General features: G+C 33.7%; 10 protein-coding genes, 1 non-coding gene and 1 pseudogene across 14 annotated transcripts; 7 read left to right on the forward strand and 5 right to left on the reverse strand.

Annotated features, from left to right (window-relative positions):
- The first annotated feature begins 5,398 nt into the window (after positions 1-5,398).
- Positions 5,399-10,907, forward strand: LOC115707298 (protein Brevis radix-like 4). 4 transcript variants are annotated; one of them, XM_030635210.2, is made up of 7 exons: positions 5,399-5,613; positions 5,742-5,949; positions 6,070-6,218; positions 6,324-6,712; positions 8,589-8,724; positions 8,962-9,362; positions 10,388-10,907. In XM_030635210.2, exons 3-7 carry the CDS (start codon positions 6,093-6,095, stop codon positions 10,464-10,466), a joined length of 1,131 nt encoding a protein of 376 aa, XP_030491070.1. In that variant the 5' UTR covers positions 5,399-5,613; positions 5,742-5,949; positions 6,070-6,092; the 3' UTR covers positions 10,467-10,907. The 4 variants fall into 4 exon arrangements, with proteins under 4 accessions (XP_030491070.1, XP_030491071.1, XP_060961268.1 ...); XM_030635211.2 differs by having other exon boundaries at positions 5,800-5,949; XM_061105285.1 differs by having other exon boundaries at positions 5,399-5,949; positions 6,067-6,218.
- A 132-nt stretch (positions 10,908-11,039) lies between these two features.
- LOC115707267 (large ribosomal subunit protein eL27-like) lies at positions 11,040-11,643 on the reverse strand (annotated as a pseudogene).
- A 3,595-nt stretch (positions 11,644-15,238) lies between these two features.
- On the reverse strand, positions 15,239-15,345 carry LOC133033752 (small nucleolar RNA R71). The gene has a single exon (XR_009685819.1). It is a non-coding gene; the product is annotated as a small nucleolar RNA R71 (small nucleolar RNA).
- A 27,516-nt stretch (positions 15,346-42,861) lies between these two features.
- LOC115707381 (small ribosomal subunit protein eS27y) lies at positions 42,862-43,919 on the forward strand. Its single transcript, XM_030635332.2, has 4 exons — positions 42,862-43,019; positions 43,219-43,320; positions 43,424-43,452; positions 43,561-43,919. Exons 1-4 carry the CDS (start codon positions 43,017-43,019, stop codon positions 43,685-43,687), a joined length of 261 nt encoding a protein of 86 aa, XP_030491192.1. The 5' UTR covers positions 42,862-43,016; the 3' UTR covers positions 43,688-43,919.
- Positions 43,920-58,364: 14,445 nt separating this feature from the next.
- LOC115708265 (protein BIG GRAIN 1-like A) lies at positions 58,365-60,128 on the forward strand. The gene has a single exon (XM_030636488.2). It carries the CDS (start codon positions 58,825-58,827, stop codon positions 60,001-60,003), a length of 1,179 nt encoding a protein of 392 aa, XP_030492348.2. The 5' UTR covers positions 58,365-58,824; the 3' UTR covers positions 60,004-60,128.
- An 11,055-nt stretch (positions 60,129-71,183) lies between these two features.
- Positions 71,184-73,512, forward strand: LOC115705862 (vacuolar protein sorting-associated protein 2 homolog 1). The gene is made up of 5 exons (XM_030633307.2): positions 71,184-71,457; positions 72,151-72,281; positions 72,394-72,498; positions 72,754-73,014; positions 73,138-73,512. Exons 1-5 carry the CDS (start codon positions 71,421-71,423, stop codon positions 73,279-73,281), a joined length of 678 nt encoding a protein of 225 aa, XP_030489167.1. The 5' UTR covers positions 71,184-71,420; the 3' UTR covers positions 73,282-73,512.
- Positions 73,513-74,562: 1,050 nt separating this feature from the next.
- On the reverse strand, positions 74,563-75,093 carry LOC115703587 (RING-H2 finger protein ATL52-like). Its single transcript, XM_030630813.2, has one exon. It carries the CDS (start codon positions 75,091-75,093, stop codon positions 74,563-74,565), a length of 531 nt encoding a protein of 176 aa, XP_030486673.2.
- Positions 75,094-83,937: 8,844 nt separating this feature from the next.
- On the forward strand, positions 83,938-87,356 carry LOC115707601 (mechanosensitive ion channel protein 10). The gene is made up of 6 exons (XM_030635613.2): positions 83,938-85,701; positions 85,802-85,925; positions 86,004-86,297; positions 86,376-86,578; positions 86,708-87,010; positions 87,199-87,356. The coding sequence occupies exons 1-5, from the start codon at positions 84,323-84,325 to the stop codon at positions 86,982-86,984; spliced, it is 2,277 nt and encodes a 758-aa protein (XP_030491473.2). The 5' UTR covers positions 83,938-84,322; the 3' UTR covers positions 86,985-87,010; positions 87,199-87,356.
- A 904-nt stretch (positions 87,357-88,260) lies between these two features.
- LOC115707602 (replication protein A 70 kDa DNA-binding subunit A) lies at positions 88,261-91,906 on the reverse strand. Its single transcript, XM_030635614.2, has 2 exons — positions 91,426-91,906; positions 88,261-90,825 (listed from the first exon to the last, which is right to left on the reverse strand). Exons 1-2 carry the CDS (start codon positions 91,683-91,685, stop codon positions 89,220-89,222), a joined length of 1,866 nt encoding a protein of 621 aa, XP_030491474.2. The 5' UTR covers positions 91,686-91,906; the 3' UTR covers positions 88,261-89,219.
- LOC115707603 (uncharacterized) lies at positions 88,339-88,841 on the forward strand. The gene has a single exon (XM_030635615.2). The coding sequence runs from the start codon at positions 88,339-88,341 to the stop codon at positions 88,708-88,710; it is 372 nt and encodes a 123-aa protein (XP_030491475.1). The 3' UTR covers positions 88,711-88,841.
- Positions 91,907-97,449: 5,543 nt separating the features above from the next.
- LOC115704250 (pentatricopeptide repeat-containing protein At5g44230) lies at positions 97,450-100,501 on the forward strand. Its single transcript, XM_030631466.2, has one exon. The coding sequence runs from the start codon at positions 97,605-97,607 to the stop codon at positions 99,573-99,575; it is 1,971 nt and encodes a 656-aa protein (XP_030487326.2). The 5' UTR covers positions 97,450-97,604; the 3' UTR covers positions 99,576-100,501.
- Positions 100,502-114,402: 13,901 nt separating this feature from the next.
- On the reverse strand, positions 114,403-117,344 carry LOC115705562 (small ribosomal subunit protein uS3x). The gene is made up of 6 exons (XM_030632928.2): positions 117,135-117,344; positions 116,872-117,019; positions 116,604-116,775; positions 115,080-115,134; positions 114,855-114,986; positions 114,403-114,755 (listed from the first exon to the last, which is right to left on the reverse strand). Exons 1-6 carry the CDS (start codon positions 117,162-117,164, stop codon positions 114,579-114,581), a joined length of 714 nt encoding a protein of 237 aa, XP_030488788.1. The 5' UTR covers positions 117,165-117,344; the 3' UTR covers positions 114,403-114,578.
- Positions 117,345-144,179: the final 26,835 nt, after the last annotated feature.

A 144,179-nucleotide genomic window follows, 5' to 3' on the forward strand; every position in this document is an offset into this window, starting at 1 on the left:
TGAGAATCCTGTTATTGAAGAAATTCCAGTTGTGGAAGATGTTATTCAAAACAATGATCAACAAAGAGAAGTTATTCCAGAAGTACCTCCTCTAAGAAGATCTCAGAGACAAAAGAAGTCAACAAAGTGTCATGATAATTTTGTTTATCTTGGAGAAGGAGAATATGATATTGATCATTTTGTGGATCCTGTCACTTTTAGTGAAGCACTCAATAGTCCACAATCTTCAAAATGGTTAGCAGCTACAGATGATGAGATCGACTCCATGAAGAAAAATGGTGTATGGGAGCTAGTTTTATTACCTGATGGTTTTAAACCAATAGGTTGTAAGTGGATTTTAAAGGCTAAAAGGGATAAAAAGGGACAGATTGAAAGGTTTAAAGCGCGTTTAGTGGCTAAAGGCTTTACTCAAAGAGAAGGTATTGATTACACTCAAAATCTTCTCACCTGTTTCCACTAAAGATTCATTCATAATTATTATGGATTTAGTTGTGCACTCTGATTCAGAGTTGCATCAAATGATTGTTAAAACTGTAGTTCTGAATGGAGAATTGAATGAGGAAGTCTATATGTCTCAACCTGAAGGCTACAAGGAGAATGGAAAAGAACACTTGGTTTGCAAGTTGAAACGATCCATTTATGGTCTCAAACAGGCATCTCGCCAGTGGTACTTGAAGTTTGACAAGGTTGTGACATCGTTTGGTTTCGTAGAGAACAAGTTTGATCAGTGTATTTATATGAAGATCAGTGGGAGTCGTTATATTTTTCTTGTTCTTTATGTAGATGACATTTTACTTGCAAGCAGTGATTTGTCACTACTAAATGAGACCAAAAAATTTTCTGTCTTCCAATTTTGATATGAAAGATCTTGGAGAGGCAGTCTATGTTTTGGGGATTGAGATCCATCGTGACAGGAATCGAAAAGTTCTTGGCTTATCTCAAGAAGCTTACATTAATCGTGTGCTCAAAAGGTTCAACATGGATTTGTGTAAAGCTGATTCTGTTCCTATTCTGAAAGGGGACAAGTTCACTAAGCAACAATGTCCTAAGAACGACTTAAAAAAGAGAAGCAATGAAGAATATCCCTTATGCAAGTGCAGTTGGGAGTTTGATGTATGCTCAGGTTTGCACTCGACCTGACATAGCTTTCGTAGTCAATGTTCTTGAGAGATACTTATCTCATCCTGGTTATGATCATTGGGTTGCAGCCAAGAAAGTTTTGAGATATTTGCAAAGAACGAAGAGTTTTATGCTCGTGTATAAGCATGTTGACAATCTTCGAGTTGTTGGTTATTCAGATTCAGACTTTGGTGGTTGTGTAGATGATTTAAAGTCAACTTCTGGCTATATTTTCACCTTGGCTGGTGCTGCTATTTCTTGGAAGAGTGTTAAACAGACTTTGATCACATCATCTACTATGTATGTTGAGTTTGTTGCATGTTATGGGGCATCTTTGCAAGCTTTATGGTTAAAGAATTTGATTTTAGAGATACGACTAGTTGATCCTATTTCCTCTCCTATACTAATCTATTGTGATAATAATATAATTGTTTTCTTTTCAAAGAATAATGAGATTAGTAGTGCTTCTAAATATAAGGAAATAAAGTATCTCACTATTAAAGACTTGGTTAAGAAAGGAGACATTGTGATAGAATATTGAAAGACCAAGTTGATGTTTGCAGATCCTCTAACCAAAGGATTAAGTGTCATATTGTTTGATAAACATGTTTTTGAAATAGGCATTTTATAATCTTTTGCTCCTTTGGGTTAGTGGGAGTTTCTTGTTTTATCTTTTGAGATTACATTTATATGTAATTTACTTGTTGATGTTATGAACTACTATGTGGGCCAATACTTTTTTGATTATTGGATGTTTATGCTTTCAGTTAGGTTTTGTTATATTCTCGAGAATGATTGAATTGAAAGCATGTAGTTCATATCTTGTTGTGATCATTGTATTTTAAGTATATTTGCTTAATAACAATGATATGTTGTTGGCTTAATTTTTTAAGCAAGTTTAGTGACACTTACTTATTTTAAGTGGTGTATGATGAATTTCACTGGCTTATTTATTAAGCATCACGGTATCAGTGAAATTGAGGACTGATAAGGATATTATGTTATTTTAAATTGATCACATGTTGAACATAATTCCTTACCACACTACTAGACTTATTGACCATGTCGATTTAATACTTTGGTATTTGTGATTATGAATGTCTTTTGTTGAGTTAAAAACAATATGACTGTCATAGTTCATTATCAAAGGTTAAATTGGACCGGTATGTTGAGATGCTATCAGAGAACTATCATTTTTTAAAGTGGCCACAAATGTTTTCCTGTTGTTCAACCCATGAGTCGTTTTCAAACAAAATTATTTTGATATATAATATATATGTATTAAAATCAATGTAGCCCAAGTGGGAGAATGTTAGACTTTTATTTGGGCTTACATTAAATTTTATTGGTTTTATTAAAACTTGGGTTGATTGGATAGTTCTTTGCTGCGTTAGCCCATGTTGTTGGTGATCAATTGTTAATGGGCTTAGCATCTGTGAGTAAAGTCTAGGTGAAGCAGAAGTGTGGGCTTTTCTAGTTGACTGAAGCCTTTGATGAGCAGGCCCAGCCCAACTAGGGTTTTGTAGCTAAGTCCCCTCCCTAACTCTATAAATACATATTGTCTCATCACAATTGTATACCTTTTGATAATCAGATAAAATAAACTGCTTCTGATTTAGAGATCTAGGGAGGAAGACTTAGTTGATAGTATTGCACTATCAAAGTGGAGTAACTGCTGTGGATCAAACAGAGATAATTGCTATGGATCAATCAGGTACACATACCTAATTATTATATCTTATTATTGTGTTCTATGTTATATACAAATAGATCTTGAGTTTATTATTAATTTTTCTAACACACACATCAAACAATACTACTTCTAAAATTCCATTCAACGACATCCACTCATTCTTCAAATATTGCCTGTTCTTTGACAACAATCACGGGCCTTGACAAATGCATGAGCATCCTTTAAAAAAGTTGGCCAAAAGAAATCACTTTGGAGAATCTTTGTAGTTGTTGTTGACCCACCAAAATGACTTCGACATTGCAAACTATGGCAGTGAGTTAGAATAGAATTCATTTTCTCTTCAAGCACACACCTTTTAATAATATGATTTGTACAATGCTTGTAGAGAATTGGTTCTTCCCAATAGTCGTGCTTCACTTCTTAAAAGAACTTTTTTAATTATTGTCTTGACATATTAAGAGGAGTAATATTTACAGCTAAGAAATTGACATAGTTAGCAAACCAAGGGAGCATTAGACTTTCCCTCAAGGAAAACAACTGATCATCGGGAATTTCATCATTAATGTGGACTTCTTTCATGTTTGAACTCTCTTCTAGTTCCAGTCTAGACAAATGATCGACAACTAAGTTCTCAGTGCCCTTCTTATCTCTAATTTCTAAATCAAACTCTTGAAGTAGAAGAACCCATCAAATTCACCTTACTTTCGCATCTTTCTTGGTCATAAGGTACTTAATTGCTGAATGATCAGTGTACACAATAACCTTATTCCCAATCAAGTACGACCTGAATTTGACACATGCAAAGACTATTGCCAACATCTCTTTCTCAGTAGTTGCGTAATTTAACTATGCATCATTCAATGTTCTACTAGCACAATAGATAGTGTAAAACACCTTGTCCACTCTTTGTCCCAATACATCCCCAATAACATAATCACTCGCATCACACATCAATTCAAAAGGAAGCTCCCAATTAGGTGCAATGACTATTGGTGCAGAAATCAACTTTTCCTTCAAAGTTTGAAAAGCCTTCATGCACTCTTCCTAAACTCAAAGGGCACTCCATTCATAAGCAACCCAGACAATGACTTTAAAATTCTTGAGGAATCTTTAATGAATCTTCGATAAAAGCCCGCATGTCCCAAGAAACTACGAACACTCTTCACTGAAACTGGAGGAGGTAAATTCTCAATAGTAGACACCTTAGCCTTGTCGACTTCAATGACCTTTTTTGAGATTTTGTGACCCAACACTATTCATTCTTTGACCATGAAATGACACTTCTCCCAAGTACGTACCAAATTAAACTCTTCACAACGTATCAACACTAACTCCAAGTTCTACAAACAATGATCAAAAGAAAAGCCAAACCCAAGAAATCATCTATAAAAATCTATATACATTTCTCCATCAAGTCTAAAAATATAACCATCATACACTTTTGGAATGTTGTCGGTGCATTATAAAGTCCAAACGAAATTCTTCTGAAAGCAAATGTGATATAGGGACATGTAAATGTTGTTTTCTCCTAATCCTTTGATGCAATGGCTATTTGATGGTACCCAGAATAACCATCCAAGAAACAGTAATACTCATGCCTTGCCAATCTATCCAACATTTGATCAATAAAAGGAAGTGGTAAATGGTCCTTCCTTATGGCCTTGTTGAGCTTTGCAGTAGTCTATTCAAATCATCCAATCTGTAACAGTTCAAGTTAGAATCAAAATAATCTTTATTTTTGTTTTAAAAAAATAAACCCACAGGTCACAAGATCGGAACTTGACTCTTATACTGCTGATGATTTTTCAATTGGTATAAAGTAAAATAGTTATAATTTGTATTTGGTCTATAGAGTAAATTAGATATAATATAGAAGTGTAATTGTTAAGATGGGTAATAGTAAATAGTGTGTAAGTGATGATGTTGGCAAGTTGAGTGTGAATTGATTAAATAAAAGATTATTAAAATGTATATAAAGAATGAAACTCAGGATAAGTTAATAGGATTCATTAATTTTGGTTGCTCTTGGTTACACAATTTGAAATCCTAAATGGAGTATTTGTAGTTATTTATCCTATACACTTTATGATTAAAATTATTTTTTCTAAATCCTTCTTTTACTAAAAATAATTATATTCATGTAAATTTAAATATTTTTAAAGTCGATTTAATTACTAATAAAAATGTGTAGCAAGTTTTAATACTTCTACAAACAGTTTGGATCTCTTTCAATAACAACAAATCCAAAGATGTGTGCAATATTTTAATAAATTAGATGAGTGATAAAAAGAAAGAATAAAAAAAATAATTTGCACCATAAATATTTAAAATTAATTACAAATAAGTATCTAAATTTAATTTTAGTTGAAACTTGTGTAGGTATTGATACCACAAATAACTCAAAAAAAAAAAAAAAACATAAAACATCATAGAAATCCCCTCTTTGGAGCATGTGTAGCACGAGGAACGCCCCTTATATTTCAATGTTAACGAAAATCAAGTGAACATGTCACTATTGAGAGTGTCCGTACGTTTTTTCCCCGGTAAATAGCCGTTAGCAGGTAAACTCATGGAAACCACTGTCCACTGTCACACTTCACTAAAAAAAAATTAAAAACAAAAATAAAAGGAGAGAAGCGGAGAATTGGAACCCCACCATTATTATAGCCAATCCAATTAGCGACCCAAAAACAATAATACAGACAAAACCTTACGTTTCTCCACTCAAAAACCCTTCCTCACTCCTCACTCACCACCACCACCTCAACCACCGCCACCACCGCCATTATTTCCGACACAAGGTTCTTTTTATTTCTTTATTTGTTAAATAAAAGTTAGAAGAAGAAGAAATAGAAAGAAAGGAACACTTCGAAATCTGTATAATTCTAAATATTATATATATATTTGTTAATCTTAGCTTTACTTTCAGCGAATATCTGACTCTGCCAATTTTGAGATGGTTTGAGATAGTAGTGCCTCGTTTACAGTGCCCCTTTCATAAATCGATTCCGGTGGAGTGTGTCAATCAATCAACGGTCCTGATTATACAAGTTGCCTAAACAAAAGACCGTTCCACCTCTTGTGATCTGTTCTCTCTCTCTCTCTCTCTCTCTCTCTCTGTTCTTGTTCCAACGCAGGTATTTTGCTCTCCGATGCATAATAGTTATTTTTTATTTTATATTATTTCGAAGCTAATAATGTCAATGTGTGTTTTTCTCTTTCGTTTATTTAATCATTTTCATGGGTTATTGAAGCAGAAGCGGGTTTGAGAAGAACGAAAATGTTGACATGCATAGCTCGTCCGAAGAAACTCGGAGATGAATCGCTGAGTCAACCTGAGGAAACCGATTCCACTAACATCCCCAACAATAAACAGCAAGCCGCGATCAAATCAATCACATCTCAGGTATGTATTACTGCTGCCATTTTTGGGTTTCAAACGAAGTATGAACTGTGTGTGTGAGTATGATCCTGTTTTATTATTTATTTATATTTTTGGGGGAATTTTCAGCTCAAGGATATGGCGTTGAAGGCTTCGGGAGCTTACAGGCACTGCAATCCGTGTACTGGACCGGCGACAGTCCAAGGCCGAGTTAGAAACAACGTGGAATCGGATGCCGACTCGGACCGGTTCCGATGGTCATACCGGCGGACGGGGAGTTCGAGCTCGACGACGCCCAAGACTTGGGGGAAGGAAATGGAGTTGAGGCTTAAAGGGATCTCAAGTTCGAGTGGCGAAGGGACGCCGAATTCGGCCAGTGGACGGAGAGTGGAGCCGCCGATCGTGTTCGTCGAGGAGAGCGAGCCCAAGGAATGGGTAGCCCAGGTGGAGCCTGGTGTTCTCATCACCTTTGTTTCTCTTCCGCGTGGCGGGAACGATCTGAAGCGAATACGGTTCAGGTGTGCCCTTCTCTCCTATTTTTTTTCTTTTTAATTTATTTTTTTTTAGCCGCAATCGACGGACAATATTTTATCATGCGTCATCATGTGTTTCCGACATTTTGATCCGACGGTGATCGTGACTTTCTTTGGAAAAAGTCACGCTTTGCTTGACATCACTATATGCCCAAAAAAGAAATGAAAAATCTTAGTATAAAACGGTAACAGTTAAATTGTTCGGTGGTTTTTCTTTTTTTTTTTTATATAGAAAATATATTTGGTGGTTGGTATACAGTACTTATATATTTTAGATAGGGAGTGTTTGGATGCTTTTTCTTTATGGCTCATTAAACTTTCCCAAATTGCTTGCTGGAAATGGATTACATTTAAAAATATTTTCTAGCTTTTTTAATAAAATTGTATAGTGTATATGTGTTTATTAGTCATTTGGGTTTGACCCGGGTGGAACCAACAAAACTCTAATCAATGATTGAAAATTTAATCATAATGTTTTTATTTATTTATATTCAAGGAAATAATGCTTGAATTTATGATATGATAAGAGGAGCATCCAAACACTACCTTAAGACCATCCATATTCGTAGCTTCGTACGAAGAATTTTCCTTTAGGTGAAGAGAGGGCCCTACTTAACACAGTAATTCTCACGCCTCCTCATCAAAAGCAAACCCATAACAAAAAATTATAAAACTAAAAGAAAAATAAAGTCCAAAAAGGAAAACTCATTGTGACAAATGAAGTAGTGGTGGGGCAGTTTTGATTGCATTGGTGGGCTTTTTCACTGAGTATTGTCGAAATGTCGGGAGAAGGGTCTTCCCTTTCTTTTCAATTCCCTTCACGCCTGCCTGATTCTCCGTGGCCTTGTCTTCTTATATGACCATTCAACTTTATCTATTAACCTGTGTAGACAAAGCCAGTAAATACTGCCATGCCAAAACTATAAAGAAGACAAAATGTTAAACGTTCAAAATCTTTGTGTTGGCCTACAAAATTGAGGCAAGGCTTACGAAAACTCATAGTCATGACTCATGGACTTGTGATTGACCTCTTGTTTCTTTTACTGTAGGGGACAGTAGCAAAGTGAGCATTAATTTTTCCTTAGTGATTTTTTCGACATATATGACTTGTTGTTCAAGTCCAACCAATGAAAGCTTTGTTGTTGCGTCTTAGATAATTTGCTTCTCTGTCTCTATCACTTTCCACTTGGAATCTGAGTAGACACTCCTTCAAATTATCTCGGCTATTTCTCCTTTTCTATTCGTTTCGTGTTTACATTTTGTTGGTTGGCCTTGTAAATTAAAAAGGGTTTATTACTGTTGGACCCCACCTTAACTTGATGACTATTCTATAGCACCGCTAGTTAAGTCAAATTTGTAGCCTCTTTTATTATCATCACCACTTTATTCCATGCACCTACTGGTAGGTTTTTGCTTTTTTATTTTTTTCTCTTTCATTTTTAATGATCATTATTGTTTTTGGTCAAAAAGGAATGCGAGCTTAAGTTAGTGCTTTGAGTGCGATTAAGTTAGTGGCCTAACACAATAAAGAACAATGAACTTCTACTGAATGATATAATGATATTATAGGAGGTGTTTTAGTAAGCTCATGTAAACTAGGAACTTACTCATGGCTTGTCCTGCTTTCACTACCCCAAAAAAAAGATCAATTGACTATTGTCTTGTTAGAGGCACCAGTGGTGCTGTGTCACATTGCCTTGGGTGTGACAAATTACTCTTTCCTTATGTGGTACATTTTCAAACTGCTTAGCTTTAGTTTCATCAAATGATTGACAATTTTATTGAATTCTTAAGTCTCATGTAATTATTTATTTAATCAACTTCAGGGATACTTAACTATTATTTTATCTTCTCTGATTAGTCGAGAGATGTTTAACAAATGGCAAGCTCAAAGATGGTGGGCAGAGAACTATGACAAGGTTATGGAACTTTACAATGTTCAAAGGTTTAATCGTAATGCATTCCCTCTTCCAACTCCACCTAGATCTGAAGATGAGGTGAGCTTGAATCCTGCTTATATAACATAGACATTAATCACATAAGTGGCTGTTTTCAGCTCTAATTGTCATTGAGGAGAGTACTTTGTATAAGTTGTGTTTAAACATGATTGTTTGAGAAGTTCGTTAAGTTGTCAAGTGTAATGTTTAGAGATTGAATCTTATCTACACAAACTTATTCTTAGATTTACTCTTTTTCATGTTTATGTTATATAATATTAATTCCTTTGTTTACAGAGCTCAAAAATGGAATCTGCAGAGGCTAGTCCTGTAACACCACCACTATCCAAAGAGCGGTTACCTCGTAACTTATACCGTCCAACAGGGATGGCTATGGGCTACTCATCTTCAGATTCATTTGAACAACACTCAATGCAGTCCCGTCATTTCAATGATTCCGTTGGTGTTAATTCCACACCGAAACTCTCAAGCATCAGTGGGGCTAAGACGGAGACATCGTCCATGGATGCTTCAATGAGAAGTAGTTCATCGAGAGATGCAGATCGTTCAGGCGAGCTATCCATTAGCAATGCTAGTGATCTAGAGGCTGAATGGGTTGAGCAGGATGAGCCAGGGGTTTACATTACAATTAGAGCATTGCCAGGTGGAAAGCGAGAGCTTAGACGAGTCAGATTCAGGTAATATTTCTTGCTGACTGTAAGCTTAGATTGCAGTAAATTGATTGAGCTCTTGCACAGTAGTTCCTAGTAGCATTCTAGACAAACTTTTAATGAAGTTCACAGGCAAACAATTAAATATAGTGCCCCATTTAATGGCCATTAGCACATATCATATGTAGCTTGCTAGCTGGAAAAACATATTTGTCAATAAATAGAATGGCAAGTCTACTAGACAGTCAAAATAATTTATATCCTCTACTCTTTCAGGCATTTAATTTTATTTTATTTGGTTTCTGATAAGGGGTAAATTCTGGAAGACACATTCTCATTTAATAAGTGTGTACAGAAAACTTGTGACATTAATTTCACCATACAGCGGCTGTTACTCGTTAGTGCAAGCTGTAATTATGTCAAAAGTACTCTTCTAAGGGTCATGATTTAGCCATTTGAATTGTAGTGCTATTAAACCTGGGTTTTGCTGCTGGTTCATTTTCAAACCTTCTTATATGCTTTGGTTTCATTGGATCTGGACAATGTATCACTTAAAAGTGAAAACTTTTGTGATTTTTTATAATGTTTTTAAGCCGTCTAAGATATTGTCTCCGACATATTAACTCTTTACTTTACTTGTTAAAAAGAAATAATAAAAAAATTAGTTCATTTACTATTCTTTTGATTGCGCTCCCTAAGCTTTTGGGGACATTGTAAGTCATCCTGTTCTGCTTTCAATTTAACTTCAGACTGAAGATCCTTGCGTGGCTTTAAAGTTTAGTTTCTATTCAGTTTCATACTAATGATGGCTTAAATTGTGAACCATAAGATACAATTTTTCCAGCTACAAACACGACATAATTATTAGTATTACTCAAGTTGATGAAGCTGTTTCCTCACATTCCTTTTATTACCATTCGGTGTTACACATTACACATGCACATCTGTCAAATTTTACGATCAAATGTGAAAAAAGCTTCTAGTTTATGATAATTGTTTAGGAATTGTCTATGAAACTGATCTTGGTTGATGTTTATACACCTCGAATGCAGTCGAGAAAAATTCGGAGAGATGCATGCAAGATTATGGTGGGAAGAGAATCGAGCAAGGATACATGAACAATACTTGTGATCAATTGAAGGTGGGAATGGGGGGTCAGCTGCTGGTGCTATATCATCATCCAGAGTCTGAAGGTGTTGGTTTATTTAAATTTTGTTTATCTTATTTGTTTCGACATACTACTAAAAAGCCTTGTCTATAGAATCAAAATGGTGCTGCTGGCGCCTCTGGATGTTCAAAGTGTTGCTGGGCAACATATCATACTCCACTACAAAAAAAAATAAAAAAGAAAGAAAAGAAGAAAAAGAACCAAGTTGCAAGGTGGCTGTATGTTGTTGATCCAGATCTTCTTTCTCATAGGATATGGGGGTAATGGTAATAGACTTTTCATTTCCTCAATTTTCTTTTTTCTTCTTTTTATTCTTATTATTAAGCTATTGGTGGGTGAAGAGCATCTTTGTATTTGAATTTCAAAGTCGATATGTCAATACCAGTGAAAAAATATTCTCTTTCTTTTTTTTTTTCTTTCTACTGTTGTAACTTTTTTCATAGTAAAGCATCAACAGCTTTTCCCTAAAGGCTAAAGCAATATAGCTCCCTGCAGTAATAAACTCATTCCAGCTGGTAATATTACTAGTAGTACACATTTAGGAGAGAATTGGTGGTTTGTTCCTTTAGAATAGAGAGAATTTATACAGTAGAACCTCACTAATATATACGAAGAATAACCTCAAAAATTAAATCTTGGGCAGTTATAAATAAAAATAATTTTTAAATTGTAAAACGTTGTTTATAAAATTTTAATCATTAAGAAACACAGCAAATAAACCTAACAAGTATTGAAAAATGTCCATTAAAAGAAACCATCGGTTCTTTCCGGTCTTGAATCTCTGCTCAAAACGCTTCTTGGTCTCCTTCAAGGCAGTGACTTTCTTATCCTTAGACTGGAGAACATCAACATTAGCAACATCCTCGAGATCAGCATCAAGAGTGTACCGAGTTGGCATCAAATGTTGGTAGTTAACAAGCTTGACAAAGGCCTTAAACTCGGGACTTCTTAGCCGAGTCTTTGCCAATAACCTTGCTTGGGTACTTGTTAATCCCAGCAACCAAACAATATCCATAAGGGCCATCACGAGTACCATCATTGTGTCCAGCATAACGCCCTTGAAGGACGATAACCGCCTTGTTTTGCTTCAAGAACTTCACCATTTTCTCACTCACTCACCATTTTTATATTGTAATTATACATTTTTTAAGTTTTGTATTAAATAAGCATATTTCTATTTCTATTTTTATAATTGTCTATTAAATGTATGTATTTTATTAATTAATTTATTTAGAATTAATAATTTTATTTTAAATTGTAATGTATGTATACATATTATATTTATTTAAAAATAATTTATTATAATATAGTATTAAGAATTGTTTATTAATATTTTTTTTTGGAATTATTACATAGAAAATATAAATTGACATTTTATTTACAAAAATATCTCCATAAGGTAAAGTCAACATTTATACCTTTTATGTAATTTTAATTACCAAAATACCACTTACACTATCATCACTTACACAATCAGATGATGGTTGCAGAGTAGTTGCTGCGTGGTTGCGGGGTGGTTGCATTAGACGAAAGTTTCAATCAGACGATAGTTGCAGAGTGGTTGCTAGGTGGTTGGCCGAAGGTTGCATCAGATGAAAGTTTCAATCAGACGAAAATTTCTGGGTGGTTGCGGGTGGTTAGCTGAAGGTTGCATCAGACGAAGGTTTCAATCAGACGAAATAACTGCTAGCAAAATGTTTATGCAACTGTTGTTGAACATTAAAAATTAGAACAGTGTTTTCATGTACGTAATTCTATATACATGTCTCTATATGATTTTAATATGAACAAATTCACCATTAGAAATTTGGAAAATAACAAAAATACACCAAGATAAATATTTTACTATAGTATTGATGTATTTTTTTTTTTTTTTATTATACTTGAGCTGGATTGTTTGGGAACTCCAATTCAACTTTTTGAGACATGCCTTTCATAGATCTAAAAATTGAAGTCAGGACATTAGTTTTATGCAAATTAAACTGGATTTCCAGTTGAATTTTAGTTTTGTAGTAGTTTTTCTATACTTTTTTTTATGGATTCGAAACAGCCCTTGTTTTGATTGATTCTGGTCGTCTTCTCAGGTGAATTCGCCAGAATTAATGGTGGTTCTCTTTCTGGTTGAATTTTCGTTGCGGTTGCGTTGGGTTGATGCGTAGTTGCACAATAGTTGCGCGATGGTTGCGTGATAGTTGCCCAGGATGCATGGATCCTGGGTTAAAGGTGTGTGTAAGTAATATTTGTGTAAATTTTTTTATTTGAGTTGTATATTTGTTTCTTTGGCCAGTTAGAAGTATTTTTGTAATATTGTTACTTTTTTTGGAAACTGAAAAAAGCCCCCTTTTTTTTGACATTAGGGGAGAGGGATTTGAACTTGTGACCTTCTCTTTGTGAGAAGAAGCGTGGAATAGGCTATACCTATAACCACAATTGTTTGCGGTAAGACCCTCAAAAGTTTAATCTTGCTAGTAATTAACTGCCAAATCTCATTTTCTGATGATAAAATCCCTTAATTGATATTTTGTTAGCAATTAGCCATTTCTGGACATTTTTAGTTGTTAACTACCCATGTTGGACTATTCACGTGAACACAGTGTACACGTGGCATAATATTATTGGTCCACGTATATATATATTTTTAAATAAAATTTTAAAAAATAAACTAATTTAAAATTTAACATAAATCATTTTAATTTTTTTAAAAAAAATAATTTTTTCTTTCTCCTTTTTTTTTTAGAAAACCCTAATTTCTTAAGAAGCACAAACCAACACCCTTTCTCTCTCTACAGCCTACTCACATACCATTGTTAGGTTATAATTAGCCTATCTTTCGGGTCTTTAAAGTTAGCATTATCTCGTCTATTGGTGTCTTTTGGAGCAGTTTTACGCTTGATTTTCATTATCTCAGGTTCTCGGGGTGTTAAAGTTTGAATTCAGACAAATGGCGGAAAACTGGGACAAACTTGGAAAAAAAAATTGGAAAATTCGGCTTCAGACGCATTAGTAGTTGCGACCTCCAGAGAGCCAGGTCGCGACCCTTTTTCCTGGTCGCGACTTCGAGAATTGGCAGAAACTCAGTTTTTTGAGTTTTGCCTGTAGTCGCGACCAGCTTAAATGCTAGTCGCGACTAGGTACGGAAATCGCAGATTTGACCTAATTTTGATTTTTCTCTCAATTGGAGGCACACCACTCATCCCTATATAAGGAATACGACATTGAAGGTCAGAGGCAAGCAAAAACAGACCTAATAGTGGAGGCAAGTGGAGAGGAAGCTATCTTGAAGACCCGGAGCGATATCACCTTCTAGTTTCTTTCTTTTACCCTTTTAATTCTTCTTTATGTTTGTTTTTATTTCTGAATTAATCATGGATGTTTTTAGAGTTATTATGAACTAAATTTTCCAATAAGGGAGGATGATGATTGTTGTTTAAGTTTGAATCTAGTTAATACATAATTGTCATTCCTTCATCTTATGTGTGAATACTATCTTTATTTGTGTTTAATTCCATGTGCAAGCTTGATCACCTTTTACATGTTTAATGATCTCAATTCGAAACCTGAAAAGTGAGAATTGAGAATGCTAAAATTTGGATAGTCTAGGTTCTGATGTAAAACGAAAGTATTTACATAGCCTCAGTGACTAAAAGATTATTGCTTAATGCTGATTTTGTGTTGATTTAATTAAGAAGTTAATTAGAGAACATATTATTTAGAACCTAAAAGATCTGAAAAGAGTTAGGTAAATTATAATCTGTCATTCACATTGAGACAATAGCAATTAGGTATTAACATAGGTAGCTTATCAACAAGATTCACCTCCCTAATCTCTCATCTTGATTAATCTTCGTTTATTTTCTCTTTAATTTCTGAGTTATTTACTTTCAAATTGCAATCTTATTATTTTACCGAATAGAATCATAAGTATAGTTTAGTAGTACTTAATCCAATTCCCTGTGGTTCGACCTCACTTGCGTGAGATACTACTTGATTGCGTACACTTGCGTATAAACATAATATTCGTAACAAGTTTTTGGCGCCGTTGCCGGGGAATTGTTTAAAGATTAATATTACACAAAATTATACTAACTTCTACTTTGGTATATTTTCTCTTGCTGATTTTTCTAACCTTTTTCTTGCAATATTTTCGTGATCTATTTCAGGAATCATAAGTGTATGTGCTGTCAAGGACGAGCTGTGATATTACCAGTTGATCCCGAAATCGAGAAAACTTGTAGGAGAAACCGAAAGAACAAGAGGCAAGAAGGAGTTTCAGCAACTGCTGAAACTTCAGAAATCATGGCTGCTAATGCTGCAAACAATGGAGGCAATAACGGTAATAATGGTGGCGCAGTAGAAGATCAAGCTAATGGTCGCAGCTTGAGAGATTACATTCTCCCTACTCTGACCGGAGTGCAGTCGTGTATCAGGCCACCGGCAGTGGATGCAAATAACTTTGAGATCAAACCTGCCATACTTCAAATGGTGCGCCTTCGCCCGCCTTGGTGGCCTCCCTTCTGAAGATCATAACCTGCATCTCTCTAACTTCATGGAACTTTGTGAAACTTTTAAAGTTAAGGGAGTTAGTAATGATGTTATTCGACTGAGACTGTTTCCATTCTCTCTTAGAGAACGAGCCAAGAGTTGGCTAAACTCCTTGCCACCCAACTCTATCGCCACCTGGAATGATCTGGCAACGAAATTCTTGTCAAAGTTCTTTCCTCCAGCTAAGTCTGCAAAGCTGAGAGGAGAAATCAATAACTTCTGCCAATAAGATAATGAATCTCTCCATGAGGCTTGGGAAAGATTTAAAGATCTGATCAGAAAGTGCCCTCATCATGGTATAGAGAAGTGGATGCTGGTCCACAACTTTTACAATGGGTTGGTAGGAAACACTAGAACTTTAATAGATGCAGCAGCTGGAGGAGCCTTTATGAGGAAGAGTGCTAATGAGGCTTATGATCTATTGGAGGAGATGGCTCTAAACAATCAGCAGTGGCCAACTGAAAGGAGTCAATCAAAGAAGGTAGCTGGTGTGTTAGAGGTTGATGCCATCACAAAGTTGACAAAGACGAATTGAGGCATTGACAAAGCTAATTGCAGGGCAAGCTAAACAAGCCCAAGTTGTTTGTGAGTTATGTAGAGGAAGTCATCACTTTTCAGAGTGTCAAGCTGATGTGAATGATTTGCCAATGGATGAAGCTAAAGCCATTGGAAATTATTCACAGAACAACAACAACAACTATGGGTTCAACCAGGGTAATAACCGAAGAAACAGTGGGTTCTATTGTTAGGCTATTTTTAGCCTATGTTTTGGATCCAATTTATGTGCATTTTTAGCTGTGTTGGGACGGAATTACGCTTGTTTTCTATGTTTTCAGGTTCTTTGGAGTAAAAGAGGTCTCGGGTGCAGAAATTCATTGAAAGGCGTGCTGAGCCGAAGAAAAACTCAAAAATTGAGTTTTTCTATATCTGGCCGCGGCGATGGAGAGGCTCGCCGCGGCGAGATACGAGAAACAGAGAGAGGCTGAAATTGGCACATTCTCGCCGCGGCGAGAGGAATCATGGCCGCGGCGAGATCCCGTACGGACCGGGGGTATTTTCGTCCATCGAACCCTAAATTTCTAGTATAAATAGAAAACTGCGATTGGAAGTCAGAGAGAGCGATTTGGAACCCTAAAACACAGCTGAGAGCGGCAGGAAGAGCATAGAGATTCAAGTGAAGATCCAGAATTCATCCTCAAACAGTTCTTTTCTTTATTCCTCTTTAATTTATTTATGTTGAATATTGCTATAGGAATGGTTATGGATTTGTTTCTGAACTAAATTTCCCATTTAGGGAGGATGATGATTGTTGTTTAATGTTTTCCTAGTTAATGTTTAATTACCATTCCTCAATTCTTGTGTGTGTGAAATTATCTTAATTTGTGTTTAATTTCATGTTTAAGATTGATCACCTTGTGCATGCTCTATGATCTCAATTCAAAATCTGAAAAGTGAGAATTGAGAATGCTAAAATTAAGATAATCGATGTTCTATGTGAAACGAAAGTATTTACATGACTTATGTGACGAGTAGATTATTGCTTAATGCTGATTTCATGTTAGTTTAATTAAGGAATTAATTAGATAACATGTGATTTAGAATCTAGAAGATCTGAAAGGAGCTAGGTTATTTTATAATCTGTCATTCACCCCAAGAATAGGATAGTAATTAATCATTAACAATTTGGGTAAACAACAACAGGATTCTCCTCCCTATTGTCTCATCTTGCTCAACTTTAAACTGTGTTATTAAGTTTTCTGAATTTCTTTCAAATTTTACTGTTTTTAAACTGTAATTGCTTTTGATTTACCAAATAGAATCATAAGTATAATTTAGTGGTACTTAATCCAATTCCCTGTGGGATCGACCTCACCTGTGTGAGATTTACTACTTGATTGCGTATACTTGCGTAGTATTTAAAAATATAGCAACATCTATCAGCAACGAAATCAGAACCAGAATCAGAATCAACAGTTTAATCAGCAACAAACCTCTGGTGGAAATTCTAGTTTGCAGACAGATTTATTGCTTCAATTCATGACTGAAACTAGATCTACAATCAAGGACCTGCAGACACAGATGGACCAACTAGCAACTCAAGTAGCAACCCGTCCTCAAGGGAATTTGCCTAGCACAACTGAAGTAAACCCCAAAGAAAACTACAAAGCAATTACCCTGAGAAGCGGTAAAAATTATGATGGTCCTGAAATGCCACAACTAGTGAATGGAGAAAAGGAGAATGAAGAGCAACCAATGTCAACCCCAACACCCACTTCAACGAAGGCTACTGATAGTCAAACACAACCACAGCAGTCTCCACCAACTAATAGTGATCACCATGTAAAAATACCATACCCTCAAAGGCTTAGAAAGTCAAGCTTAGACAAGCAGTTCACCAAATTCCTGGAAGTTTTCAAAAGACTTCACATTAACATTCCCTTTGCTGAAGCTTTAGAGCAGATGCCAAGTTATGTGAAGTTTATGAAGGAAATCCTGTCAAAGAAGAGAAAGATGGAGGATTATGAGACAGTGGCTCTAACTGAAGAGTGCAGCGCCATCCTACAAAAGAAACTCCCTCCTAAACTCAGAGATCCAGGGAGTTTCACTATTCCTTGTACTATTGGGAAAATTGAGGGAATAAATGCACTTTGTGACTTGGGAGCCAACATTAACTTGATGCCTCTATCGGTGTTTAAAAGATTGCAGCTGGGTGAAGCAAAGCCAACAACAGTAACTCTCCAATTGGCGGACCGATCACTAGCCCATCCTAGAGGAGTCATTGAGGATGTGTTAGTTAAGGTTGACAAGTTCATATTTCCAGCTGACTTCATCGTTTTGGATATGGAAGAAGATAGCAATGTCCCAATTATTCTTGGGAGACCATTCTTGGCAACTGGCCAAGCCTTGATCGATGTTCAGAAGGGTGAATTAAAGCTGAGAGTCCAAGGAGAAGAAGTGGTCTTTAATGTGCTAAAGGCTATGACGTACCCAAAGGCAAGTGATAATTGTTTCTTCATTGACTTGATTGATGAAATGGTGAGTGAGAAAAAGCTGCTAGATGATCCTCTTGAACTAAGTCTAACTGAAGATGAATTGACGGAGCAAGAAGGACAAGAGGTCATGGGTTATGTGAAGTGGCTTGATTCCTATGGGCCCTTGAACAGAAGATATTTTGAGGAATTGGGAGCAGTTCCAAAAGAGCTAAAGCCATCTACTGAAAAGCCTCCAGAACTTGAATTGAAGGTGCTTCCTAGTCACTTGAGGTATGAATTTTTGGGTCAAGATAAAAAGCTGCCAGTTATTGTTTCAGCTTCTCTCTCTGACGTGGAAACTGATAGACTTCTGAGGGTACTCCGAGCTCATAATAAAGCCATCGCTTGGACACTAGGTGATGTCAAAGGAATCAGTCCTTCAACAGTGATGCATCGTATTCTCATGGAAGACAATGCCAAACCAACAATTGATGCTCAACGAAGACTTAATCCACCCATGAAAGAAGTTGTCAGAAAAGAAGTAGTTAAGTGGTTGGATGCTGGAGTTGCTTATCCTATTTCAGATAGTAAGTGGGTTAGCCCGGTGCAAGTGGTCCCGAAAAAAGGTGGAATGACGGTGATCAAGAATGAAAAGAATGAGTTGATTCCTACAAGAACAGTCACTGGTTGGAGGATCTGCATCGATTACAGGAAACTCAACAAAGCAACAAGAAAAGATCACTTCCCTTTGCCCTTCATTGATCAAATGCTAGACAGATTGGCGGGGCAAGAATATTACTGTTTTCTTGATGGATATTCTGGATACCACCAGATAGCTATAGCACCTGAAGATCAAGAGAAGACTACTTTCACATGTCCCTACGGTACCTTTGCTTTCAGAAGAATGCCCTTCGGCTTGTGCAACGCCCCTGCTACTTTTCAAAGGTGTATGATGGCTATTTTTTCAGATTTGATTGAATCTTGTATTGAAATTTTTATGGATGATTTCTCAGTGTTTGGTTCTTCCTTCGATCATTGTTTGGAAAATCTGGAAAAAGTGCTAACAAGGTGCGAGAAGTCTAACTTGGTGTTAAACTGGGAGAAGTGCCACTTTATGGTAACAGAAGGAATTGTTCTTGGGCACAAAATTTCAAAGGCAGGAATTGAGGTGGATAAGGCTAAAGTTTCAACAATAGAAAATTTGCCACCTCCAGTTTCTGTAAAAGGAGTGAGGAGTTTCCTAGGACATGTTGGCTTCTACCGTAAATTTATCAAGGACTTCTCCAAAATCTCAAAACCTTTATCTAGCTTACTTGTCAATGGTGTTCCATTTGAGTTTGGAGAAGATTGTTTAAAAGCTTTCAAGATTTTAAAGGAGAGATTGATTACAGCACCGATAGTAACTTCACCAAATTGGGAATTGCCGTTTGAGTTGATGTGCGACGCAAGTGACTATGCCATTGGAGCGGTTTTGGGTCAAAGAGTTGACAGAGTATTCCACACAATCTACTATGCTAGTAGAACTCTGAATGATGCTCAATTAAATTACGCCACTACAGAGAAAGAAATGTTGGCAATAGTGTTTGCTTGTGACAAATTTCGACCCTACCTGATTGGAAATAAGGTAATTGTCTACACAGATCATTCAGCAATCAAATACCTTATGACCAAGAAGGATGCAAAACCAAGACTGATTCGGTGGGTACTTCTACTTCAAGAGTTTGACTTAGAGATAAAAGATAAAAAGGGCACCGAAAACACAGTAGCAGAGACCACTTGTCAAGATTAGAGCTGGAAGAAAGTCAGAATACAAAGGAGGTACAAATAAATGAGCAATTTCCTGATGAACAACTCTTTAGTGTGAGGGAAAACCTGATGGTACCGTGGTACGCTGACTATGTTAATTTCTTGGCTGCAAAAATAACTCCGCCCGAGCTTTCGCGTCAACAATTGAAGAAATTCTTTTCTGAGGTGAAACATTACTATTGGGAAGAACCAATCCTCTACAAGCACTGCGCTGATCAGATAATAAGGAGATGTGTGCCTGAAGAGGAGATGTATTCTATCCTAAATCATTGTCATGCTTTACCATGTGGAGGCCATTTTAGTGGAAATAGAACAGCTGCAAATGTGTTGCAAAGTGGATTCTTTTGGCCAACGCTATTTAAGGATGCTACTACCTTTGTAAAGGCATGTGATCGTTGTCAACGAACAGGTAATATCTCAAGAAGAAACGAGATGCCTTTAACAGGAATTTTAGAAGTTGAATTGTTTGATGTGTAGGGAATAGACTTTATGGGTCATTTTCCTTCATCCTTTAGCAATCAGTACATTCTTTTGGTTGTCGATTATGTGTCTAAATGGGTCGAAGCTTCAGCTACACCTCAAAATGATGGAAAGACAGTTCTCCGCTTCTTACAAAAGAACATTTTTACTCGGTTTGGTACTCCTCGAGCAATAGTAAGCGATGAAGGGAGTCACTTCTGTAACAAGCAGTTTGAAGCACTTCTTTCAAGATATGGTGTCCGACATCGAACTGCTTTACCATACCATCCCCAAAGTAATGGCCAAGCTGAAATTTCTAATCGGGAAATTAAGATGATTCTAGAGAAAACAGTGCAAAGATCAAGGAAAGATTGGTCAAGAAAATTAGATGACGCATTGTGGGCATACAGAACTGCTTTCAAAACACCGATTGGCATGTCCCCATATCGGTTGGTGTTTGGAAAGGCTTGTCATCTACCGGTGGAGTTAGAGCATAGAGCTTTTTGGGCCATGAAGACTCTTAACATGGAACTAAAAGCTGCAGGGGAGAAAAGACTGTTACAGCTGAATGAGCTAGAGGAGTTTCGGAACGAAGCCTATGAAAACGCAAAGATATACAAGGAGAGAACTAAAAAGTGGCACGATCAAGGTCTAGTACGGAAAGAGTTTTAACCAGGGCAGCAAGTGTTACTCTTTAATTCAAGGCTGAAACTTTTTCCTGGAAAGTTGAAGTCGAGGTGGTCAGGACCATTCACGGTGGTCAAGGTTTTTCCTTATGGAGCGGTGGAGTTAAAAGGTGAAAGTCCAGCAACTTTCAAAGTTAATGGACAGCGTTTAAAGCTCTACTTGGGAGGTCAATTTGACCAAGCCAAGTCCGCCATGATCTTGGCGCCACTTTGAAGTACAAGGCTCAGCGTCCAGCTGTATGACGATAAAGACAGCGCTTCTGGGAGGCAACCCAAGTATTTTTCGTTAGACTTTTGATTATGTTTTAGTATGCTTTAGTATTGTTAGTATTTTCAATTTTCAAATACCAGTCATTATTTCTTTTTAATTGAATCGTGAAAAGCGTGAAAAAAAAAATATATTTTTTTCGACCTGGAGCCCAGTAGTCGCGACTAGCCTTTGGCCAAGTCGCGACCTATTTTCCAGGTCGCGACCCCAGTCGCGACTTCCTGATTTTCCAGAGAGGTATGAAATTTGATCGTAAGCTAGTCGCGACTAGCCTTAGGCCAAGTCGCGACTTGCTCACAAAAATTTCTATAAATTCAAATTTTCCCCCTCATTCAACCCTACACCAACTAATTTCAAATTTCAAATCCTCTCAGCCGACCCTACCCTCTTTCCATCTCAAAAAACATGGCACCAAAGAGGACTAGGAATGTAGAGGAGGGTTCGTCTTCAAACCCACCACCAACGGGTTTTGATAGAACCCGCTTTGGAAATATCGATGCCCACAATCGCTTTGTGAGGTTAAAGAATAGGGCTTATATTGAAGATCGGGGTATTGAATTCCCGGAAAATCCCTTGAGGCGCCAACCTCTGTTTGAAACAATCAGAGCTCAAATAGAAAGAATGAAGTGGGGAAGCTTTGTAGATACTCGGGGTTGGGCTAATGTTACTATGGCTTGTGAGTTCCTTGCGAATTTGCCCGACCGCCGGAATGGGGAAGTCAAGGTGCGTGGAAAGAAAGTTCCCACCACTGCTGATGCATTCAATGTGATGTTCTCTGTCCCAGATTACACTAGGGAGGAACAGCGCCTCCGAATTATTGAGGAGGAAGAGCAGTTTGATATGGTGGATGTGGCAGAGACAGTGGGATTTCCTGGGTTGAGGTTCCATGACAATGATGGCACCGAGGGGTCGCCAAATATTCTATACCGGTGTGAGCTGAACCCGGTGGCAAAAACATGGCTGTACTTTGTGAGTGCTCGGTTAGTGCCCAACAAGCATTTTTCCGATGTCCAAATGGATCGCCTGAAATATGTGTACGCCATAATGAAGGGGTACAACATTAACATTGGACAAGTCATAAGGCAAAGCATTGAGCAGATCGTGCAAGGAGCCATGGGAGGTGGTTTTGGTTTAGCAGGAGTTATCACAGAACTCTGCGGGGCATATGAAGTTCCCCAGTTAGAGTATGACAACACGGTGTTGCCACTTCGCAAGATGGACATCGCCTTTGTCAACAGGCTGAAAGAGCCACACCCCTATGGCCAGCCACCACCTGATGCACCGCAAGGGCGTAGGCGGCAACGTGAGCCTAGTGTTGAAGAAGAAGAGGAGCAACCCCTACAATTGCCTGGGCCCATCGATCCTACAACACGATACACTCATGCACAGCTGAGTTATATAATTCAGCAGAACAACCACATGCAACAATACATGGTGCAAAGGAGTATTTATGATGAGGGACAAGTTCAGCAACTCAACTCTCTTATCAACAGAATGAATATTGGGATTGATGACCCGAACTATTTAGCACAACCTCCTCGGTTTTATCCCTATGACCAGCCGCCACCACCCAACCCTTTCTGAAAGGGTCTCAGGTAAGTTTCTTCTCTTTGCATATTACTGTATACATTGGGGACAATGTAATATTTAGTTTGGGGGGAGAGACTTAAAGAAAAAAAAAATAAATTCTGCACTTTAATTTCTGCATTTTAATTTTCTGTTTTTAGTTTTTTTTTTTTTTGCTTTAGTTAAGGAATGGCAATAAGCTTGATGATAGTTGTATACTGCTGATTAGTGTGATGTGATCTGAAATTGCAAAATAACTGTGTGCTTGATTCTGCTAACTCTTTGGATTAGTTTGGATGCTTAGAAACCTGTGTTTAATTGTACTTACTCAATCTGCGAAAATTGCTATAACTGTTTTACTATGGTTTGTGGTAAGATTAACAGGATAGCTTAGAACTTGCGTGTTTATTCTTTTGAGGCGAAATCCTTGATAGTGTTCAATCGGAATATGACTTAGGCATTTGTTGGATAGTTTGAGCCTTTCAAGCCTACCGTAATAATGTGTATCCCTAGTTACCCTTTTGAGCCTTAACCTGTTGTGTTTTTCACCCACTGATTTAAAATTTTGCAACCACACTATTAATTTTTGTTTTCACCATGATTATCCATGATATCATAAGCTACATGATTAGTTTGGGGGAGGAAAAACATTTAGTGTGAGGAAATACTGAGAGGGAGAAAAATTCGTAAGATTGAGAAGAAAAAAAAGTTGTGTAATTCAATGTCACTGAGAAAAATAAAAATAAAAAAAAAACACAATGAAAAAGTAAAAATATGTGTTCAAAAAAAGAAAAAAAAAAGTAAAGTATATGATTTCAGTGATGTTGGAAAATAATAAATATATCTTCTCTCAATCTTGGTAAATGTGGGAACACTATGGGGTATTGAAAAAGAAAAGTAAGAAGCTTGTGGGTTCTGTTTGTGTGCTTATGATATCTTGAGCCAGAATTGTCTTTTGCCTATCCCTGAATATCTGAGCCATACTACCTAAGCCTTGAAAAGACCTAATGATTCCGAAGAACACTGTTAACATTAGTGGAAAAAGGTAAGCATGCAAGCTTATGAGTTATCGGATTGTGGAATTAATGGAAAGAGTAAAACTTTTATAACAATGTTTCACATTTGAGTAGATTGTTGCAGTTGTACATAGTGTTATTAATTGAGCATCCGAGTTAATTGTTAGAGTTAGTAGGATCAAAATTCTAGTTTATGCAAGGAAGAAAACAGAGCATGAGTCAGCAGCGTAGTAATTATCTGATAGCGTAGTTAGTTTTTTTTATCTTACTCGGGGGCGAGTAAGAATCTAGTTTGGGGGATTTTGTTAGGTTATAATTAGCCTATGTTTCGGGTCTTTAAAGTTAGCATTATCTCGTCTATTGGTGTCTTTTGGAGCAGTTTTACGCTTGATTTTCATTATCTCAGGTTCCCGGGGTGTTAAAGTTCGAATTCAGTCAAATGGCGGAAAACTGGGACAAACTTGGAAAAAAAAATTGGAAAATTCGGCTCCAGACGCATCAGTAGTCGCGACCTCCAGAGAGCCAGGTCGCGACCCTTTTTCCTGGTCGCGACCCTGGTCGCGACTTCGAGAATTGGCAGAAACTCGGTTTTTTGAGTTTTGCCTGTAGTCGCGACTAGGTACGGAAATCGCAGATTTGACCTAATTTTGATTTTTCTCTCAATTGGAGGCACACCACTCATCCCTATATAAGGAATACGACATTGAAGGTCAGAGGCAAGCAAAAACAGACCTAATAGTGGAGGCAAGTGGAGAGGAAGCTATCTTGAAGACCCGGAGCGATATCACCTTCTAGTTTCTTTCTTTTACCCTTTTAATTCTTCTTTATGTTTGTTTTTATTTCTGAATTAATCATGGTTGTTTTTAGAGTTATTATGAACTAAATTTCCCAATAAGGGAGGATGATGATTGTTGTTTAAGTTTGAATCTAGTTAATACATAATTGTCATTCCTTCATCTTATGTGTGAATACTATCTTTATTTGTGTTTAATTCCATGTGCAAGCTTGATCACCTTTTACATGTTTAATGATCTCAATTCGAAATCTGAAAAGTGAGAATTGAGAATGCTAAAATTTGGATAGTCTAGGTTCTGATGTAAAACGAAAGTATTTACATAGCCTCAGTGACTAAAAGTTTATTGCTTAATGCTGATTTTGTGTTGATTTAATTAAGAAGTTAATTAGAGAACGTATTATTTAGAACCTAAAAGATCTGAAAAGAGTTAGGTTAAATTATAATCTGTCATTCACATTGAGACAAGGATAGCAATTAGGTATTAACATAGGTAGCTTATCAACAGGATTCACCTCCCTAATCTCTCATCTTGATTAATCTTCGTTTATTTTCTCTTTAATTTCTGAGTTATTTACTTTCAAATTGCAATCTTATTATTTTACCGAATAGAATCATAAGTATAGTTTAGTAGCACTTAATCCAATTCCCTGTGGTTCGACCTCACTTGCGTGAGATACTACTTGATTGCGTACACTTGCGTATAAACATAATATTCGTAACAACCATCACCCTCTCTCCCGATCATTTGCTCTTCCTCCGATCACCGGTCCCCGTCTTCTCGAACCAGGACCACGACGGAGGTCCCTCTCCCAAAAACCCCCACCCCACCACTCACTATATTCTTTCTCTCACTTGTGAACGCACCATTACCAGAAGGAGAAGAGCATTGACAATCGTTCTCTTCCTCCCTTCTCCGACCGTCGGAGGTCCCTATTCGCGTAAACCCCACCCTCACTCTTCTCTTTCTCTCTCGTCTGAGCACATACACCATTAGCAAAAGGAGACAAATCTGTTCATCTCACGTTGTAAACCCTAAAAACTAATCCACGGTGTTGGGGCTACCACCGATAGTATCAGTTTACCAGTTCTCTTTTTTTTTCGTATATTAATTTCTTCATTTTGGTATTTTTTTTGTCTTGGTAAGATATTTATGATAAAAATCATATGGATATTTTTTCTAGATATGTAAATCGGGTATAATAGAGATTTTTGTATTGATTTAAGATTGATTTTGGATTTCACTATTATTTTGTATTTTTAAGTTGATTTGGATTTAATAAATGCAATGATTGTGGTGGTGGTTGCAGTGATTTGGTTGTGATGGTAGTGGGTAGTGGTGATTGTGCGTTGGTGATTAATGGTGGTTTGAGTGTGGTGGCAATGGTACTAAGAATGAAGAAGAAGATCAAGAAACGAAAACTAGAAATAATATATATTTACGTGGATCAATAATATCATTATGTATACGTATGTAGTCTAACATGACAGTTAACAACAAAAAATAGACAGAAATGACTAATAGTTAACAGAATACCAGTTCATGTGGTTTTATTGCCAAAATGTGAGATTTAGGGGTTAATTGCTAGCAAAGTTAAATTTTTGGGAGTTTTACCGCAGTTTACTCTTATTAATATTGTTGGTTGTTTTTAGTTATAATTTCTCAGTTATAATATAATTTACTACTGGTTACAAGTGTATTCTTAAATAAAAGTTCTATTTTATTTGTAAAGTATAATATAATTACAATATTAGTGCAGAAGAAAATAAGCAGAGCAAAACAGAGAAGAATAGTTAGAAGAAAAAGGAACAATTATTATTGATCATCATCGTGGAAAGTACAAGGGCAAGCTATATATAGCTCAAGAATACAATTGGACTAGCTAATTGAATTATAACAGAAAATGAGTAGCCAACTAATTAATCCTAACAGTTTCTAACTAACTAAGACTCCAAATGACAAAGCTAAGCCTAAGTCTAATATTCCCTCTTAAGATGGAGTGTATGTTGGGTTTTATGCCCTAAATAAAACTCATTTCATATAATCCGATTTACTTATTAATAAAGATCAGAAATAACATTTTATGTTGCATGGTTCACATGATTTATTTCACGATTATAGGTATATAATGTATGAATTCTTTTTAAGTCCAGAACATATGAGTTGGTTAAAGATTATAGTGTTGTCAGCACAGTGGAATATAATCTTTATTATATGTTCAAAAGTTGATTCCCTGATTTGTCAGAACACTGGATTTAGACTGACATGGTATAATCAGCGATAGGTATTCTTACACCTTGGAAAAGTGTTATGTCCTTTCCAGGACATTGGCAAAGTTTACCAGTATCGGATGCATGGAGTATGCATTGGAATGGACCGATATTGAACTTTAAATTAGATTTTGAAACTTACCGTAATATCTATTCAATTCAATATCAACTGTTGATCCTAGATCACATGATCGAAATCCTGATATGGTTAGGCTCAATTTCAAGAGTATTATTCGTGTTCTTTGATTTGTTAGTTAAGCCTAGTTTTGTATCAGGGTGATACGTACATTTTGGGAACACGGTAGTACAATTGAGTGGGGGAGCGCTAACATAAATATGGAATCTATAGCTTCTATTTGGCAAATAGAAGTAAAGGATGATTTCCTTCGAGCTTAACCAAACGAAGATAAATGGTGGAGATCTCATTTCACTTAGGTGAAATATCATTTATACAGGGTTAAGTGTTTTAAGGATAAAATACACTGTAGGGTGTTACGGTAATTTAATCCTGTACAGTGTAAATCATCTATATAGAGGATCATTGATCACATTAGGGTTATAACAATGGATAACTGATGACGTGTCTATATCGTGGAACATATAGAGCGTTTCTATATGACTGAGAGTGCAATTCCAAGTTCTAAGTGTGGATTCAATGAGGAATTAATAAGTTAGGGAATTTACTTGGTAAATTCGGTTCGACTTATTGGAAGCTCGGTTATATAGACCCATGGTCCCCATACTAGTTGAGGCCATACTGCTTGTAAGACTCAGTTAATTGATTTTAATTAATCAATTATAAATCTAAAAGTTAGACTATGTCTACTTTATGAATTCTCACAGTTTAAGGATGAAATCGTAAAGAAAAGGGTTTCTAGGTTTAATTATTAATTAAGAGACTTTGTATGTCTAATTAATAATTATTTTAAATGACAATATTATTTAATAATCTATTTTAGTTATTAAATAATTAGTTTTGGCATTTAAATGATTAGAATTGGAAAAATGGCATTTTTTGAGAAATAGAAATAAAATTGAGGAAACTGCAAAATCCAAGTGAGGCCCATTTCCCTCTATGGGCCGAGCACTCCTTTGTGTTTCCCAATTATTATTTTTATTTTTTAATTGCCATGTAATTGCTAATCAAAGCCTAGCTATAATAGGAAAGTGGTGGATCACACTAAATAAGGCAGTTAATTGATTACACAGTAATTAAGGAAACTGTTTTATTTGGAAAGTTGTGCTCTCCCTTTTCCCTATATAAAGGAACCTTGCTCTCTTCTCTTGCATGCATGATCAGCCACGAAATTGAGAGAGAAAAGAGAGAGAATTTTCGAAATCCTTGTGAGATGAGTAGTGCCCACACACATCAAGTGGTATCTCAATCATAGTATGGAAGACTATGGAATTTCTGCATCAAAGAAGGAGAAAAGAAGATCCAGGTTCAGATCTTGGTGATGCTCTGCTACAGAAAGGAATCAAGGGCTAGAGATCTGAACGGAAGGAGTCATATTATTCCGCTGCACTTTGTAAGGTTTTCTAACTTTATATGTGTTTATTTTCATTGTTTTAGAATTCATATTAGGTTGTTAATCCAACATACTTGTTAGTAAATCTAGATCCTGGTAAAATAATTTCCAACAACTGGCACCAGAGCCATGGTAATGATTTACTTTCATGTAATATGAATTAAAACGATGAATGCATGTTTCTGTGTTGATTTGGATGGTTTCATGTTGGTTTATGTGTTGTATGATGAATGTTGATGTTGTACAGTTTCGTTTTCCATGAAAAATATTTTTTCAATTTTTGAAAATATTTTATTTGGATTCCTTGTGAAAAATTAAGCAATTTTGTTTTTTACGGAACTCGATTCCGATAAAAATTGAAAAAGTTATGAATTTTGGAAAATCGGGTTTCTTGGATGTCGAAGCTAGGTGCACGAATGCACCAGGTGCTTCGATCCGCGCGCGCGTGAGCCTGGGTGTGCACCCTGCAGACGCCGAAGTCTGCCGCACACGAGACCCTGCTCTCGCCGAGGTTTCTCGCCCATGACACTCCCTGTCCGCGCGCGTAAGGCCCTGCATGCAGCCTATCTGGGCTGCTCGTGCAACCTTGCTGCCAGCTTTCCCAAAAAGTTGCGATTTTTGGATTTTTTTTCCCAAAAATCCAATTTTTTCATGGGATTGTTTCCCAAAATTCATTTTTCTATTTTTTAAATATTTCTAAATTGAAATGTTTCCAATTTTAAATATTTTCAATTTGGAATTTTTCCAATTTTAAATATTTCTATTTTGGATTGTTTCTAATTTTTAAATATTTCCTATTATGGTCAGATTTAAAAATTTGTTAAGTTCTTTAATATTTATTTATTATTTAATTATAAGATTAGATATTTTGATATTTAAGATATTTTAAATTAAAAGATAACTTTGTCTTTTTATTTAAAATATTATATTAAAATTATCTTATATGGGAAATTAAATAATTAATAAATTTGAAATTAACATAGATATTTTTATAGATATACTTACCATAATGTTTTTCAAATTCAAAGATTTGTTATTTTGTTAAATATTTAATTATTTATAAATTATAAGTATAAAAAGGATATTTTTTCTATATATATCATTTTTTCCTTATTAGAAATTTATAAATCATATCTTAAATATTTAAATAACATAGATATTTTTGTAGAGATTTGAATATTGCTTAATTTGAGATATTTTGACATATAATTATGGTAATTATTATTTAACCAAATCTATTTTAAAATTGGTTTATTTTATTAAATTATAAGATCTGAAAATGATATTGGAGATTCTTTCCTTTTAAATCATTGATCTTATTAGATATTTAATTTAATTTGATTCAAATAAACCTAGATATTTTAAAATTAGTTTCCTTTATTTGGTTAGTTTAAGAATAATAATTTAATTATATTAATATCTTGATTCACATCTGTTACATGGACAATGTTTGTTTATTTATATTGTTTATTCAAAACTTTTTAACAAACCTATTATTTATCTGATCTAAATTGCTATGATTAACTTGTTGACAGATCATGATCCAATGATCTGATTTTAATCATAGTCCAATTGATGATAGATCTTATAAATAATTTGTAATGTAAAATTTTGTACTTCTTTCATCTGTGTAAACCTAGTAACATGATAGGGTCCATCCAAATCATTTGACCTGTGTGAGCCTATATGTTTGCTTTTGGGCTTAGATACATATAGGGAGCCCATTTAAGTTTTTACTAAGTAAATGGACTAGGTTGCTAAAATAAATTTTGACATAAGGAAATTTATTTAGGCCCAATTAGATTTGGGCTTATTCAATGAATAACAATTGTTTATTTTAAGGTTAAATTCCTCTCTTTTGGGCCTTGTGTGAGAGTTGGGGGCCATAGAAGTGGGTACGACATACTGAACCCAGCTCCCCCTCACATGAACTACCCCAATTGTGAAGGCCCATTTGCCTTATTTAAATAATTGTATTAGGTTAATTATATTAGTCTAACCTAATTAAAATTGAATTAGCAACATAATTAACTTTTAAAATATATGAAATTTATTTTTCATGTAATATTTTAAAGTTAATTTTAGAAAAACACTTAGTTAATGATATATTCTAGACACTTATTTCTAATACTAGTTATTATTTCTAATATTAAATGGGAAAATATCTTAGATTGTGAAATTAATTGTCTCATAATTAATTTTGGTACAATCTAAGTTTAGAATATTTTCCTAGTACTAAACTAGAATTAATAATTAAGTTTTCTCTTTACTTAATTATTTATTTCTTGAATTTAATACATTTAATTAAATTAAAAATTTCAATATCTAAGTTGATTTTCATCATGATACTTTAATATTGTTATTTTCATGTTATTTAATTAAAGTTGAAAATTATTTTAAGTTTGGAATCTTATTTTAGAATAACTTAAGTTTGAATAATTTTCAGAATATATTTTATTTTATTTTATAAATCATTTTCCAAAATTTCGAAATTACATTTCTTTAATGTAGAAATTTCGAATTTTATTTGAAAAATAGATTAAAGTTGAAAATTATTTATTTAATTTTGGACCAACTTAAATCAGTGACTTTTTCATTTGATGGTTAATTAAAATAAATGAACTAAAATATATAATAATTAGAAATTGAATTAATTAGTCTATGAAAAGTCTAGATAGTTATTATCTGTTTTGCTTGAAGTATTTTTCTAGTGTATTTAATTAAATAGAAAATTAATATTTAAGTTGATTTTTTAATCATGATACTTAAATATTTGAAATTTTTCTTAGATATTTAATTAAATAGGAAAATTATATTTTTTGTTGAAAATTAATTTTTATTAATTTTGGGCCAACATAAAATCGGAGTAATTTTCCAGGATTTATTTTATTTTATTTTAAAGCATTTTCGAAATGCAATATATATTTATAGAAAATTAAATTTGAGTTGTAAATTAATTTAAATTAATTTTGAAACAACTTAAATTGAATAATTTCTAAATATTTATGGAAATTATTACTAAGATGGAAATAATTCACGTTATTTATCCATCTAAGTATAATTTATAAATATTACATTAAAATTTATATTTAGAATTTTTCATTCTAAATTGGAAATTTTAATTAAATAAATATATATTTAAAATAAATATTAGAAGAAAATACAACCGTTCATTAAATAATGAGCTTTATTATTATAAGGATATTCGATCTCCATTGTTGGTTGTACATAGCTATTGTTTTAGTGAGTAATCCTCCCTAATGGAGGAACGTTCATTAGCAAGTTAGCACCGTTTAATCTCGAAAGATAAGTAATCTTGTAAGTTTTTTATATAGTTTATGACCACCCTAATGGTGGCGACTATATAAGACTTGCAAGAATATGAAACAATGGTGGAAGCTCATAAGATAGAATAGCCTTGACTCTCGCCTAAACGGGACAACGCGGATTCACATCTTGATCGAATAAAAGGTTGCTAGAATGTTTGACATTTTAGATGAGCTGACAACTCTATTCAATGAATGATAGCTTTGACTCTCGCCTAAACGGGACACTGATATCAGTTTGTTGAAAACCTTGGAAATTATTTAGGATTGTATGTTTTAGTATTTTCACTTGTCATTCCTACTTGCTATGTGCTTAATAATTTCTGAATTGTGTATGAATTTGTATTGAACCATGTTATTTTCTGTTATTAAATTGTAGTTTAATTTCGAATCTTCATTGTTGGTCTAACTTGATTTGTTTTTCTAGTGAGATAAATCCCTAATGGATTTTCACCATTAGACTAACATAATAGTGTTAGATCTCGAAAGATAAATATTGTAAATGCAACATCTAGTTGTTCATCAATTGATGACACTTTAGACTAGTGTTTTACAATATGAAACAAGAAGATTGTATAAATAAGATTACTTTGACTCTCGCTAATTGGAGCATCGTTGGATTCTTATTTAAAACGAAATTATCCTAATTCCTCTTAGCTTATTCATTTCGAATTAGCTTAATGACATATCATTGGATGAATGGTCTATAAATCATATAAAGTCATATTTTCTCTTAAGAAATTAGATGACGCATATGATGATATTCCCGAAATTCTATCCCTAAATGATATAAATCCTCAATCTTAGATATCTCCTACTTGTATAGGCAAATCATAGAGTTAGATTAGTAGTGGTGGTCCAAGAAAGAATTACTAATTATACAGTTACACTTTCACAAGTGTTTCATAACCATTTTCTTTCAATGGATTCAAACTGTATGAGTTTAGTATTCTGTGACCAGAATCCACTTGCACTATTCTAAGAACTCTTTGATGTAACTAAAGTAATTCATCAAAAGATACAACCACATTTTATAAATCTATGGCATTTGTATCTTGTTCATAGTGGTTTTGACAAGATCATTCTCTGCAAAGAGTTAATATGCCTATATCCACTGAAAGTAATTTCATCTCATTCGCAGATGGATGTACATTCAGGGGTGGATATGAGTTTTCGTTGTATTCTTAAAACGATCACTCTAGATTTTACCTTACGCAAAAGAAATTTGAAATGTTTGAAAAATTTCATGAATTTCTAGCAAAGGTAAGTGGTTAAAGATCTTGCGAACTGATAGGGGTGGAGAAAAAGTTAGTAGATATGCAGTTCAAAGATCATTAATTTGATTTTGAATAATAACCAAACTTACCTCCCCAGAAATTCGAGTTGCATATTGATGATTAGTTACTAGTCGTTGCCTAAATCCTTATATGGTAATTTCAGAATGATGCAATGGTTGTATACTTAATGTAAATCATTACTAGATTCATGGATGACCTAATCGAAATCTTAAGAAAAGCTAGAACTGCTAACCCTGGTTTGCATGTTTGTTAGCTATTCTAAGTGATTAGGGGTGGAGCATCCCATAGTCATTAGACAAGAAAGTGTTTGTTTAAACAAATACTAATTTTCTAAGAAAATGACTAAGTCTGAAAATAAAGTAGCAAATAAAGGAGATATTTTTTCTTGATTCCATAAGTGTTCTATCATCTTATTTGTTACAAGATGATCCCACTGCCTCTGTTGTCTTAACACAACTGAAGAGGTCAATACCATTTAGTTTTCTTTGACATAGTTCACAGTACCTTGTTGTAGTGGGAGAGTTTCTAGGAACTCACCTTCTTATGACTTGGAAGACACTAGTGATTAAAATCCATTGTGAGTTTAAACAAGTAATGGATTGTCAAGATAAGAAACTAAGAAGAAAGCCAAGAGAACTATGGTTTGATCCATTCACATGGAGTAACCTAAAGTTTTCTATTACAAGGACATGAAAGGAAATTTTCGTTAATAAGTCTATTCAATGGACTTAACAAAAATTCCTGTTCCTAGTATTATAGGTTTGAGTTTATCTAAATCTATGGCTTGTGGTAAACCTGAAAATTACTTACTCTAATGCAAGCATGAGATGCTGATGCATTTTCTTTCCAATGGAAATCTATAGAAGCTTCACAACTTCTTAGATATAGATTTTATTTATCTAAGGAAAAGTCTCAACTATTCCAGAGAAGATAAAGCCATGAAAGAAATTCTTAAATCAACAGTGAGAGGTCTCAGATATGCTTTAGTATGCCTTAGACCAGACCCCTGCTGTTGAGTGGGAGTAATGAGTAAGTATCAGATTAATCCAGGAGAGGAACATTGGAAGACAATCAAGTAAATCTTAAGATTAAGAAGAGGAACTATATGTTAGTCAATAAGGGTGTTTGTTTAAAACTCTTAGACTACACCACATCAGATTTCAAGACTTGCCTTTGTGCTAGAAAGTCTGCTGATGAGATGGTGATTACTTTGGGGGTGGAGTAGCGATTTTGGAGAAGTGTAAAAACCTATCTGAAATCTCTTGGTCTACCAGAAAGAGACTGAATGTTAAAAGTCGCAGGAAAGATACTTTTTCAGTCTAAGGAAAGTTCTATACATTTGTGGCAGTGTTCCAACTTGCCTTAACTACTAGGGTTACTTCCTGAATAACGAAAGAGTAGTTGCCCAAAAGTATAGAATCCAGTATCCCAAAAGAGTAGACATATAGAGAGGAATTTCACATTATCAAAGATTTTGTGATTAAGGAAGAGTAATAGTGGAGAAGAGGTTGTGTTTAATTCAACCTATCAGATCCTATTACGAGGAGTATACTACTATTACACTTGATTGGTATATCAAGGTGTTAGTGATTATTTGAAATGCACTTTTTGTTTTATATTAGTGCAAGTGGGAGTTTGTTGGGTTTTATGCCCTAAATAAAACTCATTTCATATAATCGGATTTACTTATTAATAAAGATCAGAAATAACATTTTATGTTGCATGGTTCACATGATTTATTTCATGATTATAGGTATATAATGTATGAATTCTTTTTAAGTCCAGAACATATGAGTTGGTTAAAGATTATAGTGTTGTCAGCACAGTGGAATATAATCTTTATTATATGTTCAAAAGTTGATTCCCTGATTTGTCAGAACACTGGATTTAGACTGACATGGTATAATCAGCGATAGGTATTCTTACACCTTGGAAAAGTGTTATGTCCTTTCCAGGACATTGGCAAAGTTTACCAGTATCGGATGCATGGAGTATGCATTGGAATGGACCGATATTGAACTTTGAATTAGATTTTGAAACTTACCGTAATATCTATTCAATTCAATATCAACTGTTGATCCTTGATCGAAATCCTGATATGGTTAGGCTCAATTTCAAGAGTATTATTCGTGTTCTTTGATTTGTTAGTTAAGCCTAATTTTGTATCAGGGTGATACGTACATTTTGGGAACACGGTAGTACAATTGAGTGGGGGAGCGCTAACATAAATATGGAATCTATAGCTTCTATTTGGCAAATAGAAGTAAAGGATGATTTCCTTCGAGCTTAACCAAACGAAGATAAATGGTGGAGATCTCATTTCACTTAGGTGAAATATCATTTATACAGGGTTAAGTGTTTTAAGGATAAAATACACTGTAGGGTGTTACGGTAATTTAATCCTGTACAGTGTAAATCATCTATATAGAGGATCATTGATCACATTAGGGTTATAACAATGGATAACTGATGACGTGTCTATATCGTGGAACATATAGAGCGTTTCTATATGACTGAGAGTGCAATTCCAAGTTCTAAGTGTGGATTCAATGAGGAATTAATAAGTTAGGGAATTTACTTGGTAAATTCGGTTCGACTTATTGGAAGCTCGGTTATATAGACCCATGGTCCCCATACTAGTTGAGGCCATACTGCTTGTAAGACTCAGTTAATTGATTTTAATTAATCAATTATAATTCTAAAAGTTAGACTATGTCTACTTTATGAATTCTCACAGTTTAAGGATGAAATCGTAAAGAAAAGGGTTTCTAGGTTTAATTATTAATTAAGAGACTTTGTATGTCTAATTAATAATTATTTTAAATGACAATATTATTTAATAATCTATTTTAGTTATTAAATAATTAGTTTTGGCATTTAAATGATTAGAATTGGAAAAATGGCATTTTTGGAGAAATAGAAATAAAATTGAGGAAACTGCAAAATCCAAGTGAGGCCCATTTCCCTCTATGGGCCGAGCACTCCTTTGTGTTTCCCAATTATTATTTTTATTTTTTAATTGCCATGTAATTGCTAATCAAAGCCTAGCTATAATAGGAAAGTGGTGGATCACACTAAATAAGGCAGTTAATTGATTACACAGTAATTAAGGAAACTGTTTTATTTGGAAAGTTGTGCTCTCCCTTTTCCCTATATAAAGGAACCTTGCTCTCTTCTCTTGCATGCATGATCAGCCACGAAATTGAGAGAGAAAAGAGAGAGAATTTTCGAAATCCTTGTGAGATGAGTAGTGCCCACACACATCAAGTGGTATCTCAATCATAGTATGGAAGACTATGGAATTTCTGCATCAAAGAAGGAGAAAAGAAGATACAGGTTCAGATCTTGGTGATGCTCTGCTACAGAAAGGAATCAAGGGCTAGAGATCTGAACGGAAGGAGTCATATTATTCCGCTGCACCCACTGTAAGGTTTTCTAACTTTATATGTGTTTATTTTCATTGTTTTAGAATTCATATTAGGTTGTTAATCCAACATACTTGTTAGTAAATCTAGATCCTGGTAAAATAATTGCCAACAGTGTATAGACTTATCAATTCATTCTTGTCCTTTAAAGCTTTGAACTGTGTTGGAAATAAAGCCTTAGTTAGAATATCTGCAACTTATTCCTTTGCCGATACATGAGCAGTTTTAATCACCCCTTGCTGAACCTTTTCACGAACAAGATAACAGTCAATTTCTATATGCTTTGTTCTCTTATAAAACACATGATTAGAAGCTATGTGTTGTGCTGCACGATTGTCACAATACATCATTGTTGGTCCCTTGTGTTCCACTTTCAATTCCTTGAGCAGAGAGGGAATCCATACAAGCTCACAAGTTGTGTTTGCCATAGCTCTATATTCTACTTCAGCAGATGATCTAGAGACCATTTGTTGCTTTTGGCTTAGTATCTTCCACTTCAACATTCTTTGGAATTTCTTCAACATTCCCTTCCACTTCATTAGTTTCATCAAGTTTTTTCTCGCTTCTCAACATAATGATCTTGCATTCTTTTGGGTTATTCTCCGTATCATTAGGAAAAGATCTTTGACTTTGATTCTTCAAAGAACTAGCCAATTGGCCCACTTGCGTCTCCAATGTCTTCAAAGATGCTCTAATATTAGTACAATGAGTTTTAATATTGTTGATGTTGGAAATATTTTAACATGATCTATATTTACTACCATGTATGTTTCATTAACATCCTAATATGAATTCTAAAACAATAAAATTAAACACATATAAAGTTTAGGAAACCTTACATTGGGTGCAGTGGAATATAATGACTCCTTTCGTTCAGATCTCTAGCCCTTGAATCCTTTCTGTAGCAGAGCATTATCAAGATTTGAACTGGATCTCTTTCTCTCCTTCCTTGATGCTGATTCTCCTTCTTGTTGATTGGATTCTTCACAATCTTCCACACTATGATTGAGATACCACTTGATGTGTGTGGGCACTCACTCATTCACTCAAGATTCCAAATTTTAGAGAAGAAAAGAAAAGAAGAGGGTGGCGACTATAGTATAGAATAGGGCTGTACAGAAATTTTCGTAAACCGCCCAACCCAAATAACCCGACTAAACCAAACCGACAAAACCGATAAAAAATACAAACCGACATAACTTGGCAAAATTCTAAACCGCCCAATCTGTAAATTGGGCGGGTTGAATTTTGACCCAAACCGCCCAATGAAACCGCCCAAACCAATTTAACCCGATTTTCAATTTTTTTTTTTATATATTATATAATATATAATAATATATAATATATATTAAAAAAAATCCCAAACCCTAAATTTTAGTCTCTCAGCCCGCCTCTCTCTCTCTCTCTCTCTCTCTCTCTCTCTCTCTCTCTCTCTCTCTCTCTCTCTCACACTCATTAGTGCGTTCAGGGGCTTCATCTTCTCAGCCCGATCTCATCTCAGCCCGCCTCTCTCTCGTTACCTTCATCTTCTCAGCCTCTACTCTCAGCCCGCCTCTCTCTCTCTATCCAACTATCATCCTCATTCCTCGCGGGCAGCAGCCATCTTCATCCTTGCGTGGCGGTTCGTTGAAGCCAAAGGAGATTCTTCTTGTGCTGCAGCAGTGTCGGCTGGCAGCTAACACAACCAGGGGAGTCAAGGAGCTTCTTCTAATTTTAAGGTCTTCTTCTTTGTTATTTTTTCATATTTCTAATAAAATACAAATTTATAATGTGTATGATATTATTATTAATATTCTTACTCATTATTTAGATGATTCTTAAGTTTAGTGGCCGAAGCTTCCTCCTTACTTACACTAATTTCTTATACTTGTAATGATCTCTGGATTTTTTGGTTTCTTTATAATGGAATTTTTCCTTTGTCTCAATAATAATAATAATAAACTGTCGTTGATCAATTTGCTGCACCAAATATAACAATAACAGAAAGAGCTATACATACATATTCATATATATAATATTATGTATTTAATGTTATTAATTTTTATTTTAGTTGAATCTGAAAAAAAAAAAAAAAAAACATCTTAATTCGGTTTGGGCGGGTTAACCCGGCCAAACCGTCGATCGGGTATAGAATTTTTTTTTTTTTAAATTGGGCAGTTTGCATGCAGAATTTTACAACCCGATCTTTATGTTGGGTTGGAAAATATATAGTATAAACTGACTAAACCGACCGATGTACAGCCTTAGTATAGAATAGGAGGCTCAACTTTCATCTGACAGAGTTAAGTGTGAATGTGAGCCATCACTATCTATTTATAGGTAACCACTTAGGTTTAGGTTAGAATTATTTGGCATTAAAATAATAAAAAAATAAATGATAAAATCCATTAAGTGTGGCCAGCCATGGGCTTTGGATATTGTGCCTCACTTATGCAATTTTGCTGTTTTATCAATTCTGCATCTCATTTTCTCAAAAACGCTAATTTTTCAATTCAACCATTTAAATGCAAATTCTAATTATTTAATAACTAAAAATTAATTATTAAATAATATTGTCATTTAATATATTTATTAATTAGACATATAAAGTCTCTTAATTAATAAATAAAACCTAGAATCTCTTTTCTTCACAATTTTGTCCTTGCTTAGTGAAAATTCATAAACTAGACATAGTCTAACTTTAGAATTATAATTGATTAATTAAAATCAATTAATTGAGTCTTACAAGTAGTATAGTCTCAACTAGTATGGGGACCATGGGCCTATATAACCGAGCTTCCAATAAGCCGAACCGAATTTACCAAGTAAATTCCCTAACTTATTAATTCCTTATTGAATCCACACTTAGAACTTGGAATTGCACTCTCAGTCATATAGAACGCTCTATATGTTCCACGATATAGATACGCCATTAATTATCCATTGTTATAATCCTAATTTGATCAATGATCCTCTAATAGATGATCTACATTGAATAGGGACTAAATTACCATTACACCTTCAATGTATTTTATCCTCAAAACACTTAGCTCCGCATAAATAATATTTCAGCGAAGTGAAATGAGATCTCAACCATTTATCTCTGCTTAGCCAAGCTCGAAGAATATCATCGTTTCACTTCTAAATTCCTATAGAAGTTATAGATTCCATATTTATGTTAGCGCTCCCACTCAATTATACTATCATGTTCCCAAAATGTACGTATCACCCTGACCCAAAAGTAGGCTTAACTAACAAATCAAAGAACATGTATAATACTCTTGAGATCGAACCTAACCATATCAGGATTAAGATCATTTGATTTAGGATCAACAGGTGATATTGAATTGAATAGATATTACGGTAAATTTTAACATATCTAATCAAAGTTCAATATCGGTCCCTTCCGATGTATACTCCATACAGCCGATACTGGTAAACTTTGCCAATGCCCTAGAAAGGACATACCACTTATCCAAGGTGTAAGAATACCTATCGCTGATTATCATGCCAGTGTAAATCCAGTGAACTGACAAATCAGGGAATAAACTTTCGAATATATTATCAAGATTATATTCCACTGTGCTGACAACACTATAATCATTAATAAATTCATATGTTTTGGACTTAAATAGAATTTATACATTATATATATAATCATGAAATAAATCATGTGAACCATACAGCATAAAATGTTATTTTTGATCTTTATTAATAAGTAAATCTGATTATATTGAAATGAGTTTTATTTAGGGCACAAAACCCAACAGTTGAGACGAGTTTCCTAATTATCAAGTCTTGCCTTAGATTCCACAATAAATTTTCAATAAATCTTCAAGTGATAGAAAAGGTTGACTCCCCATTTATTGGTTGGGCTTTTCAGGTGGATTAAGTACATTCTTGTTATTATCATTAGAAAAATTTTCATGATTTCGAAGACCAGGATGATAGTAGTTAGGCAAATTATTGTTGGGTCTAAAATTATAGCTTCGATTGATATATTGACATTGTTCATCCCTAACTTGATTAGACCCCAAGGCTTGTGCCATGTTTACTGATTGTTGACTTTGTACCACTTTACTTTTTGTAAGCCCTTTAATTTGATTGATCAACATAAAAATTTACGCCGTTAGTAACGTCATCTGATCAACTTCAATTAACCTTATTGCCTTTTTAACAGTTGACCTTCCATTTTGCCATTAACAACTATTCATTTTCATATTCTCAAATAAGTCATAGCTCATCCTTATGTCTTGGATAGAATTGTACCACCAGATGCAGCATCAATGTGTGACATCGTTTGATTATTAAGCCTATTGTAGAAAAGTTGGATAAGAAACCAATCTATTATGCCATGTTGAGGATACTTTCTAAGCATCTTCTTGAATCTATCATATGCCTCATAAAGTTGCTCCATTTTTGACTATCTGGATTGAGTTATTTCCTCCCTTAATTTAGAAGTCTTGGAAGGTGGAAAAAATTTAGTGAGGAAATTTTGAGTGGTCTCTTCCCACGTAAGTGCATTAAGAGGCAAAGATTGATACCATGAACGAGCCTGTTCTCTCAAATAGAATAAAAATAGCTTGAGTCTGATTATGTCTGGTGGAACTCATTTTATCTTTATTGTGTCATAAATTTCCAACAAAGTAGACAAGTGAATGTTTGGATCTTCATGAGGCAAATCAGAGTATTAATTTTGTTGCACCATACTGACTAGTGCAGGTTTTAATTCAAAGCTGTTTACATTCACTTGCTATCTTCTCACACTCAAGAAATCATCATTGACAACCGGCCTAAACTAGTCTCTCAAGGTCCGGGTTGCCACAAGATTGGCACCATTAGCGGCGTTATTGTTATTGTTGTTGACTCTGTTATCAGCCATCTTTCTAGCTCGTAGGACTTTTCTGACTGGCTTCAATGTTATTTCAATTTTAGAATCAAAAGGTGAGAGAGGTGAACTATAAGATTTGCGCATGTACCTTCACAACAAACAATTAAAAACAACATTATTAATAAAAATAAATAAATGAATAAAAACTTTGATTGAAATTTAATATCTTCTTCACTATATTAATTAAAATTTAAGCTTTTTAATCCTCGACAACGATGCCAATTTTTTTTTTTTTTTTACGAAATTTATATGATACGCTTACAAGTGTATAAATCGACAAGTAATAATAGTAGTCAAGAGACCGATATCGTCCCACATATATTAAAAGTAATTAATCATAACGAATATTAAACCTATTTTTATCTAAGCAATTTATTTTGAATGATATAAGAAAAGTTCAAAAGAATAACAAAGACGAGAATAGCAAATTAAAGTTTAGAACAAAAAAGCAGGTCGCACAACCTTCAAACTTATCAAAACTTTTGAACAGAGGAGAATTGAGGATATACCTTGCAGTAACTAAATTTGCTGCAAGTGTCATGCTAATCAAAAAAGAAAACAACACTCAATATCTTATCTACTATGTCAGCAATAAGTTAATCGATGTTGAAAGTTGATAACGCTAATGGAAAACTTGACTTATTTCTTGCTCTTAGCCTAAAAAAAACTAAGGCCATACTTCCAAGCTCATCTTATTAGAGCATGTACCAACCACCCACTTCAGGAAGTCTTACAAAAGCCCGATGCTTCTGGTCGACTACTCAAATGGGCAATTAAGTTAGAACAATATGAAATTACTTATCAACTGAGGACAGTGATAAAAAGTCAAGCTTTAGCAAATTTTGTAATGGAATGTACGGGTAATGAAGATATGGATTCAGAAATTAGTCCTGAGCCTAATAAAGAAAAAGATCCTCTTCTAGAGAAAAAATCCGAGGAAAAACAAGTCTAGAAACTACACGTGGATAAGTCATCCACTAATCAACTGTCTGGGATAGGAATTGCTCTCATTACACCTCGAGAGCAACATTTGCACGGAGCAGTTAAATTTATATTCACATCATCTAATAATGAAGTCTAGTATGAGACACTCATAGTTAGACTCAAACTTGCTCAAGAAGTACATGTTGAATACCTGGACATTTGTAGTGACTCGGGATGAGTCGTTAATAATGTTTAGGGAAAATACATGGTTTGAGGAGAAAAGATGATGGTATACCTAAGCAAAATCTAAGACCTCTTGCCACAATTCAAAGGATATGCCATCACGCAAATCTCAAGGGAAGAAAACGCAACTATTAACACCTTAACACGATTAGCGAACATCACTGTAACTAATAAGACAAACTTATTTTCATACATTTAAGTAAGATGTTTTTCAAAAAAAAAAAAAAAAGAAGGCGTTAGTGTAATTATATGTTATTTTAGGGTGACATTGTAATTTGAGAAAACTTAAGGTGTTAGAAGTGAATATTAATATTTATGAGAAAGGGCCGAGGTGTGCTTAAAACCCTGGTTCAATATACGGGTCCAGATCAGATCCAACGGCCCACATATCTCACCTTCGTCTAGTATTTATTCATCGCTACTGCTAGGGATTACACTCTCTCCAACCTTCTCGACTCAATTGTCTCTCGCCTTTCTAGGGTTTGCTTGTGTTGCCCAAAGCTTCCTTCGGCTTTCAACATGGTAACGTCAATTTCGAACTTCTTCTCTTTGTTTTTCAGTTTATTTTACATAATTGCTTAAACCTATTCCATTCGTTTTCTTCGATCGATTACTTATTATGCTTTGTTTTGAATTTTGAATTATTTGATTTTGTTTTTATGGTTCTTCCGGCTCTAATATCTTATAAAACATCTTATTTGTATGTGTATATGTATTTTAGGTTCTCCAAAACGACATTGATTTGCTAAACCCACCGGCGGAGCTTGAGAAGAAAAAGCACAAGCTCAAGCGCCTTGTTCAGTCCCCTAATTCGTTCTTCATGGTAATAAAAATTAAATCTTTTACTTAATTAGAGTTCTTTTATACATGATTGACTTGTATCTGGGTTTGCTAACTTTATTGTGGTTCTTTTTTTTATCCTACAGGATGTGAAATGTCAAGGCTGCTTCAATATGTAAGTCCTTGGAGAAAAATCTCTGTTTTGAATGTATTGTTCAGTATGTAATCTTTAGTGGGTTTGTGCTGAATTTTGCTCTTATGATTTATGTTTTGAAATATGCAGAACAACTGTTTTCAGCCACTCACAAACTGTGGTGGTGTGTGGCAATTGCCAGACCGTATTGTGCCAGCCTACAGGTGGGCGTGCTAGACTCACTGAGGGGTGCTCCTTTAGAAGAAAGGGAGATTAAAAACTTGTTAGTTCTTGTTCTTTGTTTGATCATGGTGGAGAGAGATTTTAGTTAGCCATTACTTGTTAAAGGGATTGAAATTAAGTATGGTTTTGTTTTTCCTATGATATGTTGATTTTGGTTAAAGCTTTTTTTAAGCTTTGAATTTACTTCTCTTGTTGCAATTTTTGTTTCTTAATATGGTGGATTTTTGGTTTCTATATTAAAGGCAACATGTTTATTGTTTAAGTTATGATGCTCTTCTCAGTGTATATGTTTTGGCTTCGTAGTCTGAATTGTTGAATTCCTTACTCTATGCTTGTGTGTCTTTATCAATCGAGTGTGTTTTTTCCCACTTCAACAATATCGACTCTCCTTAATATGCACTTAAGGAGTATTGAAGATTTACATGGCAATGACATGAAATAGGGTGTAGTAGATGCTTTAAACAAGAGAAATTTTTAGAACCTTTATTTTGATGGAATGTCTCTATTCATAAGAACAAATTTCAGCTTTATTTTCTCCGTTCTGGTATCTACTATCTATAGTTGTGCCAATATATTAGAATCATTAAAGTGGTTATGTACTTAACATATGAATTAAGAATAAGAATAAGAAGCAGATTTAGCCTCACACTTTTAGCTGCTTATCATTTTAGGAGTACTTGCTTGCTTCCATAGACTATTTTTTTTTATTGATAAGGCCCAATTGGACTTTTATGTAACGACATTCTACGAGAGACTTCTATCAAGTAATCTGTATAAATTATTCGTCAAAATTCATTTGGATTTGTTTGGTTGGGTTTTATTAATGGAATTAATAATAATTGAAATGCAATCCATTGTATTGTCAATTCCATTCCGAATAGAAGCATTGAAATGTATGGATTTCTATCATTTTAGCAGAATGACTTCTTTGGAAGACACAAAATGTGAGATTAAAATTTTAATCTAATTCTACATATTCTTTTCTCACCTTCATTCCTATTCATTCAAGTTCTAATTTGGCTTGTGTTTCAAATGCCCAACCAAGAAGTGAAATACTTTAAATATTTTTAATCATGGCTTGGTCTGTTTTCTGTTTCACTAATTGATTTGGTTAACGTGCATTCTTAGTGGTCAGTGTCGAAACAATATAAATGATTATTTAGGGAATCCGATTGCCTAAAACGCGTTATTGATTATCTTTTCGAAAGTTTTATTTTAGCACAAGCTTAAGATAAAGTGAGATGGGAGCTCTGTTTTCATAAAAGAAAAAGTGAGATGGGAGCTATCTCTGCTGTGGAATTGGAAATGTTTGTCAAGTTAATCGAAATAGCCATTTTATACATATGCATAAACTTCTAAACTAGAAGCTTTCTTCATTCTACCATTAAATTTAAAACGGTTTTGCTTAAGAAATTGTGAATATGTAATGGGTTTTAGTGCTTTGAAGCATCTTAGTTTGTACAGTCTCAACAAAATTTAATTTTATAACCAAGGCAAATATATATATTTATAGAATGTCTTCAGAAAAGTCACCACGTCTATAAACTTACACGATTATGAACATATAAAGTAGGCTTTAAAAATTAGATCTTCTATTAATTGATTGTTTTTGTTGTTTTTTCTTAGGAATTGATAGTTGTTTAATTGGCCTTGAGGTAATTTAGGATGGTTAGCAGGCGTTTGATGAGTTGCTATTGCTAATCCTAAAATAATAGGAATTTGAATTAGGGCTGTTTGATCCAACTTTTTTCTTCTCATCTGATCCAATTCAATTAGTAATTGAATTTAGAAAATCATCATCTGATTCGATGTAAGATTTCAAAATCCAATCCAATCAAATTATTAATTGATATTGAATACGATTTAAGGAAAAAGGATGGAGTTACTAGGTTTAAATAAATGTATTGCTAAATAAAGAGATGTTTATTTATTTTTTTAATATTTTTATATATATAAAGAATATTTTAATATATATTAATTATAATTGAATTTGATAGATTTTTAATTTAATTTTTTAACCCAATCCAATTGTAATTGGATATTTAATTTTTTGTAATTAAATTGGATTAGATTAATTCAGTTAAATTGAATCCGATTGAATATTGTCCAACCTTAATAATAATAATAATAATAATAAAGTAAATTGCAAAATTTATTGGATGAAACAAGTTATAACAAAAATCACTTTAAGCTAAACAAAAAATATAAGAGACTCCCAACATAATAGTCTCATCCTTTTGGTCGACACAAGAGTTGTATAAAGATTCAACATCACACTGACCTTGCACTGCAATAAGGAGCATAGCTCAATAGAGTATTACAATATAAAAAACTGGTCTGCCATTTTTAATTAGCACCCAACGTGGAAGATTTCTCATCATCATATTCAATCTTTTAGATCTCAACCTAAAAGTCAATAGAGCTAGCTAACCTGAAAAAATAACACACAAATACAATAAGAACAAGCATGTACATCTCCAAATTCACGAACGAAAAGAATTTATATATATGTTTATATATTTAAAGTTATATTCCATTGCCCAACATAAAAAAATATCATCGGAAAAAAAGAAAAAAAGAAGAGAAAAAAAAAAAACGAAATCCTCCGCACATGAGAAAATTTATTTAAGATAGAGAATTACAATAAAGGAGACTATTCTTAATATTGCATTATTAAGTTGTTACTACCTAATAATTGACTCTAGTGAAGTGCTAAGGAAATACAATAGTGTAAAGATATTTTACTTAAACACTTTTATTAACATAAAATTTAGAAATGGTCTTATTGATTTTATACACACAAATGACTCGCGAAATTTAGAAGAGTTAATTTTTTTTTTTCTTTTAAGATTATAGTAAATTATTTTAGTATGTTTAAGTATAGAGTAATTAACCATTTTGTTCTCTTACATTAGATTAAGGGTACGACAACAAAACTGAAATTATCAAATCAAACTCTTACCGTCCACTCAGATAACTAAAGTTGTATACATTTATGTAAAAAAAATTTGTTTCATAATAGGACTATGTATAGGTTATATCAATTTTTTTTTTAATATTGTAGTTTTTTTTTTTTTTTTTTTTTTTTTTTTTGCTTTTTACATATAAATCCCAAAAGAAATGTAAGAGTTCAAAATTCCTTTTCCAACCAGACAAATCTTTAGTCAACTTTTGCCCTTATCTAGAGTTAAAATTGAAGCTCAATGTTGATCATGTAGTTGTGTCCTCTTCCAAAGAAAAAGAAAAAAATAAAACAAAACAAAATAAAATATGTACAGTACTAGTATAGAATTAGGTAGACTTAGGAAGGGGTTTATAGAATTTATCTCTTTTGAATGATGTAACTAATGATGGTTGTTGTTCACTTTCTTCTATCTCAACCATTGAACTAGTGTTTGTGTATCTTATTATTATTATTATTATTATTATTATTATTATTATTATTATTATTATTATTATTATTATTATTATTATTATTATAATAATAATAAACTAAATATATTATTTATTCAATTATCAAAATTTTATCACAAATTAATATTTAATAGCTACTAAATATAATACAAATACCACAAATTACCAAAATACATGAGTAATATGAGACAAACATACACACACACAAATTTCTTTTATTACAAGGAATATTTACGCATAATTACTTAATACTTTAGGTTTGTAACCAGGAATTCAATGTTTTTAATTTTTAGCGATAAAACTACTCAATATTCCTAATAATATAATTTTATGCAATAATTTTTCAACTAAGGAAGAAAAATATCAATAACGTTCAAAATAATCAGTACTTTAAATTTATTTAAATATTAGAGATATTTTTGGCACTGTCATAAATTAAATATATATATATAAATATCACGAAAATTAAAAAAAATTCACAAATATTATTCATTTTTGTCTCCAAATATAAAAATTAATGATGAAATCCATAAAATATTAATAAATTTGAATAATTATAATAATTCATATAATTTAATAATAAATAGAAGTCTTATTCGATATTATAATATCGTATTGATTATACCATCATATAAATATAATAATATTTGACACACACTATTTGTAGAAGTATTAGTGGCATGCAAAATCCACCGCTAATAAGGGTAGTATTGGCTACAGAAATAAGATTTTGCTGCTAATGCTACTTGTATTATTATTTTTTATTAAAAAAGTACTATTGGCAGGCTCCACCATTATTGCCCGTCGCTAATAACTAGGCGGGAGTTTTCTTGCTTCTTTCATTCAAATTATTATTAGCGGTGAGCCCCATCGCTAATAATACTAAAAAAATTAAAATCCCATCAACGTACTACGAATCTAAGAAGAGATTGAAGAAATTAGGGTTGAGTTACAAGTCTATTCATGTCTATCAATACAACTGTTACTTATTTTACAATTAGAATACATCTAAGGAGGCTTGTTAAGTTTGTAGAAGTAGTCGATGGGTTACTTCTGAGAACAGTAACGAGGAAAAAGTTCCTTGCAAAGTGATGCGATACTTTCCGTTGATACCTTAACTCAAAAGACTATATAGTTCGAGGATTATATCGAAGAGCATGATATGACATCATACTGGCAAATTAAAAGATGATGGGTGATGCGATATTCGGTTGATGGTCTTGCTTGGAAAGAGTTTGATGCAAAGCATCCGGAGTTTTCAAGAGATCCAAGAAATGCTCAATTGAGGTTAGGTGCTGATGAATTTAATCCATTCGGTAACATGAGTCTTCCATACAATATGTGGCCGGTGGTATTGGCTATCTATAACCTACCACCTTGGTAAGCAGGGCCGGCCCTGAAACAAAGTGGGCCATAGGGAAGAAAAAAATTTTGGGCCCTTATGTTAGAAATAATGTGGTATTTTTCAAAATCAGTAAAAGAAATATACAATTTTAAATGAGAAAAAAAAATTTAGGGCCCCTGGGCTGGGTGGGCCCTAGGCACAGGCCTAGCCCGCCTATGCCCAGGGCCGGCTCTGTTGGTAAGGTATGAAAGATAATTATTTTATACTAGCCGTTCTTATTCTTGGTGCAAAATCTCAAGGTAAAGACATGGATATATTTTTAAGATCGTTAGTAGACGAGTGAAAGGAGTTGTGGAGTAATGGAGTACCCACGAGAGATATTTTAACCAACACGATGTTTACAAAGCGTGCAACGTTTTTGTGGACAGTGAATGATTTTCTTGCTCGTAGTAGCTTGTCTAGATGGAGTTGTCAATGTCACGAAGCTTGTCCTACTTGTAATGAAGACACAACTTCTATTCGAGTAATCGGGAGAGACCTCTTATATGGCCATAGAAGGTTTTTGCCAAGTAATCATGCAATGAAAAGAAACACTCGATTTAATGAAAATGTTGAAATAAGACCTCCTCCGAGACGATTTACTTGTGAGGAGATATTAGAACAAGTTAATGCTCTCAAACTGTAAATTCTAGAATATCATCAAGATTTTAGAGGCATGAAACCAGTGGCGGACTCATGATTTAAAGTGAGGGAGCATATTTTTTTTAGGTAAGGCAAGGAAAAAAGTAAAGTTAAAAAGAAAAAAAAAATACTATTGGTGAAAACTCTTGAGTTCTATCTTATATGTTATCCATTTTAACCATTAAATTAATATTAATATTATGCTTATAAATATCATCTTTTATTACAAATATATGTCATAGTTAACTAAAATGTACATACATTTTTTTTAGAAAGGACGATTGTCCCGCCTCGCTTCTATGTGGGTCTGCCTATGCGTGAAACATAGAAGAGTTGTGGAAGATGGTGATTGGAGGAAAAAATTATTTTCTACGAGCTGGAGTAGTGGAGCACAAATATTTTAAAGCACAATACAGATGTCATGCATGTTGAGAAGAATGTGTGTGATAGTCTCCTTGGCATCATCTTAGATAATGATAAATCTAAGGATACCACCAATGCAAGACATGATTTAAAAAAATAGGTGTCAGGGAATCATTGTGGATTTATGAAGATGAAAATGGAAGGTTGAAAAAACCGCATGCTCCTTATGTTTTGACAGTTAGAAATTTATATGAATAAAATAAAATATATGAATGTGTATATAAAATGCGAAATTAAATGAACATATACACAATGTAACTATAGGATCGAAATACTTTCAGCCATTGATTCTTTGAGCTTCAGTCCTATACAAGCTTTGATCTGCAAAAAAAAAAAAAAAAGAAACTGATCAGTGTGGGTAATCGGGCTTCCAAGCTCTCTCTGCTCTATTTAGATAAATTTACTGTGTTTCACAGAATGAGTAGTGAGCTCGGGAACAAAGACCCTATATTTATATAGGTGAGATCTTTCATCAAAGTATCTGGCATAATTAATTGTCAGAATATTTTAAAAATTAAATCGAGTAACTGAAATATTAAGTATTTAAAATGACCATAATTAGAATATTTTAATTAATTATTAAATAATTAATTATATTTTCTAAATCAAATCAAATCAAATATTTGATTTGTTATTATATAAAAATATTCTACCATTGACTCCTGAAAATAGACAACTATTTTGTCAATTTGTTAAAAGAATCAAGTTTCTCGATGGCTTCTATTCAAATTTAAAGAGCAAAGTTTTTACAGATGAGTCAAATATTCTTGGGTAAAAATCCCAAAATTGTCATGTCATGCTCGCTTTAACATCTGACTCAGATTATTTAGCAACCTTTTACAAAGGTTGTATAGTAAATGGTATTTAATTTATTACGGTTGAAAGAGATGAAAAGCAAAACACACAAAATAGAGGAGTTAGTGTTGCTAGAACTAAAGGGTTTTATCATTATGGCACACTTGAAAATGTATTAACCATGTCTTATATTGGTACATATAAAATGACATTGATTGAATGCAGGTACTATAACACTAATCCAATAACAAAGAAAAAAATCACTGAATATAATATAACCAGTATAAATATACGAGAATTTCAGTATCAAGATGAGTCGTATATACTTGCTAACCAAGCTAAGCAAGTTTTCTATCTTCAAGATCCACTTAGAGATCACGATTGGAATGTTGTTGAAGATGTTAACCATCGAAAAATTTAGGACATTAATGACAATGAAGACGAGACAGATGTTAATGTTGTACATGATTCAAACTCATTAAATTTTATGTTGACGGTTGATCTCAAAGAGTTGATTTTACAATCGGATGAACTAGCTGTAATTGTTGAACCTAACAACCAAGCAGTGGATGTTGAGGAAAAAAAAACAATGAAACTGGATGAAGATTACGTTGATAAAGAAATTGATGACTTACTAGTTGAACTTGTTGAGGATGAAAACAAAAATTTGGTGAATGGTGGAAATGCTAGTGATTCCTCTTTGTAGCTTTAATTTTACTTTTGTTTGTAGTAAGACTCTAATGATTGAATAACACTTTGTTTCTAATTTGTATTTATGCTTGTGTCATCTTTTATTTGTCTGATTTTCATTTCCTGGATTTTTATTTATGTAAAATTATTTTCACATTTATATATTGTTCTTCTACAAATTAAAGTATAATATTAGCTTATATAGAGATGTACCACAGTGGAGATGGTGGTGGTATGGACCCCTGATCCTTCTAGAGTGCCGTTGTCCTGGCAATCAGGTTTCATATTTTTCATCTCAATATTATTCTTACTCTAAATACATAATTATTTTCTAATGTACTAATATAATAATTTTTTCCTTGAAATAAAGCCCAACCAACAATTAGAAAAGGGTCGTGATCCTGCTTCAAACAATGAACTTGAAAAAGGAAGAAGGGAAGCTGATAAACCATTAGACGTTCAGGTGGAACTCAGTACGGACAAAGTATTTGAGATTGAAGCCAACACTTATGTTCAATTTATGGGCCAGCAAGTAACTATTTTGTGTCCAGGTTATCATTACAATTTTTTCGATGTACCCCAATAATATAATGATCAAGTGATTAATCGAATAAGAGTGAGTGATTTTCAATTATCTATGGTTTCAATTATTTTATAAAGTCATTTAAGAATTAAATAAATCCTTATTTACTTTATCATGCAGTTTTATTTTGATATAGACAAGAATTCACATCGAGACCTACTAATGGGAACTCTTTATACGAAAATGGCAGAGAGATATAATGAGAGAAAGACCACCAGACATAAGTAGTTTAAGCAATATTACTCAAAACCAGAAGATTGAGAGAAAGTTCTTGACCTGCGCCCTGACCACTTGAATAAGAAGAGTTAGAGCCTATTTACGAACTGTACATTAGCGTATTTTTTAAAGCGCTTAAAAAAATAAAACAAATATACAACTGATGAAATATCCAACAGCACTAGTCACAAGATTATTGGCTTCTATAAGTTACACATTTGTAAGTAATAATATTTATTATTTATTTTAAAAATATAATGTATCTTTAAACACATTATAAACTCTTTTATTTATTTATTATTTTTTATATAGGAAGGTCCACCAAAAGAGCATGTGGTCGATGCATGGAGGGTGACTCATACGAAAAAACTATCTGGTGGTTTTGTACACGAAGCTGTTGCAGAAGATTTTGTAAGTAAATAAAATATTCTATTGTTAAATTTCAAATATTATATCAATTATATGTTCTAATAATGTTTATTTAAATAGGGAGAACTGCGTAAGGAGCTTGATAGGAAACGACTCGAAAGACAATCTCAGAGTGATACATCTGGTACTGAATCTGATAGTAGTTATCAATTCGAGGTACTTAAAAAGTTCTTGGAGAAAGACCTGACTATCAAAGAGGTGCGGGTTATAGGATCAAAGACAAAGGAAAGAACTCATACAATCAAAGTCAGTTAGCTGCGCATCCTCTGTCCCCTAATGAAATGTACAACACTATGGCAGATATTTTTGCAACTATACATGACACATTAGGTAGCAGTTTGATACCTGAACAACCTGCCAATTTATATAACCCATATTTTGACAATTTTATCCAAATGTACAGTCAATCACAATCTCTTGGTAGTTCGTCTTCTTAGAGTTATGTCGCTCCACCACAACCTCAACACCAGCATTCTCCGTAGGACCAACACTAGTCTGGTCAACAGCAGGGAAATCAACTTGTTGTTGGAATTATTTTACCAGGATCTTAGATCTACTCACAAGTATGTTGATTAACAACCTAAAAATAAACTTCTAAAACGAATATAATTAAACACATATAAAGTATGAGAAACCTTATATTGGTTGCAGCGGAATAATATGTCTCCTTCCACTCAAATCTCTAACCCTTGATTCCTTTCTGTAGCAGAGTATAATCAAGATCTGAGCCCGAATGTCCTTCTTTGTTGACTCTGAATTCTACACAGTCTTCCTCACTATGATTGAGGTATTAATTGATGTGTGTGGGCACTACTCTATCACTTAGAGGGATTTCGAAAACAGAGAAGAAAGAGAGAGAGAGAGTGGCGGCTTCAAGAGTGTTTGAGTGAAAGAAAATAATGCAATAATGTGTGTGTGAAACCTGAAGCCTTTTCCTTCTATTTATAGAATACCACATAGGGTTAAGGTTGAATTACTTGGTATTAAAAAATGAAAAATAAATGATAAAAGGGAAGCAAAGGTGGCCGACCATAGCAATATGGAAACAAGCCTCTCACTTTTGCAACTTTCCTATTTCATCATTTTTAGTTTTCCATTTTCTCAAAGATTGCCAATTCTCTCATTCAACTACATAAATGTCAAATCTAATTATTTAATAACTATAATTAATTATTAAATAATATATTGTCATTTATTTTATTTATTAATAAAAACTAATCAAAGTTTCCCAATTAATAAATATACCCTGTAAACTCTCTATTTACTGTTTTACCCTTAATAAGTGATAAACTCACAAATAGACATAGTCTAATCTTGAGAATTATAATTGATTAATTAAAACTAATTAAATGAGTCTTACAAGTAATATTGTCTCAACTAGTGTGGGGACCATGGGTCTATATATCCGAGCTTCCAATAAGCAGATCAAGAATTTACAACTTAAATTCACTGACTTATTAATTCTTCGTTGAATCCACGCATAGAACTTTGAATCGCACTCTCAGTTATATAGAACGCTCTATATGTTCCACCATATAGACACGTCATTAATTATCTATTGTTATAATCCTAATTTGATCAATGATCCTCTATATGGATGATTTACACTGTAAAGGGATTTAATTACCGTAACACCCTACAATGTATTTTATCCTTAAAACACTTAACCCTGTATAAATGATATTTCAACTAAGTGAAATGAGTACTCCACCATTTATTTTCGTTTGGTTAAGCTCGAAGGAAATCATCCTTTACTTTCTATTCGCTAGATAGAAGCTATAGATTTCATATTTATGTTAGCGCTCCCACTCAATTGCACTACCGTGTTCCCAAAATGTACGTATCACCCTCACTCAAAAGTAGGCTTAACTAACAAATCAAAGAACACGAATAATACTCTTGAGATTGAGCCTAATCATATCACGATTAAGATCATTTGATCTAGGATCAACTAAGTGATATTGAATCGAATAGATATTACGCTAAGTTTAATAAATCTATATCAAAATCAATATCGGTCCATTCCAATGCATACTCCATGCATCCAACCCAAGCTTTACTTTAACCAATGTTCTGGAAAGAACATAGCATTTCACCAAATGCAAGTAAACTCTGTTGTAGATTGTCATATCAGTAAAACCCTAGTGTTCTGATAAATCTAGGAATCTTTAATCACATAGTCATGTTTACTTTCCACTGTGTTGACAACACAATAAACATGATCAAGTATGTGAAAAGGGTTTGAATGAATTTATAAATTAAATAGACAAACAATTGATAAGATGAACCAAAACATACACAAATAAATAAAAAATACTTCTGTTATTTTATTGATATTGAATAATCTGGATTACATTGAAATAGAGTTTTATTTAGGGCATAAAACCCAACACTTGTATATGGAACCCCTTAATTTGCAGTCTCCTTCGCTCGGTTCAAATATTATTGATTTTGGGATATTTGGGAGTTCTTCGTAGGAGCCACAATTTTTTTCAAGCTTAATACTCAACCAAACTCAGTTAGAGGAACTTACACTTGCTTTATCGTCAGATCATCCATATGTTCCTTCTCCTCCATAGCCATCGAGACCTCCCAATAATAATAATGTGAATTAAGACTTTTTTTTAAAGACCTTAATGATAATTTTTTTAGAATAATTAGTTTAAGTTTGTTAATAATTTAGACACTACAAATATTAAGTATATTTTATTTATTTAGTTTAATTTGAGACATTGAAATAGTAATGAATATTGTATTTATTATTTAGTGTTAAATTATAATATTTAAAATTAGTTAAATTATATTTAATTTTTATATAAATTTATATATTATTTATAATTTATTATTAATTTTTATATTTATATTTAATTTTAATATAATTAATTTATTTTTATTATTTAAATATTTAATTATTAGTGGCAGACAATAGCAGTGGATGCCCACCGCTAATAACTATTAATAGCGTTCAACTATTAGCAGCATGTCATTAGCAGTGGATACCCCATTACTAATGACCAATTACAGTGTATTTTATCATTAATAGCGACGAACTCCTCCGCGCTATTAATTATTGATAAATGTTATAGTGACACACTCGATAAGAAAATATTATAATACCAAAATTAACTTCTAGAAGGTCCGAAGTGGTTACTTAAATTGGGGTGTTATTCATCCAATCCGCACTTCTAAGTGTGGATTTTATATTTTGGCTCCAATTCAATTCGCATAATAAGTTAAATTCAATCTACTTTAATCCGTAAAAGTACAAATTTGATCAATTATTTTAGATTGGTTACTTTTTAATATTAAATTATTTAATATCTATTAAAAAATAATTTTATCCACATTACTAACAAAAAAAAAAAAACAAATTATTATTATTTTTTGTCTCCAACAATAAATTTAAATAAATAAAATAAAAGATAACAAATTCAAAAGAAGAAGAAAATAAATAGTATGTATAAAGAAATTTTTAATTTTGTTTTAGATTATATTTTTTTATAAATAAAAATGAAATATACATTTGATCTATCAAATTTTGAAATATATATTTGTATATGTCTTAGATTTTTTACAACAATATATGTATTAGATTTTTAAATAATTTTTTTCACATTAAAATATATATGTAAAATTTTAAAAATATATATATAAATATGTGTGAATTGGATTGAATATGTTACTTTTATATATCAAATAACATTCTATCCACACAATTGTCGATTTTAGATTTTTCAATTTAATCTACTGTTGTGATAAATCTAACACGCAAGTATACGTATCGTTTTAACAAGTAATACTTAGGTAAGTGAGATCGTTCCCACAAGGACTGCAGCTAAGTACCAATCAACTGAATTCTTGTTTCTATTTATTGGTAGAATCAATAATAAAGTTGAATAATTAAATAACTAAAAATTAACAACCAAAAAAATAATAATAAAGAGTGTAATTAATTATGGATGAATATTTAGGAATATGAATCATGTTAGTTCAGGTTCTCAATTGTTAATGTTAATTATTTATTCTATCCATTTTGGAGTTGACAGATTATCAAATTAACCCTAACTCTTCTCAAATCATTAAGGTCCTAAATCATATATTATCTACTTACATCTCTGAAGTAAATTAACATATAACTTGCATTAAATTCAGAATATAAAAATTACATAAGCTATGTAAATACTCTCGTTTTACATCAAAACTTATGTTTGTCCTATTAGAGCATTCCTAATATTCACTTCTCAGATTTCATATTAGAATCATAAATCACATTCAAGATGGCCAGTCAAAATAGAGTCAGGCTACATTCGTCAAAATAGAGACGGACTCCTTGGTTGCTGCTACAGCCTTTGACATGCTCAATTACCATTTGGTTGGGATACTTACCCTCTGTTTTGTGAATGCTTGAACATGTGTAAGTCTTTTGACAAGGTCATTGTGTGTCATGTGAATCGAGAGAACAATATAATGGCTGATGTGCTAGCCTGCTGGGCGAGAGTGCACAAGGCAGAGGCCACTGGCCTCTTAAGGGTTGTAGCCCCCTCATGTGGTTATTAGTTTTCTTTGCTTTCAATAAAAGTTTTTTACCCATTAAAAAAAAAGATGGCCAATCTAAAATATGTAATTAAAACAAATAAGAATAAATCACACAATATAGGGAAGACAAACTAATAATCACATTACCTGAATTAAAGAAACATCATCTAACATTCTTCATATCCCTAAATTGGGAATTTAGTTCAAAAAGCTCATGTTCACATCCATAAAAATTGAAACAGAAGTTAACATAAAGACATAAAAAGGAGAAGAAAGAACTAGTTGGTGATCTTCCTCCGGGTCGCCACAATTGCTTCCTTTGCCTCCTCCTTCATCTCTAGGGTTTAATTTTTGCCTCCCTTTACCTCTAAAACACGCAACCCTTATATAGACATTAGGGTTGCTATCTTTGAATGGTGAAAGTCAAAAACTGCCAAAAATTCTCGTGTTTCGCCCATAGTCGCGACTACAAAGCCTAGTCGCAACCATAGGCTAATTTCGAAAAACAAGCTCTCTGCCTGCTCCATAGTCGCGACCATGAAAAAGGGTCGTGACCATGAAAAATGGTGGTCGCGACTACTAAAGCAAATTTGACAGCTTCAGCATCTTTCAGTAAAATATGCATAACTTTCACATTTGATTCAAGATGTGTTGGAAAGAAGAAAAAGAAATCTAAAGCTTCTATGTTTTGACTTTTTCCAAAATTTGATCAGAACATAGTCAAATTTAGACTTGAAGTTTCAGCTTTATTTTCTTACAAAATTTTCTCTATTCTATAGATTATTGTTTTCTAAAATTTGATCGATTGATGTATTCCAAGTGTAAAATCTGAAACAAAAAAAAAAATAATAATAATAAGCGTAATTCTATTTAAAAAAAAAAAATAACAAAGAAAAAAAACAACTATAAAAATTGACCCAAAAATGTAGGCTAAAAATAGCCTAACATCTACACAAGTGAAGATATTCTTACTTTGAGGATTTAATAATGCAAATTTAATTAGATAATTTATGAATACCCTTAAATTAAACTTGATTCTCTACAACTATCACTTAAATTCACGTCTGGTTTACTTTTTTTTTTTTTTTATATACGTAATAAATAAAGAATATTTATGGATATTCATGTAAGGACACGATTAATATTAGTTTAATCGTATACTGATTATGCTTGAGGTGACAAACTTACAAACAGAACCAACGAAATTGTATAAAATTACACTTTAGTAATATTGGCTTGTTTCAGTGCTAAAAAAATCAATAGATTATTGTTGTTACTAGAGTTTGGTATGGGAGTTATAGACTTGCTGGGAAAAGAAATGTTCACTCAACACATGTTTCGTAAATTAAATTTCAATGGTAATGTTAGCCCTTCCTCCAACACAAATTTGTAGTTACGTAGCAAATCTCACTTATTATTTTTGTCAAGAAAAGGAGAAGAATTTTTTATCGTTAGGGGTATAAAAACATAATAAAAGCATACCCTACCACGGTAGAATTTTCAATATAAAAAAGTTGATATATATTATTGGTATAAAAAAGAAAAATGAAAACGACAGAAACTGTAAAAGTAAATAAAAAAATAAAGAAAGAAAGAGAGAGAGAAGGAAGGTGGAAGAAGAGGAGGTGTGCATTGTGCAAGACCATAATTCACCCGCACGCATGGCCAATTCTTTATATATTATTATTATAAAACACTCTCTCGCTTTCCAATACCATTGTTCAGTTTTACACGAAGACGTAGTACAAAACACACACATGACACACGAGAGAAAAGAAAAAAACAACATTACATATTTATAAACAAATTCATACTGTTTTTTTTTTCTGTCACTCTCACTTCACTTCTTCTGTTTATATAATTTTTTTCTTTCACATGAACAAAGATCTACTTGCAATTCCATTAATCTCTTTTTGCAGCTTTTGACGTTCTCAAACCCAACACTACAGCTCTCTGTTTTTTTTTCTTTCTTTTTCCTCTCCTTATAATAAATCTGTTCTCTCTGATCTGTGACTTGACTAGACTGAAGTACTAGAGTGAGAAGTAATCTATTCTGAGTATGGATAAGTGGGAGAAAGAAACTAACCCACGAAGGAGAAGAACTCCATCTTTCTCTTCCTCTCTTCTTGACGTTATCTACCGTTCGATTGACGAATCCAAGGGTGGTGATCATCACCAACAAGAGGAAGACCAAGCTACAACTACTACTAGAGTAGCTGTGAAGAAAAAGCAGAAAGAAGAGAAAGAGAGAACCAATCTACGCCGAGCTATTATGATAGAGAGTTGGATCGAGAAACAGAGCGTTCAAAGTTCTACTCTTTCAACTTCAGCTTCAACCTCTTCGGCTGATTCAAGCTCAGGTGCTCTGTGGTCTTCCTCCGAAACAGAGTCAACCCGAAAATACAGATCCAAAACGAAGCCGTTTCGAGCCACTACTACTGATACTACTGGGGTATCATCGTATTCATCGTTCTCTTCTGAGCAGTCAAAGAAAAAGATCACATCTACCCAGTTTGAGCAGAAGATGATGAAGAAGACTCCGAAACCGGAACAGAGCGGTGGGTTTTCGAAGACGAAGCTCAAGGCTTTGAAAATCTATGGAGAATTAAAAAAAGTGAAGCAACCCATTTCGCCTGGGGGTCGTATAGCCACCTTTATTAACTCTATTTTCAATTCGGGCAACGTTAAAAAGGCCAAAATGTGTTATGTTGGAGCGGTTGAGGATGTGACTTCGGAGAATATTTCTAAGTCGGGTTGTTCCACTGCTTCCACTTTCTCTAGGTCTTGTCTGAGCAAAACGACGACGTCTTCTAGAGCCAAACACACTCTAAATGGTGGCGCTACCAAAAGGTCCGTAAGGTTTTATCCCGTTAATGTGATTCTAGGCGAAGATAAATGTGCTTATGAACAGGACCCAAGTTTAATGCCATTGTCAGCCATTAGAGGCTTTGTTAGAAGCTCATCGTTGAAAGAAGAAGAGCCCAGAAAAGATAATAATAAGAAGAGTGTTGAAAGAGAAACTCGAAGTTTCCTTAGAGGTTTCTGTGATGTTAATGGTGAAGCTGATGATGAAGAAGAAGAAGATGATGATGATGATGATGGTGAGAGCTATTCGAGTTCTGATCTCTTTGAGCTAGATCACCTTGTTGGGATTGGAAGATACAGAGAAGAACTTCCTGTTTATGAAACTACAAATCTCAAAACTAATCAAGCCATTGCAAATGGTTTGATATTGTAATTTTATTATTGTTTATTTTTAATTTTCAAAACCCAAAAAAGGGAAGTTAAAAAAATGTCAGTGTAAGTTGATGGTTTAGTTTTTGGGGATTGAATTCATGAACAAGTTATAGTATTTTTTTAACTTTTTCCATTTTTCTTTTAGCCAATTAAGTTGAACTACTAGTTTAAGATTTATCATAGTTTGATCCGTGGTAGAAGAAAGCAAAGAAAAAAAAAAGGTTGGTTAGTTTTGCTAGAAGAGAAAGTCATATGAATTATTGAATTTATGGCGTAATTTGCAATTGAAACGTGTAATAACCAAAAAATTATTTGCAAAATTTGTTTCTAATTTTACAATAATTACTAATTAACAATCAAGCTTTTGTGGGTTTAGCGTCACTCATAAAAAGTTGAATTAAAAAGAGAGATGAAAAAAGCAGAGACAAATCTTCTCTGCTATGAGATTGGAGAAAGAAGAAAAGTAAAAGAAAGTGAAAGATTTTTTTTATTATTATTTTTTGTAATTTTTTCACTTTTTCACAGGCTTGTCACATGGTCACAAAGTTAAATTAGGCCCCCTTTTAAACTAAGAGAATGGGAAATGATTGAGATCCCATAACTTTTTTGTTGTTGGTTCAATTTCTTTGGCTATTTGGTTATCATTTCCAAATGGGTAATAATAATCATAGTCATTTTTGCAAAGCCAATTTCAAATAAAGATAATTTTGTTTCCGATGGGCATATTTAGTTTTGGTAATTTTGAACATACACATGAACAGAGTAGAAGAAAATACAAATCTAAACACAAGAGATTTCCATGTCTCTGACATAAAGATAATGAAGATGCATTCTTCTTCACCCTTAGCAGACAAGTAGGGTCTTAAGTAAGGAATCTAAGAAGTCAAAATAGAGCAGAAGATAATATATGATGGCAAATATGCAAACTAACTTTTTTTACAAACCGATTTGAGAAAAAAGATGAAGGAAAAAAAAATACATAAAGTTGTGATCAAACTCAATATTCTTGAAATGATATGGGACACTAGTGGCCAATAACGTTGACTTTCAACACCACCTCTTCATGACCTTCTTCCAAAAAAAGAAGAGCTTATTCATTGAGACAAAAAAAACAAAAGAATTGTAAATGGATTAGGAGAATTTGTCAAGAAAGTCTTTTTATTTTTTATTTTTTCCCTTTTGTGAAAAGGAAGGTGACATGTCTTGTAGAGTTGATAGAAATAATGTCATGGGGCAATAATTTCTCTTCTCTGTTAATATGCCATCATATTATTTTAGCTCAACATTTTACTTCACATTTAAGAGTTCAACAATCTCAGTATAAATAATAGAGGTTTAGAGGTTAAGTTATTATTAGAAAGAGATTTTTAGCTTATGTGTTAAGTAGGGTAACTAATTTTTTCTTTTTTCACCTGTTAAATCAACTTTTTCTTTTTAACGAGCCTCTGTAGTAGAAGCGACTAACTTAATTATTTTATTTTATAATAAGAATGACACCTATAAACTAAACAACTAATAATAATAATAATAGTACAAATCATCCAAATTCATTTGTTTAAAACAAAAATGATAACACCCACTTGAATAAAAATTACACGAAGCTAAATATTCAACTATTGGTGGGAGAAAGAAAGCTACAAAATGTTGGAAGAAATAGTATTATATATACTATAATTTCAAAGTATTAAGACTAACTTGTTATCAATGAGCTGTTTTAAAAGTTTGTATTCTTCTATGTCATGAATATTGTTAAAATTCTCAAAATAATTATAATAGTGAATGAGAAATTATCACCTAAAAATAGTTAAATGAAAAACTAATTATGAGACTCATAGTATTTCCAAATGAAAAAGATGGTACTTTTTCAAATGTGTATATATAAAAATCTTTGCAAATATCAAGTGAAGCAAAATCACATCAAGCAATTTTTTTTTCTCTCTCTTGTTCGAAATGTGTTCATTAATTCTTTCAAAGATATGTGAGGACTCAGTTTAGCATCAACAGCTATATTTTAAATATTTTGATTTTTAATTTTAATTATTCTATAATTCTACATTCTCTCTATTTTTATTTTAAGTATCTTTTTAAGTTTATTTATTTTCACTTATAAACAATATCCTATACTAGTATTTTCCTAACAGAAATATCCATTAATCCTAACTTACATCCAAGCTAGCTATCTCGAGATTGTTAGTGCTATATAGATATATATGTTAGACTTTTTTTTGGGCTTACATTAAATTTTATTGGTTTTATTAAAACTTGGGTTGATTGATGATTCTTTCTTGTGTCATAGCGTGTTGTTGGTGATCAATTGTTAATGGGCTTAGCATACGTGAGTAAAGTCTAGTGAAGCGAAGTGTAGGCAGTTTTTCTAGTTGATGAAGCCTTTGCGGCCATGGGTTTTAGCTAAGTCCCCTCCTAACTCTATAAATACATATTGTCTCATCACAATTGTATACCTTTTGATAATCAGAGAAAATAAACTGCTTCTGATTTAGAGATCTAGGGAGGAAGACTTAGTTGATAGTATTGCACTATCAAATTGGAGTAACTGCTGTGGATCAATCAGAGATAATTGATATGGATCAATCAGGTACACATACTCAATTATCATAATACTACTATTGTGTTCTATGTTATATACAAATAGATCTTGGGTTAATTGTTAATTTATTTAACATGTGGTATCAGATAGCCTATTGTATATGATTTAGAACCTATAATTAGTATAATTAATTTGTATATGTTAATTATTCATAATTACATATTAATTTCGCTATTATTTTATGTTGAATTTTTTGTTTTTCAATCTTAAAAGTTTAGGGGTTTTATTCATTATTAAATTCTCTTTCTTTTGATATGTTATTTGCATAAAATTGTTGAGTAAATTAAGAGAATTTCAAGATTAAAATTTTAGGTTTGTTGTATTTTTGAATGATAAAATTATACATGGATTTTTTGATTATGATTATAATTGAATGAAATTGATTATGCATAAATGATTGTACATTGATTTCTAATACAACTACCTATTTCCATTAACGATTTAGTCTAAAACCCGTACGTTTCAAGATTTTTTTTTTTGGTTTGAAATTTTCGGATTCAATTTCTTGATCTACCATTATTTTGGATGTTTTATCCCAAATTGAATCCTTAGGTAGATTAGAAATTCCATCCCGACCAAAACCCATCCAAAATCCCCAATGTTTCGTCGATTTTTGGCCGGAATACGCTTGCAGACCCGACTGGGCCAATCCGGGTCGCGTGACCCGCCTCCAACCCGGCTTGGCCGAGGAAGAAGATGGAGGCCGAGCTGACGCCCACTCGCGCAAGCAAGCGCGTGGGCGCGTGGGACCCCCTCGGAGGTCGTTTTTCGACGATTTTTTTTTCCAGCGTGCTTAGAATTAAATTTCTGATTTTTCTATGATTTTTAATTAATTTTTTGACTCCGTTTAATAATTATTATTATTTTAATGATAATTATGTAGTTAAAAAAAATTATTAAAAATATTTTTGATAATTTTTCGAAATTTGTCAATCATAGAAAATTTTTTGAGTTTCTTCTCGTTCCATATGACATAGTCACTCTCTTGTTTAATTTATCTTGACTATGTAATCTCCACCAATATTCTTTATTTCACATTTTTTCCATTAATTGTTGTTCCAAAATTATAAAACTTGGTTGTTTGATACAAAAATAATGTGTTATGGTGGACACTTTATTTTTGCTTATCAATATAATAAAAGCAATTATATATCTCTTTTGGAAATTTGGTTGAAAATTATTAATTTTTAATGATTGTTTTATCACCAAATTTCACATGTTGAAGAAAATATTATATTTTTGGTTGACTATATGTGTAATTACTTGCCCAAAGGTAGTATTTACATATATTAGTTCACATTCCATGAAGTGAGTTAATATTAAATGTATATATTTTAATTATTTGCCCAAAGGTAATAATTTAAATATATAAATTTATTATTATTTTTTGCTTGAATTAATATATATTTTTAAGAAATTTATTTGCCCAAAGGTAATAAAATTCTTAAATGATATGTATTTTTTCCTTTGTTGTTAACTTCATGAAGGTAGATCATGTGTGTGTTATATTCTCACCCCAAAGGGGAGATTATAATGACCAGTTGATTCTACAATATTTTCTAATACATTGCTCATATTGCTTATTCAAGTTTTAATTTTTGAATTTTTCAGTCTCCCTTTCTGTGAACAACAATAATGCTTCCATCCATATTTTGAATGCTTCCAACTACAAGATATGGAAACGAGATGTGGAATTTACTTTAGGCATAATGGATATGGACTTGTGCCTACGAGAAGAAAAACCCGTAACGATCTTACGGACTCAAGATGCCGAGAGAACTCATCATGCACAATGGGAAAAGTCAAGTCGACTTAGTCTTCTTACTAGGAAAAGATCCATTCCTGAACATCTATTGAGTGGTTTGCCGTGACACTACAAATGCCAAAGAGTTTTTCAATGTTTGTAGAAAAATTATACGACAACGGGTGAAAACGCTGAAGCTGGACATCTTATGGATGAAATGACAACCATTAAGTATGATGAATTAAAAGGAGTGCGAGATTTTATTCTGAAATTGGTAAATATTCAGTCCAAGTTGAAAGATCATAATATTCCTCTTCCTGACTCTTTCATTATTCATCGAGCTCTTCATGCTCTTCCTGCCTCTTTCAGCCTAATCAAGACAGCCTACAACACTTACAATCAAACATGGACTATCAGCGACCTAATTTCTCGGTGTGTAACAAGAAAGCAAGCTTAAAAGGGAGAAGAATGAATCTGCTAACTATGTTTCTCACCTCAAGCCCAACAAAGGAAAAGGAAAATTCAAGAATAAAAATGATGGTGCTACAAAACAAAACGAATGGTAATGGTAAGGAGCATAAGAATAAACGAGAAGAATAACAACGGAAAGTCAAAATACTCTAATGTGAAGTGTTACTTTTGTGAAAAATTGGGGCATCGGAGAAATCGCATCACAAATTTAAGACTTGGTTAGAAAAGAAGGCACAATCAGGTAATCCATTGGCATGTGTTTGTTTTGAATCTAATCTAGTTGATGTTCCTATTGATTCTTGGTGGTTAGACAGTGGTGCTAATTGTTCATGTTTCGCTTCCTTACGTGGGCTAAGGGATCTCGGGAAGCCAAGTGAGAGGAGTCCAAGCTTAAAGTGGGCAATGATGTTCGAGTTGACGTTATCTATGTTGGAACATTTATTCTTGAATTACGATCTCGTGATAAGATTATTCGAACAATACTTTTTATGTTCCTACTTTTAAAAGGAATTTAGTTTCGCTTCCGCTTTTGGTTAAACAAGGATATTCTTTTCATTTTGCAAATGATAATGTTGACATTATGCTTCGACTCTCGAATTATTGGAAATTGCTTTTATTCCTTACGATGGTCTTTACAAGTTGTCATTGGCTCCTTTAAATTCCTCTTTTAATGTTGTGAATTTGGTGGGTAAAAGACCTCATGTTAAGGAAACATCCTTATTGTTATGGCACAAAAGATTGGGTCATATTTCCGGAAGAGAAAGGGTTGATCGTTTAGTTAAATCGAAATACTTCCTCCTCTTGATGCTTCGATTGGGATACTTGTGTTGATTGTACTCGTGGAAAATTGACTAAAACAAGAAAGAGACTCGCAAACCATGATCAATCTTTATTGGAAATTATCCACACGGAGACATCGATGGTCCTTATTCCACCACGTTGTGCGAAATAAGTATTTTATCACTTTTATCGATGATTTTTCTCGTTATGGATTCACCTATTTAATTAAAGAAAAATCTCGACGCCCTTGATAAACTCAAAATTTTTCGAAATGAGGTTGAGAAACAATTAGGAAGAGTCATCAAAGTTGTTCATTCCCGATCGTGGAGGAGAATATTATGGTCGTTATCTGATCCGGACAACACATGGGGCTTTTTGCGAGTACTTACAAGAAAATGGTATAGTTGCTCAATACACTATGCCCGGGTTCACTGTGAGCAAAATGGCGTTGCCGAAAGGAGAAATCGCACTCTCATGGATATGGTTAGAAGTATGATGAGTAGAACAAATCTTCCGTAGAGTTTTTATGGGGTGAAGCACTTATGACCGTAACTTATATTTTAAATCGTGTTCCCGAACTGCTTCCCAAGACCCCTTTGAGTTGTGGGTACTGGCGGAAGCCTAGTCTAAATCATCTTCGTGTATGGGGTTGTCCAACCGAAGTAAAGATTTATGATCCTAATTTGAAAAGTTAGATCCGAGAACAAATCGTCGTTATTTCATTGGTTATCCAATGCGCTCAAAAGGCTATCGCTTTTACCGTCCTACTCGTGGTACGCGAATTGTTGAATCTCGGACTCGCTAAATTTCGGAATTTGATGCTTTCGAGAAAATTCCTTCAACATCTCTTGAAATAGGGAGTCCTCTACAAGGAATTTGTATTCCTATGTCATTTTCAAGAGATGATAATAGTAGTCTTCATCCTACTCCGGTTGGTAATGCTCCCATTGTTGATGAATACATTGCTCCCGATATCGAAGATGATGAAGGCCCTATTATTGATGAAGTGGCCTATTAATGATGAAGCTCCTATTGATAATGAGAATCACATTTATTGAAGAAATTCCGATTGTGGAAGATGTTATTCAAAACAATGATCAACAAAGAGAAGTTATTCCGAAGTACCTCCTCTAAGAAGATCTCGCAGACAAAAAGAAGTCAACAAAGTGTCATGATAATTTTGTTTATCTTGGAGAAGGAGAATATGATATTGATCATTTCAGGATCCCGTCACTTTTAGTGAAGCACTTAATAGTCCACAATCTTCAAAATGGTTATAGCTACGGATGATGAGATCGACTCCATGAAGAAAAATGGTGTATGGGAGCTAGTTTTATTACTCGATGGTTTTAAACCAATAGGTTGTAAGTGGATTTTAAAGGCTAAAAGAGATAAAAAGGGACGATTGAAAGGTTTAAAGCGCGTTTAGTGGCTAAAGGCTTTACTCAAAGGGAAGGTATTGATTACACGAAACTTTCTCACTGTTTCCACTAAAGATTCATTCTTATTATGGCCTTAGTTGCGCATTTTGATTTAGAGTTGCATCAAATGGATGTTAAAAACTGCTTTTACGAATGGAGAATTGAATGAGGAAGTCTATATGTCTCAACTTTGAAGGCTACAAGGAGAAAGGAAAAGAACACTTGGTTTGCAAGTTGAAACGATCCATTTATGGTCTCAAACTGTGCATCTCGCCGGTGGTACTTGAAGTTTGACCGAGTTGTGACATCGTTTGGTTTCGTAGAGAACAAGTTTGATCGAGTGTATTTATATGAAGATCGATGGGGAGTCGTTATATTTTCTTGTTCTTTATGTAGATGACATTTTACTTGCGTGATGATTTGTCACTACTAAATGAGACCAAAAATTTTTCTACATCTTCCAATTTTGATATGAAAGATCTTGGAGAGGCATCCTATGTTTTGGGGATTGAGATCCATCGTGACGGGAATCGAAAAGTTCTTGGCTTATCTCAAGAAGCTTACATTAATCGTGTGCTCAAAAGGTTCAACATGGATTTATGTAAAGTTTGGTTACGTTCCTATTCTCGAAAGGGGACAAGTTCACTAAGCGACAATGTCCTAAGAACGACTTGGAAAGAGGAGCAATGAAGAACATCCCTTATGCAAGTGTAGTAGGGAGTTTGATGTATGCTCGAGTTTGCACTCGACCGACATAGCTTTCGTAGTAAATGTTCTTGGGAGATATTTATCGATCTGGCCTTGATCATTGGGTTGCGGCCAAGAAAGTTTTGAGATATTTGCGAAAGAACGAAGAGTTTTATGCTTGTGTATAAGCATGTTGACAATCTTCGAGTTGTTGGTTATTCAGATTCGATTTTGGTGGTTGTGTAGATGATTTAAAGTCAAATTCGGCTATATTTAACCTTGGCCAGCGGAATGTCGCTATTTCTTGGAAGAAGGTCAAACGGACTTTGATCACGTCATCTACTATGTATGTTGAGTTTGTTGCATGTTATGGGGCATCTTTGCAAGCTTTGTGGGTGAAGAATTTATTTCGGAGATACGAGTGGTATCGATTCTATTTCCACACCTATGCTAATCTATGTGATAATAATGCTCGTTTTCTTTTCAAAGAATAACAAGATTAGTAGTGCTTCTAAACACATGGAAATAAAGTATCTCATCGTGAGACTTGGTCAAAAAAGGAGACATTGTTATTGAAAATTGCAAGACCGAGTCGATGTTAGCTGATCTCAACTAAAGGGTTAAGTGCCGTGCCGTTTAATAAACATGTTGTTAATATGGGCATTTTAGAATCTTTTTTGATCTTTTGGGTTAGTGGGAGTTTTGTTTTCGTTTGTTTTTAGAAATTATTATTTATAATTTTCGAATAAAGTTATGAACTACATTTTATGTTTCAATATTTTATTATTGAATGGATATGTTTTCAATTATGTTTTGTTATATTCTGGAATGATTGAATTGAAAGCATGTGGTTCATATTGTTGTGATCATTGTCTTTTAAATTTATTTGCTTATTGACAATGATATGTTGTTGGCTTAATTCTTTAAGCAAGTTTAGTGACACTTACTTATTTTAAGTGGTGTATGTTTAATTTCACTCGGCTTATTTATTAAGCATCACGGTATCGCTGAAGCCGAGGATCGATAAGGATATTATGTTATTTTAAATTGATCACATGTTGAACATAATTCCTTACCACACTACTAGACTTATTGACCATGTCGATTTAATACTTTGGTATTTGTGATTATGAATGTCTTTTGTTGAGCTAAAAACAATATGATCGCTATAGTTCCATTATCAAAGGTTAAATTGGGCCTATTGAGATGCTATCGTCAGAACTACTCGGTTTTAAAGTGGCCACAAATGTTTTCTTGTTGTTCAACCCATGAGTCGTTTTCAAACAAAATTATTTTTATATATAATATATATGTATTAAAATCAATGTAACGAAGTGGGAGAATGTTAGACTTTTTTTCGCTTACATTAAATTTTATTGGTTTTATTAAAACTTGGGTTGATTGGATAGTTCTTTTTAACAACATGTTAGGCAATGTTGTTGGTGATCAATTGTTAATGGGCTTAGCCTATCCATGAGTAAAGTCTGGTGAAGCCCAGTGTGGGTTTTTACTGATCAAGCCTTTGATGAGCCAACTAGGGTTTTTATGCTAAGTCCCCTCCCCTACTGCTATAAATACGTATTGTCTCATCACAATTGTATACCTTTTGATAATCAGAGAAAATAAACTGCTTCGATTTAGAGATCTAGGGAGAAGACTTAGTTGATAAGATTGCACTATCAAATTAGAATATGGATCAATCAGAGATAATTGCTATGGATCAATCAGGTACACATACTCAATTATCATATACTACTATTGTGTTCTATGTTATATACAAATAGATCTTGGGTTAATTGTTAATTTATTTAACAATATAAAGCACCTGTATATTATTTGTAATGTATATATACAGGTATGATTACGTAAGTATTGGTAGGGTATGTTTCTCACCAACCAAACAGAATTCAGTGGCATATACCATAAAACAGAAGTGTGATTAATTTACAACATTTCCATGTGTGTGGGATAATAATTATCCTCAAAGCCTAGGACCACCGTACCAGCTATACATACGATCTTCTATATATCTTCCACATTTGTCTTAATTTATATATATGCAGATTTAATAATGCACTCTAGCTTCAATCTTGATTTGACTTGCTCGAAGTAGCACCTCTCAAAATAAATAAATAAATAAATCATACGCAAGGCCCATTTGATATAATGCAAAAACACTCGAAATAATAATAATATGCAAATTAATAATAATGTTCAATGTTTTGTAAAGTACTCTACAAATCCAACGAGTTTTTTTTTGTTTTTATTTACTTATCTAAAAAGGGATAATTGAGAAAGATATATCATAGTTTTCTCATTATGCATGTAATTTACCTCACTTTTGGGTAATCGAAGTCAAGTAGGCTCTACTACTTAATTAAACATGAATATTAATGTTGATTATGGAGGAATCAAATGAGATTTGCTTTTTTTTTTGTCTGCAAATTCATCCATCTATTTACTATAAAAAAAAAAAAATTTAAAAAAGCAAGACAGAGAGAAGAATGATGAAAAACTTCCCTTCATCACTTCATCCTCTCAATATGTATGTGTGTAATTACGTGGAAGCAGGAAGAAGGGTTGTACATATTTCGTGATAAAAAACACAACCGCACGTGACAATATGGGCCATCTCCCACGTGCGCCCCACTGTATCACAAAGTTATGCTTGCTCTGTCATATAATTTTATTTCTGTCAGGTAGAAAAAAAAAGTGAAAATAAATATAACTACAAAGCCATCAATTAACACTTTGGCTAAGTAGGACTTACTTGATCATCCTTTTTCTTTATTTCAGGTTGGTGAGCCCCTTGTGCTCACCACAATTCTATTTTCTTTCTAATGAATGTTTTAGGTATTCAGAAAAAAAAAAAAAAAAAAAAAAAAACTTTCGAAATTCGTTTCCCAAAAAAAAAAAAAAAATCAAACTTCGTACGTGTTCAAAGAAAATAAAACTAAGACATAAGTCTTATTTTGCTACCAAGTCTTAAATTAACCAAAGAGTTTCAATAATTGATAAATGCTATTAGAAAACACATTTTCACTGATTTTGTTTATTTATATGCTGTTCCCTCTCTCCCTCCCCATTTCTAACAGAGAGAATAATATTTTCTTTGTGTAACGTTTGTTGTACGATAAATATATTTTAACTTTTTCAATGTGTGTATTTCGAATGAATTCTTACTTTTTTATTACGAAAAAAAAATTAAAACATATCATTTTGAAGAACCTACATAAATGTTATGAATAAGAAGTGAGATACAATAAGTTTACCAATTCAAATACTTCTTGGTAACGGTAAGTTATCATGACTGTAAAAAGAGCAAAACAACATCTTTTTTCGCAGACTGGGCTTTCTAAAGGCCCATTGTGAGGATTCACTCATTTTTCTAAGGCCCAAATCTAAGACTTGTTGCTTAAAGTTAAACGGACTAAAAAAGAAACAGAGAGTGAGCGCGCTAAGTTTAACGATCAGATGGGCCCTACCTACCAGATGCACGCCACGTGTTAAGGTAGAGGGTTCGTCGTTGATTCTATTCCTCAACCAGTTGGATACAACGCGTAAGAGTTGGGACGATCAAAACCTTTCCTCCTTTCTTTCTTTCTTTGTATTTCTGTACAAACCAGATAGAAGACGACTACTCGATCCAATCCGATCCCAGCTGAGTTTCTAATTCAGATTGTTTTTCGACTGTTTGATCTAGCGTCATGAGTTTTCTCTTTGGAAAGCGAAAAACTCCCGCAGGTTAGTTCTGTGATTTTACAATTGGACCACGGTTTTTTTATTGCTAGGGTTTTATTTCTTCAAATCGTTAATCCTGTGATAATTGAGATGAATCGTTGAAGTGAATTATTATTTGATTTAGGTTTAGATTCTTGTATATGGTTTTGTTGGAATTTGATTGGGAGTAGTCTACTAGACGAGCACGGAAAATCATTTTACTTCCGTTATGGATATGTAAATTTTTATTCTTACTTTGAGTTCTGCTAAATGGTTCACTTGGGTGTTTAGGGCTTTTCATGCTAAGATGATGGTTTGTTGTTAAAAACTAAATTGTATTTTTTTTGTTCTTTCCTCAATTGGACTGTAGTTGTCGTAGAATTGAGACCTAGCATCCATTTTATTTGTTAATTTTTCTTAAGAAGCCTTAGTTTATATGTTAATGTGGATTTTCCTCAATGCATTGCATTGTGCCACAACGTTTACTTGTATTGGCAGCTAGAGAATGGAGTTTTTAATGTCCATGCCTATGCTTGAGGATCTTAGTTGGTCTTGTTGAGTCTGAAGCATTCTATATGTGTTTTATGTTTTATTATATATTGTTTCCTGAACACCCAAATGTTTAATCTAGAATTGGCATTATTATGAGTATATAAATACTCTGTGAAAAGTATTTATTCTTAAGCTGAGATTAAACATATATGATTATAATGTCAGAACTTCTGCGGGAAAACAAGAGAATGCTGGACAAATCAATCAGAGAAATAGAAAGGGAGAGACAAGGTCTTCAAAACCAAGAGAAGAAATTAATTCAAGAGATAAAGAAAAGTGCTAAGCAAGGGCAAATGGTGTGTGATTTCAACCGGCCCTTTGTGGATCTTATTCATTTTAGGTTTCATGGAGACATTTTTAATCTTCGGACATCCAACTATATTTTGATGCAGTTTAGTTTTGTTTCAGGGAGCTGTGAAAGTTATGGCAAAAGACCTGGTTAGAACAAGACATCAGATTGAAAAGTTTTACAAGCTCAAATCACAACTTCAGGGAGTATCTCTTAGAATCCAGGTAATATTTAGTTTGTGAATTTTATTAATTTAAACTGTGACAAACATCGAAAGAATTATTTTCTCCGGTAGTTCTGAACTGTGAATATAAGACCCTATATTGCTAATTTCTAACTGGTGAAGAATAGTAAGAGTACTGTCAATTGGAATTTGAGCATAATCTAAATAATGCAATATCTGTTTTCTTATTGGTCCTTGAGGTATAGCTTTTGTTAACTTCTTAACTGTTGATTAATACATGTACTTCTATTTTCAGACTTTGAAATCCACACAAGCAATGGGAGAGGCAATGAAAGGTGTGACAAAGGCAATGGGCCAAATGAATAGACAAATGAACCTGCCATCACTACAGAAAATTATGCAAGAGTTTGAGAGGCAGAATGAGAAGATGGAGTTAGTATCTGAAGTGATGGCTGATGCAATCGATGATGCTTTGGAAGGGGATGAGGAAGAGGAGGAAACTGATGAGTTGGTAAACCAGGTGCTCGATGAGATTGGTATTGATGTTAACCAAGAGGTATTTTTTTAACTATTATCTTTCATTTTATAGACAACAAACAATCTGTCACCGGTGTATCTGTATGTTGTTACTGAAATTTGAATGTACCAAAAATGATGTTATTCTTATTACAATGTGCAGCTTGTTAATGCACCCTCAGCAACTGTTGCTGCACCAGCTGCTAAGGCCAAAGTTGCTCAAGCGGAAACAGCAGCAGCGGGGCCCGATGACGGTGGCATAGACAGTGATTTACAGGCGAGGTTAGATAATTTAAGAAGGATGTAGTCTTTCCTTTATGGCTTGTATACTATTCGTATACTTTTCTTTCTTCTATTGTGAAAAGTGAGTTTTTAGCTGGTCCCGTATAGTATCTGTGATTATGCAAGAATGTGTGGATTCAATTCAGGGTTTGGAACGTTGAAATTTAATAAGATTACATTCGATGATTAAATATAATTACGATACCATTGTCTATCTTATTAAGAATGTGTAATTGAAATTAAATCATTCTGCCAATTGTTGGTGATTAATCTCTTAATTCTATTGCCTAAGTAATTCTCCCAAAATATGTCACGAGAACTTTCAACTGTAAGCATTTTTTAGTTGATCAACTTCCAAGGTTTTCTGCATGAGCATACATATAAAATAAATCCTAGTTTAAAGACATTCTTGATAAATTTATTCTATTATTGGGGTTTGGCTTCAAAATTTGAGACTTATAATCTTATTGGTTATCAAATTATTAAAGATATATTTCATTCTACTCCTTAAAATTCGAAAGGTATTAATTTTTTTCCACTCATATTTTCAACGTTTGCAATTATTATTATACTGGAGGTCTGGAGCAACTGGATACAAGCTGTATAGGCTTAAACTTTGGAAAAAGTCTACTGTTGCTTCTCCAGTTCCATTATCATAGGCCTTCGCATAAATATTTCTCTACAATTTTGTTAGCCTTATTATTTTATTTTTTAAATATTTTTATCACAGTTCTAAATTTTAAAATTTTCTAGAAAAAAAAAATAAAAAATCAAATTTCTGTTCGTATAAAAAAAGTTTTTGGAGTTAAAGCTTTTTCACCCTAAACCAGGGTTAAAGAACCATGGTCAAAGTTTAAACTTCTTCTTTTCCTAGTTAGTCCTATTTTATTTAGTCTGTATATTTTAAGGAAACAAACTGATATAAATATACAAATGAAGTTCAAATTATCACAACCATCCACACAGTAACGATTACATATAAAGGGAAAAAAAAACCTATGCATCACTATTAAAATGAAATCTTATCTACCAGAAACTAAATGTGTATAATAAAAACGAAGCGTTATACTAATTTCCATAGTTTGTTCAGACTGTTCATCCACTCCAAGACTTGCTTTCCTCATTTTACATTTCTTAGTCAACTCATCATCGTCTTCGTTGTCCCCACTTTAAACCTATCAAAATCATTGGACTTTTACTACACCCATTCTTTCTCATTCCTAACAGTCTAACACCCAACCCACTTGCAAAAATAATAATAATAATAATAGTAACTCAAAACAGAGATTTGCAGAATTGGGCAAAACTATTGTCTAGAAATCTCGTCGGTTGGACTTATCAGAATTCGATAACACCTTTCGTTGCCTGTTACAGTCACCGGCGTCCGACACAGCGGACAGTCTGAGTGAGAGTGTAACCACATGTCAATACAAGGCGCGTGGAAAGAGTGTTTGCATCTCGGCAGTTTCCGAATCTCTTCTCCTTCTTCAAAACCCGATAAACAAACTGGACATTCCGAATGATCGGCTTCGGCTTCCGCCGCCGCCGCCGCCGCCTTTTTGTACTTGAAGCTAGACGGTAACTGACTGCTCTCAAACCCTGCCCCGGACGACCTCGTACTGACCTCAATTACCGACGAGGAGTTCGGCCTCGGTACTGACAGCTGGCTCCGCCGGCTATCGGAGCAGAGTCTGATGACTACGATGTTGTAAAGAGCTAGAACGATGGCGGCGGTTCCGATGACGATTAGGCCGTAGTATAACATGGGTAAATTCGATTTGGTGGGCGTGGGAGGAGGAGGAGGAGGAGGTGGCTGGTAAAGGAAGGGAGTAGCCATATGTGGAATTTTTATTTTTGGAATTTTAATTAGGTGGGGTTTAATAGAAGTTATTTATTATTTATTATAATCACCATTAAGACAAATTATTCTTTTTTTCTTTCTATTTCTAATTATTTTTGTTTTGGTGTTGTCGTTGTTAGATTAATTATTATTATTAAGTGCTTAATCCAAAAGCCGTGGTGGTTATGTTGTTTATAAGGAAAAACAAACATTTGAGAGAAAGAAAATCTGTGGGCTAAAGAAATGGATAAAATGTAACGTACGCTCACTACTGATATTAGATAGACACATAATTGCACATTTTTCTTTTTATATTTATGTTTGATTTTAATCTTTACACGTACGTATCATATCTTTCGTTGAAAAAATAATAAAATAAATGATCATTTAGAGCAATGCCTAATTTACTGATTTCTAATAGAGCTTCTTAATTAGTTGTTTCAAAGGAAAAAAAAAAAAGTGAGATCCAAGTTTTATTTTATTTTTTCCAAATAGGCTAATAAATTGCAAATAAATCATTTATGATCAATAAAAATTAACAAGGAAACAAAATTCAAAACAGTAACCATTAAAAAATCAGTTTTATTTTTATCTAATTCAAAAAATCAAAAAATTTATTACGCTAAATATAGAGACAACACAGTTTCTTTTTTGCAAATGAAAAAAGAAGAAACAAATGTGTGTTAGTTGTTTTTTATTTTTTATTTTTTTTGAAGAATGATGCATTGATAATTCTAATTCTATAATGTGTGACCATTAGATATTTGATATTTTTTCTCTTAATCAATTAAATTGTTTCATCTTTCATTTGTTTGTAGTTATCATACTTAACACTGTGCTTCGATAGCTAATAATATAAATGTTATTAATGGTTTCAAACCATTGTTTTATTTTTGGCCTTATCGCCTTATTGTATATTTGAGAAGGGGTTGAGAATACTCGAGTAGACAATAGTGTTTGGAACAACATATGAAACTTCACACAGTATAAACAATATACAATATTTTTAAAAAGAAATTCCGCTCATAGTAAAAAATAAAATTTTGAGTATTTAGTGTAAAAATTTCGTAATTAATTCTCTTTCTTTTATTAGAAATAGATGTCATCCGTAAATAATTTCACAATATATTATTTTGTCAATGTTATAATTAATATATTAATTTTAAAATGAAGAGTGAATATTGTACATACTTAAGTAATCTCCCATCAAATTGTCCATAAATTAGGATTATATCCGGTGGAAATTATGAGAAATATGTCTAACACTGGTAATTTGGTATTATTATCATTTTCAAAAGTATTATGATTAGTAGTCAAACACTCAATATAGCATAGTCTTTTTTTATTATTATTTTTTATTTGTAAGGCTCAATATAGAGCATAGTTTGATTAATGATCATACATTTATCTTTTTCAACGTTTAATATACTCTTAATTTAAAACCGATGTTATTCATGTGTTTTCTTGATATGATATATATAATTATGTATATGACCCTTCTCTTGATCAGTCTAGGTAAGATATCAACTAACTAATAAAGAAACCTTAATTAATAAACATTATCCTGTAACATCTATTTCGTCTCCTTTTGCTTATACTTGATCATATTGCATATTCTTTTCAAAGTTTGACGAAAACTTGTTGGGATTAAATTAAATAATTAACAATTTTCTAGAACCAAAAATAATGCAAACTAAATATTATGTTTAGGGATGGAATGGAAGAAAAAAGAAAGGACCTATGCTTTCTATATCTAGTTCGGCAAAGATGAGAAGTATTAAGCAACGAAGGAGAAAGAAAATAAAACAAGTACATATTATACACACCATCCTAACAAATCTAATTTCACTACCTTACTTTGGATTACTCGAAATTTAGTTGAATAAATATTATAGATATTGGCTGTTATACATTTTTGACAATAATTAAGATTATCACATATCCAGGTGGGATTGGGACCGGTGTCAGAATTTAGAGTTTGAAGTCCGGTGTTGGGTTAAGGCCGGAGTCTGAGTTTAGGTGATGTTTTGGTTTGGTGGAATATAATAGTAATAGTAATGTAATAGAATAAGAATAGTAATAGAAATTGATTAAGATGTTTGGTTTATTATTGGAATGAATATTATAATAAATGATAAATTGACAAAATTATCTTGTACTTTAATTTTATATTTATATAAAAAAAGGGTATTAGAGTCATTTTAGCTTTACTTTATTTAGTCTTTTGTGATGTAATTCTCATTAAGTCATTTTTCTAATGTAATAGGAATTCCATATTATATAATGTAATTATCATTACAATGTAATCCTATTAAATCATTTTTAAAAACAAAGCAAATATAATAATGAATAATTTGATTTCATTACGATTTTCATTACAACAAACCAAATATGTCATTAGAGTAAAGATTAAGAATCAAAATCGAGAGAGGGTAGAGTGAGAGTTTGTATAAATATATCATACAATTAAAATATATTTTTATTCATTTACAAAATATAATGTTAAACAATTAATATAAGTTAATATTAAACATAATATTATATTACAATAATACTATACAATATAATAGCGTGAACTAAATGCCCCCATTAAATACTGTCTGAGCATTTATAAAAGAATAATTAGCATATTTGGCCCCTGAATTTTCGGCACTACCTAGTTTTGTCCCTTAAAATATACGGCTTGTTAAAAATTCTCCCTAAAATATAATACTTACATAATTATGCCCCTTCTGTTAGGTTCTGTTATCTTTACCGTTAAAAATTAGTATTTTTATTCCCTAAACTTTGATTAATATGAAATTTTGCTCCTTTTTATTTAAAAAATAATTTTAAAAATTATAATATTCTATTTTTTGGCAATTATAATATTCTATTAATTTTGAAAAAATAATAAAAATTATTAAAAAAAAAAACCTGACAAAATATTAAATTAATTAAAAAATATTAATTTTACTTAAAAAAATTATATTATTCTTATAAATATTTTTAAATTTTATTTTATTTATAAACACGTATCTTAAAAAATCAAACAAAAAGTATTGACAATCTAATAAATAATTTAAATAAACTAAGATTTATTGAAAAAAAAAAATCAAACTTATTTATATTTATAAATTCATATCTTAATAAATACAGAAAAATAATTAAAAATTTAATGAAAATATAAAATTATTTTGAAAAAAAAAATTATAAATTAAACTAAAAGAAAATGTCATGTTTACTTAAACAAACCTACATTTTTTGAGAAAAATAAAATATACTCAAGTTTTTCTGTAAAAATTAATTAAAATTTAATTTATTTTTTAATTTTCTTAATCATTCAAAATAACATTTTCTTAAGATCTACGTTAATTTTTAAGATTTACTAAAAAAAAAAGTTTAAATTTTTTTCATTTTTATTCTGAGGTGGTACAATTTGATAGTTGTCAAAATTTAGAGAGTAAAGTTACTAATTTAAAAAGACACGTCAGCATTTAAACGGAATAATGAGATGGAACCTAATAGAAGGACTAAATTTCTGTATGTGTAAAAGTTCAAGGGGGATTCTTAACAAGTCGTATATTTTAAGGGCCAAAATCAATATTGTCGAAAGTTCAAGGGGCAAAATTACTAATTATTGTTTATAAAATATCGAAGGTTGAAGAAGGAATGCATCATGGTTTTAAGTTCAAAAGTTCTACGTTGTTTGTTTGTCTCATCTTACCCAAGTTTTGTCACTAGATCAGAATCAGATGATATAGAAGCAAAAGGCCAAGCCCAAATTAAAGGCCTAGCTACGTAGACATATACAAAGAGTGAAAAGAAGACCAAGTCATGCTCAAAAGTCTAGTTCTAATTTGGGCATAAAACTAATGAAATAAAGAAAACTTATATTAGTAGCATTTTGTAAGAGTGTGAAAAATTTCACATCATTTAAAAATATAATATGTTATTTTATCTTTCTTCTATATTATTTTTTACACTTTTACTTTTAAAAATACTCTAATAATATAACACCCTTCAAAAATACTATAATTATGATCTCACACATTATTGATGGAGGAGCTAAAGCTTAATCAAAAGGTTATTGATGTTCATTGTGACAATCAGAGTGCAATTCAATTAATCAAGAATTGTGTGCATCATGAACGTACTAAGCACATTGATATCAAACTTCATTTCATACAAGTGGTTGTGCAGAAAGAAGATGTGAAGATTGTCAGGGTTCCAACTGAAGACAATCCTTTTGATATGATAACCAAGGTAGTGCGATATAGTAAGTTTGAGCATTGCTTGAAGCTGATCGGAGTCAGCTGATCCCAGAGGGGCTGAGAGGACAACAACATTTAAATCAATGATTTATCAAGCGACTTCAACTTGAAACCAAGGTGGAGATTTTGTTGGTTATGGTTACAAGTTTTGTCATCTGAGATTAGAAGTTGTGAATCTGGAGTGCAGATATTGGAAGCTTAGTGTGGATCCAGAAAGCCCTGTGCAGAAGGCCTTGAAGAATCCAGAAGGTACTTCCAAATAAGCTTGTACCGTGTATGGAATCTCTCCCGGATAGCTTGTTATTAATATGGAAGGTACACTCTCAGATAGCTTATTGTCAGTCTTTAAGGTCCATACGGGTAGGAAGCCATGTACATATCCGGAAGGCTTGTGTGTTTACAATGCTTTCGGATTGTCCGTAATAAAAGTGTGTCTTTCTAAAATGACGTGAATTATTGTTGCTGGTGATGAGCTAGATCATTTAAGGCAATGTAAATGTGCTACAATAATTTAGGAGATATTTCTGGCAACAATACAAATCTATATATAGCTATAAATTTTTGTAACATGTGTGTGAATCATACTAGATTTGCTTGAGTGAAAATTGTGATAGTGTAAGGTTGAGAGAAAAAGTCTAAACTAGAGAGAAATTTCTTCTCGTTATCTCTGAGAAGTTTGTGAAGATTCTTGTAACTTTGTAAACGCTGTTCCAACTGAGATGTAGAACATTAAACATGACTCGAACTCGTTAAACCTAGTCTTATTCTTTTCTATTTTAATGCTTAATTCATTACTTGAATCTTCATATCTCTTGATATATTATTTCTTGTTTGATTGTGTTGTGTGTTTGTTGGTATTATAAACTAAATCCTAAGTTATTGATTGTTTTCGTTTGGCATAACAAATGAATACTTATATATTAAATTACATAATATTTAAGTGATATAGAGAACAAATAATAAAGAAATTAATGTTTAGTATAATGTAAAAATTTGATGTAAAATAAAAAAAAAAAAAGTGAGTTTTCAATAAAGTATTTTAAATGGTAAATTGAATAACATTAATGTGAGTGCTCTGATACGGCAAACATTGATGTGAGTTTCAGTAAAGTATTTTTAGAAAAAGATTGTTTCTTATGTGGTGGCATGTTAGAAAATTGCCTTCATCTCTGAAAAGAGTGCAGTTTTGTTAAAGCCATCTGGTTTTCTAGACCTTTCCCTTGTTGTTTGGGATGCCATTCTTTGCTCCGGGTGTTAGAGTTTTTGTTGCATAACTCCCCCAGTAACGCTAGAATGCTTGTCTTATTTTATTTCGGTTGTGTCGCCATTGAAGTTTGGCAACAGAGAAATTTAATTAGATTGAAGAGTGGATCAGCTGATCTAACCTCAGTTTCCCTCAAAGTTGAAACTCTCTTTTCTGAATTTTCTTACATGGTTCATGAATCTTCAAAGAGGTCGTCAAAGCCCCTTGTTTGCTGTGTTGTTCCAAGCAGGAGGTGTGGATATATATTGTTCTTTGCACACGGATGCTTCTTGGGCTGCTGGTGTGGCTGTTATAGCAACAGTTATGACTATCTGTGTCGATGACACTTGGGCTTTTTATTCTCTCCAAACAACTACTTCTTCGGCTTTGGAGGCATAAATTCTTGCAATACAACTAGCTCTTTGTTGGGCTATCAAATCTTCTTGGAATGAAATTTATGTGTTCTCAGATTCGCAAGTAGTTATCCGAAGTCTGTCTTTGAACAATTGCCTTCTTGATATTGGAGTTTTTTAAATGTACGTGATTATCTGTTTAAAATTTAGTTAAAAAGTTTAATGTTAGTAAGTTTTTTTTTAGTCGTAGTATGAATTATTTTGCTGATGCTCTTGCTCAAAGAGTTAGAATTTCTAGCCTAAATGTCAGTTTGTTCTAAGGGAAGAGAATTTCTCCTGTGATTCTCATATTTTGTTCTTAGTTTTAGTAAACTTCGGTTTCTTTCAAAAAAAAAAAACTTTTTTTTGACTTAGAAGACAAATTAAATAGTTTCTTGATAATAGACTTTTTAGTGGCCGTCTTTGAAAATTCTGTACAAATAAATAAATAATGGAAGTTTCTTGCCTATGTTTTTTTCTATATTAGATTTGAGAAGCATCCTTGTATTTTTGTTTTGTTTATTTTTTTTTTCTGAAAACTTGTGTAGAATTATGTTCAATTTTTTCGCCTTCTCATCCGAGTTTGTCTGAATGCAGTTTCTATATGTTTTCCCCACTTCACTTTAATAATGTTGCAAAAATGAAGTTTCTTTTAAAAGAAAGAAAATAAAAAATTAAACCATGTGTGGAAAGTTGAATACGATTGATTGCATTCATCAATACTAACATTTTATTTTCACGTTGAGTCATCTCATGATCTGTGAGTTGATAAGAGACCATATAATTAATGTATCTATAAATGATTAAAACCTAACAGGTAAAATGGTCTTAAAAAGATCTCTCAACCAAACATAAAGGTATATAAATATTCTATCTTTTGAATGGGGCCGGGTGTGTACTGTTAGCTAGAGATAAATTTATATTGAAAGAGAACTATTAAGGGATAAGTCAATTGATTTGAATTTGAACCAATTTTCCTGACGTAATCTATAATATAAATTACTATTACATTTGAGAATTATTAATATTGTCACACATATCCAACTTGCTCATATTAATATAGGGAAGTTGGAAAATCATGCAAAATATAGTTTGATTACGTTTACTTCCCTCTCTTCCTTCTTTGAATCCAAATTTAACGGGATACGAATACAATAATAACAGGTAAACATTAAAAATTATGAACACTTGGACTTCATTATTTATTTGTAATAAAAAATTCACATTAAGAATCAAGATATTCTTTATTTGAAAGGTGAAAATAAAATACGGGTTAAGGAGTTTTGGCCTTACATATATACTTAAGAATTTAAAATCTTACTTTCGCAACAATGCTTCCCCACGGGTATTTTTCTTTTTCCTCTTCTTTTAAAGGAAGGATCATCTTTTTAAAAGCGTATACTGTTAATGTTATGCCTATTTCTATAATTATATTTCTTTCATTGTTGTTTTTAACTTGTATAAATTTATCGGTATATTAAAGAATATTGTTTCACGTGAATTAAATGTAAATATATTAAATTATATATAAAAATATAAATTATTTTATTCATCATTAATTAATTTTAAGATACATCCATGTATATTTATTGATATGATACGAGAGACATAGGATTCGTTTGTTATATTGCTTAAAAAACACTTTGAAGAGAATATCAAATTAGGAATAAGTATGTTACAAAATGGCCTGTTTAGTCATTTAAGTGCTCCCAAACCCTTAAATTTCCTTATTATGTCGTTTTATTTATATATATTTATTTGTGAGAGAACCTAATATTTTTATGAGAGCTCTATTTGTTTAGACTTTCTTGTTTTCATTCTTTCTTCTTTTTTTCGTTCTTTATTATTATTATTATTATTGAAAGATTAGACTTAGAGTATCTCCAAAGAAACACCAAATTTGTTGTGACACTATCACCAAATTTGGTGTCAAAAAGTATTTTTACTCCAACCATAACACCAAAAATTACACTAAAAAAATATTCCTTATTATTATATTAATTTTTTAATAAAATAAAAAATAATATCATATTAATTAATAAAAATTATCACAATTGTTATATCAGTGCACCACACTTTTAAAGAAGTGCATTATTTTCGGCATATTAAATTTTTCTAAATTTTACCGGATGTCTTAAATAATTATAATATACACTACTATATAAAAAAAAAAAAATTGACTAAAAAAATTTGTCGGGTGCCAAAACAAATAGGAATAGATTCGTACATTATTATTAAAAATGTGCATTGTAAAATTTTCCAAAAAATAAAATTTCATTTTACAAATACAATAATATAAATATTTAAAAAAAAAAAAAAAAAAAAAAACAGAGAATGCCGTGACTACAGTACACGGCATATATGCCGTGCACTGTACATAAAACATCAAAATGCTGCATGATATGCAGCCTCCTTGGAACATATATACACACTATACCATTTATTTGCACCCTCCTCGGAGGTGCTCTTAAAACTCAAAGTACTGAGACCCAAACACAGTGATTCCAGCTCATCTGTTTTACCAGTTCTTCTAACCCGCAATTGGGATAGGTCAGCATGGGCGCACATGGTACACACAGAATTCCCATTCCCATTCTTCCCTAATTATTATTGTTAAAAGTCTCATTAATAATCTAAAAACTAAATACCATACATAAAATATAAAACTTACTTCTCTAATTATTAATTAATTTTGAGATAAAATTTATATATTATTTAAAATAAAACTCCATACACGTTACCATACACCATCTAAATCCTACCTTCTAAACCACACACTTTCATATTCTAACAATTACCAATATATAACTATAAGGTCATTTTCGTATTCAACATTTCTTTCATCCACCGAACTTTAAATTTATGTCTGTCTGACTATTGAGTTATTATTGACACGTTTACCTACTTTTTCTCCTTTCTTCACATTCATTTACTCATTATTTTATAGTAGTACGAAATTTTGTTCACAATTCCTATTTTCAGTAAAACAAAAAGAAAAATCCACTCAAAACATTCCAAACAACGTCCTATACAAAATCATAAACGCAATCTATGCATCATATATATTATATAGAGTCTTTTGTGGTTTGCTGTCTTGTTTTAATAAAACTTAATTAAGTCCCCCCTGAAAACCTTAGCCATTACTAAAACTTTACCAATTTAATTGAGTTTCTTTTTCCCAGGAAAGAACAAAGCTGTGTTGTTGATGCTTTGCTTGTCTCAGAAGACATAAAAAGATTCGTACTGAAGTTTTTTCTTTTCTGCTTATTTTCCCGGAAAGTTTCTAACTTTCCCAGAATTTCGAAGCTTCCTGGAGCTCATTACTCTTTGAAGCGGGAATGGAGACTGGGCAACGGGTGGTAGACAAGAATGAAACGAACGATGTCGTATTACAGGTTTCGGGTACGGAAGAAACTAGCAATGGCTCTAGAGAATCAAGTACAGAATCATCTTCGTACTCTGTTTCTAAGAATTTAAAAAGTGGGCTTTCTCCGAATGTATCGAAAAGTTCAAATGTTGAGCTAACTGAGCTTCAGAGCACGACAACACCGATCAAACCCCCGAAAGCTCCGATTGCAAGGTCACCATTTTCTAAGCCCAAGTCAAGACTAGTTGAGTCACCGCCTCATCGTACTGAAGAGGTCAAGGCTCCATCAAAATCGAACACGAGTTCACCTCTTAGAAGCTCGCCTAATTTAACATCACCAAACCGGAAAAGCACAGCCACTACTCCCAGAGAGTCTCAAAGATCAGCTCCCATTACTCCACGAACGCCTTTGATTGGAACTCCAGAATCCGAGGAGGACGAGGATGACGAAGTTTATAAAACAGCTAATCTTAAAGCAAAGCAGGTTTACTCGAGTAAGAAACCAAAAGTCAGAGTAATGCGTTTGATTGAGTGGTTTTCTTTTGTTTGCATAGTGGGATTTTTAGCTGCAAGCTTAACTGTTCATAAACTCCAAAAGAAATTCGTTTGGGGTTTGGAGTTATGGAAATGGTGTGTTTTGGTTTTGGTAGTCATATGTGGTAGACTAGTCACAGAGTGGTTTATTAATGTTTTAGTCTTTTTGATTGAGATGAACTTTCTGTTACAGAAGAAGGTTTTGTATTTCGTTTATGGGTTGAAGAAGAGTGTTCAGGTCTTCATTTGGTTGAGTTTGATACTTTTGGCTTGGGGTTTGTTGTTCAATCGAGGAGTGAAGCGGTCAAGAAAAACAAATAAAATTCTTAATTATGTTACAAGGGCTTTAGCTTCTTTTCTCATTGGTGCAGCTATATGGTTACTGAAGAACTTGTTAGTGAAGTTGTTATCTTCTTCCTTTCAGTGCACTCGATTTTTCGATCGAATTCAAGAATCGATTTTTCATCAGTATGTTTTGAGGACCCTTTCTGGGCCTCCATTGATGGAGATGGCAGAAAGGGTTGGCAGAACACCAAGTACAGGGCAACTGAGTTTCATAAATTTGAAGAAGGAAAAGGGTGAGGAGAAACAAATGGGGAAAGAAGAGGTGATTGATGTGGAAAAGCTTAAAAAGATGAAGCCAGAGAAAGTTTCAGCTTGGACCATGAAAGGGTTGATCAATGTGATAAGGGTTACTGGCTTGTCTACCATTTCCAATACTTTGGAAGATGATGAGGACAAGGAGATTAACAGTGAGTGGGAAGCTAAGGCTGCTGCATTTCAGATATTTCAGAATGTAGCCAAGCCTGGTAGCAAGTAAGAAACTAACACCCTTTTAAGTTGTAGGAATTTCTCTTATGATTGCTCATTTTTCTCCTAGTTTTTCTTAAGTTATATTCATTGGTAATTGCACTAGGTACATTGATGAAGATGACCTCTTGCGTTTCCTTAAGAAAGAGGAGGTGGATCTTATACTACCCATGTTTGAAGGAACTGGAGAACCTAAACGAATAAGGAGAAAATCTTTGAAGAATTGGCTCGTATGTGTTTCACTTTTCATTGCACCTGCTATCAATTTGTCTTCATTGATTCTTAATAGTTAAATTTTCTTGTTTCAGGTGAATGTTTACCTTGAACGCAAATCACTAGCACATTCACTAAACGATACGAAAACAGCCATAGAGGAGCTTAATAGGCTAGCCTCTGCAGTTGTGATTATTGTGATCATCATCGTGTGGTTCATCATGATGGGATTTTTAACAACACAAATACTTGTCTTCATTTCATCTCAGCTTTTACTGATTGTGTTTGTGTTTGGTAACACTGCCAAGACTGTGTTTGAAGCCATTGTATTTGTGTTTGTGATGCACCCGTTTGATGTAGGAGACCGTTGCGTTGTTGATGGAGTACAGGTAACCCTCTATACTACTCCAACCATGGCTTTAGTTAAATGACATGCTTATTGTATTAACATGTGTATTGCATCACAGATGGTTGTTGAAGAGATGAACATTTTGACAACAGTATTCTTGAAATATGACAACGAGAAAATCTTTTATCCGAACTCAGTCCTGGCCACGAAGCCCATCAGCAACTTCTACAGAAGTCCCGAAATGAGCGATGCTGTTGAATTTGCTATTGATTTCTCTACATCGATTGAGACTATTGGAGCTCTCAAAGAAAAACTGAAATTGTAAGTGCATTACTTCTTACCTTTCCTAATTTAGTCTTTAACTATTTACTTCTAGAAGAATGATCATATAGACATTTTCTACTGTGTATGGAAAAAAGATTGAAGTTGTATATTTGAATATTGGTTCAGGTACCTGGAGAGCAAACCTCAGCACTGGCGTCCTGATCATAGTGTGGTGGTTAAGGATATTAAAGATGTGAACAAGATATCAATAGCTCTCTACGTTACTCATACCATAAATTTTCAGAATTATGGCGACAAGAACAGCCGAAGATCGGAGCTAGTATTGGAATTAAAGAAAATATTCGAAGAACTTGGCATCAAATACAGGCTGCTGCCTCAAGAAATTCTTGTGAATCATGTTGGTAACGCCACTGCTTCAGCACTCCAATCCACGCGGCGATGATTTTAATTAAATCTTTTCCTCTGCAAGTACGTATTATTCTTCTTCTTTTTTTCTTGAACAAATGACTAGTCTTTTCTTTTCTTTTCCTATGCTTTCATTATTGAGTTATATGCTTCTGTTGTCCTTATGTAGATAAATATTTGGTGGTGATTTAATCAAATTTCAAATTGCCTTATGAACTGATTTGTTTCATTAATTTTTCTTTTCGTGACAGGTGTGGACTATGGAGGACAGGGTGGGGATTTTTTTTTCTTCTCATTCTTTTGTATTCATTTAGTTCAGATCCGTTGTCCATTAGTTGTTGAATCCACAAATTTTGTTAGGATTTTGAATGAAAATTCAAGAGCAACTTACTCCACTTGGAGAAACAAACTCAATTTGCGTATTACGAAAATAAGTGCTATGGAAGATGAAATTCCCTATTTAAAACCTATAAACATTAAAGTGCAACAAAAATTAATGCATGAAACCAATATAATACAACTCTACACAAATTGCGATAAAGATAATATTTTATAGGGAACAAACTTACACTCCTAAATAAAAAATCCATATGGAGATGCATCAAGAACAAAAAATAATTACACATACTGTTCGGTATGTCACTCTCAAACAAATACAGATATTTAGGACTTAGGAGCATTAGATTAGTAATAACTATAGCATTACATTAGGCAACACTCGTAATCATATTATTAGTCATTAGAGTGAGTTTAGCTAAACTGGAAGTTGCAACCAGTTATGGAACGGCAAGAGAAAATATCTCTTACCACATTCAATGGGTATTACTATTAGATAATCGAACCCTGAAAGAGAAATTAGTCACGAGTATTGCAAGTGTTTTTGACAAAGAATATTCCAAGTATTTTTGGCAATGCAAGTCAAAAATTGAATTTTAAGATTTTGTTTTTTCTTAAAAAAAAAACATAAAATTTAACAAATTGGGCCGTCCAAAGCAAGCCCAACCACGTTTCCGAAGAGCCCAGAAACACAAAAACCGTACACCATTGAAACGACGTGAAAGTGAATTGACACATCGGACACCAGTTGAAAATTCGTAACTTGCAACCTTGCATGGGGATTGGACCAATAAGATAACGTTATCTACCAAGCAAGAAAGGAGAATCCGCCACGTAGGACAGGGATAACAAAAAACAAACAAAGTCATTGAAAATCCGAAGACTTCCCACCTCTCGTTTTAGCCACACTCCAAATCGATTGTTGCCTACCCTCTCTCTCATATCAAAACTCCCAACCCCCCCTCTCTCCTTTCTCTAAACCACACTACTGCGATTCTCCCCATTCAAAATTCTCAATCAGATAACAAAAGGAGAAAAGAAAAATAACCACTAAAATGGCTGCAACTTCGGCAGTTTCTATGGCTATGCCATTGACAAACGCAGTAGGCCAGAAGAAGTTTCCAAGCTCCGAGGCATTCCTCAAGCCACTCCCGTTGAGGCCCTCTAAGGCCATGGCTGCGGCACCAAGATCGAGCGGAAAGCTCGAAGTCAGGGCTTCTCTGAAGGAGAAGGCAGTGACTGGTTTGACTGCGGGGTTGATGACGGCCTCGATGGTGATCCCTCAGGTGGCAGAGGCAGCCGATTCTGGAGTTTCTCCTTCGCTCAAGAACTTCTTGCTTAGCATTGCAGCTGGTGGTGTTGTAGTGACAGCCATCATCGGAGCTGTGATCGGTGTATCCAACTTCGATCCAGTTAAACGGGGCTGAGCTTGAGGGAGAGGAGACACTTTCTTCACCTTTTAGTTTGTTATTGAGAGAATTATGCAAAAAATTCTTAATTTTTCGTTTAAAATGTAACCTGTTTGTGTAATGTAATAGTGTCTCTTTCTTTCTGTGTTTCTTTTGTGCAATATTGTCACTCTAGTTTCCAGCTTTTTTATCATTCAAGGTGAGAAACTGTGAATTCTGAAATTCTTGATTTTGCGAATGATGAGATTTAGAACTAACATCAAGGATTATTATGAAATTTGAAAAGGATGACTTCAGCTGTTAGATTATAGTAAAGGGCAATATGAATAGTTTCTAATATTAAATGCTTAATCTGAAAGACAATTAATGGTATTGTGGAATCAATGTTAGCAAGATTCGCTACAACTAAATTTACAAAAAGCACATAAAAATATTAATCTACAGAGAATGCTCTGTTCCTTAGACTTGAAAATCAGCTCTCCGGAATTTAAACTATTATTTTAACTACTCATTCTTGGTAGCATTAATTACCTCAAGGGCTTTAATATTGACTCAAGCATGAATTTGCTCTCTGTAGCGTAGTTCACCTTATCAGCCTTCATTACAGTGATTTTCACCCTTTGCTCATCACCGTACATCTCCTCTTTAATCTTGAGCCTAAAAAGATATTTGTTAAAAACCCTCTGCCTAACTATGGAATCGAATCTTGCATCATCCTGTTCTTCAAACTTCAACATGTACAACTCCTTTGCCGAGCAGCCCAAAATCTCTTCCCCGGACTCCTGAAATGCTGTCACCCATGTCAATCCTGTATGATCTTGAATTTGGGCTTGAAGAAGGTACCTGTAGTCGCATTCTTCAAATTCTTGATTACATCTGTCACACTGCCATCTGTTTCCTGACCTTGTCACCTTTTTACTACACTGCCTATCTCCGATCATCAACGGGCATGCTGTGTAGCAGAAAGTATCGGCTTTCATAAATGTTATTGTAGCATTGACAGTGACCCAATCTGGTTTATCTGATCTTCCTAGACCTTCATCTTTAATTTGAGATATAGTTTTCCGAATCTCATTCTTAGGCATTCCAGGCACCATGTCTTTAGAAATGGACTGCGATACAGCATCCTTGCCCCCTCGATCAAACCAGTCTCTCAAGCTATGAGCCTCAGGGAAATCTGGATTTATGAAGAGTTGAGTGGAAGATATTGTACCTATTGATTTCCCACTAAAATCGTTAACCTTCCCAGCTTTCACCGCTAAAACTGGACAAATTCCAGAATCAAACATATCCTGAAGCTTCTGACCTTCTCTGTTACAGAAATCCCCCCATAGGGTTATCTCAACGCTCCTGCCTGACCAGTCCTTTAAATTCAAAATTCTTCTCTGAGTTTCCATTCCATTCTTTCTCATGATAGGAACTGAAGGATTCACCGATATGACAATACCAATAACATCAAGAATAGTATTACTATCAGCACTTTCAATGTCACTAATAGGCCTAAAAGAAAACTGCTGTGTTGGTATAGAACCATCTTCATCAGGGCAAAGATCGACAGTTGAAGTTGCCTCTAGAAATATCTCCCATTCATTTTTAAGATGGTTAAAGTTCTTCTGAGCAGGTTTTAAGCTACCCTTTGAAATCATATAGACTTTACCAACCTCTATAACATCATAAAAGCGGTCAACAACAGCATTGAAACAGGTGACACGTATTTCCCCTCCTTCAGAGTCGAGAAGGTCAAAGGAGAACACTTTTCCATCTCCCCGGGCATTATTATACCGACGAAGGTCCCCTTTTGCTGTCACTCTTGCCTTGATAGCCCACCTGCCTTGGTAAGGATTCAATGCAGCAATAGGAATGATCCGAGCAGGTGCTTCATTCTTAAGAATAGTGCCATGACTTTTGTAATTAGAAGGTGGTTGGTAAGGAGGTTGAACAGCAGGCCGGAAATCCTGCACATTGGCTACAGGAGGGGGTTGGTAACGATTATTGGAAACCCTAGCTGGCTGCTGTAAATTGATATTCGGCTGAATCTTCTGAGCTGTTGAATCCGGTTCGAGAAAATGTTTTGGGTTCCCAATTATATCACATTCCGGTATAATAGTTTCCATACTCAAAATTACAACTAGCCTGCATGGATAAGAAGCCTTAACGATCTTAAATATTGAAACAACCACAATGATGAAAATAACAGTGAAATACAGTTCAATCAGGAAATCTTGTTCTTAAGGTTCACAACAAATTTAAGTTGATTATCTTTTAATGGATAATAGGCTGTTACTCCAAGCTCAGATTGTTCCATACAAAGTCGAGGTTAACTTCCACAATTTTTTTTGAAAAAAAATTATAAAAAATAAATAGTACCCCTCCAATTGAGGGCTTCCGGAATATCATCAAATTGTACACACTTCCTCTAATGAATGGCTTCCATAATATCGTATTTGTACCTCAGCCAACTGAATAAGACTCCAAAAAATCCTGATACTATTACTACATATCTAGCTTCTACTAAGCAACAATTCAACCAATTACGCAATACTTTAATAAAAATATACACATATTTCAGAAATAACATTATCCTAACCTGCATACCCACTAAACGACACGAAGCATATCGATACCAGTGAAATTACCAAAAACGAAATGTCATCGACAAAATGATAATTACTTCATGTGAAAACAATCACTAACTTTACTAGCGAGTAAGAAATTAGAGAACGAGAGACTCACTGGCGATTCTGAACAAAGCTGCAGAGGTACTCGATAAGCTGGATGACCGATCCATTCCTTATGCTACCGTCCTTAACTCGGTCATTGAGCTGAGTTGCAAGCATCGCGTGCTGAGTGGAAACTGCATCCGAGATCAAGAGTCTGTACCTCTCCTGCGAGCTTCCGATGTGCTTGATATCCAGGATCTGGACGAGCGGCTTTAAGTTCACGTCGCCGCCGACAATAGCGGGAATAGCGTTGGGCGTTAAGTGCACCGGCATTATTAACTTCTTGGAGAGAAACCCTAAGCGCGAGGGTGAGAAAGAGTTGAGCGTATACTTCAGTGAATTAGGGATCCAAATTCAATTCAATGGAAATCGAATTCGGAGTGGGTCAGAGTTTTTGGAGAAAGAAATGGAAGAAGATGTCTAAGTTTTGGAGATTTTGAATTGGCGGGCAGGGCCGCACTTAACCAAAAAACCGACTCAGAATTGAGAAATTTTATATATATATTGCCATATTTAGTAGAGCGGAGCGGGTGTCTTATTTTCTGTTTGGGTATTTTAGTTATTTAAATGGGAAATTTCAATTTTGGCCTTAATAAACCCCCAATATCAAAATTTAGACCCTCCACTAATTTGTACAAATTAATTCCATTAATTACATGAACTTCCCATTTTACCCTTTGAAAGTGCTACTAGTAGATTTTATTGATTCAAGTTACCAAGTTGTACATCTTTAAATTGATCGATTTCAAGATATGAGTTATGAACAAGAATTAAGCTTTAAGCAGTAAATCACGCATCAATTTACAAGCTTCATCTGCACTAAGAACACATCTCAGCCGACTAGTGCTTGGGTTCCCCGAACCAGGGTAAATTCATCCACTATCAATCAAAGGTTCATATTACAATTACCAATTCTCTTTAAAGGAATCAAATACAACCTTTTCAGCAAATAGTAATGAATTACCAACGACAATCAAGAACACTGATCGTCAATGCACAATCCCTTGTGCAGCAACTGAGCTCATCTTTAACATGTCTTCAATCTGAAATCCCTTCAGATTTGATGATGAAGATGACACTGAAATCCCTTCAGTTTGAACTCAACGATTCCAGATTCAGATCATTCCGCCATTGACGAACCCTCTCAAGCTTCAAGATCTAACCTGTAATCAAAATCACAAGAAACAAGATACGACTATCTCTCTAAAAACAACCGAAATAACTGTCTGAATTATTAATTGGATAACTACTTTACTAACAGAAACTGATTATATATATGACCACAACGATAAGTCCAGGTGGCACTAACTAACACTTAAAAAGCCTCTCGTAAACAAACGTTAGTGCAGATATAACAGTCTAAAATTCCAGACACGACTAGACATTGAACAGAACATACACTGTCACAAAATAATGACACTAACATTCTCCCCCTTGACAGGTTATGTTCAATGACTAACACACAAAACTAAAGACCAGAAAATATTGATAAACCAAATATAAAAGTTTTTAGGAATATAAACAAATCAACTACACAAGCAAAACATATATCTCCCCCTTCATTGAATATGATCTGTAGGTGCTGTCGTGCCAGACTCCCCCTGAGAAGGTGGTCCTGTCGACACAAAGGGTGTTGCAGTGTCAGCTGGAGGATCTAGATCAGGTTGTGCTGAACTAGTGACTGGATCCAAGGCGGAAGGCTCCCCCTGCATAGGTGCATTATTCCCAGATGTGTCTGATGAGGCGCCAAACGAATCACGATGAAACTCAGGCAGAGAGATGTCAGGCAGAGAATCCCCAGGAAAATGGTGCAAAAGAGTGGACTTGATAGAGCAAACCATTTGATACATTGAGGCCTCAAAGGCAAGCTGACGCTTTTGATCCTTCTTATAGCGTTTGGCAAAAGATTGAAACTCAGTAAACATTTGTACCTGCCAGCTGGAATCCGAGAGCCCTTTGAACATAGGAGACTTGCCTTTACTCACTGTGGTTGGTGAGGGAGTGGTTGAAGAAGGCTTCCTGTTGACCACCGAGAGAAAGCTCTTACTGAGAATCGGATTCTGAACTTGATAATCATGCGTGGTGAGTGGAGGGTGAGCATCCATGAGAACTCGTTGAACTAAACTTGGAAATGGTAGCTTGTTACGAGTGTCAGTGGATTCAGATGCTTCCAGTACCCGGTCAAAGATGAGCGAGGGCAGATCAATGGATACATTAGTGCCTACAGCATACAAGAACTTGCCAATCTCAAGGGTAACAGCAAAGAAATGAGAATTAGGAAACCAATTGTACAAGGCTACTCGATGAAGAACCCTATAGAATGGAGTCAAGTGAGTAACCAGTATTTCCTGTTTGTCCCAAATATAGTCATCCCTGCCAGTTAGCACTCGACCCATCAACGATTGATCTGGATTAAAGTGTTTCCCATATGTTGGATTCCTGATAGACTCAACTTGCAATAAGGAAGCAATAGTGGAAGGACCAAAAGGAACTCTATGACCCCTAACAAAGGCACTCACACACCCTGGATGACCCTCAGCAATAACAGTTCTATCCAGATTGGCATAGAATTCTCGAACTAATATGGGGTGGGGAGCAGACAAGTTAGTGACCGTGTTGACCCATTTCCTAAGTTTTAAAAACTCATGCAGTTCAGGAAAATCATCTAAAATGACCACTTGTTCGAACCAAAGCTCACGACTACCAAACCACCGTTGATAGACAGAGGCTTTAGAGGCATCAACAAAGCATTGTACTGTTGCAGGGTCGACAGTTGATATAGGAATTTTGGGAAGTTTGGACTTTTTAGAACCTCTAGACGACCGTTTGGGAGATGACTCTGAACTCGGGAAAGGTGCAGAACCACCAGCCTCCGACTGGTAAAGGACAATGTCACGACAGGGATTAGGTAATGCAGACGCGACAGTAGGAGGCACTGGAGGATCATCAGTCGACTCCATGGATGGAACAACCATAGCAACAGGGGTGACTGCAATGGGTGTGATATTCTCCATGATAGAGAGAAGAGAACTCAGAGGAAGTTAGTTGCAACAGAATCGATCGTCAAGGATGATTCAAGAATCAACAATCAAGAATCATACAGCAGTAGGATCTAACACAAATTTTTATAAAATTTCAAGCTCTGATACCAATTGAAAGTGCTACTAGTAGATTTTATTGATTCAAGTTACCAAGTTGTACATCTTTAAATTGATCGATTTCAAGATATGAGTTATGAACAAGAATTAAGCTTTAAGCAGTAAATCACACATCAATTTACAAGCTTCATCTGCACTGAGAACACATCTCAGCCGACTAGTGCTTGGGTTCCCCGAACCAGGGTAAATTCATCCACTATCAATCAAAGGTTCATATTACAATTACCAATTCTCTTTAAAGGAATCAAATACAACCTTTTCAGCAAATAGTAATGAATTACCAACGACAATCAAGAACACTGATTGTCAATGCACAATCCCTTGTGCAGCAACTGAGCTCATCTTCAACATGTCTTCAATCTGAAATCCCTTCAGATCTGATGATGAAGATGACACTGAAATCCCTTCAGTTTGAACTCAACGATTCCAGATTCAGATCATTCCGCCATTGACGAACCCTCTCAAGCTTCAAGATCTAACCTGTAATCAAAATCACAAGAAACAAGATACGACTATCTCTCTAAAAACAACCGAAATAACTGTCTGAATTATTAATTGGATAACTACTTTACTAACAGAAACTGATTATATATATGACCACAACGATAAGTCCAGGTGGCACTAACTAACACTTAAAAAGCCTCTCGTAAACAAACGTTAGTGCAGATATAACAGTCTAAAATTCCAGACACGACTAGACATTGAACAGAACATACACTGTCACAAAATAATGACACTAACACCCTTTTTTTTTAAAAAAAATAAAAAAAATTGTTAAAAACTAAAAAAACTTCCCTCTCTCTTCCCATGCACCTCTCTCTCTAGAAAAAACTGAAAAAACTTCCCTCTCTCTCTTCCCTCTCTCTTTTCCCTGTCGAATGTTTATTTCTCGGTGGGCGGTGGTGAAAAATCGGAACACACCCCAATCACTCAAGAATCTTACACCATTATAATGGATAAGTTGTGTTTTAAGCATTTTGTTAGACTTTATGTAGTTTGCTTTCGTTATATGTGTCGTATTTGTTGAAACTGGTATTTTTTGGTTTGAAATCGTAGAGATCTTGTAGATCTAGTTTTCTGTCGAAATCTGGGTTTTCCAAATGTTCTCGACAGTTTATCGGTAGAATATCGATACTATGTCGATATCCTGCTAAGAAAGGTCAGGGATGACCATTATCGACATGTTGTCAATAGTTTGTCGATATCATGTCGATGAAAAAGCAAATTAACATACATAAGTTATTTGAGAATTTGTCGACACAATATCGACATGATGTCGACATTCAATCGATATCACACTTAGCAATCACAGAAAGTAATTACATCACATTGTCGCCAACATATCAACATACTGTCGATATTCCAAGTATATGATCACGCCTATTTAGCAAACAAAATTGTCGACACAATGTTGACATCATGTCGACATGAGATCGATATTATCACACAGAAAGCAATTAAATCCCATTGTCGAAAAAATATCGACATACCGTCGACAAATTATCGACATTTTAGGTCAAAATTTTTTATTCTCATTGTGTCGACATCCTATCGATACACCTATGACATCCTATCGATATACATTAACAACACAGACAATTTTATTGGTCAAACTACTTTCAATTTTGACCGAATGTCGACAAATTCTCAAATAACCTATGTATGTTAATTTGCTTTTTAATCGACATGATATCGACAAACTATCGACAACATATCGATAATGGTCATCCCTGACCTTTCTTAGCAGGATATCGACATAGCATCGATATTCTATCGATAAACTGTCGATGACATCTAGAAAACCTAGATTTCAACAGAAAACCAGATCTGCAAGATCTCTACCATTTCAGACCAAAAAATACCAGTTCTAACAAATACGATACATATAGCGAAAGCAAACTATATAAAATCTATCAAAATGCTTAAAACACAACTTATCTATTATAATGGTGTAAGATTCTTGAGTGATTGGAATGTGATCCGATTTTCTACCACCGCCCACCGAGAAATAAACATTCGACAGGGAAGAGAGAGAGGCAAGTTTTTTCAATTTTTTCTAGAGAGAAAGAAGGGTGCACAAGAGGCAAGAGAGAGAGGAAGAGAGACGGAAGAGAGAGGGGGAAGTTTTATTAGTTTTCAACAATTTTTTTTATTATTTTTTTTTTGAAAAGAAGTAAAATGGGAAGTTCATGTAATCAATGGAATTAATTTGTACAAATTAGTGGAGGGTCTAAATTTTAATATTGGGGTTTTTATTAGGGGCAAAAAATAAAATTTCCCATTTAAATTCATCTATTTTTTAACTTAATAATATCCCACATTTTTTTTTTATAATTTAAATAAATACTAATAAGAGAGTATGACTGCAAAGATGATGGAAAAAAATTCCATTTACTTAAATTTCTTAATTTGTAACTAATCTATAAGAAGTCATGAAAAGAAAAAATATTTTAAGAAAATTGGTAAGCAAATTTATAATTCATATAATAATAATAGATTGGTGTAAATTATAGAGAAAAGTAAAACTCAATACTAAATTACAATAAATCTTAAATTATAAATGTTAGATCGTAAGTAGACCAAACAAAAAAATTCATAAAATTTACTTGAAACAATTATAAGAACCCTACAAAAATATTTTAAGAAATTTGAATGCAACAATTAAACTACACACTACATAAATTAATTAATAACTATAAACTGATTGAATAAAGAGGATAAGAAAAAACTTATCACATCAAAATGATCTCCAAATCTTCATTATTTTTGAAATATCCCATTTGTTTCGAACATTGTTATATTTCTACTTTGTTCCACCTAGACGCTTAGACGAAACCCAATGCAGTTTGCTAACGTTAAAGATTAGCCAATTACATTTTTGCTCTAACAAGAAACATCAAATATATATAGACCAAAATTGATCATATTATTTAAAACCATGTTTCTTATTCTCTTCCTATTCTATATCTTTCCATATAATTTATTTTCTTAATTCTAATTACAACACTTCAAAAATTTATTTAGTTTTGTGGCAATGCCTACTCTGTCTCGTAGATTCTCCACTCTCTCTACTCCAATTGACCTTTTCCTCCAATGGAAACCTCAACGAGAAACTCAACAACTCTTATGGCCCCCTTTATCTCCATCTCAGCTTCAAAAACAACAGAAGCTTCTGCAATCCAAACTCATCCTCGCTCTCGATGGCTGCACAAGTGTCAAACACGTCAAACAGGTCCACGCCCACCTGCTTTGCCAAGGCCTTGACCAATGCTGCTTTGTTCTTTCTAAGCTTATTCGAATGCTGACAAAATTTTGTGTTCCAATGGAGACTTATCCTCGACTCATCTTCCACCAGGTTAGATGCCCAAATCCGTTTTTATGGAATGCTATGATTCGGGGATTCATTCTTCAAGGGACGCTTTCAGAGTCTGTTAGTTTGTATAATTGTATGAGAAGAGATGGTACTAGGCCTTTGTCCTTTACGTTCTCTGTGTTTTTCAAGGCTTGTAGTGCTACTCTTGACGTAGATTTAGGTACACAGATGCATGCACAGACGATTTTGGTTGGTGGGTATGGTTCAGATTTGTATGTGGGCAATACTATGATTGATATGTATACAAAGTGTGGGCTTTTGGAATCTGGGCGCAAGGTGTTTGATGAAATGCCTGACAAAGATGTGATTTCTTGGACAGAGTTGATTGTAGCGTATTCGAAGAGTGGGGACATGGAATCAGCGCGAGACTTGTTTGTTGAGTTGCCTATTAAGGATAAAGTGTCCTGGACGGCCATGGTTACTGGTTATGCCCAAAATGCTCGACCAAGAGAGGCCTTAGAAGTTTTTAAACGAATGCAAACTGAAGAAGTAGAGACAGATGTAGTCACTCTTATTGGTGTCATTTCGGCTTGTGCACAATTAGGTGCGTCAAACTATGCTAAGTGGGTTCGAGATGTTGCCGAAAGATCAGGATTTGGACCACATGAAAACGTTGTTGTTGGATCCGCACTTGTGGATATGTACTCTAAGTGTGGAAGCATTGATGAAGCATTCAAGGTTTTTGAACACATGAAGGAAAGAAACTTATTTTCTTACAGTTCAATGATTGTTGGACTTGCTATACATGGTCGCGGCCATGAAGCGATCCAGTTATTTCATGACATGTTAGAATCTGAGATAAAACCAAATCATGTCACTTTTATTGGGGTGCTAACAGCGTGCAGCCATGTTGGTCTTGTAGAACAAGGTCAACAATTATTTGCAGCCATGAAAACGCATTATGATGTTGATCCTTCTGTGGAGCACTATACTTGCATGGTAGATCTACTAGGACGAGTTGGGCGCTTGGAAGAAGCTCTTGAAGTTATTAAAACAATGCCAGTGGAACCCAATGCATGTGTGTGGGGTGCATTGCTTGGAGCATGTCGTACACATCGAAATCCCGACATTGCTCAGCTTGCTGCTAACAATCTCTTTGAGCTCGAGCCGAACACCATCGGGAATTACATCTTGCTCTGTAACATTTATGCATCGGCAGGAATGTGGGATGAAGTTTCGGAGGTGAGGAAGCTTATGAGAGAAAAGGGTTTGAAAAAGAGTCCTGGATATAGCTGGATCGAAGGAAAGAACGGCGAAATACACGAGTTTTTCGCCGGTGATATGAGGCATCCAATGTCAATTGAGATTAAGCAAGCACTGGAGGATCTAGTGAACAGATTAAAGGCTCATGGGTACGTGCCACACCTGAATTCCGTGACTTATGATCTTCATGATGAAGAAAAAAGGCGTTTACTATTAAATCATAGTGAAAAGCTAGCTCTTGCATATGGACTGCTTAGTACGGATGTTGATTGCACTATTAAGATTATGAAGAACCTTAGAATATGTGAAGATTGTCATGCATTCATGTGTGGTGCATCAAAAATTACGGGGAGGGAGATCATTGTCAGGGACAATATGAGATTTCACCATTTCCATAATGGGACATGCTCTTGTGGTAATTTTTGGTGATTATTGAATCACTAATAAGTTAGAAACTTTAAAGCTCACTTACAATCGTACATCTGGTTATGAAGTATGACAGGAAGCGTGTGAATTCAAAGTCCTCACAGAAACAGATTATTGTTTTGAGAATTAGTATAGGTGTACCCAAAACGATTTTTAACTTGGTACAAGAAAAGTGAAATGGTTAATACATATGGGATACATTTATAATGGAGACTGTTGTCTATTTTCTTTACCCCCAGATGACGTGTGGCCTCATCAGGTAGGTCCAATAAGCAACATGCCCATCTAGCATCTACGGTATAATAAAGCCCAGAACAAAAGCGTCTAAGTCTAGGGACAGACTTGAACTTTGGGTTCGGAAGGATCGGTACATCAATATATATATTCATAACTTTACAATATATATTGTTGTTTAGAATTTCTCCCTTATCAGTTAAGGAGGAAGTAAGTGGTAATAGGATCCACACTACGGGACATACTAGAGTTTATTATTTTAAAAGAATTATAACAGATTGGTTAACTCTCGGAGAGTCTACTGGAAGATAGATGGTTCCTGTCTCTTCTTCTCCGCGAGTGAATGCGACCTAGAGGAGGTATGGAAGGACAGCTAGAGTGTAACACACTGCTTGAGGTTAAGTCATTGTATAGGCATTTAATGTGGCATGTCGAAGAGCATCCAATACATTATGCCGAACAGACGTGCTCGAGAGTTTAAACCCATAATTCTTTGATTTCACGATGCTCATACATCAATTGACGGCTACATAATGAGCTATTAAATCATAAGCAAGAGATAAGTCAAGTCTCACCGAACAATAGTGGTTTTTTTTACCACCATTTTATGTCTATAAATACATTAATAGGGACTCTAGAAAATTCTTTGTAAGAAAAACTTTTATTAATAACAGTCACTCGTACATTAAGGTTCATTAATGTCTCAACCACGTGAAATGGTTAATGCTCATTCATTATTTCAACTCTAATTAATAGTTACTGAAAACCTCGATCAACGTATATAGATGTACCTCGCCCGTATACTAAATTTTATGCTAAGTATTTTTTACTTTATTTAAAAGTGATACAATTAAAATTAAAGAAAAAAAATATAATTAGTTATTAGGTGAGATTATTATTATGTATATCTAAATAATATAATTTATAATTTTGATAACTAAAAGTAAATATCGGATGCAATATATTAGTGTTTAAGAAAACTTGATAATTTAAATATATTCTTAAGTTAACTTAAAAATAATAAAATAAATATTGACGTTCAAATAGATAAGGTAACATAACATAAATGTGTGTAAGATAAAAAAGAAAATTAAAAATCAATCTCTAAATTATTGATAATTGAAGATAACATCTGTCTAAAAATTGTAGATAAGAAAAATAATGATACTCATTGGTGGATTTTAATCTTCTTTTGCTTCGATACAGATAATAGTGTAATTTTTGTATTTTGCACTTTTTATTCTAGCCGGATCCACATATAATTGGATTATCCATTTGTCGACAAAGCAGCGGTTTCCTGCAAATAGTTATTTTTTATTTAAGATGATTAGACATGGTGTGCATAATTAATTTAATTAAAAAAATCTACTTATGAAAGACAAGTAAAATTATTTTATTTATTTAAAACTACACATCTGCAGTATAATCAATTAGTTTGGCAGCAATACATGAAAATATTTTTTCCATAATATCTGTGAACATAACAACAGATAGGCTCTTTGAATTGTCATCAAGTTCAATATATGATATAGCACTGTAAAATGCATAAATAGGTCACTGAGCAAAGTGAGCTTACAATAATTTTCTATTTTCTTTAAATACAATTAGTGTTAGATAATAGAAAGAATCACCAACAATGCCCACCGACTTTTACCTATGTTTTATTATTGTAATCTTAAATTCAAGTAGAATTTATTAAAGATTAGAATTTATAAAATACATAATGTATAATTTCTAATCTTTCTACGACGAACGAATTAACCAAACATGAATAATAATAAATAAAATACTTACTTTCGAGGATAGAAACTCTGAAGCAAATAAAATACGCGGTGACAAATTAATTGTAGCAACAATTTCAATAAGTGTAATGAATAAAAGAAGTGAAATCAATCTTACGATAACAGATCAAAGAAATTCGAATATATTAATTAATTAATAACATCGATAATGGTAGGAAATAGAAAAATTATGAGAATTATGAGTGATGGATTAATTTTTACTTACTTGTTTGTTTCAACTGTAACTAATTCTCTTGTTGATTGCATTGTATTTTGTCACTATATAAACCATGTATGATCAACACTAATATGAGATATATACCGATTGTATTCTTAATCGTCATCTAATTTAATTAGTTATAAATATCATAAAATATTTCATTTTATTTTCTAACTAAATGAAAAAAAAAATAAAGTAATTTTAAAAAATTTAATATATTTTTATAATATTTTTATATTTGACGATTTAAAATCTTATTTTTTTTATATTAACTATTTGAAAATATTAAATATACTAAACCGTATACTAAATCGTCATCAACCATTGTTTTCATCCCACAGCCTATTTTCTGAAACAAATGTGTAACGCCCTAAATAATTAGGCACGCTACCCAAAATGCTTATGAAACCCTAATCCCCTAATCGGGATTACTAATTAAAATTGCGCAGAATTTAAACTTTTATATTAATCAGAATGAAAATAAACTTGTAATATATTTAAACTTTTCAAAATAGTTGGGATCCCAAAAATATTTACAAACTTATTACAAGTTTTTTCTTACTAGCCGACCTAAGCGGCAAAACAGAATACAAAAGTCAACACTGTTAGACCCATAATCCGCTTGGTCTGAAGTTGCATGAACATGTACATTCTTCGTCCTGCTCCTAAAACTCATGGCTGATCAGCTAATGCCTTACCCTTTCCTGCACAATAGAGCACCTGTGAGCAAAGCCCAGCAAGACAGTATAAATCATAACAAATATAATATGCTCATTCACATATGTCTGTATAGCACAGACCTAATCATTACATCAACATGCCCATTTATGTCTACGTGTCGTAGACCTATGTGTTGCGCTCACACATCTAATTAAATCTACGTGATGTAGACCCACGTGTTGCTCTCACACGTCTAATTACATTAAGGCCTTAGAAGTGGTTCATCTCGGTTATGAGTACCGAGTCCAACCTGATTATGCCTTGAGCGCATAATCCCTAAATCTCATTTCAATTAACATGGCATGGCATTTATACACATATATCACTAGGGTAATAACCCTAGGCTATTAGACCGTTCCTATTAGGGTAATAACCCTAATCCCGGTTACTAAACATTCATGCATATCATTCTCAACATAAGCGTCACTGCGCATACTCTACGTGCTAATCACTGTCTTACCTGTTGTCCCGCAATAGTAGAGATTCCAAATCTCATGGTGCTCCTGACCAAGTGCCGGTAATCCTAGTCACAATACCGGGATTTACACAAATAGGATTAATCCCTAAATGCACTTCCACAAAAATATAAAATTGGCATCCAAATCATAGATAATCACATAGATCTCGAAAAGAGCTTTCCAACGGTATAAAGAACGTCCCAAACGGAGTCCCGAGTCAAAAGTTATGGCAAAAACAAAAACTTAAAAAAAATAACAATCTGCCATTATCATGGTCGCGACCACTGGGTTTAAAAACCCAGAAAACCCAGATTTCAGCTTCGAAAATATGCCAAACTCACCCCCAATTCAACCCAAACATGCATATATCTCAAAATAACCAAATAGAGCTGCTAGCATAAATCAGAGGATCAAAAATACCTATCTCATACATCAAATCCAACAATAAACTTCATAATTTCATATTACAAATCCATAAACATCATGCTTCAACCCACAACATGTCAAGTTCTAAAACTTGAGTTTATACCCAATTTACTCAACCCATTTCCAGCAGCAAATACCATAGAAAACACATGGTTAAAGCTAGAAAACATTCTCAATACTTCATCTAAAGCTCAACAACATAGCTCATAACCAAATCATGCATAAACTCACTTACAACAACTCAAAATTCAAACACATGCAATCCAAGCATCACAACCCTTTTTCCATTCTCATCCAACAACAAAAATCAGCAACAATAACAAGAATTAAAGCTTTAGAAACTACCTCAAATACTAGCAAGGCTAAGCACAATCAAACTCCAAGTCTTAAGCTCCAAAACAAGCAAATTCCAAGCCAAAGCCAAACATTTTTCTTCAATTCAAAATTGAAACATCAAGAGGGTTTAGAGAGAGAGAAGGGGGGTCGGTGGTGTGCTATAAAACCAGAAAATTGGTTTTCTCATTTGTAAAAATTCCCTTTTGTTGATAATTAATCAAATGGTCAAAAGACCAAAATGCCCCTAGGGCTTAAATATAACATAAGCATGACACAAGGGTAATATTGTCATTTCATGCATAAAGAAATTCCAATTAAATTTCAGATTATCACATGTCAAATAAAATGCCAAATAATCAATTCAATTTACATTTCGGGCTGGAACCCGGTTCGGCCCGAAATATCCGGTTGTGACTATACCGCGGCAACGTGTCAGAACACACCTGAAAAGACAACACAGGCATACTATATAATAATATAGTTCTATTAAGCACGTAATTAAATTAACTTCATCAAATTATCCCTCTCGGGTCATAATTACCAAAATGCCCCTGGCTCACCAACGGAGTCTTTAACATATTAAAATTCATATAATTTCACATATATTGAACTATATAATAATATAATTCCTCAATTATTCATAATTATCTAATTAGGGTTTTGCTAATCCTTTCTTAATTCCAGGGTATTACAATTACCCCCTCCTTATAGAAATTTCGTCCCGAAATTTACCTGAACAACTCCGGATATTTCTGCTGCATATCCGTCTCGAGTTCCCAGGTTTCCTCTTCTACTTTACTGTTCCTCCACAGTACTTTCACCAATGCCACAGTCTTGCTTCTCAAGACTTTCTCTCTTCTATCAAGTATTTGCACTGGTTGCTCCTCATATGACAAATCTGGCTGGAGTTCCAATGCTTCATAACTCAGAACATGGGACGAGTCTGAGACATATTTCCAAAGCATTGAAACATGAAACACATTATGTACAGCTGCCAGTGCTGGGGGCATAGCCAACCTGTACGCTACTTGCCTTATCCTCTCTAGGATTTCAAAAGGTCCAATGAACCTTGGGCTAAGTTTTCCTTTCTTCCCAAAGCGCTTTATGCCTTTCATCGGAGATATTCGGAGAAATACCATGTCCCCGACCTGAAAATCAATATCTCGACGCTTTGGATTGGCATAACTCTTCTGCCTACTCTGAGCCGCGGGCATTCGCGCTCTAATCTTATCAACTGCCTCACTTGTTTTCTGAACAGGTTCGGGACCCAAGAACTTTCTTTCACCCACTTCATCCCAGTGAATAGGCGATCTACATTTCCTTCCATATAAAAGTTCGTAAGGAGCCATCCCGATTGTTGCCTGATAGCTGTTATTATAAGAAAACTCGATCAGGGGAAGGTACTTTACCCACGATCCCTCAAAGTCAAGCACACATGCCCATAGCATGTCCTCTAAAATCTGAATGGTCCTCTCGGATTGCCCATCTGTCTGAGGATGAAAAGCTATGCTGAACTTTAACTGAGTACCCATAGCTCGATGCAGACTCTCCCAGAATCTTGATGTAAACTTCGGATCTCTATCCAACACAATGTACTTTGGGACACCATGCAGACAAACAATTTCTCTGACATATAACTCAGCATATTGATCAATGGAGAAATTTGTCCGAACAGGTAAAAAGTGAGCAGACTTTGTAAACCTGTCCACTATGACCCACACAGAGTCAAATTGTCCCGTGGTTCTAGGCATACCTACCACGAAGTCAATAGCAATGTCTTCCCATTTCCACTCTGGTATATTTAGTGGTTGCAGCAACCCTGCAGGTCGCTGGTGCTCAGCTTTCACTTGCTGACACGTAAGGCACTTTGCGACATACTCAGCGATGTCATTCTTCATGCCTGGCCACCAAAACATGGCTTTCAGGTCTTGGTACATCTTTGTCGACCCTGGATGAACTGAATAAGGAGTCGTGTGAGACTCATCTATGATCTCTTTCTTGATGTTCTCATCCATAGGTACACAAACTCGATTCCCAAATCTCAACATTCCCGTTTTATCCACTGAGAAATCACTAGCCTTCCCAGTCGAAACCCTAGCTTGGGTTTTTATCAATTCCGAATCTTGCTTTTGTGCTTCTTTAATTCTCTCAAGAAGAGTGGATTGCAGGGTAATATTAGCCAATTGCCCCATAACCAACTCAATCTGAGCTCGAGTCATTTCATTTGCCAGCTGTTGGGAGATTTGCTTCATAGAATTCAACTGACTCTGACCTTTTCTACTCAGGGCATCAGCAACCACGTTGGCTTTACCAGGGTGATAAAGGATCTCACAATCATAATCCTTCACCAATTCCAGCCAATGCCTATGTCTCATATTCAAGTCTTTCTGGGTGAAGAAACATTTTAGACTTTTATGATCAGTGTATATCTCACATTTCTCGCCATAAAGGTAATGCCGCCAAATCTTTAGCGCAAATACCACTGCTGCGAGTTCTAAATCGTGAGTAGGGTACCGCTGCTCGTACTCCTTTAACTGCCGAGAAGCATAAGCTATTACCCTCCCAGCCTGCATAAGTACACAGCCGAGACCCTGTCTCGAGGCATCACAATATACCACAAACTTTTCCTTATCTGAAGGAAGAGTTAGTACAGGAGCGGTAATCAAGCGTTGCTTTAACTCCATGAAACTTTTCTCACACCGATCAGTCCAAACAAACTTCTAGTTCTTTCAGGTCAGCTTCGTTAAGGGTACAGCGATCTTTGAGAAACCCTCAACGAACCGACGATAATAACTAGCCAATCCCAGAAAACTTCTTACCTCTGTAGCTGACTTCGGTGCTGGCCAATCCCGAACAGCTTCGATTTTGGCCGGATCCACCATGATCCCATCTTTATCCACTATGTGCCCCAAAAATGAGACACGGGATAACCAGAATTCACACTTTTTGAACTTAGCATAAAGCTTGTGATCCCGTAACCTTTGTAAAACCGCTCTGAGATGTAACTCATGCCCTTCTTCAGTCTCAGAGTACACCAAGATGTCGTCAATAAACACAATCACGAACCTATCCAGGTAATCTTTAAACACCTGATTCATCAAATCCATGAATGCCACCGGGGCATTAGTGAGTCCAAAAGACATCACCAGAAATTCATAGTGTTCATACCGAGTACGGAACGCGGTTTTCAGGATATCTTCCTCTCGAATTCTTAGCTGATGATAGCCTGAGCGAAGATCGATCTTGGAAAAGACCGTCTTCCCCTTCAGTTGGTCAAACAGATCATCAATCTGAGGTAAAGGATACTTGTTCTTAATGGTAAGCTTGTTCAACTCCCGGTAGTCAATACACATTCGCAGGGTTCCGTCTTTCTTCTTCACAAGTAGAACCGGAGCACCCCAAGGTGAGTAGCTCGGTCTAATGAATCCCAGATTCAATAACTCTTGCAACTGTATCTTCAATTCCTTCAACTCAGCTGGAGACATTCGGTACGGAGCCTTAGATACTGGATCCACTCCCGGACAGGTGGCAATCCCGGCAAATCTTTCGGAAAGACATCAAGAAACTCGCATACCAATCTCGTATTTTCAGGCCCTGATGTCACAGGTTGGCTAGTGTCCACTGCAGTAACTATGAATCCTAGACAACCTCTACCCATCAGGTCTTTAGCTTTCAACAATGATATTCTCGGTATGTGTGCCCCCTGAACCTTACCCACAAACACCGCTGGGTTAGCACTATCGGGCTCAAACACTACCATCTTCCGTTTACAGTCAATCGTCGCTCCATACTTAGCCAGAAAATCCATTCCCAGGATTATGTCAAAATCAGACAATTGTAACTCAATTAGATTGGCGGTCAACTCACAACCGTCAATCCAAAAAGATAAAGACTGAATCCACCTTTTGGACACTATCATGTCTCCCGAGGGTAACAGGGTTCCAAACCCCAAAGCATAAATATCACATGGCTTATGTAAACTTTCTATCACTCTACTCGATACATATGAATGAGTAGCTCCCGAGTCAAATAACACAGTATATGAACAACCATTAATAGAAAACTGACCTGTCACAACTGATGGACTAGCATCAGCGTCTGCCTGAGTTATAATGAAAAGTTGCCCCGGGTTCTGAGCAGCATTCTTCTTAGGCTCTTCTTTCCTAGCTTGGGGACAGTCTCTGATAAAGTGGCCCACCATGCCACATTGGAAACATGCCTTGGCTCGACACTCACCAGGATGATGCTTCTTACATTTAGGGCACTCGGAGTATGACCAGAATGAGGACCCGCGACCTTGACGGCCACCTCTGTTTCCCCGAAACTTCCTATTTCCTCCTGAAGCTCCGGAAGCTTCAGTCTTCCGCTTGTGCTCAGGGTTGCTACTGTCGATCCCCTTACTGACATTACCACCAGCAGGAGGGTTTGATGCCATGGCGGCATCCTTTGTAGCCTGCTCTTTCATCACTTGATGCTCGGCCTCTTCAGCAATTAAGGCCAAGTCCACCACTCTCTTATACAGAATGTCATGGGATGTGGTAATTTTCAAGTCTCGACTGATTGTAGCATTCAGTCCTCGAACATACTTCTGTTCTCTGGTAAAATCGGTAGGCACCACATCACCAGCAAATTTTGATAACCGGTCAAATTCCAGAGTATACTCGGCCACAGACATTTTCCCTTGAGTCAACTTCACAAAATCTTCCTGGTGTGAAGTCCTTACAGCCACATTATAGAAATTTTCCTCAAAAAGTTTCTTAAACTCTTCTCATGTCATCACACTGACATCCCGGGTTTGATTCACAATGTCCCACCAGACGCGGACATGATCTTGAAACATAAAGGCCGCACAATTTACCCTCTCAGTTCCTGTCACCCCCATATTATCGAGGATACGGGGTAACTATACTCATCCAGTGATCAGCCTTAATAATGTCAATACCTCCCAGAAAAATCGGAGGTTGCAGCTTCACAAACCGCTCGAACACCGAGTCCCGGTGCGGCATAACATACCCTTAGTTACCCACCACTGGCACAGGAGCTAGTGGTAACCCTTGATTAGCTGGGACAGCTTGTTGCCTCAAACGTTGCAACTCTTCTTCTTGACGAAGTATGACACTCCGCATTTCATGAAACATCTGCTGCCAGTCAGCAGGAGGATTAGCATTAACAGCCCCCGCATTATCCCCCGGATTTTGCGGAGGTGGAGGCGGTGCTGGTGGATCGGTTCGGGTAACCCCGGGCTCTACTTGCTCGCCCTGTGGTCTGGATGATTGCGGAGGGTCCATTACTAGTACCCATGTAATCAACAACCCCAGCGAGTTAAGCACCAATACCACACTTACGCACTTATCGCCTTAAACCCTAACTCATCTATTTACCTCATACATATTTACATAAACATATAACATTTATAGCATGGCATCACATAACACATACATACTCTAGATGCTTGCATACTGCCTAAAATGGAAAGCGGTAAACAGATGATCACACATACAGTCAAGTATTTACTCTCAATACTTACTGCACCATGAGTTGAGCTTATCTCTGACGACGAATGTACATGTTCGGCCGGTCTACAGGAATTTTAAAAACCTTGGCGCTCTGATACCAAATTATAACGCCCTAAATAATTAGGCACGCTACCCAAAATGCTTAGGAAACCCTAATCCCCTAATCGGGATTACTAATTAAAATTGCGCAGAATTTAAACTTTTATATTAATCAGAATGAAAATAAACTTGTAATATATTTAAACTTTTCAAAATAGTTGGGATCCCAAAAATATTTACAAACTTATTACAAGTTCTTTCTTACTAGCCGACCTAAGCGGCAAAACAGAATACAAAAGTCAACACTGTTAGACCCATAATCCGCTTGGTCTGAAGTTGCATGAACATGTACATTCTTCGTCCTGCTCCTGAAACTCATGGCTGATCAGCTAATGCCTTACCCTTTCCTGCACATTAGAGCACCCGTGAGCAAAGCCCAGCAAGACAGTATAAATCATAACAAATATAATATGCTCATTCACATATGTCTGTATAGCACAGACCTGATCATTACATCAACATGCCCATTTATGTCTACGAGCCTTAGACCTATGTGTTGCGCTCACACATCTAATTAAATCTACGTGATGTAGACCCACGTGTTGCTCTCACACGTCTAATTACATTAAGGCCTCGGTTATGAGTACCGAGTCCAACCTGATTATGCCTTGAGCGCATAATCCCTAAATCTCATTTCAATTAACATGGCATGGCATTTATACACATATATCACTAGGGTAATAACCCTAGGCTATTAGACTGTTCCTATTAGGGTAATAACCCTAATCCCGGTTACTAAACATTCATGCATATAATTCTCAACATAAGCGCCACTGTACATACTCTACGTGCTAATCACTGCCTTACCTGTTGTCCCGCAATAGTAGAGATTCCAAATCTCCGGGTGCTCCTGACCAGGTGCCGGTAATCCTAGTCACAATACTGGGATTTACACAAATAGGGTTAATCCCTACATTTACTTCCACAAAATTATAAAATTGGCATCCAAATCATAGATAATCACATAGAGCTCGAAAAGAGCTTTCCAACGGTATAAAGAACGTCCCAAACGGAGTCCCGAGTCAAAAGTTTTGGCAAAAACAAAAACTTAAAAAAAATAACAATCTGCCATTATCATGGTCGCGACCACTGGGTTTAAAAACCCAAATTTCAGCTTCAAAAATATGCCAAACTCACCCCCAATTCAACCCAAACATGCATATATCTCAAAATAACCAAATAGAGCTGCTAGCATAAATCAGAGGATCAAAAACACCTATCTCATGCATCAAATCCAACAATAAACTTCATAATTTCAGATTACAAATCCATAAACATCATGCTTCAACCCACAACATGTCAAGTTCTAAAACTTGAGCTTTATACCCAATTTACTCAACCCATTTCCAGCAGCAAATACCATAGAAAACACATGGTTAAAGCTAGAAAACATTCTCAATACTTCATCTAAAGCTCAACAACATAGCTCATAACCAAATCATGCATAAACTCACTTACAACAACTCAAAATTCAAACACATGCAATCCAAGCATCACAACCCTTTTTCCATTCTCATCCAACAACAAAAATCAACAACAATAACAAGAATTAAAGCTTTAGAAACTACCTCAAATATTAGCAAGGCTAAGCATAATCAAACTCCAAGTCTTAAGCTCCAAAACAAGCAAATTCCAAGCCAAAGCCAAACACTTCTCTTCAATTCAAAATTGAAACATCAAGAGGGTTTAGAGAGAGAGAGAGGGGGTCGGTGGTGTGCTATAAAACCAGAAAATTGGTTTTCTCATTTCTAAAAATTCTCTTTTGTTGATAATTAATCAAATGGTCAAAAGACCAAAATGCCCCTAGGGCTTAAATATAACATAAGCATGACACGAGGGTAACATTGTCATTTCATGCATAAATAAATTCCAATTAAATTTCAGATTATCACATGTCAAATAAAATGCCAAATAATCAATTCAATTTACATTTCGGGCCCGAACCCGGTTCGGCCCGAAATTCCCAGTTGTGACTATACCGCGCCAACCTGTGAGAGCACACCTGAAAAGACAACGCAGGCATACTATATAATAATATAGTTCTATTAAGCACGTAATTAAATTAACTTCATCAAATTACCCCTCTCGGGTCATAATTACCAAAATGCCCCTGGCTCACCAACGGGGTCTTTAACATATTAAAATTCATATAATTTCACATATATTGAACTATATAATAATATAATTCCTCAATTATTCATAATTATCTAATTATGGTTTTGCTAATCCTTTCTTAATTCCAGGGTATTACAAAATGTAAAGGTGAGAACCATTGAATATTGAGTACTTGCAAAAGAACAAATACGATGCAGGCACCTTCTGTACATAGTTATCATACTTTAAAATTACACATTACACATTACTGCTCGACAAGAAAGTTAACAAATTGGACTTACAGATCTGGGGAAAGACATTGAAGTATCAAAAACAATAAATCAATCAATTGAGTGCTCATAGATAGTCTGGGATAGTAGTAGCCACCTTGACATATCTTTTCCTCATATAAAACTATACCAAAGTACTTATATTATAATTAATAATCAAAAGAAAATTAATTAAGCAGTAACAAGAGATCAAACACAAGATTACCTAAAATTCATAATGAAAGCTCAAAAAGTCCAAAATAATGTGAGCATTGGCATTACTGCAATGCTATCATATATAACTCATTCAGACCCACTCTCACATGTACAGTGTCCTCATCTTCTGCCCCAATCCCCCGAGCTGTGCTGGCGTCGGAGGTTGGACCACAGGCAGCAGTGCCAGGAGTGGCACCAGAATCCTTAGCATTGCGATTGCCATTGGAAATAAATCAACAAGAAATTTCAAAGATGGAGACTCTTTTGATTGACGACGTCCATGTACCTTACGCTACTGAATTCTTAGTGGTTACGCCTGGTATGGTACTGTCGTCTAAGACGTTATCATTCGTGGAGACTTATTATTGTAATGATTACCATGACCAAATATATGATACTTTTAAAGAAAAGAGCTCACAGATGATGTATGACTTTATTGAACGTATTGCTGTTGTAGTCAAAAATAATCCTTTGATTAAAACTGTTTACTTCAACAACTTTTCTTCATTCGATGGTATTATCATAATGGAACATTTGTGCAATCATGATAATAAGTACAACCTCAAACCTCTTATGAGGAACCTTAAGCTTTACGAGTTAATAATCTATAAAGGTAAATCGACTATTCAGTATTAGAGATTCCTTAACTATCCTCACTCATCGATAATTTTTGATAAAAATTATCCAAAAATCAGATATTTTATTACAATTATCATCCTCACGTGATAATGAGGTAAAAACCCGACCCCCCTATTATACCTATTATACCTATATATATATATAGGTGCGATGAAGATGTTTCATGTGATGATTTTTTATTTCAAACAGGGTACAGATGTCGCCGTCTTGGAGTATATAAACCCCAAGCAAAGATTCTTACCGATCCCCACCCAGATGATTGCTCGCATGACGAGAGTTGGACCGTTTGCCTAAGTTCATATGAGAGTGATCCCCTCATACGACTACACTCCGCAGGAGCAACCGGAGACTTATAGGTTATCATTTCAGATTGTCTGGATACGACTTGTATTATTCCCTAAAGGGTTTAGGAATACGTAGGGGTATTTTATGCGATTGAATTTGCGGAATTCGACATTCAATGGAAAATTGTTACTTTGTTTGTGATTGGATTTGCGATTGGGGAAATTTGAATTTATGCGATTGAATTGGCGGAAAGAGGGATGGGACTCTCGAATAATTAACATCAAATATCAGTTTAAATATTAATGGGATTTGTTTTATTTTTATTTTATTATTTTATTATATATAAATAATATTTTATTATTTTATTAAATATAAATAAAAAGTCATAGGCACACTTTATATAAAATAAATAAAATTGATTTTTCTAAAAAACTTTTTTGGTTAGATATGAAATAATCCTTAAATTAAGGCTCATATAAATTGAGTGAAGATTTAGTGATTTATTCGGTCTATCATTACATTTGATTAATTTATAAGTTATCTAAATAACATAACTCGCCCTAAATTCTTTCTTGAATCATCTTATTTAGCTGTTCCACATCCAGAATTAGATTGGTTTGAGGCTTGGCATTGTTTTGGTCATATATGAGATATGATTACACAAATTAGAGTTCTCACAATCTAATGATATTATAATTTTTTGTATGATTAATCTCATATTTAAGAAATTTCATATTTTCTTTAATATATATACATTGTATTAAAATTTAATGAATAAATAGATTTAAAATAGTGATATTCATAAATTCATAGAGATTGATAACTCAAAAATGCTAGAATCAACTTACTAAAGTTCTTACAAAATTAATTATGAAAGATAAATTTACTAATGAAATAGATTTGTCTCTTAGTATTCATGATAATCACAGATGTATTTTTGTAAGTTTGTTTGTGATAAAGAAATATTTTTACTGAAATTTTATAATGATTGGAACGAGAGATATTTTAGTTTTACCGATCTCCAGTTTACATATACATATAATCTTGAATTCACCCTCATTCGTGTATCAAGTTGAACTGTGCTTTACATTTGAATGGTCAATTGAAACTTTATTTACAAACCTTCACAGTATAATATAGCATATAAATCAAGATAAGAAATTGAATGGAAATCACACTTCCACTTAAACTATTTACCTCCATTATTTAAAAAAAGAAAAAATTGAAAGGGGAATATAAAGACTAATCACCCTCCCTATTCTACATTCCCAAAAATAATGAATACCTTAACTGATTAGGTAGACCAATGACGACATGATGGAATTATTTTTTAGAGACATTTGTAATAAATTTGGGGTGTAATGGAATCATTCTATAATTGAAGTGTAAGTCATTGTTGGAAAAATTATAATTATAAATATAATTCATGTGATGTTTATTAGCTTCATAGTGAACTTAAATGTTGATGCTTAATAAAACTTCTTACCACCATTAAGAAACTTAGATATATGCCCAGCAGCCTAAAAATGATAAGAAATGATCAAAACTAACCAATAATATAACAAAAATAACATTAAGTTGTAACAAAACTTCAGCAGCATAAAAGATTTGTAAAAAGAAAAAAAAAACTCTCAGCCTATGTCTTTGGTACTGGCCAGCTAAGCACTCAAAATTTGACGATAGTTGAATGCATAAGATTTAACAAAATAGATTTTAAGCAACTGGGATATCAATTTCAGCAGGAGCCATAACTGGAAGAGCTTCCCTAGCGTATTCCTCTTCCTCCTTTGGAGGATGAATGGTGACAATATCAGGAAGAGGAGTCATTGGGCCTTGCTTTCCCTTGGGATCCCAGTCAAGCATGATCTTCACCTTGATTCCAAGCACTCCCTAAACAAAACACAATTCAAAAGCAAAATACATAAAATGCTCGTAGTAAAAAAGTAAAAAGACGCTCGGGTTTAAATATACAAGGAAGATTCAACAAACCTGTCTTAGAAGAACATGTCTAACGGCTGAGTCAATGTATTCTTTTGTTGGCTGCCCAGATGAAATCATGTATCCATCCTTGAACTTCATTGACTTAGCACGCTGGGCCCTAAGCTTTCCACTAACAATCACCTGTTTCAATCGAAAAATTATCCTAATCAAATAACAAGAGAGAATAATTTTAAAAGTGTGAGAGCAAAAATAGTTAATGATAGACAAACATACCTCACAACCCTTAGCTCCACTTTCCATAACAAACCTCAAAACACCATAGCATGCCCTGAAGAAAATAAGAACAAAGTATTTAGACGATTGATTAATATGCAACACAAATGGAAGATAATAGAACAATTAGTGCAGTGAGCCAAAAATGAAAATCAACATATTTATGTCATCCAGAGGAAATAATCCTTAATAAAAAAGGAAACAAAATGCAAACACAAACCCACATCACACAAAAATGAATGTTGGAATTGGTAAACTGTAGCAAACCAGACAACATAAGTTACATGACAATACACATAACTAAAGTAGCCTGGTAAGCAGTTTCAATGTTGTCATCTTCCGACACAAACACGGTACAAAAATAACCTATTTGCTTTAAGGATGACTGCTCAAAATAATGATATGTACATAAAATAGAGGATTAGAGCTAAAACTAAAATTCACAATTTCTCATGTATCACCTAAAACATTACTGCATGAAAAGCACAAATTTTCACATAGATAAAAGTATGAAGGAGAGCTTTTAGTCTCGTCAACTTCCGACACAAAGATGGTACGAGACAACCAAATTGCTTTGTAGATGACATAGTAAATTAATATAAGAATCAGAACAAAAACCACCAAACAACCAAAATGAGATTACAGGTCTTGGAGAGGTACAAGAGCCAGAAACAAAACCCATTCAGCAAAGTCATACTTGTGAATGAATTCTTCATCAACACAGAAAAGAAAAAATAATAATGTATAATGTATCACCTAAACCGTTACTGCGTGAAAACAAAAAGAAGTCACAGAGAAAATGGTATGAAGGAGAAATTTATTTCGTCAACTTCCGACACAAAGTTGGCATAACAAAACCAATTCGCTTTATAGATGACATGATACAACAGAAGTATCAGAACAAAGACCACTGAAAAGCAGCTATGCAAAAAAAAGGCATTGGAGTGGAACAGAATGAGAAACAAAACCAAATCAGCAAGCACTTAAAAGGACTCATTATGCAAACAAAGCAACCTATGTTCTTTAAGGATGCATAGGTGAAAAACAAACTATAATGTATCATCTCAAACCTCACCGCATGAAAACTACAAAATTTCACGAAGGTAATAGAATAAACGAACTTTTCTTTTGTCACCTTCCGACACAAAGATGGCAAAGAAAAACCAAATTGCTTTGTAGGTGACATAACATTACACAACAAAATTTAATGGATGTCATAATGAGATAACATAACATGAATGCAACAGGAATTATATAAAGGATAATTTCAACAAACTACATGCACAAAGACAGTGAAATCACTTCTAGTTCTAGAGAGGGGTTTATGTTCAAAACTTACAAATCAAGATATTAATCGGTTAAATTTTACTTTATCTAGTATACCAATCAACATATCAATTTATTAGAAGAAACGAATGGTTCAGCTTTTTCCAACCATACAAATTCGTATAAGTCGGAACATACCAGGCAAGACCAACGAGGAATACTTTTTTAACATAATTATCAAAACTAAAGAGACAGTACCTTCTGACGGCAAGACCACCGAGGAGCTTGTAACGAAGAGACTCAGCCTGAGCAATAGCACAAAGCCCTCTGTTGTTCACCTTCTCGGCGTAAAGCTCAACACTGTTCTCTGGAAATTTGAAACGTTTCTGCACAACAGAAGTGAGCTCCCTGATCCTTCTACCTTTCTCACCTGTAAATCCATCCAAAATTCACAAATAACTGTTAAACAATAATTAAATTTTGATACCAAAACTTCAATTAACATCTCATTAAATCAGAATCTGACCAAGAACGTTCTGAGTCCGGGTAGCTCTGATTATGATCTCTGTGCGCATGGGAGTAACCCTGACCTCAACTCCAGAGTAGCCATCCTCGGCTAGCTCTCTGGTCAGAACCTCATTAAGCTCGGCAAAGAACACTCCATCAGCGACGAACTAAGAAGATACACAACACAACCACGTTAGAATAACACTAGAAATAGTCCAAACATCAGAGCAAGCTAAACATTTAAAAGATAAATCGACAGTTGAGACAGTTTAGATGAATTACCTTTCGCTTTTTGCTCATTTGAGTCGCCATATTTGCAGAAAAGTTGCAGATACGAGATCTGAAGAACTGAGGAGTGTGGAGGCTGAAAATTGGATGCCCTGCAAACCCTAGATTTCTAACTAGGGCTTTGAGGAGAAAGAACTCAGGTTATATGCATTAACTGGAGATAGATCGGACGGTTACGATAGACTTAACAATCACTTATTAACGAACGAGATTAGGTCTTATTTTTTTTGCCTTTAGTAATAGAGGCTGTAAAACGCAGGCCAGGCCTTACCTCGGCCCATTTAGGAAAAACCTACCCTAAGTCCAAATTAAAGGCACAAGCCACAAGTGTTGTACTAAAAGCATGTCAGCCCAATGCTTGGTCTGCATAATGTCGACTTCTATTTTTTTTTTTAGAGAAAACTACAATTTATATCCTTTTTATATTGTCATTTTTTATTTTTACCCTCTTTTCTTAAGTTTATTATTTTTACTTCTTTTTTAAACTTTGTACCAATTTTGCCCCTATCACTTCAAGATACTCTCCATGTTACTCTCTTGTCAGGGTATTTTTATTTTGGGTAAAATACATATAAGAAGAGGTATGTTTCAATTAAATAAAAATTAGAGGTAAATTTGATTAATTGATTAATAAAAGAGGTATTTTTCAACTTACCCCTCTAATTTGCTCTTTCTAATTCTCTTTCCATAGACCATCTCCAATGGTTTGATTTTTATGCTCCAATTACAACTTAAAATTTCACAAAAGCACCAGTTTCTACTTGATGTTTTGGTAAATAATTAAATAAAAATTTAAGGGATTATTTCACAAAAACATAAAAACAACAAAAAAATTACAAAAATACAGTTTTACGGAATTTTAAATATTTTCACGATTTTTTTTTATTTTATTTACAGAAAATACGGTCTTTTTATGTTGTAATCTTGTTAATTTGTTGTTGATTTTTTGTTATCTGTATGTTATTTTTTGTTGTTATTTTCATGTTACTTTTATGTAGTTTTCTTGTTGATTTTATGTTGTTTTCGTGTTATTTTTTGGAAAACTGTAAAAATGTAAAAAAGTATTTTTTGAACGTTTTACAAAAAATAATGCCTTATGTAATTATTCTAAAATTTAAACCCATGAATTACATTGAGTAACTTGTTATGGGATAAATTGTCTAAGCCCAATTCATTATAGCCCAGAGATACAAAAAGGCCCATTTTAAAAGAAATATACAACAAATATATCCTATAAGAGTTGCATCCTAGATGAAGTTAAACATCTAGGTGGAGTTACAACGTAAAACATCCTAAACAGTTCACTAGTTCACTAGCTTATTTCGGATGGGATGATTCAATACTTATCTTGGATGGGATGATTTATCTCAATAAATCATTTATCTCAGAAGAGATAACTTATCTCGGATAAGATGACTCACACATCTTTGATAGGATGACTAATTTCTAAAGAGATGACTTATTTCTGATGAGATGACTCGCGCAACTCAAATAGAATGACTTATTTCAGATAGGATGACATATCTTTAAGGGAATGACTCGTATATCTCTGATATGATGGTTCACATATATTGGATAGGATGACCTACCCATCTCGAATGGGATGACTTAAACATAACCAAGACGGAATACTTAAAAATACTAGACGAGAAAGTTACACATTTTGAATAGGAGATATATATATAATATGAACACCTAAGAGAACAAATAACATATGTCAAAAGTATGTAAAGATACCTCATAAAAAATAATGTCAAAGTAAGACTTTAGTAGGATGATACTAAATAATAAGAGAAAAGGATAAATATAAGGGATGCTAATGGATAAATGAGGGCATGAGAGACTAAAATAAATCAATAATGAATAGAGGGTAAAGGGTTCCTAAAAAATACAAATTGATTAAGATGGACTAAAAATTATTTAAACAATAATAAATAAAAAAATGTGATATATATTGTTGTGCTAATTTAGCTTATTTTATATTTTATATTAAATTTAATACAATTTTTTTAGTATGTGTATCATAATGAGGTGCTCTTAGGCTCCGTTTGGGGAGCTTTTTAAAAAGCTAAAATTACTTTTGGAAAAAATTATGAGTTAATATGTGTTTGGTAAAATTTAAAAAACAACTTTTTCAAAAATTTAAGTGAAATTTATAGCTTTTAGGAAAAGTTGGCCCACCCTAGCTTTGGGATTTTAGCTTTTAAGGAAAGCTACAATTTTGGTTTAATGAATTTTTCACTTCACCCAATTGCCCTCATTTAATTTTAAAATTCCCCATTTACCAATTAATTTTAGGGCTTCTTACATTCTTTCAATCCCATTCTTATTCAAAAAAAAAAAAATCCTTCTCTGATCAAAAACTACTCAACAATCATCTTATTATTATTAGTAGTAGTAGTAAAAGTCTAATTTATTATTTTATTATATAAATATTTAAAAGAATTAAATATTATAAGAAAAAAATTATCGTAATTTATAATATAATAAATAATACTTATAAATATATTAATATGTATAAAATTATTTAAATAAATTAGATAACAAATGTCATACCTATTTTAGTAATTATATATTTAACAGCTATTTAATCATTTAGCTTACCAATGGCCCGTTTGGCACAGCTTTTGGAAAAATTAAAAGCTGCTTTTTGAAAAGGTTGTGATAAAAATGTGTTTGGTAAGTAGTGAAAAAAATAGTTTTTTAAAGAATTTTTGGAGAAGCTACATCTAAAAGCTAAAGCTGTTCCAACCCAACTTTTAGAAAAACAGTTTGGATTAAAATGCTATAATGATTTTTTTGTACTAAAACCATATTTACTTATTTATTATATATTAAAAAATAAAAAATTTAAAATAAACTAATAATAATAAAATAAATAATTATTAAATCTCTTATTTTTTAAAAAAAGATAATAATTTATATTTTATTTTAATATTAACAAACAACACCTACCTATAATTTTTCTTATATACTTTAGTTTTTATTTTTTTTACATTTGATAAAAGTAATTTATATTTTATCAAATGTATATAAATTTATATTTGAAAAAAAAAATTAAAAATATATATAAAAAATAAAATATTACATAAAATAAATTTTTACATATTTGTGATTATAATAAACTAGAGTATAACATTATCATTATCATTATATTAGATTTTAATAACTCACAATACTTTAAAATTTATAATTTACCAAACACTCAGCTCAACTTTTTTCCACAGCTCTGCTACAGCTACTTTTTCCTACAGGACAGCTATGCCAAACCGACCCCAAACACTTATATACAACTTTTTACTCACAGCTGTTTTAAAATTATATTTACCAAACACTCAGTAGTTTTTTCTCACAGCACAGCTACAACTGTTTTTCTCACAGCACAGCTACAGCTGCTTTTTCCCACAGCACAGCTGTGCCAAACTGGCCCTTAATTTGTTAGAGTGTTTATAAGAAATAATCTTATTTAAATAACAATATTGTGTATCTTAATGAGTTTGGTATTTTTTTTAAGGATAAATACTCATTTGACATTGTATATTTTATTGAAAAAACATATATGTTTCTGATAAAACTTATTTGGCATTTTGTATTTTGTATTTTAAAATTATATTTACTACCGTTAAATCAAATTTAGTAATAAATTTTATCAAGATGACTATTATGCATTTGATTATAGGTACTTAGATAATTAATTTTAAAATAAAATTAAAAAGCCATGTAATTAAGAGCAATTTGATCATATTTATAATTCTTTTATTAATCTTGAGTTGAGTGCATTTTTTTTTTTTTATCAAACTCATGATATTAGATAAATATTATCAAATTGCAAGGGATCATGTTGGCAAGGTGATCTGGGTGGTTACTTCTAAGATGGACTTTTCCAGTGCTCTCTGTGGGGAAGCAATGGCGTGTTGTCTGGCCCTTCAGGAAGCAAAAGTTCGAGGTGTCAAGTATCTTATTCTGGAGAGTGATTCGAGGGTGGTGATCAATGCTCTTAATGGGAAGGAGTCCCGGTGGGAGCTTGATAACTTCGTCTCCTTTTGTAAAATCACCTCCCCTTTCTCTATTGGTTGTATGTTTGATTATGTTAGTAGACGCTGTAATTTTATGGCCCATAATGTGGCTAAGTGGGCGTTTTCTCATCAGAGGTTTGGCATTGTGCCTCTATCCTCTTTGCCCGAAACTATACTTTGTAATGACCGTGAGGTCTGACAATTTTATCAATCTATCGCACGTACGCTTTTCTTCAAAAAAAAAAAAAAAAAAACTTATATTTGGACAAAACAAATTCTACGAAAAGAGTAACCAAATTTTTTAACTTTTGATAATAAAGCGCGTCATAACATTGTTAACTAGACTAAACCATAAACTTACTGGGTACCTTTTGGTTAATACGCTATTTCCTAATTCAATAAATAATTAAATGATCTTTTCTTTCTCTTGTTCTTCTTATGGCTCTATTTCTTATTATAATTTATTTTTTTCTAAGGAGTAAGCTAATACTCAAAGTTTGAAAAATTTAAATACAATTCTCTATTTTTTTTTTTTGAGAGAATACGAGCATGTTTGGTATTTTTTTCTGTTTTTTGTTTTAAAAAATTGTTTTTAGAAATGAGAACAAAAAATAGTTTTTGAAGTTTTTAAACACAAGTCACGTTTGGCTAGTGATTTTTAAAAACAATATTGACCAAAAGTGAATTAGTTTTTAAAACAGAAAACAACATTTTGTTGTTTTCAAAATTCTTGTTTTTTGTAACTTTGTTATCTGAAAACTGTTTTTAAAAAACAAGGCCAAACAAGCCAAATTATTTTTAAAAATAATTTTCTGTTTTTAAAAACAAACAACAATTTTTTAGTTATGATGCCAAACATGCACTACAATTCTCTATTTAATTAAGGAGGATTGATACTTTCATTATTTTCTCATTCAATGAAATTGCCACCACGTTTTTTCAAAAGAAAAAAGAAAAGAGAAAGAAAAATTACATAAATAAAGGAATAATTACATAAGATACTATTTTTTTAAAAAAAAAAAATTATATTTTTACGTTTAAAGATTTTTTTTTTTACATTTTTACAGTTTTCTTTAAAAACAACAGGAAACTACATAAAAGTAACATGAAAATAATATTTAAACAATAACAAAAAATAACATACAAATAATAAAAAATCAACAATACATTAACAAGAGTGCAATATAAAAAGACTGTATTTTCTGTAAATAAAATTAAAAAAATTGTAAAAATATTTAAAATTTCATCAAACTGCATTTTTATAATATTTTTTATTGTTTTTGTGTATTTGCGAAATAATTGCATAAATAAAGGGAAACTTACAAAAATACTGTTTTTTTATCAAATATTTTCAAAAATACTGGGACACAGCAAACTTTACATTTTTACTGTCCAAGCCCATTTTTATTTCTTTTATACTGCCCAGCCCCAATATATTTACTTTTATACTGTAAACAATAACAAAACACAAACGACACCTCTCCTTCGTGGTTGGGAACAGACAAATCAACACTGGAATCTTTGAAACACCAGGAAAAAACTATAAAATCTCGCAAAGAGAAACAATTACTAAATCAACAACAAATTATTGTTTTGTAGTGTTATTTTACTATTGTTTTAATATGAAAAAAATGCCACGTAAATGAAATATTGTGAAAAATGACAGGATATGGAATCTATACCAATTCTCATAAAGAGCAATGGACAATGGGGAAAAAACATAATTATTTCAAGAGAATGTGGCAATGCTCGAAAACAACACAACAAATACTTGAAAACAACATAGCAACAACAGAATCATACACATTGGAACACCAATTAGAAGAAGGAGGAGAGTCAGAAACAAGAGAATTTGAAAACGAAAAATTTGACATAGTTGACTATGAGAACCTTGTTGCTGAAAAAATGGTAGAAAAACTTGAAAACAACAGTAAAAAACTAGATCCAGAATTCGACATGAACAACGCGAATCTAATAACAGACAAACATCACCCAGAAGTAGAAAAAAGTCAGGCATACAAGGACAAGGAAACTCTGAAGAATTTCCTCAGCTACTACGCACAACCAAAGCGGAGGAAAAACACCCACTGGAGGAAGGAGTATAGCCAATATTACTTCAATCAAAGTTTCTTAACCCATGATATGTATAAAAGTTGTATAATTGTAAACATCTATTTTTAGAACAAAATGAAATAGGTGTCTCTTAGATGAGCCTTTTGGTGCCACGTAGGAGGATGATCTTACACGTGTACAAGATGATAGTCAACATTCATTTAGATTCTTTATATACATAATATATATTATCAAGGACCACCTAGAAGTAAAGTAGTCTCTATCTTTATTGCATTTCCGACACGTGTAACCAATTAGGACGTTCCATCAATATTTTATACAGGATGACAAACTCTCCAGTGAGAGCCATGATTACATGAAGTTATAGTTTGGAATTTTGCTTCACATGGATAAGGATATTGGTCCCTAACTTCAGTGCCAAACGGGCTTGCAAACATCTAAGGGTATTATTACAAGAGAATTGAAGTAATAGACTGACTTTCTCTTCTTCTTCTTCCATTTCTTTTAATATTTGAACATAGTACTTGAACATGAAGAGCAGCAAACTCTCCAGTGAAAATGGCTATAACCAGAAGTTACTACTCTAGAATGGTAGTATCCTGACCGGGTGTACTTAGATTCCCAATTCTAAAAAAATAAAAGAAAACACTACTAAAAAAATACTACAATAACACCAAAAAATTTGAACATAGTACTTGAAAATGAAGAGCAGCAAACTCTCCAGTGATATTGGCTATAACCATAAGTTACTACTCTAGAATGGTAGTATTCTGATCGGGTGTACTTAATTTCTCAATCCTAAAAAAAAATAAAAGAAAACACTACTAAAAAAATACTACAATAACACCAAAAAATTAAAGAATGACAAAAACAAGCATAAAAAAAATAGAACAAAAATAAATGAAATCACACACCTCTACAACCCTTTTCCCAATTATTTCCTCAACCACATATGTTGATTGCACAATCTTTACTAGGGATTTACCCTTTCCCTAAATTTAAGAAAACAAAACCAAAACAACAACAATGCACAACATGAAAAAAATAGAAAATCATAGAATAAAAGAAACAAAAAAATCAACATGCAAAATGAGAACCCCAAATGATTTACAGAGAAATGAACAATACAATGAAAATGTAAAAAAAACCTAAAACAACACAAGATCAATACGAAAATACCTTCACAGATTTAGGAGACTTCACAAACTCAGTCTCCAACTCAAAATCAAAGTCCAAGTTCTCCACAACAGTTCGAGGACGTTTTCCTCGAGTGTTCTTGGAAGTTCCAGCAGGTAGTTTTCTTTTAGGGGCAACAGGAGAAGTAGGGCTAGGAGGATTATCTTTCAAATTATTCTTACCTATTGTTGGTTTGGGTTTCATTTTCTGGGGTTGTTTTAGGGAATTTTTAGCAATAGGGGATGATGAGGATGAACGTGTAATTGCCATTTAGATTGAGGAGGAGTAGTATTATATAGAGAAAAAGGAACAAAAAATGGGGGAAAATTAAGAGGGAAACTTGAGAAGAAAATGTAATAACTGAAAATTTTTGAAAAGAAATATCAAACTACCGATATGTGGAAGAAGAAGAAGATAAACAAGGATTATGGGAGTGGATTTATGGTAATGATTATATAATCTTTAAAATATTTGAAAATAATTTATAAAAATAATAAAACCTAAAAAAGATAAAAAAAAAATGTCACAAAAAGTGACACAACACGTCAAATCATCACTTTTTAAAGCACTATTTTTTTTAAAAAATGTAGAGGCTAAACCCTATGAAGACACTTATAAGCAATATAATATATACAAACCTACAACTAATGGCAGTGTACTACCGAATTAAAAAAAAAACAGTAAAAACGTAAATGTAAGCGTGTCACAGTATTTTTATAATAAATGGATAAAAGTTAGTACATAATCTAAATTTCCCTAAATAAACGCATCACATTCATTGATAACACAAGGCGATAGTCTTATGATTGTTAATGTCTAACAATTCAACAACGGCCCAAGATTATAGAGATTCCAAAGGCTATGGGCCTAGTTACAGCAGTGGTTTTAGTCCATACAAATGTGAGCATCCACACTTCAATATGGTTGTCGACCCAATTGAACAATTTTTATAAATATAGAAATTAAGATAGTAAATGTCCTTTTTTATAAACATTTAGTAAAATAGCCATTTAGATAAAAATTGGGGAGTTATATTTACACCCCATAAAATTATAAATACACTCTATTATTAAAAAAAATATAAACTTAAATAATTTTTAAAAATTACTCTTAATATTTTTTTAAAATTTTTTCCTCACATTATTTTATGTTAATTTCAATACTTATTTTGATTTTATTTTTATAATTTTTTCTAACTCATGTATATATTTTTTATTTTTTTTTAAGAAAATTTCATATAATTTTTTTGTCATAATTTTTAAAATGTAATTTAATTTTGTTTGATAGGTATATTTTTTAAGAATATAAATTGAAAGAAAAATGTAAAGACCGCTTAGTTTAATTTGGAAATTAGCAGTTATCATGTTTAATTATAAAAATTATTTATAGCTATTTAAATAATTATTTATACTGTTATTATTGAATTCTGAAATGCATTTTATGTCATTTAGTAGTTTTCATAATTTTGCATTTCCAGTGCCCGGTAACATGGAACTCGGTGTTTGGCTCAGTAAAATCACAACTTAGTATGTTAGTATTGTGGGACGGTTTATTAGACATTGGGAATGTCGGGATTGGCCGGGAATTTAGAAATTCCCAAAATACCCCTTTAATGTTATTTATGTGATTTTAGTGTGAAGGGGCAAAATGGTCATTTTGTCCCATTGCTAGTTTGTCCTTTAGTGGACTTAATTTTGGAAAATATGTGTTTATTAATGTTATATGTTGGCTAAAATAAATAAGTGAAATCCTTTATTTTTATTTTACAAAGTTTCAAAAAATTACAAAGTTAGAAAAAATTTCAAAGGAAAAGCCATTTCTCTCTAGCTTCTCTCTCTCTTTCGGCCTCTTGGTGCAGCAAGGAACTTTGGATTTTTCCTTGTGATTTCAACTCTTTTTGGTGTTCAAATCAAGCTAGGTTTGCTTCTAATCATTTCTTCTTAAAGTTTGTTGAATTTTGTTGAAAAATGGTGTAATGCATGCTTAGTTTAGGTTGTTATTCTTTCTTGTGATTTGTTGTGATTTACAGAGGATTAATCTTGTTATTTTAAGTAGATTAAAGCTAGTTTAATGCATGATATTTGCTTTGATTCAAGATTGGAAGTTTTAGCTCAAAGTTTAGTTTTCAAAGAGAATTTTCGAAATTTGTTGCTGTGATTGTTGCATGAGTTAGAGTTTGATTTCTGCAGTTTTAATATGTTGAAATATGTTGATTTATGCATGTTTTAGTGGCTGTTTGGAGGGATTAGTCAAGTTTTGAGTTTTGAACTCAATCTTGAACCTCCAATGGTGATTTTTGATTCTATGAATTCTGGGTGGTTTTGTTGCTTTAGAAATGTTATTTGGGTCATTTAGAACGGGTCTGGATGTTTTGGTATTGTTTGGATTGGATTTGAGCATTGTGTGAATTTTTGAAAAATTCCTGCGAGGAACCGAATACAGTTGTGCATCGGAATTCGGATGGAGTTTTGAAAATTTCTAGGCAAAATTAGGTTGGACAACCGGTCTGCCGGTTGGGTGATTTTCAGAAACCCTAGTTTTCCTCATTTTTATGTTATTTGGGGTATTGCCATGCTTTTTATCGATAGGGAAACTTTTAGTTCCTAATTTAAGTCCCCGAGAAGTGATTTAGCGTGTCACTTATAGTGTTGTGATTTTTATGGTTTAGGAGCACATGTCCGCCATGTGATTAGTTCAGTCAGTTGGCCAAGCACACCCGAATTCGGAATTGAGGTAAGATTAGTATAACAGTATGCATATATAGATTACATGTTTAGCGTGCATGTTAGGAAGACTGTTAGATTACATTAGATATGCATGTTGGCTTCGAACCATCATTGTGTCACATCGGTACAGTGTAGAGTATGACTAGCAGTGGAGTATGACCGGTTTGACCGAGTATAGCCGACACTTGTATCACATCAAGACAGTAGAGTATGACTATTTGGAGTATGACTAGTGTGCCGAGTATAGGCCGATACTTAGGTTGGTGGTTCCGTACTATTTGACGTATCACATCGGTACGGTGGAGTATGACTAGCAGTTGGAGTATGACCGGTTGTGACCGAGTATAGTGAAATCTTGTAACACATCGGTACAGGCTAGAGTATGACTAGCAGCTGGAGTATGACCAGTTCGACCGAGTATAGGCTATTACTTGTCGTTAGTACCGTCCGTATGAACGTTCAGGACTCAGTATCGTATTGGACACGACAGTTAGGGTTATGGTCAGGGGTATGGGCGTCTGATCATGACTCGGGATTTATGTATGATTATTATTATGCTTTTCTTACTGAGTCTGTCGACTCACAGTGCTATGTTTATGTGTAGGTAAGGGCAAGACTAAGGCTGATGGACCGTGAGAGCGAGCCGGTGAAGATTGTACATGTCGGGCGGTTAGGTCTGGAGCGTACGATCATCGGGACAGCAAGGCTATTTTTGTAATTAGTCGCTAGGCGACAAGTATTTTGTATAGACAGTAAACTTTTGTAAATAGTTTTGTAATCGGGATCCTGAGTATTTTGTATAAATATTTATAAGTTTAATTAAAAAGCAAAAATTTTAATTAATCACGTTTTCCATAAACCTCGTTGATTAGCAACGAGCTGCATAGTATGTTTTAAAAATCACATAATACGCCTTTGCTAGTTAGGGTGTTACAATTTGGTATCAGAGCCACCAGGTTGTCTTCCGAAGATCGTCACGACATGTACAATCATCATCAGCAGTTAGCTCGTTCTACGGTTCAGTAAGCTTTTATTGCTTTAGTAGTTTATTTAATTTTTATGAAATAAGAAAAGCCTGATAGGAAGCATGTTAGTAGCCTGATAGTAGAATAGGCGCATGTTTTGTTTTTAATTTCCAAATTAAGCGGCATTAGTAAGCTCTCCTTGAACATGACCTGATATGCCAACTCTTGGTTTCGCAGGCGGTTCCGACTAGATGGACGCCAGGCGGAAAACCAGGAGCCAGGGCAATTCAGTAGGGTCGAATCAGGGATAGGGAGCTCAGTTTCCCCCGCAAGCTAGGGGCCGAGGTAGAGGTCCCAGGGGCAGGGCTCGTGGTCGGGGTGATGAGAACCCGCCACAGGCTGCAGCGCCCAAGGCCGATCGGGAGGCCGAGTGGGAAATTAGGTTTGCTGAAATGCAAGCCAGAATTGAAAAGCAAGATCTAGAAATTCAAAGATTGAGGCAGCAGGGGGCTCCTGCAGTGCCTGTGCCAGAAGTTCCAGTGGCACCCGCCCCTACTGCTCAGGCCGAATTGGTAGTAGCGGCAAACAGAATGGAACCTTTGTATGAAAGGTTTCGGAAGCAAGCACTTTCGGTCTTTCTGGGAGGTCCAGATGTGATGAAGGCCGAACAGTGGCTAACGGTGATCACCATAATTCTGAATTTTATGGGTGTCGCCGGGAATGACAGAGTGGTGTGTGCCACCTTCCAGTTCCAAGAAGACGCTCTTGTCTGGTGGGACATGGTGTCTCAGATCCATGACGTCACTACCATGACCTGGGAAAGGTTCCAGGAACTCTTTAACGCCAAGTATTATAACGAGGCGGTCAGAAGCGCCAAGAGGAAAGAGTTCACCCACCTGACCCAACGGGAGAATATGAGCGTGACAGAGTATACTACTCAGTTCGACCGGTTGGCGAGGTTAGCCTCGGGAATAGTGCCAACCGACTTCAGCAAAAAGGAGAAGTATCTGGACGGGTTAAATGTGAAGATCAAACACGACTTGATGATCACCACCGATGACAAGACCACCTATGCTGAGATGGTGGAGAAGGCACTGCGAGCTGAGGGCGCAGTTGGATGTATGTCGGAGTCAGCTAGTACTCCAGCGACTGGCGGGGCTCCTACCCCTCCTGCATCAGGCTTTAGCAGGGGGAGTAGTGGTTCGGCCATGGACCAGAAGAGGAGAACATCCACTGCATCCGGTGGCTCGAGTCAGAACAAGAGGTTCCGGGGGAACCAGAGTAGAGGTAGTCGTCATAGTGGTCTTGAGACCCGGTTTTCTTATCCTGAGTGCCCCAATTACAAAAGGCACCATCAGGGTGAGTGCAAAGGTCAGGGATGCTTTCACTGTGGCATGCCCAGACACTTCAAGAGGGATTGTCCCCAGCTCCGATCAGAGGCACCGAGGGCTCCGGTGAGACCCACTCCAGCTAGGGTGTTCGCCATCACTCAGGCTGATGCAGATGCCAGCCCTTTAGTTGTAACAGGTTAGCTTTCAGTTAATAACTCGTATTACTCAGTGCTGTTTGATTCTGGGGCTACACATTCTTATGTGGCAGCCAGAGTCTTTAGTAAATTGGATAGACCGTTTGATAGATATGAATCAGGGTTTGGAACCATATTACCTGGCGGAGAGTTAGTTATCTCCAAAAGGTGGATTAGGTCTATGCCGATCAGAATAGATGGTAGAGAGTTAAGTGCTGACTTGATAGAGAGGAGCCTGGTAAAGTTCGATATTATTTTAGGAATGGATTTCCTATCAAAATATTCAGCTAGTATTGATTGCAAAAGGAAGATGGTGATCTTCCAACCGGAAAGTGAAGAACCATTTGTGTTTGTTGGATCAGTTCGGGGATCTCGGATCCCGGTGATTTCGGCCATGTCAGCTAGGGAATTATTGCATGGTGGATGCTTAGGGTTTCTGGCCGTGGTGGTGGACACCACTCGGCCAGATACCATTGGGCCAGAGGACATCAAGGTGGTTCGGGAATTTTTAGATGTTTTTCCCGAAGAACTTCTAGGGTTACCACCTCAGCGGGAGATTGACTTCGTAATAGACTTGGCACCATGGGTGGAACCGGTTTCCAAGGCCCCATATAGAATGGCTCCAGCTGAACTTAAGGAGTTAAAGATTCAGCTCCAGGGGTTGCTTGACATAGGGTTTATTCGGCCTAGTGTGTCACCCTGGGTAGCCCCGGTTTTGTTCGTCAAGAAGAAAGATGGAACTATGAGGATGTGCATCGATTACAGAGAATTTAACAAGCTAACAGTGAAGAATAAATATGCACTACCTAGAATCGATGATCTGTTCGATCAACTTCAGGGGAAGACGGTCTTTTCCAAGATTGATCTCCGCTCGGGTTATCATCAGTTGAAAATCTGAGAGGAGGACATTCCGAAGACGACTTTCCGTACTAGGTATGGACATTATGAATGTATGGTTATGTCGTTTGGACTAACCAATGCTCCTGCAGCATTTATGGATTTGATGAATAGAGTATTCAAGGATTTCCTCGATATCTGTGTGATTGTGTTTATCGACGACATCCTTGTGTACTCTCAGTCAGAAGAGGAGCATGAGTTACATCTTCAGATGGTTTTGCAACAGCTTCGGGAACACAAGCTTTATGCCAAATTCAAGAATGTGAATTCTGGCTATCTCAGGTGTCCTTCTTAGGGCACATTGTTAGTAAAGATGGGATCAATGTGGTGTTGGGTTTTATGCCCTAAATAAAACTCATTTCAATATAATCAGATTTACTTATTAATATAGATCAGAAATAACATTTAATGTTGCATGGTTCACATGATTTATTTCATGATTATATGTACATAATGTATAAATTCATCTGAAACCCTTTTCACATACTTGATCCTGTTTATTGTGTTGTCAACACATTGGAAAGTAAACATGACTATGTGAATAAAGTTTCCTAAATTTATCAGACATAGGGTTTTACTGATATGATAATCTACAACAGAGTTTACTTGCATTTGGAGAAGGGCTATGTTCTTTCCAGAGCATTGGTTAAAGTAAAGCTCAGGTTGGATGCATGGAGTATGCATCGAAAGGGACCAATATTGAACTTTGACTTAGATTAATTAAACTTACCGTAATATCTATTCAAGTCAATATCGCCAAGTTGATCCTAGATCAAATGTTCTTAATCCTGTTATGATTAGGCTCAATCTTGAAAGGCTATTCGTGTTCTTTGATTTGTTAGTTAAGCCTACTTTTAGGTCAGGGTGAAACGTACATTTTGAGAACACGGTAGTGCAATTGAGTGGGAGTGCTATCATAAACATGGAATCTATAGCTTCTATCTGGCGAATAGTAAGTAAAGGATGATCTCCTTCGAGATTGACCAAACGAAAATAAATGGTGGAGTACTCATTTCACATAAGCTGAAATATCATTTATACGGGGTCAAGTGTTTTAAGGAATAAATACATTGTAGGGTGTAACGGTAATTTAATCCCTTTACAGTGTAGATCATTCATATAGAGGATCATTGATCACATTAGGATTATAACCATGGATAACTAATGACGTGTCTATATAGTGGAACATATAGAGCATTCTATATACTGAGAGTGCAATTCTAAGTTCTATGCGTGGATTCAACGAAGAATTAATAAGTTAGTGAATTTTAGTGCTAAATTCTTGATCTACTTATTGGAAGCTCGGTTATATAGACCCATGGTCCCCGCACTAGTTGAGATAATATTGCTTGTAAGACTCATATAATTGGTTTTGATTAATCAATTATAATTCTCAATTTAGACTATGTCTATTTGTGAAATTTTCACTAAGTAAGGGCGAAATTGTAAAGAAAGAGTTTTAGGGGCATATTTGTTAATTATGATACTTTGTATGGTTCAATTAATAAATATGATAAATGACAATATTATTTAATAATTATTTATAGTTATTAAATAGTTAGAATTGGCATTTAAATGGTTGAATTAGAAAATTGGCGTTTTTGAGAAAATCAGATGCAGAAAAGATAAAATTGCAAAATTGCAAAAAGTGAGGCCCAAATCCACATGTATAGGGCCGGCCACTTTTGTAGGGTTTTCCCTCTGATATTTTCATTATTTTAATGCCAAATAATTCAAACCTAACCCTAGTGGAATGCTATAAATAGATAGTGAAGGCTTCAGGAAAAAAACACTTTTATCTGACACTTTTTGAATCAGAAAAACCTGAGCCTTCTCTCTCCCTATCTTTGGCCGAACCCACTCTCTCTTTCTTCTTCCTTCAATTTCGAAAATCTTAGTGTATGAGTAGTGCCCACACACAGCAAGTGATACCTCAATCATAGTGAGGAAGATCGTGAAGAAAGACTTTCAGCAAGAAGGAGTTTCAGCATCAAAGATTCAGAGAAAGAGATCCAGGTTCAGATATTGATAATGCTCTGCTACAGAAAGGAATCAAGGGCTAGATATCTGAACGGAAGGAGTCATTATATTCCGCTGCACCCAATGTAAGGTTTCCTAAACTTTATATGTGTTTATTTCATCGTTTTAGAAAGTTCATATTTAGGGTGTTAATAAACATACTTGTGAGTAGATCTAAGATCCTGGTAAAATAATTTCCAACAACTGGTATCAGAGCCATGGTAATTGATTTACTTGCAAGAAATTTGGACTTTAAAACGATTGTTTGTTTGTTTTTGGATGGTATCATGTTGTATTGAGTGTTATTTGATGATTGATTGATGTTTGTGAATTTTCGTGAAAAATAATTGCAATTCTGTTTCTGGAATTATTTTTATTGGATAATATGGAAAAAATTAAGCAAGTTACTTTTTTTACAGAACTCAATTTCGATTTAATTTGAATTAGTTATGATTTTTTGAAGATTCGGAAAAATCGGAGTACATCTTGAAATTTTCTGCGATCGCGAAAACTGTCCGTACAGCTCACAATTTTTTTTCGTTTTTCTTTGTTTTTTCATTCTTTTTCATGGAATTAACTTCCGATTTTTTGTGTAGTTCTGTATTTATACTATTACTATTCCTAATTCAATTCTAATTATCATTTTGAATTAATTTAATATTTTTTAAATTTAATTCAAGATATTAGTGTAATTTGAATTTGAAAATAGTTAGTATGTATCTTTTTTGCTTAATAATCTATCTTATTTTTAAATTTGATTATATCTTATCTTATTTTTAAATTTAAGGTCAGATTTTAAATATTTTAAATTATTTTTTTTTTTAAAAAATAATTTGACCTTATTTAAATTTAAAATAAGATAACTATAATCATGTAATTTTAAAAAGATGTAAGATATTTTGCTAACTTTTAAATTTTGTTATTTTATTTATTTAAATTACATTTAAAATCTGAAAAAGATATTCATTTATCTTTTTTAATTTTTTATTTAATTTTTATTTATAAAATAACATTTAAATTTTAAAAGTAGTTAGCAAATTTTGAAATGATATTTAGGTTGCTTGAAACCTAATTTTTCAAAATTGTAGGTTTAATTTTAAATTTAATTTTTTTTTTAAAATTTCGAATTTTTCAAATTTCTTTTAAAATTTTCGAAAATTATTTTATTTAATTAATTATTTAATTTAAAATTAAATAAATCCTACATCCAACTATCCAACTAATCTTGTTGCAGGAGTATGTGTTTTATTTTGTGTGTAAGTTTTCAAAACCTATTATTACTTGATTGCAATAGCCATGGTTACTTTTTGCCAGATCTAATGATCTAATGGCTCCATTGGTCAAGATAATAATTTGTAACAGGTAAATTTACAATCTTCTTTCATCTGTGTATGACCTAGCAACATGATAGGACCCATCCAAAGTGTGCCTGTGTGAGCCTATGTGTTTAATTTCATTATAGATGCATATAAGTTGTTGTTGCGAAAATAAATTATCATAGTTCTTGATAGAATTTATTTAGGCCCATTTAGTTTCTGGCCTCAGTCAATTAATAACAGTTGTTCTTATTAAGGTTAAATTCCTCTCTTTTGGGCCTTGTGTGAGAGTTGGGAGCCATAGAAGTGGGTACGACATACTGAACCCAGCACCCCCTCACATGAACCACCCCAATTGTGAAGGCCCATTTGCCTGATTTGAATAACTGTACTAGGTTAATTAAACTAGTTTAACCTAATAAAATTAATTAGCAACATAATTAATTTCATTTATTTTGAAATTAATTTAAGAAAATTATAGTTTAAAGAATTTTTTATTCTAAGCTAAACTATATGTATTTTCTTGTATTTAATTAAATATAGAATTATAACCATCTAGATTCTTTCTGGAGCTTAATTTAAAATTTTCATTAAATATTCCTATTTAAGTTGATATTTAGTTATCTACAACTAACCAACTTAAATCTGAATATCTTTTGGATTTAAAATTTCAAAATTAAGTTGAGGAATTTTAGGCATTGGTTATTAAGATTCTTTAGATATTTTTTTAAGTTAATATCTTTTCGAATATTAACTTAAAATGGAATATTTTAGATATTTTTTCAGGTTAATGTCTTTTCAAATATTAACTTAAAATAGAATATTTTTAAATTAAGTGGTTACAACTTAATTTTTGATATTTAATTAAATTTAAATTTGAAAATATTTAAGTTCTAGATTTTTTATAATACAACTTAAATTAGATATTTTTTCAAATTTTGTGGAAAAGATACTTAGTCAAATAAGATATTTTCTAGATAGTTATTTCTAGACTACGTATTATTTCTAATATTAAATAGGAAAATATTATACATTGTGAAATTAATTATTTAAATAATTAATTTTGGTACAATTTATTTTAAGTATATTTTTTCCTAGTATTAAACTAGAGATTAATAATTAAGCCTTCTCTACACTTAATTATTTATTACTTGAATTTAATACATTTAATTAATTTGAAAATTAAATATCTAAGTTGATTTTCATCATGATACTTAAATATTTCTTTTTCATGACACTTAATTAAATAGAAAATTATTTTTAGTTGAAATTTATTTTTTCAACTAAATTTAAATAATTTTCAAAATATATCTTTTCTTTATTTTATTAATCAAATTTCGAAATTGCATTTCTTAAATGCTGGAATTTCGAATTTTATTTGAAAAATAGATTAAAGTTGTAAATTATTTATTTTTGGACCAACTTAAATCAATGATTTTTTCATTTATTGATTAATTTAAAATAAATTGAATTAAAGTATATTATTAGAAATTGAATTAATTAGTCAAAGGAAAATCTAGATAGATGATATTTTTGCTTGAAGTATTTTTCTAGTGTATTTAATTAAATAGAAAATTAATGTTTAAGTTGATTTTCATCATCATACTTAAATATTTGAAATTTTTCTTATATATTTAATTAAATAAGAAAATTATATTTTTTGTTGTAAATTAATTTTATTAATTAATTTTGGTCCAACATTAAATTAGAATAATTTTTCCAGGATTAATTTTTTTTTATTTTAACATGCATTTTCGAAAATTGTGTCCTTGAATACTTTATTTTTTCGAAATGCAATATATATTTATAGAAAATTAAATTTGAGTTGTAAATTAATTTAAATTAATTTTGTAACAGCTTAAATTGAATATTTTTCTAAATATTTATTGGAAATTATTACTAAGATGGAAATAATTCATATTATTTTCATATCCATCTAAGTAAAATTTATAAATATTAAATTAAAATTTATATTTAGAATTTTTCATTCTAAATTGGAAATTTTAATTAAATAAATATATATTTAAAATAAATAGATTAAATAAAGAGAATAAAAAAAATACAACTCTCTTTAAATAATGAGATTTATTATTAAAATATTCGATCTCCATTGTTGGTCTTACAAAAGTTAAATATTTTCAATATAACCTCGAGACGCTAGACTTCGTCCCCCTATGGATGGTTATTCGTTGAACGCATTTAACACCGTAAGATTTCATTTGATAAGTGTTTTGTGAATTTTCGTCTCTATTTAGACTCTCCCCTACGGTGACTACTTAGAGATAAACTCATAAAACATGAAACGATGGTGGAAGCTCATAAAATAAGAATAACCTTGACTCTCGCCTACCGGGACAACGTTGGATTCTTATTTTGATCGAATAAAAGGTTGCTAGAATGGTTTCTATTTTAGATGAGCTGACAACTCTATTCAATAAATGATACTTTGACTCTCGCCTACGGGACCTTTGTATCAGTTTGTTGAAAACCTTGGAAATTATTTAGGATTGTATGTTTTAGTATTTTCACTAGTCATTCCTACTTGCTATATGTTTATAATTTCTGAATTGTGTATGAATTTATATTGAACCATGTTAATTTCTGTTATTAAGTTGTTGTTTAATTTCGAATCTTCATTGTTGGTCTAACATGTTTGTTTTTCTAATGAGATAAATCCCTAATGGATTTTCACCATTAGACATACATAATAGTGTAAGATCTCGAAAGATAAATATTGTATATGCAACATCTAGCTGTTCATCAATTGATGACACCTTAGACTAGTATTTTTACAATATGAAACAAGAAGATTACATAAATAAGATTACTTTGTCTTTCGCTAATCAAAGCATCGTTGGATTCTTATTTTAAACGAAATTATCCTAATTCCTCTTAGCTTATTCATTTCGAATTAGCTCAATAACATATCATTGGATGAATGGTCTATAAATCATTTCATGTCATTCTATATTTTCTCTTAAGAAATTAAATGACGCATATGATTATAATCCCGAAATTCTATTCCCAATTGATATAAATCCTCAATCTTAGAAATCTCCTACTTGTATAGGCAAATCTGACTTAGAGTTTGTATTAGTAGTGGTGGTCCAAGATAGAATTACTCATCATATTTAGTATAAATTTAAGTCTTTGACTTTAATTTTAGATTCCAAATAGAAATTTTCTTATATTTCTAATTCCAGAATACAATACAGTTACACTTTCTCAAGTGTTTAATATCCATCTTCTATTAATGGATTAAAACTGTATGGAATATGAGTTAGGTATTCTGTGACCAGGATCCACTTGCAGTATTCTAAGAACTCTTTGATGTAACTATACCTAAGTCATCAAAACGACACAACCACATTTTTTTTATTAATCTAAGACATTTGTATCTTGTTCATAGTGGATTTGATAAGATCAATCTCTGCAAAGAGTTAATATGCCTATATCCACTGAAAGTAGTTCATCTCATTCGCAGATGGATGTACATTCAGGGGTGGATATGAGTTTTTCGTTGTATTCTTAAAACAATAACTCTAGATTATACCTTTTAGCAAGAAATTTGAAATGTTTGAAAAATTTCATTAATTTCTAGCAATGGTTAAAACCATTAAGGTAAGTGGTTAAAGATCTTGCGAACTGATAGGGGTCGAGAAATAGTTAGTAGATATGCAGTTCAAAGATCATTAAATTGATTTTTGAATTATATCCAAACTTACCTCCCTAGAAATTTCGAGTTGCATGTTGATGATTAGTTACTAGTCGTTGCCTAATTCCTTCTATGGTAATACAATTTCAGAATGATGTAATGGTTGTATACTAAATGTAAATCATTACTAGATTCATGGATGACCTAATCAAAATCTTAAGAAAAGCTAGAACTGTTAACCATGGTTTGTTAGCTATTCTAAGTGATTAGGGGTGGACCATCCCATTGTCAATAGATAAGAGTGTGTTTGTTCAAACAAATACTACTTTTCTAAGATAATGACTAAGTCTTAAAACAAGTAGCAAATAAAGGAGATATTTTGTTTCTTGATTCCAAAAGTGTTCTATCATCTTATATAACCTATGATGATCCCACTGCCTCTGTTGTCTTGTCACAACCGAAGAGGTCAATACCATTTAGTTTTCTTAGACATAATTCACGGTACCTTGTCGTAGTGGGAGAATTTCTAAGAACTCACCTTCTTATGACTTGGGAGATACTAGTGATTTAAATCCATTGTGAGTTTAAACAAGTAATGGATTGTCAAGATAAGAAACTAAGAAGAAAGCCAATAGAACTATGGTTTAATCCATTCACATGGAATAACCTAAAGTTTTCTACTACAAGGACATAAAAGGAAATTTTCGTTTATAAGTCTATTCAATAGACTTAACAAAACTTCATGTTCCTAGTATTATAGGTTTGAGTTTATCTAAACCTATGGCTTGTGGTATACCTGGTAATTACTTACTCTAATGCAAGCAACTTACTTTAGTAAGATGCTGAAGCATTTTCTTTCTAATGGCAATCTATAGAAGCTTCACAACTTCTTAGGCATAGATTTTATCTAAGGAAAAGTCTCAACTATTCCAAAAAAGATAAAGCCATGAAAGAATTTCTTATATCAACAGTGAGAGGTCTTAGATATGCTTTTGTATGCCTTAGACTAGACACCTGCTGTTGAGTGGAAGTAATGAGTAGGTATCAGATTAATCCAGGAGAAGAACATTGGAAGACAAACAAGTAAATCTTAAGATTAAGAAGAGGAACTATATGTTAGTCTATAAGGGTGTGTTTAAAACTCTTAGACTACACCATATCAGATTTCGAAATTTTCCTTTGTGCTAGTAAATCTTTCTGATAAGATGGTGGTTACTCTGGGGGTGGAATAGTGATTTTGGAGAAGTGTAAAAACCTATCTGAAGTCTCTAGGTCTACCAGAGAGAGACTGAATGTTAAAGCTGCAGGAAAGGTACTTATTCAGTCTAAGGAAAGTTCTATACATCTTTGGCACCATTCCAAATTGCCTTAAACCTGATTAACCAAAAGTAGTTGCCAAAGGTATAGAATCCAATATCCCAAGAGAGTAGACATATAGAGAGGAATTTCACATTATCAATGATTTTGTGATTAAGGAAGAGTAATGGTGGAGAAAAAGGTTGTGGTTAATTCAACCTTTCAGATCCTATTACGAGGAGTTTACTACTACTACACTTGATTTGTATATCAAGGTGTTGAGATTATTTGAAACGCACTTTTTGTTTTATATTAGTGCAAGTGGGAGTTTGTTGGGTTTTATGCCCTAAATAAAACTCATTTCAATATAATCAAATTTACTTATTAATATAGATTAGAAATAACATTTAATGTTGCATGGTTCACATGATTTATTTCATGATTATATGTATATAATGTATAAATTCATCTGAAACCCTTTTCACATACTTGATCCTATTTATTGTGTTGTCAACACATTGGAAAGTAAACATGACTATGTGAATAAAGTTTCCTAGATTTATCAGACATAGGGTTTTACTGATATGATAATCTACAACAGAGTTTACTTGCATTTGGAGAAGTGTTATGTTCTTTCCAGAGCATTGGTTAAAGTAAAGCTCAGGTTGGATGCATGGAGTATGCATCGGAAGGGACCGATATTGAACTTTGACTTAGATTAATTAAACTTACCGTAATATCTATTCAAGTAAATATCGCCAAGTTGATCCTAGATCAAATGTTCTTAATCCTGTTATGATTAGGCTCAATCTTGAAAGGCTATTCGTGTTCTTTGATTTGTTAGTTAAGCCTACTTTTAGGTCAGGGTGATACGTACATTTTGGGAACACGGTAGTGCAATTGAGTGGGAGTGCTATCATAAACATGGAATCTATAGCTTCTATCTGACGAATAGTAAGCAAAGGATGATCTCCTTCGAGCTTGACCAAACGAAAATAAATGGTGGAGTACTCATTTCACATAAGCTGAAATATCATTTATACGGGGTCAAGTGTTTTAAGGAATAAATACATTGTAGGGTGTAACGGTAATTTAATCCCTTTACAGTGTAGATCATTCATATAGAGGATCATTGATCACATTAGGATTATAACAATGGATAACTAATGATGTGTCTATATGGTGGAACATATAGAGCATTCTATATACTGAGAGTGCAATTCTAAGTTCTATGCGTGGATTCAACGAAGAATTAATAAGTTAGTGAATTTTAGTGCTAAATTCTTGATCTACTTATTGGAAGCTCGGTTATATAGACCCATGGTCCCCGCACTAGTTGAGATAATATTGCTTGTAAGTAGGGGTGTTCATCCGATCCAATCCGCACTTTTTTGGTCAAACAACATCCAATCCGCACTAAGTGCGGATTTCATATTTTGGATCCAATCCGATCCGCATAAAAGTTTAAATCCAATCCAATCCAATCCGCAATAGTGCGGATTGGATCGGTTATTTTGGATCAGTTATTTTTTTAATAATAAATTATTTAATATTTCATAGAAAAAAATTAAAAAAAGGCTATTGTTTCTTAATCTCCAATAATAATCTATTTCCATCTCTATTTATATATAAATCAAACCAATATATATATATCAATATATATGTACTTATCTTTAGATTTACACTAAAATATATATGTATCTCTTACTAAAATAACTAAGCTAGTATACATATATTTAAATTTATGTGTATGTGTCTATGTGAATAAGAATTATTTTTCTTGTGTTTTTTATTATAAAATAAATAAAATGCACCAACTCAATATGTTACTAAAAGAAGTTTGTGTTTTTTTTTTTTTTATTAATATATATTATATATTATATATTATAATTTTTTAAAAATATGTATAATTAAGTGCGGATTGGATTGAATCGGTTACTTTTTGAGGTCAAACAACATCCAATCCGCACAAGTGCGGATTTTGGATTTTTCAATCCAATCCAATCCGCACAAGTGCGGATATCCGCATTTTGCGGATTGGATTGGATTGGATCGTGCGGATTGGATTGGATCGGATACTTTGTGAACACCCCTACTTGTAAGACTCATATAATTGGTTTTGATTAATCAATTATAATTCTCAATTTAGACTATGTCTATTTGTGAAATTTTCACTAAGTAAGGGCGAAATTGTAAAGAAAGAGTTTTAGGGGCATATTTGTTAATTATGATACTTTGTATGGTTCAATTAATAAATATGATAAATGAAAATATTATTTAATAATTATTTATAGTTATTAAATAGTTAGAATTGGCATTTAAATGGTTGAATTAGAAAATTGGCGTTTTTGAGAAAATCAGATGCAGAAAAGATAAAACTGCAAAATTGCAAAAAGTGAGGCCCAAATCCACATGTATAGGGCCGGCCACTTTTGTAGGGTTTTCCCTATGATATTTTCATTATTTTAATGCCAAATAATTCAAACCTAACCCTAGTGGAATGCTATAAATAGATAGTGAAGGCTTCAGGAAAAAAACACTTTTATCTGACACTTTCTGAATCAGAAAAACCTGAGCCTTCTCTCTCCCTATCTTTGGCCGAACCCACTCTCTCTTTCTTCTTCCTTCAATTTCGAAAATCTTAGTGTATGAGTAGTGCCCACACACAGCAAGTGATACCTCAATCATAGTGAGGAAGATCGTGAAGAAAGACTTTCAGCAAGAAGGAGTTTCAGCATCAAAGATTCAGAGAAAGAGATCCAGGTTCAGATATTGATAATGCTCTGCTACAGAAAGGAATCAAGGGCTAGATATCTAAACGGAAATAGTCATTATATTCCGCTGCACCCAATGTAAGGTTTCCTAAACTTTATATGTGTTTATTTCATCGTTTTAGAAAGTTCATATTTAGGGTGTTAATAAACATACTTGTGAGTAGATCTAAGATCCTGGTAAAATAATTTCCAACAGGTGGATCCCGGGAAGATCGAATCCGTCAAGGATTGGCCGAGACCGAAGACAGTGACAGAGATTAGAAGCTTCTTAGGCTTAGCTGGGTATTATCGTAGGTTCGTGGAAGGGTTTTCTAAAATTTCAACACCCTTAACCGAACTTACAAAGAAAAATCAGCGGTTTGTCTGGCCAGACAAGTGCGAAGCTAGTTTTCAAGAGCTGAAACAAAGATTGATTACCGCTCCAGTGCTAGCTTTGCCTTCAGACAACGAAAAATTCGTAGTTTATTGCGATGCATCCAGATAGGGTCTGGGGTGTGTGCTGATGCAAGTCGATCGGGTCATCGCTTATGCCTCCTGTCAGTTAAAGGATTATGAACAGCGATACCCGACTCATGATCTAGAGTTGTCCGCGGTGGTTTGTGCATTGAAGATCTGGCGGCATTACCTTTACAGAGAAAGGTGTGAAATCTACACCGACCATAAAAGTCTCAAGTATTTCTTTACTCAGAAAGATTTGAACATGAGACAGAGACGTTGGTTGGAATTAGTGAAAGATTACGACTGTGAGATTCTCTATCACCCTAGGAAGGCCAATGTAGTGGCCGATGCCCTGAGCATGAAGGGTCCCGGGCAAGTAGCTAGCATGGTTCAGATCTCACCTCAGCTAGCAGAGGATATGATTAGATCCAACATTGAGTTTGTGGTAGGTCAGCTTCACAACTTGACGCTGCAATCTGATCTGTTGGAAAGAATTAAAGTCGCTCAGATGACTGATCCAGAGTTAGTGAAGATCAGAGATGAGGTTTTGGCTGGTCAAGTCAGGGATTTCTCAGTGTCAGACAACGGGATGCTTCTGTATAAAGCTAGGGTTTGTGTTCCGAGTAGTGTGGAACTCAGGAATGAGATCTTTGAGGAGGCTCATTCTACCCCTTATTCTCTGCATCCCGGCACCACTAAGATGTACCAAGATCTTAAACCGTACTTCTGGTGGAGCGGTATGAAGAAGAATTTGGTAGAATTCGTATCGAGATGCCTCACTTGTCAGCAGATTAAGGCTGAACATCAGAGACCAGCAGGGTTGTTGCAGCCTCTAACCCTACCTGAATGGAAGTGGGAAGATATCACGATGGATTTCGTGGTCGGGTTAGCTAGAACCACGGGCTTATTTGATTCCATCTGGGTAGTGGTGGATCGATTCACGAAATCTGCTCATTTTCTGCCTGTTAGAACAACATTTACAGTGGATCGGTTGGCAGAATTGTATGTAGAGAGATTGTAAGACTTCACGGGGTATCGAAGTCTATAGTTTCGGATAGGGATCTGAAGTTCACCTCCAAGTTTTGGCAGAGTTTGAACAAGCAATGGGTACAAAACTGAAATTCAGTACAACATTCCATCCTCAGACAGATGGTCAGTCCGAAAGGACAATTCAGATATTGGAGGACATGTTACGAGCCTGTGTCATGGATTTTGAAGGCTCTTGGAATAAATACCTACCGTTGATAGAATTTTCTTACAACAACAGTTATCAGAGTACGATAGGGATGGCCCCCTATGAACTGTTATACGGTAGGAAGTGTAGATCTCCCATCCACTGGGATGAGACAGGGGAGAGGAAATACTTAGGTCCGGAGTCAGTACAGCGGACCAATGAGGCAATAGAGAAAATAAAAGCTAGAATGCTTGCCTCGCAGAGTAGACAGAAAAGTTATGCAGATCCGAAACGCAGAGATGTTGAGTTCCAAGTAGGGGACCATATGTTTTTACAAGTGTCTCCAATGAAGGGGATCAAACGTTTCGGTTAAAGAGGCAAGTTATGCCCTAGATTTACAGGACCTTTCGAGATTCTCAAGAAGATAGGTCAAGTGGCATACCGGTTAGCATTGCCTCCAGCTTTATCAGCAGTTCACAACGTATTCCATGTCTCGATGTTGAGAAAATACGTTTCAGATCCCTCTCATATACTCAGTTATGAGAGCCTTGAACTGCAGCCAGATATGTCTTACGAAGAACAGCCAGTGCAGATCCTGGATAGAAAGGATAAAGTCCTTCGGAATAAGACCATAGCATTGGTCAAAGTTCTCTGGAGAAACAGCAAGGTGGAGGAAGCCACCTGGGAGCTAGAGTCAGATATGAGAGCTCAATATCCAGAGTTATTCAGGTTAGATTTCGGGGACGAAATCCTTTTAAGGGGGGAATAGTTGTAAAGACCGTTTAGTTTAATTTGGAAATTAGCAGTTAATCATGTTTAATTATGAAAATTATTTATAGCTATTTAAATGATTATTTACACTGTTATTATTGAATTCTGAAATGCATTTTATGTCATTTAGTAGTTTTCATAATTTTGTATTTCCGGTGCCCGGTAACATGGAACTCGGTGTTTGGCTCAGTAAAATCACAACTTAGTATGTTAGTATT

This window comes from Cannabis sativa, chromosome 1 (genome assembly GCF_029168945.1).
Source record: "Cannabis sativa cultivar Pink pepper isolate KNU-18-1 chromosome 1, ASM2916894v1, whole genome shotgun sequence".
Lineage (NCBI taxonomy): Eukaryota > Viridiplantae > Streptophyta > Magnoliopsida > Rosales > Cannabaceae > Cannabis > Cannabis sativa.

Bases quoted from the DNA above. Each gene is read 5' to 3' on its own strand.
- LOC115707298 (XM_061105285.1), top strand. From the start codon at position 6,093: ATGTTGACATGCATAGCTCGTCCGAAGAAACTCGGAGATGAATCGCTG. The intron at 6,713-8,588 runs GTGTGCCCTTCT...TTCTCTGATTAG, and splicing joins CTGAAGCGAATACGGTTCAG to TCGAGAGATGTTTAACAAAT. The intron at 9,363-10,387 runs GTAATATTTCTT...CCTCGAATGCAG, and splicing joins CTTAGACGAGTCAGATTCAG to TCGAGAAAAATTCGGAGAGA.
- LOC115707381 (XM_030635332.2), top strand. The intron at 43,321-43,423 runs GTAATAAAAATT...TTTATCCTACAG, and splicing joins CCCCTAATTCGTTCTTCATG to GATGTGAAATGTCAAGGCTG. The intron at 43,453-43,560 runs GTAAGTCCTTGG...TGAAATATGCAG, and splicing joins TGTCAAGGCTGCTTCAATAT to AACAACTGTTTTCAGCCACT.
- LOC115708265 (XM_030636488.2), top strand. From the start codon at position 58,825: ATGGATAAGTGGGAGAAAGAAACTAACCCACGAAGGAGAAGAACTCCA.
- LOC115705862 (XM_030633307.2), top strand. From the start codon at position 71,421: ATGAGTTTTCTCTTTGGAAAGCGAAAAACTCCCGCAG. The intron at 71,458-72,150 runs GTTAGTTCTGTG...TTATAATGTCAG, and splicing joins AAAGCGAAAAACTCCCGCAG to AACTTCTGCGGGAAAACAAG. The intron at 72,499-72,753 runs GTAATATTTAGT...TTCTATTTTCAG, and splicing joins GAGTATCTCTTAGAATCCAG to ACTTTGAAATCCACACAAGC.
- LOC115703587 (XM_030630813.2), bottom strand. From the start codon at position 75,093: ATGGCTACTCCCTTCCTTTACCAGCCACCTCCTCCTCCTCCTCCTCCC.
- LOC115707601 (XM_030635613.2), top strand. From the start codon at position 84,323: ATGGAGACTGGGCAACGGGTGGTAGACAAGAATGAAACGAACGATGTC. The intron at 85,702-85,801 runs GTAAGAAACTAA...TAATTGCACTAG, and splicing joins GTAGCCAAGCCTGGTAGCAA to GTACATTGATGAAGATGACC. The intron at 86,579-86,707 runs GTAAGTGCATTA...ATATTGGTTCAG, and splicing joins CTCAAAGAAAAACTGAAATT to GTACCTGGAGAGCAAACCTC.
- LOC115707603 (XM_030635615.2), top strand. From the start codon at position 88,339: ATGGCTGCAACTTCGGCAGTTTCTATGGCTATGCCATTGACAAACGCA.
- LOC115707602 (XM_030635614.2), bottom strand. From the start codon at position 91,685: ATGCCGGTGCACTTAACGCCCAACGCTATTCCCGCTATTGTCGGCGGC. The intron at 90,826-91,425 runs GTGAGTCTCTCG...TTATCCATGCAG, and splicing joins AGCTTTGTTCAGAATCGCCA to GCTAGTTGTAATTTTGAGTA.
- LOC115704250 (XM_030631466.2), top strand. From the start codon at position 97,605: ATGCCTACTCTGTCTCGTAGATTCTCCACTCTCTCTACTCCAATTGAC.
- LOC115705562 (XM_030632928.2), bottom strand. From the start codon at position 117,164: ATGGCGACTCAAATGAGCAAAAAGCGAAAG. The intron at 116,776-116,871 runs GTCAGATTCTGA...ATGGATTTACAG, and splicing joins CCGGACTCAGAACGTTCTTG to GTGAGAAAGGTAGAAGGATC. The intron at 114,756-114,854 runs GTTTGTTGAATC...TGTTTTGTTTAG, and splicing joins GACATGTTCTTCTAAGACAG to GGAGTGCTTGGAATCAAGGT.